A 144,179-nucleotide genomic window follows, 5' to 3' on the forward strand; every position below is an offset into this window, starting at 1 on the left:
AAAGGCTACCTTATATCTTATAGAGAACACTATTTATTACAAAACTGTAAATGTGGATTGAACAGGTAATACGTTTAAAAGATTAATCTGAAATTTCGAGGGGTCAAATAGAGAAAGTGGACAAGTCAAGGACTGAAGAGATTTATGAACATTACACAATATGTCCTTTGCATTCAAAAGAAGTAATAGGAACCAGCATTGACTTATTTCAAATGAAAAAAGCAAAAGGAACTCCAATGAGTGTCTGGGAGAAAAGCTTGGAAGGTCATTGTTTTCCACAGCTGTTTCCTACTGTTTCAGGTGGACGATATGATGATCGACCTGTACGGATTCCAGGTACAGAATATCGGTCAAGAAGATTATATTCTGCAGATCCTAGATTTTGACAGTGCATTCCATACATATTTCACCTTTTGTTTTAAAGTGATCTGTCTTCTCTGTCATATGCAGTGAACCACATACTTAAAACTGGAGTTCATCAAGAACAAATGAGTATTGGTATCGTCATCATGGAAGTTACAGAACCTAGGTACACCAACATGGTTTGTCACACTTAGCTGTGCAGAGTATGCATGGGAAGATTTGCTTGAGTTTCTAAGAGAAGCAAATTCCAATATAAATTTTTTTGAAATAAAAACTCCTGGTGAACTGTGTTCATTGGATCCTCTAAATGAGTGCAGGTATTTTAATCATAGGTTTCAAGCTATGATATCTTTTATCTGCAATAAAAAGAATCCACCTCTTTGAGAAGTTACAGATTTCTTTTGGAGTATTGAGTATCAAGCAAGAGATGCACCTCATATACATATGCTGCTATGGATCAAGGATGCACTTAAATTTAGAAATGATTCTGAGGAAACAGTATTGTCTCTTATCGAATAGTATGTAAAATGTGAGATTCCAAGAGAAGAAGGAGATAGAAGGTTGAGACAGCAAGTTTTACATTTCCAAAGTCACCGTTGTGGAAAGTATTGCAAAGGAAATTACAAGTCTAAAGAAAATTTTACATCAAATGTCAGTCTGGTTTTCCCCATCCCGAAATTTGTAAAGGAAGAATAATTATTTCCTTTTTTCTTCTGTAAGGCAAACAATAACTCAAAAATCTCTAAAGAACTCCTACAACTAAAAAAGAACAGAAGTGTCAAAGTATATCAATGATTACAATCCAGCCATTTAAAAAATGTGGAATGTGAACATGGACATTCAGTATGTTCCAGATAACTCAATTGCTGTTGCACGTTATGTTACATCGTACATAAAAAAATCAGAAAAAACAGAGATATTAAAAAAAATATTTTAGTTATTGATATTAGTGTATAATTATACTTTTTTGATGTTTTTGTTGGATCACTGACTAAATATCGAGGGACAAAATATAGACTACCCAAAATATAGATTCCAAAATATCGACAGACAAAATATCGAATTCCTTTTTTTTTTTTTTTTCGTACTATACAGTTTTTTATTTAAGTGCTCTGGTGATTTCAAGATTTAGATTTTGTTGAAAGCAGCTACATCCATGGACTGCACAAAATCTTCAAACGCTGTTATCTTCTCTTCCAAGATGTCTGTTCCGACTTTGTCATCTTCAACAACGCACTGAATTTGTAACTTATTAATGCCATAACCACTGGAACGAGCTTGGATGATCCCCATAGTAAACCGTCCATCTGAATTCTGCGTACACATTCTTCTAGCTTAGCCATGTCCGTTTCATCATCCCAGGGTTTTACATCAAGCAAGATTGAAGACTTGGCAATAAGTGCAGTTTTCTTAGATTTTTTCGGATCATACTGTGCCAGTCGCTTCTCCCTTATCCTTTTTGATTCTTCACTTTCCTCCTCTTCATCGGATCCAAATAGGTCAATATCATCATCGTCCTCTTTAGACTCGGCACCTGTGCTTCCTGTTGTGTCTTCAATATCTGCAGGCCCATACTTGCCCAATGGTTTCTTCACACCTGGCAGACTTCCTTTTTGTTTTTCATAGGATCTGATGTGATTGTACCACCGAAGAGCATGAATAAGATCCGCAGATGGTGCACCGGATGGTGCGCCTTTTCTCCCTGCAGTTGAGGTGCTTGCCTGCTGGTTTTGTTTACCATGGCCTTCGGAGATCTGAAATCGCCTGCTGGTCTGCAAGTGCTAAATAGTTTCCTTGCTGACCGAAGCTACATCGAGGGGTTTGTACCATCAAAATATCGAATTCCTATCTACAAACAGGTAAGTACCAAAATATCGACCCCAAAATATCATTTATATATATTATAAAATTACAAAAATATTAAAAATAAATAGCTAAAATATACTTAAACATACTTAAATTACCTTAAAATTAATAAATAACTTATTTAACTTATATAAAAAATACAATCATATCTGTTAAAACATATATAATAACATAATATTAATAAAAAATACACAATATTATTACCGTAGGATAGCGAAGGTGTAGAAATTACTATTCCCACTCCTGGAAGTGCAACAGTAGGGAAAGCGTTGGGTAGCGTAGGGGTAAAAATTACTATTCCCATTCCAAAGAGTGCAACAGTAGGGAAAGCGTTGGATAGCGTAGGGGTAAAAATTACTATTCCCACTCCAGAGAGTGCAACAGTAGGGAAAGCGTTGGATAGCGTAGGGGTAAAAATTACTATTCCCACTCATAGAGTGTAACAGTAGGGAAAGCGTTGGATAGCGTAGAGGTAAACATTACTATTCCCACTCCAGGGAGTGCAACAGTAGGTAAAGCGTTGGATAGTGTAGGAGTAAAAATTACTATTCCCACTCCAGAGATATGTTCCCTCCAGCACACTCGTCTCAGTTAGCTAAGAATTTGGGAGTGAAGATCGATAATGGGCTGACATTAAAGTCCCAGGTTCTGGCTCTCACGGGAACCTGCTTTGGTCTCCTCAAAATGTTCCGGAAGTTCTTCCCCCTGCTTTCGGAAGAGCATAGGAAGACTACGGTCCAGGCATTAATTGGCTCTAGATTGGATTATTCCAACATTCTCTATATTGGCCTGCCGGAGTATCTCCTGCAACGTTTGCAGGTGGTGCAGAACGTGGCCGCATGGGCTATCTTTGGCCTCCATAGACGTGCTAGAGTATCCAGTCTATTGCAGGCGCTCCACTGGCTGCCTATCCGGAAGCAGATAGAGTTTAAGGCCTTGACTTTGGCCCATAAGGCCCTGCACGCTAAGGGAGCTCAGTATCTCCAAAGGAGACTTGCCTTTTACCATCCGGCTCACTCGTTGAGGTCTGAGTCTCTGTTTTTAGCTGAGGTTCCCCGAGTAAAAAAGGCGCGCATGGGTGGCCGTTCTTTCAGGCTGCGAGCTCCGCAGCTCTGGAATTCGCTTCCACTGTCACTGCGTAGCACGTCCAATCTTTTGGCCTTCAGGAAGGGCCTTAAAACTTGGCTCTTTGCCCGATAGTGGTTTTTTCCCCAGTGTTAGAACTTTCCACTCTTTGCAGGTACTCTGTTGAATGTTGTTGATGTATTTCTTTTCCGGTTACATATCAAAGCGCCGGGGCACTCCTTTGGAGACCAACCTAACATCTAACATCTAACAGAGAGTGCAACAGTATGAAAAGCTTTGGATAGTGTAGGGGTAAAAATTACTATTCCCACTCCAAAGAGTGCAACAGTAGGGAAAGCGTTCGATAGCGTAGGGGTAAAAATTACTATTCCCACTCCAGAGAGTGCAACCGTAGGGAAAGCGTTGGATAGCGTAGGGGTAAAAATTACTATTCCCACTCCAGAGAGGGCAACAGTAGGGAAAGCGTTGGATAGCGTAGGGGTAAAATTTACTATTTCGCCTCCAGAGAGTGCAACAGTAGGGAAAGCGTTGGATAGCGTAGAGGTAAAAATTACTATTCCCACAACAGAGAGAGCAACAGTAGGGAAAGCGTTGGATAGCGTAGGGGTAAAAAATACTATTCCCACTCCAGAAAGTGGAACAGTAGGGAAAGCGTTGGATAGCATAGGGGTAAATTTTACGATTCCCACTCTAGTGAAAATAAATTAATATAATTCACATAACTATCAATGAATCAATTAATAAAAATTAATTATCAATTAAGAATTAATTAATTATCAATTAAAAAGTAATTGACAATGTGTTCAAAATAAATACCAATTAATTAATTACCATATTTAATTAATTATAATTAAATTACTTCCCACCCTATTCCCCTATAAACCCACAACCCGCTACAGAAAATAAATTATTATTCACATAATTATCAATTAATCAATTAATAACAAATAATCATTTAAGAATCAATTAATTACCAATTAAAAATTAATTAACAATTTAATCAAAATAAATACCAATTAATTAATTAACATATTTAATTAATTATAATTAAATTACTTCCCACCCTATTCCCCTATAAACCCACAACCCGCTACAGAAAATAAATTCATTTAATTCACATAATTATCAATTAATCAATTAATAAAAAATAATTATCAATAAAGAATTAAATAATTACCAGTTAAAAATTCATTAACAATTTATTCTAAATAAATACCAATTACTAATTAACATATTTAATTAATTATAATTAAATTACTTCCCACCCTATTTCCCTATACACCCACAACCCGCTATAGAATTAAATTATACAATAATTTGATATTAATAAAAAATCGATATTTTCAATAAACTGTATTATGTACTTCGATATTTTGACTGTCTTTTTTTTTAAATCGATATTACATTACTTACTTTCAAAATGATATTTTTGATGTCTATATTCTGTCCATTAGATATTGTGTTCATTCTATATTTTTGAAGCGATATTTTGCCCATTTACCGTTTTGAGTATGTACTTTATAAGTATAGGAAAACAGTATTTTTAATTGATATTTTTGACTCAATATTTATGTCCCAAAATATTTGTGGTTTTGATATTCTGTCAGAGAAGCTTCTTGTGGGTAAGGGTATTTGGGTGATAAGGATCATTTTAGATGTTATGGTGGGTAAAGGTATTTGGGTAGCAAGGATATTTTTAGCATTTAGGGTGAATGAGGGTAGTTTGGGTGTAACAATATTTATAGGGTTTATGGTGGGTAATCGTATATGAGTGGCAAGGGTGTTTTTAGTGATCAGGGTGGTTAGGGGTATTGGGTGGCAAAGGAATTTTTAGTGTTTAGGGTGGGTAAGGATATTTGTGTGGTACCGGTTTATGGTGGATATAGGTATTTGAGTGGCAAGGGTGTTTTTAGAGTTTAGGGTGGGTAGGGGTATTTGGTGGTAAGGGTATATTGAGGGGTTTGGTGTGGTTGAGTTTAGGGTTTGGGGTCGATAAGGTAATGCATATGTCTTACAGCTCAGAATGGATGGCACATGGTAATCCTATGATTAAATAATTTGCTGTAAAAATGGCAAAAGACGTTAGGCATTATTATGATTATGGCAGTCCTACAGTGTGGCAGGACTGCCAAAACAATGGTGCTGCCACCCACCAGATCAGGAGTTAAGTCATGGTCTGGCGGATGGTCCTGTGGAGGTTTAAGGCGGCTGTCTGTCAGGCTCATTGAAGAGCCTGACATGCATACCGTTGCTCTCAGAGCGCTGAACGCACCGTCCTGCACTGTGTGGCATACATGCCACACCATGCAGGAACTAGGGCTGAAAAACCAGGGGGGCATTACATGTGCCCCCAGGCATGTACCCCTAGCAGCAGGAAGCCAGTTGCATTTCTGCCACCCTTTTCCTGGCAACTCCTAATATGCTTGGCAGTGCTGCACTGGCATATTTGTGCTCCAGACCACTGCTCGGCCGCGGTGGGATCCTTGATCCCCGGTGATTGCAGCAGTCCTGTGGCGGTCCTATGGAAACTTGTAATAATGCCCTTTGTACCTTTCTTTCTTGGCTAGGATGGCAATACGCTAATCAAATGCTTACAAAACTTTGAAAGAAAAGCAAATATTTGAAGTGAGCAAATTCAGAGTCTCACTTGTGTTGTAGGGTGCTCTATACTGGAGCTATTCTTGACCTAAACTTTCTTACCTACCCAGAGTTCTCCGCTTCTTTTTTGCATAACTTATGTTTGACTCTTACTTGGTACGTTCTTGTATCTGGACAAAGTTAAACATTTCCGAAGAGATATAATGATATTGAAACACGCATCAGGGGTTTATTTTATTAATCCCACGTTGGATTGCAGGGTAATTCATTAATCCAAAGCTGTAATCCTGTGCCGGTAGTGGTAAAAGGCTTTTATCATTTTACAGATCAGCATGGATGGCACAGTGCTAATCCTACCCTTAAAGGCTTTGATGTAGAAATGGCAAAAGACTTCAGGACGATTATGAATTTGGAAGTCCATGGAAGCACCGTGACCAAACCCATGGTGGCAGTCCGCGCATCATCGTACTGTCGGTCTGACCACCGTATTTCGAGAGCAGAGGTGAAACCGCCACAGGACTGCCACAATCGCCATGATGCAACAATCTGAGGCTGCAATATGCTGGCAGTGCCGATGATACACCGCCGAGGATATTATGAGTTGCCTCACTGCGACCCTACCCAGGGCCCCCTTGTGCCACTGTGCAGAGGGGTACATGCAGGGAAGCACATGTTGTGACCCCTGCATATTTATACCCTCAGTTCCTGCAAAGGAAGAAATGCTTGGCATGTGCATTTCTCCATGTGCAGGAACGTGCTGCAGCTCTGCCATTCTATGGTTCTCCTTTCCTTTGAGCCTTAGAAAGACACCGCTGTGGGACAGCTGCAACAGAACTGTCCATAGTCTGACCGTCCACCGGATTCAGCTTGGAATCTGGTGGGCGATCATACTATGGCTTTGGTGGTCTTGCATCGGTGCACTGGGGTGGTCGCCCACTGCAAGACTGACTAAGCTCATAATCATGCCCTTTGTTCCATTCTATTTCAGCATGGATGGCAATGGGCTAATCCTATGCTTAAAAACTTTGATAGGAAACAGACATTTGAGGTGAGCAGATTCAGAGTGTCGCTGTTGCTTAAGGGTGCTCTAGACAGTAGCTGCTCTCCACCCAAACTTGGGAACTAGAACTACTCAGAGTGCTATGCCTCTTTTTTGCATAATTTATGAGACACTTTATGTGCAAAAGAATATATGTAAATTCACTGAAAAAACAAAGGTTACAGGGACGTTATAGTTAGGTTAACATTTCACTCTTACAAAGTCAGAGAAACTCAACGGTTATAGTTACCTAAGCTAACTATAACGTGTGCCTCCGCAATGCACTGCTTATGACCTCATATGCTGCATCACTCGCGACATGGTTAGTGACATCACTGATGATATCACTTATGACATCTCAAATGGCATCACCGATAACATCTCAAATGACATCACTGATGACATCATCCAATGATTGTGAGTGTGTTCTTAAAGTTAGTAAGTGTTTAATATATATACTAAGATAAGTGGCTGTGAGAGTGTCTGTAAGGGGTTGGTGTGTTGGTGTCAAAGTGGGATATAGAAGAGTGAGGTGGTATGTTAGAGACTGTGTATATGAGTGAGTGGGTGTGTGACTTTTGTATAGGTGAGCAAATGGGTATGTCAGTGGGTGTATGAACAAATCAGTGGGTGTGTGAGAATCTTTATGGGTGAGCGACTGGGTGTGTAACGGAATGTAATTTTGGATGAGATACTGAATGATGGGGGAGTGTACAGGTGTGTCAGTGGCTGTGAATGGTGAATGAGAGGAAGCATGAGTGGGTGTGTGGGTGACTTGGCAGATACATAAGTGTTTGTATCGGTGAGTGATAAGGTACATAGGTGGCTGTATGGGTACATGCATGGGTGTGCAAGTGAGTATATGGGTGAGTGAGTTGGTGTGTCAGTGGTTGTATGGGTAAGCAAATGGGTGTGTGCCTGGTTGTATGGGTGAATAAGTGAGTGTGAAAGAGGTCGTATGAGAGAGTATGTGTTTGTCTCAGTGATTGTGTAGGTGAGTGAGTTCATGTGTTGCTCTATGTACGAATGAGTGGATGTGATTAATTGATTGCGTGATTGAGTGGGTGTGTGAGTGATTTAATGGATAAGAAAGTAGCTCTGTGAGTAGCTATAAGGGAGACTGATTAACTGTGAACGTGGCTGAATGGGGATATGATTGCATGTGTAAGTGTCTGTATGACTAGATGTGTGAGTGCCTGTATTGGTTAGCGAGTAGGTAAATGTGTGGCTGTATATGTGAGTTAGTTGTTGTGTTAGTGCCTGTATGGGTGAGTTGATGTGTGAGTGGCTTTATGGTGCAGTAGGTTGCTGTCTTGATGGCAGATTTCCGTTAAACTAGTGCATTGTGGTGCAGCAATTAATCTTGCTGCACTGCACTGCATTAGTTTTAAAGCACAGGGATTCAACATATGTACAACAATATGTGGCATCTCTAAACTTTCCCCTGCGCTGGTGCACAAACTGCTGCCAGGCGCCCACACAGGCTCCCTTGCTGCACATAAACAATCAGAAAAGGCATTTTAGAAAATTTCATTCTATTAGTGATTGTTTATGTGCAGAAAGGGAAGCCTTCTTGCCCATAAACAATCACCAGAGGTGGTTTCCTCCCACTATGTGTGCTGCAGAATGCAGCACACATAGAAAGAGGCAAACATCAAGGAGAAATGAATACATTTATCCTCGTTGCACCTCCTTATGCCTCCCCTGGAGATGCGTAGCAATAAGATGCATTTCCAGATTTTGATTTCTTGTAAATCTGGAAATGTGTCTGGTTCCATGGGTGTTGCATGGGAACACCCACAGCAACATCCATGGAATACCGCTTTCACGAAAAGTGCTGATGTGTAAAGGGGCCGTATTTACAAGGACAGGAAAAGCAACACAGGGTGGCTTTTCCTGTCCTTGTAAATATGGGACAGAAAAAATTTGCTACCAGTGTGTCACAAAAAGTGACACACTGGCAGCACAATGGGCTTGTAAATCTGCCCCTCAGTGTTTGTATAGGTCTGTGAATGGGCCAGTCAGGGGTTCTGTGGGAGTGGGTGAATGAGATGTTATATAGGGATATAAGTGGTGCATGAGTGGTTGGGTGGTGATCTCATCAGTGATGTCATTTGAGATGTCATCAGTGATGTCACTTACCATGTCATGAGTGATGTAATATGTGAGGTCATTAGGAGTGCATTGCAGGGGCATGGGTTAGAGTTAGCTCAATAACTATAATGGCTGAATTTCGCAGTTTTTTTATGAGTGAAATGTCAGCCTAACTATAATGTCCCTGTAACCTTTGTGTTTTTCAGTTATTTTCTAGGTGTTTTTCAACTCTACTTACTAACTATATGAGCCCTATGACCTTTGGTTTTTCAGTGAATTTCTAAGGTTTTTTAATTACAAATTCCTCACTATAGCGTCCCTGTAACCTTTGCTTGTCAGTGAATTTCTATGGTTTTTTTAAGTAGCAGTTGTATTTGCACAGTGGTGGAGAAAGATTATGGGGCCTCCGAAGCATACCAGCAGTGTGGGACTTACTGGAGGTGACAGGAGGGGTAGTGAGCCTCTTCCTGACCTCCTGTCCACCATGGAGCATGTTGGGTCAGTGGAAGGTATATTCCTCTCCCCTACACTGACCCTAGAACAGCATAGTGATTGTCACCAGTTGGGGCAGTTTTCCACCCTCTTCTCCCAGACCCCAGACGTCACCCTTTAGTGTACCCATGACATGGACACTGGGGACAGGCCTCTTGTGAAGCACAAGATTTACATGCTGACTGACAGGGTTAGAGCTAGCCTCAAAGAGGAGGTCTGTAAGATGCTGCCATTAGGCGTGATAGAGCCCTCCAACAGTCCTTTGGCCAGCCCAGTGGTTTGGTCCCAAAGGCTGCTGCACCCAGTGCCACTCCGGAACTGAGGTTCTGTGTAGGTTACTGTGGGCTCAATGCCATCACCAAGATGGACATGCACCCCAACCCCAGAGCTGATGCGCTCATAGATCGGTTGGGAGCTGCCAAAATGCTGGGCACATTTGATCTAACATCTGGGTACTGGCAGATCGCCTTAATTGATGGGGCTAAGGAGAGGTCAGCATTTTCAAGCCCAGAGGTATACTACCAGTTCCGGGTGATACTCTTTTGGTTGAAGAATGATTCTGCAACCTTTCAGAGATTGGTCAACCAAATGGTGGCTGGACTGGAGGATTTTAGTGCTGCCTACCTGGACAACATTGCAGTTTTCAGTTCCAGCTGGAAAGCACACTTGCCACATCTCTGGGAAGTGTTGAAGACTCAGCAGAAGGCAGGCCTCACAATCAAGGCCAATAAGTGCCAGATTGGGCATGGCTCTGAGATGTACTTAGGGCACCAGGTAGGAAGCGGCCAGGTTGTGCCCCTATAGCCTAAAATTGACAGTGTTGTGGCTTGACAGCCCCCCAAGAGCCAGGCACATGTGAGACCCTTTCTAGGTCTCACAGTCTATTATAGGAGTGTTGTCAAGGTTTATGATACCATTGCTGCCCCCTTAACTGAGCCGACTTCAAGGAAACAGCCCCAGAAGGTGATCTGTACTGATGCCTGCCAGACAGCTTTTGATGCCCTGAAGGCAGCATCATGCATGGTGCCCGTGCTCAAGGCACCCAACTTCTTCAAGGAATTTGTAGTGCAGATGAATGCTTAAGAGCATGGTGTGGAAGCAGTGCTCTCCCAACTGAACGAAGAGGGCCTAGACCAGTCAGTAAACTTCCTTAGGAGACTATTCCCCAGGGAACAGTGTTGGAGTACCATAGAGCGAGAAGGTTTTTCTGGGGTCTCGGCACTGAAGAAGCTAAGACCCTACCTTTTTGTGACTCACTTCTGAGTTCAGACAGACCACAGGCCCCTCAGATGGGTAATGCAGATGAGTGGTGAGAACCCAAAACTATTGAGGTGGTCCATCTCCCGAGAGGGAATGGACTATATGGTGGAACACCGCCCTGGCACAGAACACCCCAACTCTGATGGTCTGTCCAGGTTCTTCCGCCTTAGTGAAGAGAAATCCCAGGTGGTCCGGTGATTCTCTTTACTTTCACCTGGAGGCGACATGTGTTCGACCTGGCATCTTTTGGTGTGTTTCACTTGTCTTTTTGCTTTCTGAACTCCTGGTTTTGACTCTGTGTTTGCTGGTTCAGTGTCTCTGCGCACTTTCTCACTGCTCTTAAGTGTTATATTGCAAGGGCTCTTACTGTAAACTGTGTTATGGATTGGTGTTTCCATGATTGGCATGTTTTATTTACTGGTAAGTCAAAAGTAAGGTGCACTGAGAGTGCCAGGGCCTGTAAATCAAATGCTACTAGTGGGCCTGCAGCACTGATTGTGCCACCCACAGAAGTAGCCCTCAGCCACGCCACCGAACTACACTGGACAGACCACAGCTGCGTCCACTTCAACTTTAGGAGAACCACAACCCACCACCACCCGCAACAAGTTCCCCGCAGAAGCTGGAGCAAGATCACCGCCGACCAGCTCACCACCTCCCTCAGCCAGAACCCTCCCACCACCACGATGGACCCCGATGAAGCAGCCAGCAACCTCACACAGTGGCTCACCGACTGCGCCGATGAACTTGCACCACTGAAGAACCCTCCCAGCAGACCCGGCAGCAGGAAGGCCTTGTGGTTTACCAACGACCTCAAAAACTCCAAGAAAACCTGCCGCACCCTCGAGAAAGCTTGGAGCCACGACCAGACAGCAGAACGCATGACCGCCCTAAAGAACGCCACCCACATACACCAACAGCTGATCAGCACAACCAATAAGACAGCATTCAAAGAACGACTGGACAACAACACCCACAACAGCAAGGAGCTTTTCAGCATCGTCAAAGAGCTCTCCAACCCCAGCGCCTGCAACAACGACATCACCCCCTCACAAGACCTCTGCGACTCTCTCGCCTTGTTCTTCCATCGCAAGATCGCCGACTTACACAACAGCTTCGGTGCTCTGACCACGCACCCAACCACCGAACCAGTGCCCCCCACCACCACCCTCTGCAGCTGGACCCCTGTCAGCACCGAAGACACCACCCGCATGATGAACACCTTCCACTCCGGCTCCCCTACTAACCCCTGCCCACACCACATCTTCAACATAGCCGACTCCATCATTGCACCCCAACTCCGGAACATCTTCAACAGCTCCTTCGCATCCGTCACCTTCCCGGAGAGCTGGAAACATGCTGAGCTGAGCGTCCTCCTGAAGAAACCCACCGCGGACCCCACGGACCTCAAGAACTTCCGCCCCATCTCGCTCCTCCCCTTTCCAGCCAAAGTCATCGAGAAGATCGTCCACAGACAACTCTCCACCTTCCTCAAGATCAACGGATCCCTCGACCCCTCATAGTCTGGCTTTCGAGCAAACCACAGCACCGAGACCGCCCTCATCGCAGCCACCGATTACATCAGGTCCCTGCTCGACAACGGAGAAACTGTTGCCCTCATATTCCTGGACCTCTCAGCAGCCTTCAACACCGTATGCCACCACACCCTGATACAACGCCTCAGCAACACCGGAATCCAAGGAGCGGCCCTGGAGTAGATCATCTCATTCCTCGCCGGAAGAACCCAAAGGGTCCGCCTCCCCCTGTTCCGCTCCGCGGCCACCAAAGTCATCTGCGGCGTTCCGCAAGGATCCTCACTCAGCCCCACCCTCTTCAACATTTACACGAGCCCTCTCGCAGCCATGGCCTTCCAACACAACCTCAACGTCATCTCCTATGCCGACGACACCCAGCTGATCCTCTCCCTCACCAACGACCCCACCACCGCCAAAGCCAACCTCCAGGAAGGAATGAGAGACGTCGCAGAATGGATGAAGATCAACCGTCTGAAACTGAACTCAAACAAGACAGAGGTCCTCATCCTCGGACAATCTCCCTCTACCTGGGACGACTCCTGGTGGCCCCCTGCCCTGGGCAGCGCACCCAAAACAACAGAACACGCACGCAACCTGGGCTTCATTCTGGACTCCTCTCTCACGATGACCAAGCAAGTGAACGCCGTCACATCATCCTGTTTCAACACCTTGCGCATGCTCCGAGAGATCTCCCGATGGGGTCACACAGGCCCTCGTCACCAGCCGTCTGGACTATGGGAACACCCTATACGCGGGAACCACAGCCAAACTCCAGAAAATACTCCAGCGCATTCAGAATGCCTCAGTACGACTCATCCTGGACATCCCTCGCCACAACCACATATCTGCCCACCTGAAAGACCTTCACTGGCTCCCCGTCAACAAGAGGATCACGTTCAGACTCCTCACCCACGCACACAAGGCTCTCCACAACATGGGCCTGAAGTACCTCAACAGCCGCCTCACATTCTACACACCCGCCCGCCAGCTCCAATCCGCCAGCCTCGCCCTCTCTTCCGTCCCACGAGCTCGGAAATCTACCGTCGGAGGAAGATCCTTCTCCTAACTGGCAGCCAAGACATGGAACTCCCTCCCCACTCACCTACGGCTGACCCAGGACCATCTCTCCTTCCGGAAACAACTCAAGACCTGGTTGTTCGAACAGTAGCGCCCCCCCCCCCAGCGCCTTGCGACCCTCACGGGTGAGTAGCGAGCTATACACATTTTGTTGCTTGATTGATTGATTGATTGTAAAGGTATCTCAGACATGCCACCCCAGTTTCTGCACACAGTTTTTACTGCCATGTTGACGGCAAGTGCACCCACTTGCCAAGCCATAACTGTCCCTTTTATTACGTGGAAGTCATCCCTAAGGTAGGCCCAAGGTACTCCTATGGGCATGGTGCAGTGTGTGTGAAAGGTAGGACATGCACTAGTGTGTGTGACATGTCCTGATAGTGAAATACAGTGTATTTCATTCTGCACTATTGAAAGGCTATCTTTCCCATAGGATTGAATTGGAGATACATCTTACAAGTATAATGCCCCATTGGGAAAACATAGAGAAAAGGAGTTTAGTATGCCTGAACTCAGAATGTAAAAATGCCTCCTTTAGTACAGATGACTTTATGTTTTGTTTGAAAATTCCACTTTTAGAAAGTGGGTATGGTTAGCCATCCGATGTGCCTTTGTGGATTGACTGTCTGGCTTTGGAGTGACAGGGGTTGGCGATATGCGTTCTCGGTGTGTCCTGCCTCTCTTGGATGAGTCAGGACTGGGCTGAATACACCTGGACAATGCTGTCTCCCCCACCTGCCAGGAAGCCAGTCCAGGGAGGACAGAACTGGCTTGGACTGAGCACAGACATTCTCTGCCACAATAGAACAAAGGAAAATGAGGTATAAATATTGGGGTCCAGACCCCAGAATTTTAGAACTCTTTTGAACTCAGAAACCTGCCAAGAAGAAAAGCTGGAGAAGCTGTAAGGAGAAACCACAACTTTGCTGTGTGCTTTGCTGTGTTGGCCTGCAGTGGCTGTTTCTGTCTTGGGCAGAGTAAGGACTGGACTGAAGTTTCTGACACTTCTTTGAGTTTCTCCAAGGGCTTTGATGTAGAGCTTGCTAACTGTTCAAGAAGTCTCAGGAACAGCAAAGACTTCACCTTCCTCTGGGTGCTGCCTCTGGGACAGTGTGTCTCAGTTGCTACAGAGGGAAACCACAACCCAATGATGCCACCAAGACCACCGGTGGTTCAGTGACCAGAAGGCACCGCAGAGGGCACCACCTTACTTCGTACCGCAACCCTGGTCTCACTGACGTTGAGGACCACCACCGAGCCGCTGTTTGCACCGCGGCCTGTGGACACCACGTTCAGCACCACCTCGCTTCACTCCGCCTGCTGACATTGCTATTGTGGTCTGCACCCTGGTCTGGGGCCACCACTTGTAAGCTACGAAAAGCATCGCCCGTCCCACACCACAGCCGCAGCCCACAGATGCCAGCCCCATCGACCGCCAGTGTTTGACAGATGCCGCAGCTTACACCGTGACCGCCAGCACTGTGCAAATACCGTCCCACTTCGTATCGTAGCCCTGGTCTCACTGACATCGCTGGACGACTGCTACCAAGCCGCTGACTGCACCACAACCTGGGGGCACCGCACGCAACGCTGCTTCACTTCACACTGCAGTCTCGACAACCGCTGCTGCCGGCCCACACCACCACGGATGGCCAGAACTAAAAGTACTTTTACAATTCCCCTGATACCAGTCCTCACCAACGCAGTTGACCAAAACTGTTGGATTTAGTTGTGTTCAGCATCACGGTAGCACCAGAGGGAGCTACCACCTAGAAGGAACAGCATTTTTAACGTTATTCTAGCCAAGTGTATATTTTGATTATTTTATGTAAGATTTTTATCCTTTTGATCTTGTTTTACTCAGAAAAATATTGCATATTTTTCTAAGCAGTTGTGATTTTGTATTGTTTTCACTTTATTACTGTATGTTATGGGCATATTCTTTACACACTGCCTCTGAGATAAGCCTGACTGCTCCTGCCAAGCTTCCAAGGGGGTGACTGGGTGTTATGTCAGTAGTTGCGACAGAATTGCTCCAAAGATGAAGACACAGAGACAACATTTGTAGAGACAGAATTAAGACTAAAACACAGAGGGTGCAAACAAAGAGAACTAAGCAATTGTGTGGAAAAAGTCAAAAAGAAATCACTCAGAAAGAAAAACAATGGCTGACAGCAAAACAACTAAAACAAGAAGCTCCGATATTAATGAAAACATTCAGCAAAGAAAGCAAAACAATTATCAACATAATTCCAAAATACTGGCATTTGATAACAAAAGATCCAAACACAGGTACTTCCTTAGGACCGGGTCCAACACTAACTTACAAGAAAACAAAATATTTAAAAGAACAGTTTGTGCAAAGTCACCTACAAGGGAAACCAAAAAAAGAACTGGCTAGAAGAGCAACAAAAGAGATTCACAAAATGTAACAACGGAAAGGCATGCAAAATTGGAATTAATGCAAAATATTTATCAGATAAGGAAGGCAAAATCATCAAACTTCAATACAAAATCGCTTGTATTGCAAAGTTTGTAATATATGTGAATCAATGTATTTGCAGACTACAATACATAGGAAGTACAACATGCATGTTGAAAAAAAACATTAGAGCACCTAAGAGCTGTAAAATACAAAAATATGAACTACGCCACAGCAAAACATCCCAGTGCCTAAACAGTGATTGTAGAGCAATGTAATTCTTTGTATTAGATATGATCCCCAAAAATGAAAGTGGAGGCAACAAAATCAAAAGAATACAACAACTGGGGTTATGTTACATCATCAGACTCAGGACTAAGACACCCATAGGTCTGAACAATGATGAGGAGTTACAAGAACATTTATGAAATGAAACCCAGAAATACCAAAAAATTAGTAATGTGCCCTGATTTTACATTTATAATGTAGCGATGATTGACTAATAAGGAATATCAATATGAAATGGGCCATGGTACTATACCTACAAGAAACCATAGATAATTGATACAAAATTATATAAATTTGATTTATCGAGTGCAGTGTATCTTTGGTTTAAAAATTGACTTTGGGCTAATTGGTTCAGTCCCACACCAGTATCCGCATTTCTGTGTGCAGAGCAGAACCACATTGATTGCAGAGTATATATATATATATATATATATATATATATATATATATATATATATATATATATATATATATATATATATATATATATATGTTTGAGCAAGAGCCTTGAGCCCTAAGTGGGCGCGGCACCTTCAGGACCAGCGCTTATTTGGACTCAAATTACCAGCATGCCATTGCTTGTCCTGAAGGTGCCGTGCCCACTTAGGCATTAGACATTGAAATAAAAGCGCTGTGTCCTTCAATCCCCTTTGTGCAGCAATCCATGATTACGGGGCGTTCCAGCCTCGAAACGCGTCGGACCTGGCTAACATGGAAGGCTTCTGGAAAGGCAAACTCAGCGAGGCAATGTGGGCTGGAAGGCTTGGGGCAGCGTTGTGTGCACTTCTAAAAGCTCAAGGCACTTGCTCAAACATATATATATATATATATATATATATATATATATATATATATATATATATATATATATATATATATATATATATATATATATTACCTACTGGCGGTCGCCAGTAGGTATATATAGTTAGGATTTTTTCTCTATGGAACTTTTGAAAATTCTATGTCTAATAACTTTGGCGTTTGTGGACGGAATCAGGAAAATTGCACATTTTGTTTCTGATCAGCCCCCGAAAATTTGGGGGGGTTTCGTCAAGGGGGGGCCGAGAAAAAAGGGGGGTCCCAAAACACGTTTTTCCCATTCATTTTTCCATAGGGCGTTTGGCCTCACTTTTAGCTCGAACGGCTAAATGGATTTACACGAAACTTGGCAAAATTGTAGGGACTGTTAGCCCCATGTGCCTTTGCTGGGTCTCAATATATGTGCTCCAGTGGATTTTGAGAAATTAACGTTTTAAAAAACAGATATATCTGTGACAGCGTCCTAGATAGCGTACTAGTTCGCGTACTTTTCGCGTATCTGAGCTTTGCAAAGCGAAGCTGATTGGCTCTCCGGTGTCTGTCAACATTCTAAACAGTCCGTAGCGGCCGCCATCTTGTCTCTCGGTAGGATCGAGAGACAAGTGGAGGCCAAAACGAAGGGGGAAATGAAGGAAAGGGGGCAAGGTAGACCCCTTCTGACCCCCTAGGATTGATGAGGGGGATATTAAAGTGCCCCGCGGGGCCCAAAAAAAACAAAAAAACATTGTTTTTTTCGTGGGGTGCGCCCGGTACACGTACCGGAAAGCGGTCTGGGGAGCGTACTATAAGGAAACAAGAATGATTGACTTTTAACTTATTGTATGTTTACTGATTGTTCGTTTTGTTGTTTTTTTTTGTTTATTTATATTTACTTAGCTACATGTAGGTACCAATGTAGAGTCTATAAATTAATAAACGCCGTCTCCTTTGTAGATATCTTGCTTGTTGTTAAAGAAGTTATTGTGGTATATGGAATTCATACCATAGTCTGTCTGGAAAGCCGAAACAACATGGTGGCAGGAGATGATAAAGAGATGTTAAATACACATTGGGGATTATATAGTGGGAGAAAGGAAGTAACTATGAACAAAGTTAGTATGTAACACCAAAAAGTTGCACAGTATATTTAAAGTCTGACTTCACATTATAATCAATTTGCTACTAGTTTTCAATATACATATAAAAATAAATAATGTGTCAAACAATTTTTTAATTAAGAAATAAAAATTTATTTTTCAGATTGTTTTTCAAAATTTAAAAGAAAATCTAAAAAATCGTGATCATTTTTTTCTTCATTTTTCAGTAGAAAATCTACTGCATCTACACATTGCACAAGTTCATTGTTTATATATATATATATATACATATTCCAAAAGTCATCTCACACCGTCTTCCCAGTGTAAGTAAGCAAGCCCTCCAGTCGGGAGTAAAAAAACACATGCTCTTTATTCCAGCAGGCACCAACAATTAGCATTATGAGTTTCGACCGAATGGTCTTGATCATGTGCAAATATAAGGATCCATTACTTGGTTGTTTAAATACTGCTTAGATGGCAAACAGTGAGGAAGGACTGGCATGCAAACTTGCAGTGGACATTTTAAAGGAGTATAACATTTTCAAATATAGGAGATAAGTCCAAATCCCTTTCTCTATGAACAATATGTCCCAAATGTTTCCAAATTGCCAAAATGTTCGAGTGGATCACTGATCACTTAGTCACCACTTTCTGGAACTACCCAGTCCATAATGCTCTGCTCTGGATTTCTAAGCATTGCCATGTCCTTCATTTTTTAGAGTCGCATTCACAAGCTCTTAATTACAAGAATGAATTGCAAAACAATACTGTATATATCTATATATATATATATATTCACAGAAAAAACCATAGGTTTTACACACGTTATAGTTAGGAAGTAGCATTTAAAAAACCTATGAAATTCACTGAAAAAACCATAGGTTTGACACATGTTATAGTTAGCTGGAAATTTTACTGACATAAAACCAATGAAATTCCACGTTATAGTTAGTTGGACTCACTATAACTTGCGCGTGCAATGCACTGCTGATGACGTCACATATTACATCACTCATGACATGGTCAGTGACATCACTCATGACATCACTGATGACACCATCCTTGTGACATAGTGACAGACCTCCTTTCACTGTAATGTAACCCTTGAAACACATATTCAAAAATAGAAACTGAAATTTTTTAAAAAATACAGATACCCATATCAGTTACAACAAGTAATTCAGTAATTCCACCATCTATATACACATCCACTCATACATATACTCACTCATCATATGAAGTGATACACCTATACATCCTGTTACACACCGACAATCATTGAAAAGTTACTCACACACATACTCACACGTGCAAATAAACTATTGAACATCCATTTATTTGAATATAGAGTTATACACACACTTCCACCTTACTTCTATTGAAAATTACACATATTTATTCTCTTAAACAATCACTTATAGAAACACATACTTATTTAAACAGGAACTCTTTCAATCTCTTACTCTCACATATACTCACTTATATACATCAATATTCACATATACTAGATTAAAACATATGTCGTTACTGATAAAGACACTAGTGAGACAGTCATTCACTCACTAACAAACACATATATACACTCAACCACCCATACAGTCCTGCACATATGCTGTCTTCAAAACACATACAAACAGAGAGTCAGTCACTCATGCATCTATGTGCTAAGTAATACCCCCACCAAACCATATAGACACTCATACTGATACTAAGAGAAACATCTAATAACCCATATACATACGCATGTAGCTACTTACCAACACATGAAGCCACTTATACACAAAGTGAAACACTAATATATATATTTAAATATTTAAACATTACTCACTAATATTTATTTTTCAGAAAGACACATATTCACTGGATGGTGTCATCAGTGATGTCATGAGTGATGTCACTGACCATGTCATGAGTGATGTAATATGTGACGTCATCAGCAGTGCATTGCACGCGCAAGTTATAGTGAGTCCAACTAACTATAACGTGGAATTTCATTGGTTTTATGTCAGTAAAATTTCCAGCTAACTATAACATGTGTCAAACCTATGGTTTTTTCAGTGAATTTCATAGGTTTTTTAAATGCTACTTCCTAACTATAACGTGTGTAAAACCTATGTTTTTTTCTGTGAATTTCATTGGTTTTTAAAATGCTAATTCAGAAAAATGTTGTGTATGCAACCTATACTTTTGGCAATAAAGTTCTGGCAATATTTTTTTCGAAAACAAGCCGTTTTGTTCACTGTTCAAGTTGCATAGAGACTCCTTGTAAAGCAATACAGAATTCGAAAGTCTGTACCTTGCCTTTTTTTAAATACATTAAAATTTGTCTGTAAATAAAAATAGCCTTACTAAACTTTCGTGCGCGACCCGGTGTGCGCACTCTCGGCAACAGTTGTCAATAAAATGGATATCGCATTTCCAGGCTTTCGTGCGCGACCGAGTGCGCGCACCGGCCTATATATTTCGTAAAAACCTTGCGATTTGAACTTATTGAATTTCTACATAAACCCCTCAAAGAACTTATAGTACGTCAAAGAGACTGTACCTAGACTTCTTTTTTATTCTTATGAAACTTTTCAGTAAATGGAGCCGAATGTCTTTTTAAACTTTCGTGCGTTACCGGATGTACACACCTTGGTATTTTTTTTAGAAATATAAAACGTTTCATACTTTAACAATTGTGTGCTTAAATCCAGCTCAGAAGATATACAAAATCAGGATGGTAGTTGGTTCAACCCGGACCGTTTATTAGAGGTAGATCGTCCGACTCCACCGGAGGACACCCCTAATAAAAAGGACATATATATAAAATGCGGACTAGCCGCTGTATCGTGCTAGCAAACTATAACATATAAATCGTTAGAAAAAACAAAAGGAATCGAGCAAAATCAGTAGGCCACTGATGAGATCTTTTTTTGACCTCTCTAAAATCGAAAAATTAGGAACAACCCCTCATGAGAAATATGAAACTAGTGAGAGAAACCGAGCTCGACGCCATGATGGCTGCAAGACAGCTCGGCTCCGCCGCCCACCCCACCCAAAATAACGACAAATATTATAAAGATACACAACACACCAGCAAAGTAACAGTGTAAAACGTTTTATTAAATAACTATTTACATGGCAGCCTACTGCAACATGAAAACAACACTTTCAATTGGTTCTTAATAGTTTCAATTCTGGAATTTACACGCAGCACTCCACCCACTTCCCTCACTATCTTTTCTACTCTCAAGAGAGAACAACGTCCTACATCTTTCGGAAGACTTTGGTGAAATGGCTACCGTATCTCATTCATCTTCCGAATCTGACCAAAATGATCGACTACCTTTAATAAGAAAAAATAAATCTTTCATCTGGCAATTTTTCACTTATCCTGAAGATCAAAAGAAAGTGAATGCACCAAAAGTAATCTGCACGATATGTGACTTGGTTCTCTCAAGAACAAATCCAGCAAAAAAATATTCCTTTTCCAAACATACCATGGTGCGGCATGTCAAACAAGTGCACCCTCTGCAATTTGCAGAGGCAACGACAAGAGCCCTGGCCACGCTATTACCATTAGAGGTGGCCAGCACATCTTCTGATCGACGACCTGTATCTCCATCGAGTGCAGAGATGGACTTCAGATATTTAACTATATATGGTCTATAACCTATGGTTTTTTCAGTGATTTTCTTTGGTTTTTTAATAGCAAATATCAAAAGCTTTTTTGTGGAAAATGACTAAAATTAGGTATACATAAGCGGCGTTCATTTATGTTCACCACAGCCACTGTTAAAAGTAAAGTGAAAGTCGTGAAACAGTGGCCACGCCATCTAGTCCCTTTTAGGCCCCATCATGCACGTAAGTAACAGCCATTTTCTGTGTCATGGCCTCTCTGCCCACTGCCAATAGCCTATGATTGTTCGAAATTGGTTCTCTTTGGGTCATTCTCTGTTCACAAATAAGCATAAAGTCGCAATACTCTGTTTAGTTTTTGCAGATAGTGAAGGATAGGTAGTGCACACTTTTGTCCCCTTTGTAACCCGTCATGCCTATCTCTGCCCCGTTTGTTGGTAGTTGGTTCAACCCAGACCGTTTATTAGAGGAACATCGTCCGACTCCACCGGAGGACCCCCCTAATAAAAAGGACATATATATAATATGCGGACTATCCGCTGTATCGTGCTAGCAAACTATAACATATAAATCGTTAGAAAAAACATGAAACTAGAGAGAGGAACCGAGCTCGACGCCATGATGGCTGCAAGACAGCTCGGCTCCGCCGCCCACCCCGCCCAAAATAACGACAAACACTATGCAAATATTATAAATATATACAACACACCAGCAAAGTAACAGGATAAAACGTTTTATTAAATAACTATTTACATGGCAGCCTACTGCAACATGAAAACAACACTTCTAATTGCTTCTTAGTAGTTTCAATTCTGAAATTGAACACCCAGTACATCCGGAGGTCATGTCCGACAAGTTGTGTGGGGGGATGCCTTGCTAATGCCGCCACCCCCACCACCTTCTGTAGGAAGGACTCTGGATATCCTTGGTCCCTGAGAGGCTTCGATGTCCCTGCCTTGCACAAATGTCATAAGTTCTGGATGTTGAGAGCCATACTTCAGGGTCCGACAAGTTGTGTGGGGGGGATGCCTTGCTAATGCCGCCACCCCCACCACCTTCTGTAGGAAGGACTCTGAATATACTTGGTCCCTGAGAGGCTTCGATGTCCCTGCCTTGCACAAATGTCATAAGTTCTGAATGTTGAGTGCCATACTTCAGGGTCCAAGAAACGCGGACTCGGAGGGGGCGCTTGGCTCCTGCCCCCTCCCCAAGTCTTGTTCCCCTGGTATGGCCTGAGATCGCCCCCGACATAGGCGTCCGGCTCCCGGGGTCCCGGGGTCAGGCGGAACTTCTTGCCTTTTGATGCCTCTTCCATTCTGGCGCAGCTTCCCGGAAGCAATGCGGAGCGCGTAACGTAAGCATTTACATTTCAGTTGGTTCTCCCTCACAATATTTTCAATGTCACATAAAAGTCACCCATCACCCACTGCCATCTCTGGCTGTTTCCATGGTAACACCTCATTCTGCACCTGGCTGAAGGCACAGGTCAAAAGTTCATATCTCAACGTTCTACAGCAAAGTAACAACACTGTTTTCCCTCCAGAAACACCTGCCAATCCACAGCTCTGTTACATGTCTTTTTTTTTCACACCCAATAGTACTTTTCGTTTAACATAAACATTAACATGCAACGTACTGTTCAATCTCCACTTCTTACAATAAACCAATCATTTTTATTTTTTAAACCACACCCAGCCTCTTCCTTTTTCTTTATTTAGAATTTCAACTTCTAACTACCATTCCACTTCCAGAACCGATCAGAGGACAACTACAAATCCCTTAAAAATGAAGGTCTGGCTAATAGGACACAGTTATATTCACTGGAGTGAAAAATATGCAGTAAGCAGACGAATTTGCAACCTCAGCTTACCAAATGTACACATAACATGGATTTCCAAAAGAGGATTGAAATGTCACCAATTGATTCCATTGGTGAAAACTTCTATGCATCTCCCAGAACCAGACCTTATAATTGTGCACTGTGGAGGGAACGATCTAGGCACAATCACTGGGGTAGGTCTGGAAATGCTTCTAAAAGACACCTTTCGACGATTGATGACACTTTTTCCTCGATCTGCCTTGGTATATTCCAATATATGCCAAAGACAGAAATGGAATTGGTCCAATCACCATTGTGCACAATTTGAGAAAGCAAGGAGACATGTAAATAAATCTGTTTCTGCTTTCCTCAGACATTATAGCATGGGTTCTATTTACCACACCAACTTGCGATACCACATGCAAGACGTCTATAGGAGAGACGGTGTTCATTTCACGAATGAGGGAAACAGACTCTTCCTCTGCAACATCAGGCTCTGCATCGGTACTTACTTATAAATGCAGAAAACACTCAATTAACACAATGGCTCTTTTCAGAGCCACCTTATATCTAAGCACTCAAACTTCTGATTTATCTCCATTTTCACACTCTTGTAAAAAGGTGTGCGCGACCGAGTGCGCGCACCACGCAACTTTAAAAAAAAATATATATATATATTTTCGCCTTTAAGGGCCTTACTGCACACCCTGAGAAAACCTACGCAGCAAAACAATCTCTACCTTCTCCCCTTTCCATATTCCAATGCTTTGAAATCAACAATATATTTACTCGCAATAACAAAATGGCGGTCAACACTTCCTGATTTCCTTCGAATCGAACGTTAACAGACGTCACGCAGCAAAATTCCGCTCGCGCACGAAGCCGTTTGGGTGCGCGCACGTGTGCGCGCGTATAGATATATAATTGACTTTAACTTTAATTTCCTCAGCAACTACTGAACGGATTTACACCATTCAAAAAAAGCGTAATCTGCGAGCCGGACTGTACAGTTTTGCCAAATTTCTTATAAATCCATTCACCCGTTCGACCTGTAGCCGAGTCTAAAGGTCCTATGGAAAATAACATGGAGAAAACATGGAAAGGGGCGACCACTCGGTCCCCCCGAACGTATGGTGGAGTGCCTCGATCCCCCCGGGAAGCCATTTTTGGGCGGGAGGCGTGTCTCGGCTGGTATGCCCGAAGCGGCGTAGCCGGGGCGCGCTTTTTCCCGCCCTAGAGTGGGCTGGCCTAGACACCGACGTAGCCAGCCCCGCCCTAGGGGCGGGCAGGGGCGGGTTCTCGCCCGCCCTGAAGACGGATAAAAAGTGACGCAAGACCAGAAGACGTCCTCTTGTTCTTGTGCTCCGAAGCTGCACCTCCTCGCTACACGTGAGCTCGGGACAGAACGAAGAGCCAATTTTGAGCGTTTTGATCTTTTTCTTTGTCTTCTAGATTCTTCCTCGGAGAGATGCCCAAGAAAGGAGCAAAGAGAATGACGACCGACCAGATGGTGCGGGCCCTTTGCAAAGAGGTGTCCGACATAAAGAAACGGTTGGCGGAGCGAGATGGGGAGGAGGGTTCGGGCCCTGCTCCGGCTGGCGGGAGACCTAAGAGGCCGAGAAGGGTTCCAGCCGGTGGAGACGTCCCGGTTCCCTCTGCCCCGCTCGAGGCGCCGACCCCAGTACCGATGGAGGGGAATCCAATCCCCGTTGTCGTCACCCCGACATCTAAGGAAGACATGCCCCCCGAGCTGGCAGCACAGCTAGCAGCTTGGTTGGGGGATATTAGTGATGGCGCCACGGCTGCCGAGGCACAGGCACTGATAAAAGGGCTTCGTGAGAAGAGAGAGGCAGCTAGAGTGGCTGCGCCGTTGGCGGGGATAGACAAGCCGCAAGCGGCAGAAGCTGCGTCCAGTTCAGGTAAGCGGCCATTGCCGATTGCAAGGGACGAGTCAGCACCCTCTCGTAGAGAGAGATTGGGACAACATGTGCCTTTAGCTATAAAGGAAAAGATCTGGGCAGGGGAATACGTGAATATTTTTTCCTTGCTTGTTGATCATTATGATGTGGAGCATGTGAAAAGTCAGAAGGACTTAATGCATCCGAGTGTTTGGCGCGCAAAAATGGCCGCCTTTAAGGTAAATGAGAACATTGGCAATTGGGGCAATGCATGGGGTATTTTTACATCGATTTTGGGGGAACGTAAGCCCGAGTTGCTTCCTGAGTTTCCCGTTTATCAATCAAGGATTATGGGTTACTCGACAACGTATCAAGGTAACCATTGGTTTTGTTACGATAATCTGTTCAGGAAAGAAAAGGAACATAACAAGAGTTTGACTTGGGATTGTTACGATTCTCTAACATGGGATAAAATGAAAGAATCAGGAATGTTAAGAATGCCATTGGCCGGGAGCAATGTTGTTGATTACTCCCGCCAAAACGTGGGGACGGCCTTTCGACCAAGTACGAGCACCGACGACCAGTCGAGGCCCGCAGGTAATGCGGGGAGAAAGGGTTTCTGTTTTAATTTCAACAAGGGGAAATGTACCAGGCCTCCTGGATCGTGTAAATTCAAACACGAATGTAGTACGTGTGGGTCATCCCATCCTGAGTCATCGTGCAGAGCCAGAACGAGTGAGAATGGGGGTAAGGGAGGCGCCAAACAGGTCTAAGCTAGGCCGAGGGGCGCCTTTACCAACCCCGATTGATACCTTGGCAATGATTCCCTGGCTCAGCGAATACCCGGATCGTACTTCTGCCGGGGTGCTGCGGAACGGTTTTACACATGGTTTCCGCATCCCGGTAGGGGACTTTCAGGGTGTAGGGATGTGCAAAAACCAACTTTCCGTTTTACAACATACATCTGTAGTGCAAGAAAAAATTCAGAAAGAGGTTAGCCGGGGACGGGTCGCCGGCCCGTTTAGTGTACCCCCGGTACCGGATTTCGTTTGTTCTCCGTTAGGGGTAGTCCCCAAGAAGGACCCAGGTGAGTTTCGTTTGATCCATAATCTGTCTGCTCCACATGGTCTTTCGGTGAACGACGCAATTGATCCAGAGGTTTGTTCGGTGCGATATGCATCTTTTGATGAGGCAGTAGCCATCTTGAATCGCCTGGGGCACGGGACGTTGATGGCGAAATCTGATATCGAGTCAGCGTTCCGGTTGCTCCCGGTACACCCAGACGATCAGCGTCTTCTGGGATTCGGGTTCCAGGGGTCATTCTACATGGATAGGTGTATGCCAATGGGATGTTCTATATCATGTGCTTACTTTGAGCAATTCAGTACCTTCCTGCAATGGGTGTTCACGAAGAGAACGGGTTTCAGAAATGTAATGCACTACCTCGATGACTTTTTGTTCCTTGGCCCCGCCGGTAATCTCGAATGTGCCCAGGCCTTAGCTGAATTCTGTGTGTTAATGGGTCATCTTGGCGTGCCATTGGCACCGGGTAAAACTGTGGGTCCCACGACTTGCCTCGAGTTTTTGGGGATCGAGTTGGACTCAAGGGAGGGGTGCTTCCGTTTACCAGCAAGCAAAGTGTCGAAATTCAGGGCAGCCCTCCAAGTTTGTTTAAATGCATCCAAAGTTACACTGCATCAGTTGCAACAATTAGTGGGAAAATTGAACTTTGCCTTGAGAGTGATACCAATGGCTCGCCCTTTTTCCCGCTCAATTGCCCAAGCGATGGTGGGCCTGAAGGAGGGTCAGCATCGCACAAGGTTATCGGCTGAGGTCCGCCAGGACATGCGGATTTGGTTAGCATTCTTGGCGGACTTCAATGGCCGAGTCGTCTGGAGCAAGCCAGCCGTGTCCTCCGAAGAGCTTGGGCTATGGACAGATTCAGCAGGAAGCGTAGGTTTTGGCGCCATCTTCGGCACAAAATGGTCGGCACAAAAGTGGCCCCTATGGTGGCACGAGAAGGGGCTGACGGGTAATATCGCTTTCCTTGAACTGTTTCCCATTCTGGTGGCCCTGAGGACCTGGCCAGAAGGGTTGAGAGATCATTCTGTTGTGTTTTGGTCTGACAATATGACCGTGGTAGAATGCATCAATAGTCAGGCAGCCCGTTGTAAGTTGATTTTGAGGCTGCTCAAAGAAATTGTCTTACTGTGTATGCAACTGAACGTGATATTCAGAGCAAAACATGTCCCAGGGGTGATGAATCAGGCTGCTGATGCACTGTCTCGTTTTCACATGCAGGCTTTCTCGGGTTTCCTTCCTTCAGCGGACCCAGAGCCGGCACCCTTCCCCGAAGCTCTCTGGTCTCTCGGTGCCCCGAACTTCGTCACCTCGTGGGAGAGAGTCTAGCACCCAGGACAAGGAAGGCATATGAAGGGGCGTTTCGGGCCTATTTAGCCTTTTTGGGGGCAGAGAGAGGGGGACTTTGGGGTCAGGAGGAGTCGGTAATACTTTTTCTGATGTCTTTACGTAGGGCTGGGAAATCGGTGGCTACGGCCCAAAGGCATCGTGCCGCCATTTCCTTTGTTGCCAGGGCCCATGGCATCCAGGACCCGACAGCGTCTTTTACAGTTCAAAAGGCGCTGCGTGGGTGGCAACGCCTAGAGGGTCGCAGTGTAGACGTAAGACGACCGATAGGGCTAGATAGATTGTCCCAGTTACTGGCCTCGCTCCCTAATACATGCTCGTCTCCCTTCGAGACCTGTTTGTTCCGGACTGCATTTACGCTAGCGTTTCACGGAGCTATGAGAGTTAGTGAGCTGGTTGCAAGGAACAAACAGGATGTGGCGGGGGGCTTGTGCAGGGAGCATGTTCAGATCAGGGGCGATGCGATGATGGTCTCCTTTCTCAGGTCCAAGACCGACCAAGATGGGAGGGGGGACTGCACGATCATTCGCAGGATCCCCGGGTCATCCATGTGTCCGGTACAGTGCTTAGAAGATTACCTAGCACGAAGGGTGGCATCATGGGGAGGGACATTGTTAAGGCATGCAGACGCCACCCCGCTGACGAGGTTTCAGTTTCAGCGGGTGCTTGCAATGGCCATCGCCGCAGCGGGCTTGGACCCGGGCGAATTCGGGACCCATTCCTTTCGAATAGGGGCTGCCACTGAAGCTGCAGCCGGGGGTCTTACTGTAGAACAAGTGAAACGTGTGGGGCGCTGGTCCTCCAATTGTTATAAGAGGTACGTGCGATTGCACAAGTTGTGAAGCTGTAATCATGTACTCACGCTTCTTGTCTTTTGTTTGTTTTCAGTTGCGCAAGCCTACGCGGCAGGGCGGACTGTGCCGTCGACCCAACACCAGGCCAGCGGTCGCACGTCACCGGCTGAGAAGAAGGAGGTGTGGGTCGTGGGCCACTCATACGTGAGACGGGCCGCAGACGTATTCAAAGCAGGTGACATGATTCACGTACCTGGGGAATACGGGTACAGAGTGTCCTTCTACGGAAGGGGCGGTCTCTGTATTGACCAGTTTCAGGCATTCTTTGAGGGTTTGTTAGAGCGGATGAGGTCACCGCCGTCCATAGTCATAGTGCATTTGGGGGGCAATGATTTGGTCACCACCGGTAGACGACTTCTCCTGGAGTCTATGCCTTCCACGGTAAGTTGGTTAGCAAGGAGAGTTCCGGGGTGCGTAATTGCGTGGTCTCATATGATCCCACGAAAAGTATGGCGGGGGGCTATCTCGATCCCTGCTTTAAATCATTCGGTTAGAAAATTGAATAACAAAGTGAGTAGGTTGTTCCGTTCCAAGACATTGCATTCGATCTCGCATAGTTGTATTAATGATGACAGTATGTATTTGGGGGATGGTGTGCATTTGTCGAGGTTGGGCAATGAGTTACTCATAGGAGACTTCTTAGCTTGGTTAAAATCGTTAAAACATGACCTTTAGGTAGGAGTTTTGTGGGGGGTCCGGATAGCCGGTCAACTATCCGGACCTGTGGCGGTAAGGTCATGATCGGTGAGCACTAATTGGTAGATCCCTATGAGTGGGCGTCACCCAACACGGATGGGAGCGCTCGGGAGAGGTGGCCATTGGCCCCTCAGTGGGGAGGCGGTCCCGTCTAAGGGCGGGTCGCCGGAAGTAAAGGAAAGGCGGTCAAGGCCCCTTCCTTTGTAGGAGGGGTTACAGCCCCCTCCTGGGGAATTTCCCGGGGCCAGGGTCATCTGCGACGGCAGATGCGGTAAGTTGTGTGGGATGGGGGGAGGTCCACGATACCTTCTAGATACCACACACAAGTCTTCGAACGACCTTTAAATGGCGTCGAGTCTTAAGTGCCCCCGTCAAGTCAAGGGAAATTGTTAGTAGTTGCACTTGAGGTAAGCCTCTGTGCTGTCGCCCCTCACAAGTGGGAGGGGTAAGTCTGGTTAGGGATCTTGACTCCGGTTATGACCTTGCCGTTGGCCCTTAAACGTTAGGATGTACAATTTCAGTGTTTCTAGAGAATGTTTTGTTGGATGCTAGTTCGGCTAGGAGAAACTCTGTATTAGAGAATATGTTAAGGTGAGCCAAACATCGCAATGTGATAATGAAATTGTACATAAAATGAAACGTTTAATGTTTTAATATTTTGTTTTAATAAATACGGCCGGGGGAGGGTCACTCCCTCCCCACATCCAAAAACTTCAAGAACTGTTTCCGGTTTCCCTCCTTTTGGGGATTGTGTTGAGAGGGGGTGGCGGGTATCTCAGCCATATGGAAAGGGGCGACCACTCGGTCCCCCCGAACGTATGGTGGAGTGCCTCGATCCCCCCGGGAAGCCATTTTTGGGCGGGAGGCGTGTCTCGGCTGGTATGCCCGAAGCGGCGTAGCCGGGGCGCGCTTTTTCCCGCCCTAGAGTGGGCTGGCCTAGACACCGACGTAGCCAGCCCCGCCCTAGGGGCGGGCAGGGGCGGGTTCTCGCCCGCCCTGAAGACGGATAAAAAGTGACGCAAGACCAGAAGACGTCCTCTTGTTCTTGTGCTCCGAAGCTGCACCTCCTCGCTACACGTGAGCTCGGGACAGAACGAAGAGCCAATTTTGACCCACCCACCAGCCCCTGAGGACAGCAAGTTGTTGTGCAATAAAGTGAATTTATAAGTTTGTTTTTCCATTCCGTTTACAGGCTGTGAAAGTATCAGTTTGTTGTTGATCATAATAAAGTATGGTGAATATTGTGTAGGTTGTTTCGATTAAAATGACTTGATGTAGTGTTGCATTTTTAGCATGTTCCTTCGGTCGTAGCGACCAATGTTTTTTTGTAGGTTTGAATAAAAATTGTCGTATTTAATTTTGGTAGGCGGTAAGGTCATGATCGGTGAGCACTAATTGGTAGATCCCTATGAGTGGGCGTCACCCAACACGGATGGGAGCGCTCGGGAGAGGTGGCCATTGGCCCCTCAGTGGGGAGGCGGTCCCGTCTAAGGGCGGGTCGCCGGAAGTAAAGGAAAGGCGGTCAAGGCCCCTTCCTTTGTAGGAGGGGTTACAGCCCCCTCCTGGGGAATTTCCCGGGGCCAGGGTCATCTGCGACGGCAGATGCGGTAAGTTGTGTGGGATGGGGGGAGGTCCACGATACCTTCTAGATACCACACACAAGTCTTCGAACGACCTTTAAATGGCGTCGAGTCTTAAGTGCCCCCGTCAAGTCAAGGGAAATTGTTAGTAGTTGCACTTGAGGTAAGCCTCTGTGCTGTCGCCCCTCACAAGTGGGAGGGGTAAGTCTGGTTAGGGATCTTGACTCCGGTTATGACCTTGCTGTTGGCCCTTAAACGTTAGGATGTACAATTTCAGTGTTTCTAGAGAATGTTTTGTTGGATGCTAGTTCGGCTAGGAGAAACTCTGTATTAGAGAATATGTTAAGGTGAGCCAAACATCGCAATGTGATAATGAAATTGTACATAAAATGAAACGTTTAATGTTTTAATATTTTGTTTTAATAAATACGGCCGGGGGAGGGTCACTCCCTCCCCACATCCAAAAACTTCAAGAACTGTTTCCGGTTTCCCTCCTTTTGGGGATTGTGTTGAGAGGGGGTGGCGGGTATCTCAGCCATATGTTTTGGGACACCCCTTTTATCTCAGCCCCCACTTGACCAATCCCCCCCAAACTTTTGGGAAGGAGCGCAGCGGACCGAGCCATCTTCTTTGAGAAATTCGCTAAGATTCTTCAACCAGGGACAAAGTTATTCCAAATAGAATGTTGAGGATTTCCTATGGAAACTAGGTCCTAACTATAACTACCTACTGGCGACCGCCAGTAGGTAATATATATACATATGTATATATATATATTTTTTTTTTCTCCACAAACGCCGGTAAACATGTCAGGCTGTCGGAGGGCGGTCCCACCAGGCCACCGGCAGGCACGCAATATATATCCAAAGTTTTCTCCGTAATTTAAGAAGAAATGCGGGACACCCAAAGCTTCTGTGATGGTATTTTATTTCAAGCAGACGGAAAAGGTCTCACGACGCGTTTCACCACTTAAGGCTTGATCACGCTCGCCTCAAATGTGCTGCCAGCCATTTTTAAACCCACAACACCCACGTGCATAGACATCAAAAAAGCGGACATATTGTAATATAACGAACATGATTGACATTTCATCAAAAACGTACTTCTGCGCAAGGAAACAGACGTATTAACATTACAGAATTAATATCATTGTGTAATTATCGGCAGAAGACAATTTTTACGTGAAATCACGAAAAAAGGAAAAATATGTGCACATAACCTTGTAATATCACCAAGTATATGTTCGTTAGAATAATATCAACATTGACGACTCCAGTCTACTATTTACACACAAAAGACCCGGTTAAGGTCACAGCGTTGGTAAGTGCAACCATGCTCGTGATTGGCCGCTTTTCTAAGAGCAGTGTACTCATTGGCTCTGTGGTTGCTTTTCTTAGAGCTGTGTACTCATTGGCTCTGTGGTTGCCATAGAGAATATACACATGTGCACCTTTAAACGAACAAAATCGTCGTATGTCAAAGTTTGAACGCTGTGTTTCTGTGTCAATTGTTTACAATCCGCCCAAGTGAGCTATAGACAACATGATACATATTTTTAAATATCTTTAAAATTCTATTATACAGTCTACCCTGGTAATGGCAAAAAGTGGTTATAGTAGCATTGTTCATACGAGTAGTATTATTAATACATTTCCACTTATAAACAAAATAACGCCCCAGTGGGCTAAACCAATTATGTGCTTCAAAGGATAGCATCACAATCTCGCCCCAGTGGGCTAAACCAATTAGGTACTTCAAAGGATAGCATCACATATATATATATATATAAAATTGCATGGGGAAAACACGTTTCAGGACCCCCCTTTTTTTCGGCCCCCACTTGACGAATCACCCCCAAACTTTAAGGGAAGGAGCGGAGCTGACCAGGCCATTTTCTTGGAGAAATTAGCGAAGATTCGTCCATTGGCGCCAAATTTATTCCAAATAGAATGTTGCGGATTTCCTATGGAAACTTTGCTTTAACTATAACTACCTACTGGTGACCGCCAGTAGGTAATATATATATATATATATATATATATATATATATATATATATATATATATATATATATATATATATATATATATATATATATATATATATATATATATATATATATATAAATATATTCACTGAAAAAACCATAGGTTATAGACCATATATAGTTAGGGATTAGCATTTACAAAACCAAGAAAATTCACTGAAAAAACCATTGGTTATAGACCATATATAGTTAGGGATTAGCATTTACAAAACCATAATTTACTCGCACAAAACCATAGAAATTCGCATATATAGTTAGTTGCAATAACTATATATCGCGCACCTGCAATCCACTGCTGATGATGTCACATATTACATCATTCATGACATGGTCAGTGACATCACTGATGACTTCACTGATGACATCTCAAATGCGAGTAAATTATGGTTTTGTAAATGCTAATCCCTAACTATATATGGTCTATAACCAATGGTTTTTTCAGTGAATATATGTAATATGTGATGTCATCAGCAGTGCATTGCACGCGCAAGTTATAGTGAGTCCGACTAACTATAACGTGGGAATTTCAATGGTTTTATGTCAGTAACATTTCCAGCTAACTATAACTGGTGTGAAACCTCTGGTTTTTTCAGTGAATTTAATAGGTTTTTTAAATGCTAATCCTAACTATAACTGGTGTGAAACCTTTGTTTTTTTCTGTGAATTTCATAGGTTTTTAAACTGCTAATTTTTATCTTTTTATAGGGCTTCATACCTATGTACTTTTTAGTGAATTTCTAAGCTTATTTTTTCGCAAATATCTATAGCTGAGAAAGGTATGTTTTTCTATAAATGAACCCTATATTGTATATTAAAATAATATTTTTGTTTTAAAATAGTATTTTTTTATTTATTTTTATATTTGACTCTGGAGCGCTCCCGGTGCGCGTACCGGTGAACACCCTGGTGCGCGTACCGGTGCGCGTCCCGTCCGCGCACCAACAAAAAAAAAAGAAAAAAAAAGAATGAAGGAGGAGCATGAGGAATGGGGACAGAGAGAGTGGTGTTAAGACAAAGAGAGCTAGAGGGAGGAACACAGTAGGACTGTGTAATAGATAGTAAGACAGAGAAAAGGGGTAAGAGGAAGTAACTGAGAAAAAGAAAATGAATAAGGGAGGAAACGAAGAGAAGAAAGAGGAAGAAGACTAAAGCAGAGGTTCTGGGAAAATGTGAATGGGTGATGAAAGTAAAAGGAAGGAGACTTAAGTATGGGGAATGACAGATAGTGACGGAACCAGAGAAAAAAAACAGTAGTGACGGAGGGAAAGAAAATATCAGTGAGTGTAAGTTAAGAGGAGTGAAAGAGGGTCGATATAAGTGAATAAGGGTAAGACATGGGGAGTGACAGAGAGAAAGAAGAGAGAGAGTAAAGGAAAGAGTGTCACAAAGGGACTAAGTGAACCATAAAAAAGGTAAGTGAAGGAGTGTGGATAAGCAGAGGTAATGAAAGAAGTTGAATGTGGTAGGAAGTAAACATGGAAGATAAGAATAAGTGTGGGAAGCAAAGTAAGGAAACAGGGGTGAGGTAGAGTGAGAGAAAAGTAGTGAGGTTAAAGCAAAGGGTGATAAGAAAGTACATTTTGTAAACACACTTACCATATAATTAATGAAAACTTGTATCTGTGAAAGCCAAAATAAAAAACACGTTATAATTAGTTAAAAATATATATTAAAATAGAAGAAACAGTTCAAGAGGTTTAAAAATCTAAAAAAGTTTACTAAGAAATAAAGCAATAGTGAAGGATACAAAAACAGAAATAAAGTAATGTAGAAAGAGAAAAAAGAAGGAAAAAGAAATAGAAAGAGAACAAATTACTGAAGGTAAGTAAGATACTAAAAGAATGTGAGATACCAAAACTGAATCAGGAAAGATAAGAAAGTAAAAGGAAAATGAGTGAAAAGGAGAGGAGTCTGAATGAGAAACTATTAATAAAAAAGAGGAATAGAAGATGATTGAGAGTGAGTGAAGGGGAGTCACAGAGTGAAGGGATGAAGGGAATGAGGTTAATATAGAACGATGGATGAAACAGGAGTGAGAGAGTAAGTACACAGAAAAACAAAGGGAAGGACTAAGTGAACTACAGTACAATGAGTGTGAAAGAAAAAAAATGGAGAAAAAGAAAGAAAGAGAGGGGAAGAAAACTAAAGCAGTAGTACTGAGAGAATTTGAAAAAGATAAAAAGTGGTGGAAGGAAGAGAGGAAATGCAGACAGTTCAAATTGGATTGAGAAGTTGTGAATGAAGTGCAGTAAAGGAACAGCGATGAAACAAAGTTAAAAAAAGCAGTGTAAATGAGTAAAGAGAGGTAAATAAGGGTGAAAAAGCAAAATGAGTGTGAGACAATGTGAATACAATATAAATTACACAATGCAAACTATACAATAACTTCTACAATATGTTACATTATTTATTTTTGATGTTCTCAGAACATATTGAATTTCACTTAAATTAGTGAGTTCAAATTCTTCATCATATAACAGCGGGAACAAAAAAACACAATCTAAAAGATTGTGTTTAAAAAAAAACATTCAAACATACATCTCATATATGTACACTAATCTTTGATTCACTTACTTTTCCGTGAGGCCAAATAGAAGATAGTGAAGGTCCTTTTGGTGGAAAAAAAGTCTGCTGTTCTCTATAACTTCCATTTCATCGACTTCCTATGAAAAAAGATCTAAGAACATCATACCTTACACTTTCCTCACGGCCAATTTGTGTCAGATATATCAGTATTTTTTACTTTGAGATCCACTTAAAGTATCTATATGAGATAATTAATTTAAAACATTAGATTAACTAACTAACTAACTAACTTTTATTATCTATTCCCATCTTCAAAGGCCAATTCCCTTTACTAAAACTTTGGTTTTAAAAACACTAGATAAGAATTTGTAGAGTCATAAGGCAAACGTTGTTTATAAGTTAAATGAGAATCATTGCAGTAACTCCATCCTTTTTCACATTTTAAGTAGCATGTATAATGTCCTGAGGTTGTCGAAGATCCGTCATGATAAATAATAGCTTCAGTTGTAAAGGTTCTTCCTGAAATTGATAACTGAGAATCCACAAAATTTTTGATAGAAGTTGTCAATTTAGTTCCATCAGGTCTACATCGTTGGAAAACTAAAATGATATACTGCCCATAACTTTGTATAAATAATGTGGATAGCATTGGATAGTTACATTGAGTACACACCATATTATGATCTGCTGCTTTAACTAGATTTTTTAATGACACTAATTTACAGTCAGGTAAAGTCAAATATATAAATCTTTCAGTGTCTATTCTAGAAGTACTTGATGAACTACAATTGTGGCAGTCATGCTGCCATTGATAAGAAAGGCTGAAAAGATTATTTATATCTACATCTTCATCTTCCAAAACACCAAACATATACATTAAAAATTAATGACAATCCTGCTGAATGTTCTGTGAAAAATTATCTTGACCAGAACACATATCTAAAATATTTCGAATTTCTGTTACACTTTCTATTTTTGCTCTATCACTGCTACATTTCTCAAACACAGAATTCAATAAACTACACAGTCTTTGATCCCGATTTTCAACAATCTGTTCTTGTAAAATTTTAAGAAAAAAAACAACATTAACCACTACATTAGCATAGCAGTTGACACCAGAACTATTTTCAAACTGAAATCCAACAACATTTTCTTCACAATTCTTTTTCTTCCTGTTTTCAATTACAGTTTTGTCTACTTTTTGTCTTTTTGCTACTACCTCACTGCAATTATTCTCATTTCTTCTTTTTCGGCCTACCATACGTTTTTCAAACAGAGGATATTGAGGCAAATGTGGAGCATATTCTCTTCTTAACCTTTTGTATTCTTTAACACAATCTAGATCTGCACAAATTTTTGTCTCATCACACTCAATCAAGTATAATCCTGATAAAGTTCTGACTCGGGATAATGCCACATATGCCATACCCTCTTTAAACACAGATTTTCCAATGTTCACTAAAGCATTATCTAATTGTTACTGCATATGCCAAACAAACAGGAAACTGTTTTCGGCGAACATATAAGTCTTTTACAAGGAAAAATCTAGCAGAACAACAACTGATTTGTTGTACTTGCTCAATGCCATCAAATTTTATTTTTAAAAATTCAATTCCATCTCTATTTCTATAATTCACAAAATCAACAACATAACCCATTGCTCCATTTACCAGACCTCTTTCAACATTTAAATTCCTTCTCAAAATGATACGACAATTGAAACAGACATTAAGAGTCTTTTCAAAACCAGCTGTTTTAGAAATACTTTTCTCTAATGAATCCAATTTAGTTTTCAAATTTTCAGACAAAACAATTGTTGCACCCATATGCTCAATTTTATCTATTGCTTCCAGTTTCACAATCTCTTCATTTTCTAACTCCAACATTTTGTTGTTGAAGATGGAACATTCTTGCAGAGTTGGCATCAAACATATCCCAGATTTCTTCTCAGTCATTTTTTAAAAAATATTCGCTGGAAGAATGTTTTCATTTGGATACAAATTTGAAATTAATCGACCATGTAAAGCTTCTTTCCCAAGCTCGCTTACTTTTCCAATTCTTACATCTTGTAGAATATTTTTATAATCTTCATCCTTTGCCTGTCCCATATTTTGAAGCAGTTCAGCATATTTAAAATGTAACCATATATTAACGTTTCCAATGCTTCCAAGGGACTTCCTAGTATCTTCATGCGTGAGCATTTTAAACACTGGTTGTCCTTTTACTGGAGTCAACTGCAATAGATCTCCAAAAACAATAATGTGTTTTCCTCCAAATAACACATCATACTCTGTTCTAAGAATTTCTTGCATTCTCAAATGCACAAAAGCAAGCATTAGATTTGAGACCATGCTTACTTCATCAATAAATAAGAAGTTTCATTTTCTTCAAGACTCTTGAAACTTCAGAACACGCATCTCCAGATAACTTGTTGTAATGCAATTTATTATCATGCTCAACTGGCAGCATCAGTAAACAATGTAGAGTAATCCCTTTAATGTTATGTGCTGCCAGACCAGTTGGAGCAGTTACAACACAAGACAGTGGTGAATCAGTCCTTTTCTGCAGATAACTTGCAATGGCTTTAATTAGAAAACTTTTTCCTGTCCCCGCTTCTCCACTTACGTACAGTCGGACAGGGTCAAATGATGTACATGAGCACTCTTTTTTCTCATGTCTGAATCCATGTTCAATCTGCTCTGTGACTTCATCATATATCTTTTTCTGCTCAACGTTTAGTTGCTTTACCAAATCTTCTAAGTTAACTCCATTCTCTTGAGCTTGTTCCATAGCTCTTTCCACCTCATCCATGGCAGTGGCAGCTTCATTTTGGATAATAGGTCCTCCTAGTGGATCCTGACTCAATGAAGTAGAACTCTGACTGTCTTGAGAACTGTCTCGAGCTATCTCTTCAGCAATTGTGGTTTCTTGCTCTATTTCTTCGTTCAACATTTGCAGATAATTTGGAAAAACAGGACATTCTATGGTATCCTTACTTGCATTAAAAGATTCTTCATAACAGAGAAAATCTCCAAGTAGTTCCTCTTCTGTACGCCATGGCTTAAAGAGTTGCAAAAGAGCTAAATAATAAAATTCTCTTTTGTCTGGAGCTTCACAACTCAATTTTCGATCATTAATCAAATGGCCTTTTTTCTGCTTCACTAGACATCCTTCATAGCCAATGAATGCATATTTTCCATTATTGATATCTTCTGTGATGTTCCTCTTATAACTGTAGTTTTGCAGAACTTCATACAAACAAGTGTTCTCAAGGTGAGTACTGGAAAGGGGCGACCACTCGGTCCCCCCGAACGTATGGCGGAGTGCCTCGATCCCCCCGGGAAGCCATTTTTTGGCGGGAGGCGCGTCTCGGCTGGTATGCCCGAAGCGGCGTAGCCGGGGCGCGCTTTTTCCCGCTCTAGAGTGGGCTGGCCTAGACACCGACGTAACCAGCCCCGCCCCCGGGACGGGCAGGGGCGGGTTTACGCCCGCCCTGAAGACGGATAAAAAGAGACGCAAGACCAGAAGACGTCCTCTTGTTCTTGTGCTCCGAAGCTGCACCTCCTCGCTACACGTGAGCTCGGGACAGAACGAAGAGCCAATTTTGAGTGTTTTGATCTTTTTCTTTGTCTTCTAGATACTTCGTCGGTGAGATGCCAAAGAAAGTCGCAAAGAAAATGTCGACCGACCAGATGGTACGGGCACTTTTCAAAGATATGGCAGACATAAAGAAACGGTTGGCAGAGCGAGACGGGGAGGAGGGTTCGGGCCCTGCGCCGGCTGGAGGGAGACCGAAGAGGCCGAGAAAGGTTCCAGCCGGTGGAGACATCCCGGTTCCCCCTGCACCGCTCGAGGCACCGACCCCAGTTCCAATAGAGGGGAATCCGATCCCCGTTGTCGTCACTCCGACATCCAAGGGAGATATGCCCCCCGAGCTGGCAGCACAGCTAGCAGCTTGGTTGGGGGATAGTAGTGATGGCGCCACGGCTGCCGAGGCACAGGCGCTGATAAAAGGGCTTCGGGAGAAGAGAGAGGCAGCGAGAGTGGCTGCGCCATTGGCGGGGATAGACAAGCCGCAAGCGGCAGAAGCTGCGTCCAGTTCAGGTAAGCGGCCATTGCCGATTGCAAGGGACGAGTCAGCACCCTCTCGTAGAGAGAGATTGGGACAACATGTGCCTTTAGCCATAAAGGAAAAGATCTGGGCAGGGGAATACGTGAATATTTTTTCATTGCTTGTTGATCATTATGATGTGGAGCATGTGAAAAGTCAGAAGGACTTAATGCATCCGAGTGTTTGGCGCGCAAAAATGGCCGCCTTTAAGGTAAATGAGAACATTGGCAATTGGGGCAATGCATGGGGTATTTTTACATCGATTTTGGGGGAACGTAGGCCCGAGTTGCTCCCGGAGTTTCCCGTTTATCAATCACGGATTATGGGTTACTCGACAACATATCAAGGTAACCATTGGTTTTGTTACGACAATCTGTTCAGGAAGGAAAAGGAACATAACAAGAGTTTGACTTGGGATTGTTACGATTCTCTGACATGGGATAAAATGAAGGAATCGGGAATGTTAAGAATGCCATTGGTCGGGAGCAATGTTGTTGATTACTCCCGCCAAAATGGGGGGACGCCCTTTCGACCAAGTACGAGCACCGACGACCAGTCGAGGCCCGCGGGCAATACAGGGAGAAAGGGTTTCTGTTTTAATTTCAACAAGGGGAAGTGTACTAGGCCACCGGGGTCGTGTAAATTCAAACACGAATGTAGTATGTGTGGATCATCCCATCCTGAGTCATCGTGTAGAGCCAGAACGAGTGAGAATGGGGGTAAGGGAGGCGCCAAACAGGTCTAAGCTAGGCCGAGGGGCGCCTTTACCAACCCCGATTGATACCCTGGCAATGATTCCCTGGCTCAGCAACTACCCGGATCGGACTTCTGCCGGGGTGCTGCGGAACGGTTTTACACATGGTTTCCGCATCCCGGTAGGAGACTTTCAGGGTGTAGGGATGTGCAAAAATCAGCTTTCCGTTTTACAACATACATCTGTAGTGCAAGAAAAAATCCAGAAAGAGGTTAGCCGGGGTCGGGTCGCCGGCCCGTTTGGTATACCCCCGGTACCAGATTTCGTTTGTTCTCCGTTAGGGGTGGTCCCCAAGAAGGACCCGGGTGAGTTTCGTTTGATCCATAATCTGTCTGCTCCCCATGGTCTTTCGGTGAACGACGCAATTGATCCAGAAGTTTGTTCGGTGCGATACGCATCGTTTGATGAGGCAGTAGCCATCTTGAATCGCCTGGGGCCCGGGACGCTGATGGCAAAATCAGACATCGAGTCAGCGTTCCGGTTGCTCCCGGTACACCCAGACGATCAACGTCTGCTGGGATTCGGGTTCCAGGGGTCATTCTACATGGATAGGTGTATGCCAATGGGTTGCTCTATATCCTGTGCTTACTTTGAACAATTCAGTACTTTTTTGCAATGGGTGTTCACTAAGAAAACGGGTTTCCGAAATGTAATGCATTACCTTGACGACTTTTTGTTCCTTGGCCCCGCCGGAAATCCCGCATGTGCACAGGCCTTAGCTGAATTCCGTGTGTTGATGGGTCATTTTGGCGTACCATTGGCACCGGGTAAAACTATGGGTCCCACGACTCGCCTCGAGTTTTTGGGGATCGAGTTGGACTCAAGGGAGGGGTGTTTCCGTTTACCAGCTGACAAAATCTTGAAATTCAGGGCAGCCCTCCAAGTATGTTTACATGTATCCAAGGTTACACTACAGCAGTTGCAACAATTAGTGGGAAAGTTGAATTTTGCCTTGAGGGTGATCCCAATGGCTCGCCCCTTTTCCCGCTCAATTGCCCAAGCGATGGTTGGCCTAAAAGAGGGTCATCATCGCACGAGGTTATCGGCCGAGGTCCGCCAGGACATGCGGATTTGGTTAGCATTCCTGGCGGACTTCAATGGCCGAGTCGTCTGGAACAAGCCAGCCGTGTCCTCCGAAGAGCTTGGGCTATGGACAGATTCAGCAGGGAGCATAGGCTTTGGCGCCATCTTTGGCACGAAATGGTCGGCACAAAGGTGGCCCCTATGGTGGCACGAAAAAGGGCTGACGAGTAATATTGCCTTCCTGGAACTATTTCCCATTCTGGTGGCCCTGAGAACCTGGCCAGAAGGGTTCAGAGATCATTCTGTGGTGTTCTGGTCCGACAACATGACCGTGGTAGAATGCATCAATAGTCAGGCAGCCCGTTGTAAATTGATTTTGAGGCTGCTTAAGGAAATTGTCCTACTGTGCATGCAACTGAACGTGATATTCAGAGCAAAACATGTCCCAGGGGTGTTGAATCAGGCTGCTGATGCACTGTCTCGTTTTCACATGCAGGCTTTCTCGGGTTTCCTTCCTTCAGCGGACCCAGAGCCGGCACCCTTCCCCGAAGCTCTCTGGTCTCTCGGTGCCCCGAACTTCGTCACCTCGTGGGAGAGAGTCTAGCACCCAGGACAAGGAAGGCATATGAAGGGGCGTTTCAGGCCTATTTAGCCTTTTTAGGGGCAGAGAGAGGGGGACTTTGGGGTCAGGAAGAGTGGGTAGTACTTTTTCTGATGTCCTTACGTAGGGCTGGGAAATCGGTGGCTACGGCCCAAAGGCATCGTGCCGCCATTTCCTTTGTTGCCAGGGCCCATGGCATCCTGGACCCAACAGCGTCTTTTACAGTACAGAAAGCGCTGCGTGGGTGGCAACGTCTAGAGGGTCGCAGAGTGGACATAAGACGACCGATAGGTTTTGATAGATTGTCCCAGTTACTGGCCACACTCCCTAGCACATGCTCGTCCCCTTTCGAGACCTGTTTGTTCCGGACTGCATTTACGCTGGCATTTCACGGGGCTATGAGAGTTAGTGAGCTAGTTGCAAGAAACAAACAGGATGTGTCGGGGGGCTTGTGCAGGGAACATGTTCAGATCAGGGGTGATGCGATGGTTGTCTCCTTTCTCAGGTCCAAGACTGACCAAGATGGGAGGGGGGACTGCACGATCATTCGCAGGATCCCCGAGTCCTCCATGTGTCCGGTACAGTGCTTAGAAGATTACCTAGCACGAAGGGTGGCATCATGGGGGGGGACATTGTTGAGGCATATAGACGCCACCCCGCTGACGAGGTTTCAGTTTCAGCGGGTGCTTGCAATGGCCATTGCCGCAGCGGGCTTGGACCCGGGTGAATTTGGGACCCATTCCTTTCGTATAGGGGCTGCCACTGAAGCGACAGCCAGGGGTTTTAATGTAGAACAAGTGAAACGTGTGGGGCGTTGGTCCTCCAACTGTTATAAGAGGTACGTGCGATTGCACATGTTGTGAAGCTGTAATCATGTACTCACGCTTCTTGTCTTTTGTTTGTTTTCAGTTGCGCAAGCCTACGCGGCAGGGCGGACTGTGCAGTTGACCCAACACCAGGCCAGCGGTCACACATCACCGGCTGAGAGAAAGGAGGTGTGGGTCGTAGGCCACTCATACGTGAGACGGGCCGCAGACGTATTCAAAGCAGGTGATATGATTCATGTACCTGGGGAATACGGGTACAGAGTGTCCTTCTACGGAAGGGGCGGTCTCTGTATTGACCAGTTTCAAGCATTCTTTGAGGGTTTGTTAGAGCGGATGAGGTCACCGCCGTCCATAGTCATAGTACATTTGGGGGGCAATGATTTAGTCACCACCGGTAGACGACTTCTCCTGGAAGCTATGCTTTCCACGGTAAGTTGGTTAGCAAGGAGAGTTCCGGGGTGTATAATTGCATGGTCTCATATGATCCCACGAAAAGTGTGGCGGGGGGCTATCTCGATCCCTGCTTTGAATCATTCCGTTAAAAAATTGAATAACAAAGTGAGTAGGTTGTTCCGTTCCAAGACATTGCATTCGATCTCACATAGTTGTATTAATGATGACAGTATGTATTTGGGGGATGGTGTGCATTTGTCGAGGGTGGGCAATGAGTTACTCATAGGAGACTTCCTAGCTTGGTTAAAAACGTTAAAACATGACCTTTAGGTAGGAGTTTTGTGGGGGGTCCGGATAGCCGGTCAACTATCCGGACCTGTGGCGGTAAGGTCATGATCGGTGAGCACTAATTGGTAGATCCCTATGAGTGGGCGTCACCCAACACGGATGGGAGCGCTCGGGGGAGGTGGCCATTGGCCCCTCAATGGGGAGGCGGTCCCGTCTAAGGGCGGGTCGCCGGAAGTTAAGGAGAGGCGGTCAAGGCCCCTTCCTGTGTAGGAGGGGTTACAGCCCCCTCCTGAGGAATTTCCCGGGGCCAGTGTCATCTGCGACGGCAGATGCGGTAAGTTGTGTGGGGTGGGGGGAGGTCCACGATACCTTCTAGATACCACACACAAGTATTCGAACGACCTTTAAATGGCGTCGAGTCTTAAGTGCCCCCGACAAGTCAAGGGAAATTGTTAGTAGTTGCACTTGAGGTAAGCCTCTGTGCTGTCGCCCTTCCCAAGTGGGAGGGGTAAGTCTGGTTAGGGATCTTGACACCGGTTATGACCTTGCCGTTGGCCCTTAAACGTTAGGATGTACAATTTCAATTTTTATAGAGAATGTTTTTTGTAGGATGCTAGTTCGGCTAGGAGAACCTCTGTATTAGAGAATATGTTAAGATTAGCCAAACATCGCAATGTGATAATGAAATTGTACATAACATGAAACGTTTAATGTTTAATTTTTTTTTTGTTTTAATAAATACGGCCGCGGGAGGGTCACTCCCTCCCACATCCAAAAACTTTAAGAACTGTTTCCGGTTTCCCTCCTTTTGGGATCGTGTTGAGAGGGGGTGGCGGGTATCTCAGCCATATGGAAAGGGGCGACCACTCGGTCCCCCCGAACGTATGGCGGAGTGCCTCGATCCCCCCGGGAAGCCATTTTTTGGCGGGAGGCGCGTCTCGGCTGGTATGCCCGAAGCGGCGTAGCCGGGGCGCGCTTTTTCCCGCTCTAGAGTGGGCTGGCCTAGACACCGACGTAACCAGCCCCGCCCCCGGGACGGGCAGGGGCGGGTTTACGCCCGCCCTGAAGACGGATAAAAAGAGACGCAAGACCAGAAGACGTCCTCTTGTTCTTGTGCTCCGAAGCTGCACCTCCTCGCTACACGTGAGCTCGGGACAGAACGAAGAGCCAATTTTGACCCACCCACCAGCCCCTGAGGACAGCAAGTTGTTGTGCAATAAAGTGAATTTTCTAAGTATGTTTTGCTGTTTTCGTTTACAGGTTGTGAAAGTTTCAGTTTTGTTGTTTATCATAATAAAGTATGGTGAATATCGTTTAGGTTGTTACGATTAAAATGACTTGATGTAGTGTTGCATTTTAAGCATGCTCTTTCGGTCGTAGCGACTAATGTTTTCATAGGTTCGAGTAAGAATTGTCGTATTTATTTTTGGTAGGCGGTAAGGTCATGATCGGTGAGCACTAATTGGTAGATCCCTATGAGTGGGCGTCACCCAACACGGATGGGAGCGCTCGGGGGAGGTGGCCATTGGCCCCTCAATGGGGAGGCGGTCCCGTCTAAGGGCGGGTCGCCGGAAGTTAAGGAAAGGCGGTCAAGGCCCCTTCCTGTGTAGGAGGGGTTACAGCCCCCTCCTGAGGAATTTCCCGGGGCCAGTGTCATCTGCGACGGCAGATGCGGTAAGTTGTGTGGGGTGGGGGGAGGTCCACGATACCTTCTAGATACCACACACAAGTATTCGAACGACCTTTAAATGGCGTCGAGTCTTAAGTGCCCCCGACAAGTCAAGGGAAATTGTTAGTAGTTGCACTTGAGGTAAGCCTCTGTGCTGTCGCCCTTCCCAAGTGGGAGGGGTAAGTCTGGTTAGGGATCTTGACACCGGTTATGACCTTGCCGTTGGCCCTTAAACGTTAGGATGTACAATTTCAATTTTTATAGAGAATGTTTTTTGTAGGATGCTAGTTCGGCTAGGAGAACCTCTGTATTAGAGAATATGTTAAGATTAGCCAAACATCGCAATGTGATAATGAAATTGTACATAACATGAAACGTTTAATGTTTAATTTTTTTTTTGTTTTAATAAATACGGCCGCGGGAGGGTCACTCCCTCCCACATCCAAAAACTTTAAGAACTGTTTCCGGTTTCCCTCCTTTTGGGATCGTGTTGAGAGGGGGTGGCGGGTATCTCAGCCATATTCTATTTGGATAGTATGTATCCAACATATTTGTCTTCAAAATATCTGTACTGTTTGGTTCTTTCTCCGCCAAATATTCAATTTCTTGTACAGAATTCAAAACTCGGTTTTGTGTTGCAGCAAGACCTAGACTCACCCAAATGATTGTTCTTGATTTGGCATAGAGACTTGCTGATGATAACCGATCAGAACATTCATATGCTCCAACTTCCCGATGCGACAACATCTTCAGACTGAAACTGTATAATTTCTTGCTTAGACTCTTTTCATGTGAAATGTCCCCCCACATTTCCTTCAGTTCTGTCTTTTCTTTTTTGGTGATGTAAGATGTCACATATCGAGCCACAGCAATAGAATTGTCAGCAACGAACTGAATATCCATGTTAGCATTCCACATGGACAAAATCACTGGGTTGTAATCGTTGATGTACTTAGATTCTTCATTTCTTTTCAAATTGTATGTTTTTTTGGGAGATTTCCTCGTCACAGTATGTCGTAGAGATGACATCAAATTATTTACTCTTCCCTTAGAAATCACTGGTCGTGGAAACGCAAAACGACATTTCGTGTAGTACTTTTCCTTGTTTTTAAATTTTCGACGACAGTACTTTCCACAACGATGAGATTGAAAACGTAAAACTTGTTGCCTTAAACTGTTTTCTTCAGTAGATTTTGGAACAGCACATGTTGAATACTCTTCAATGAAACTCATCACTGTTTCATCCAAATCTGATCCAAATTTGGGTGCATCTTTAATCCATAACAACATATGTATATGAGGAGCACCCCTCGCTTGATATTCCTTCCTCCAAAAGAAATCTAAAACCTTTCCAAGGGGAGGATTTTTTTTGTTGGTAATAAAAGACATCATAGCTTCAAATCTATGATTAAAATATCTACAAACATTCACTGGATCTAAAGAACACAGTTCTCCAGGTGTTTTCAATTCTATATTTTGTATGTTTCGATTTGCCTCTCGTAGAAATTGAAGTAAGTCGTCCCATGCATACTCAGCACAGCTAAGAGTGAGGAACCATGTAGGAGTTCCTAAGTTTCTTAGCATACATTTCAATTCTCCATGACGACGGAACCAATACTCATTAGTTCCACGCTGACATGCCATGAGATTGATTAGCTGAGATTCCAAAATACTATCTTGCAGATTAACTTTCTCCATAAAGTCCCTTGCAGAAACATTTTGCAGATGAGCTCCACTTTTCAGTGTATGATTAACTGCATAAGAAAGCCCAGACAAATCACTTTCAAACAGTAGATGAAACAAATACGGAATGCATTGACGAAACCTTGGATCTTCAGCATATAATCTTAAAGTCCGTTATTCAGCTGCAGGAATTTGAACTGGTCGATCATCATATCGTCCACCACGACCTGTTGGAAATAATTTTGGAAAACAACGAGCTTCCAAACTTTCTTCCCATACACTAATAGGACTTCCTTTTGCTGCTTTCATTTGAAACAAGTCAATTGCATTCCCCATTACTTCTTTGGAATGCAAAGGATGAACAGTAAAATGTTCATATATTTCTTCACTTTCAGACACATCAACTTTTTCAATTTGACCAACTGAACAATCACTGTCTTCTTCTGTAGCTGTTTCCTCTGCTCCAACACTTACATCTTTGTAGTACTCATTGTTTTTGATCAAATACAACGTTGCCTTTTTGACTTTCCTAACATCCACTAAATCTTGCCAGATTTTCTTACTCTTTGTCGGAACCCCATTAACTAGAATAACCAGAGGATCCTCTTCTACTCTTTCTACACCAATTGTATCAATATTTTTCTTTACATCTAGAGGCAAATAAACAACTCTTCCCTTTAATCCTCTTTGTAAATCTGTAGGAGGTAATTTCCCTATTTTAGGCTCCATGCGAACAATAGCTTGAAAAGGATGGACACATTGAATCAAAATTGATTCATAAGTATTTAAATCCATCAATTCAGAAGGAATATCTATCAACTGAAGATTATTATGAACTGCTCTAGCAGGCATTCTATTTTCATTTAATTTTTTCAAACACTAATTACAAATACGCTGATCAAAACTCAAATCAAAAGAATTCTCCACCAACAAATAACTTACAAAATCCTTCCATTCACTATTATTTTCCAATTCACATTTTGCATATAAATCAACTAACCTAGTCTGAATTTTATAATGAGTCCGTCGACAACACACACAAGTTAAATTAGGCCTTTCACTTGATTTCATCTTAAATTTGGTAATTTCCTCGTCAAACTTTTCTGTACTTGAAATCTGTCCATTATCTTCCACATTACCATCCATTACTATATCCATTTCTACACTGTCCTCTATGTTCCCAAAATAACAAAACTCAATTTCTTCACAAATAGTCTTCACATCCACTTCAGATCCATGCAAAAGAGCACTGTTTAACTGTTTAAGCTTAAGTGCTGGACTTTTTGCATAATACAGCTTTCTCACTAATTTCCTCACCTTATTATGATGCACTGCTAACATCCTAAAATGAAGAAAAACACTTTGACATACTTTTCTAGAAAGACAAGCTAGTGAATGCCCATGCAAACCTGTGCTTTCTCTCACTCTGCAAGGATCTAACTCTTGCAAGATCTTCATTTTTTGTTTGAGACTTTTCTTACTATATGTACGTAAGAAATTTCGAAGCAAATCGATTGAATCCTGTCGCACACTACAAACACTACTACACTTCCATGTGTACAGTGGACCCTTAGTACGTCTCCCTAAAACTTCATCAGCTAACAGCTCTTCTGCATCTCTAGACACAAGTTTCTCTTTTTCCATCACACAACCATCTTTCACCTCATATGCTCGATCACTGGTGTCAACTGCATGCACCAAATCATTTTCCTGAAAGTAACTCTCCTCATTGAAAAATGGCTCAGAACTTGAACTATGCATCCATTCGCCAGAAAATACTTCACAAAAATTAGTCCGATTCATAATTCTTTTCCATCTACTGTTCGATTTGAAAACATCAATTGCCTTATTAAGTATCCTAATTCTATTGATTACTAAAATAAATAATTTTTTCTTAACTTCAAAAGCCTGATCAACAATCTTCTCTACACTTTTCTTTTTCTTGTAAAAAGCAGTTCTAAGTTTACCTTTCTTATCATTTTTTAGCAAATTTAAAACTACCCTATTGCGAAACATTCGCCTACGAATGTCCCTAAATTGATTTACCCTTCTATTGTTATCCATTCTCTTCTCTCCTGCTCCAATCGAGACATTTTTTGTGGGCCTTTCCTTCCTTTTTAGATTTGCTGTCTCCTTCTGAATATTCACATTAGCAATATCATTTCTTTTGTACGACATATGTTGCGAAGAAAAGACTTAATTGGCTTACCAGGAGCTTTTCTGGTGTTTTTTGAAGTAGTTGTTGTAGAGGATTCCTTAAATTCTGTTGCTGATGTTCTCCTTTTACGTATGGTATTTTTGATAATTCTTTGCCTTGAAGGCATTTTTTCTTGATTTTCAGAAGTTGATTTGAATCTGTTGTTCTGAAAAAAAACACATGAAAGACCACTATTAGCAAATAGCAAAGTAATGACAAAAAGCAAACAATATAAACAATAAATTGCAACATATTTAAGTTTATACAACAGCAACTCAGGGCCTTATTTATGTAGGCCTTGCACCACAAGTGCAAACCATGTTAAAAGTGACATACCGGCGCCACAAGACAATCATAAATAAGACCCAAATATAAATACCATTGATTGGCACCAAAAATCGTTTTTAAAATAACATTTAAAAACACAGGGCAGAACCTATGTACAAGCACTGAATTTCACTTTTGAAACCTCACTGTTTCCCAAAATACAAATCCTCTACCTTGGAAATGTTGATAGCAAACATTATCAAAAAGCAGAATACAAAGCAAGAGCAAAATAACTGATGGCCTTATTTATGAAAGACTTGTGCCACCAGTGCGTCACTTTCTTCCCATGTTAAAAGTGACATACCTACGCCACAAGACAATCATAAATAAGACCCAAATATAAATTCCATTGATTTCCACCAAAAATCGTTTTTTGAATAACATTCAAGAAACACAAGGCAGAACCTATGTACAAACACAGAATTTCACTTTTGAAACATCACTGTTTCCCAAAATACAAATCCTCTACCTTGCAAATGTTGATAGCAAGCATTATCAAAAAGCAGAACACAAACCAAGAGCAAAAAAACTCAAAGCCTTATTTATAAAGGCCTTGCGCCAGAAGAACGTCATTTATTTCCCATGTTAAAAGTGACATACTGACACCACAAGACAATCATAAATAACAGCCAAATATAAATTCCATTGATTTGCCCCCAAAATCGTTTTTTGATTAACATTTAAAAAACACGGCGCAGAACCTATGTACAAGCACAGAATTTCAGTTTTGAAACATCACTGTTTCCCAAAATACAAATCCTCTACCTGGCAAATGTTGATATCAAGCATTATCAAAAAGCCAATAACAAACAAAAAGCAAATAAACTCAGGGCCTTATTTATGAAGTTCTTGCGCCACCAGTGCATCACTTATTACCCATGTTTAAAGTGATGCATCGGCTGCACAAGGCAATCATAAATAAGGGCCAAATGAAAATACCAATGAATTGCACCCAAAATCGTTTTTTGAATAACATTTAAGAAACACTGCGCAGAACCTATGTACAACCACTCAATATGACTTTTGAAACATCACTGTGTCCCAAAATACGAATTCACTATCTTGCAAATGTTCATAATAAGTATTATCTTAAAGCAAAAAACAAATCAACAGCCAACAAACTCAGGGCCTTATTTATGAAGGCTTTGCGCCACAAGAGCATCACTTATTTCCCATGTTTAAAGTGATGCACCGGCTGCACAAGGCAATCATAAATAAGGGCCAAATGAAAATACCAATGAATTGCCCCCAAAATCGTTTTTTGAATAACATTTAAGAAACACTGCGCAGAACCTATGTACAACCACTTAATATCAGTTTTGAAACATCACTGTGTCCCAAAATACAAATCCTCTATCTTGCAAATGATGATATCAAGCATTATCAAAAAGCCAAAAACAAACCAAGAGCAAAGAAACTCAGGACCTTATTTATGAAGGCCTTGTGCCACCAGTGCGTCACTTTCTTCCCATGTTAAAAGTGACATACTGGCGCCACAAGACAATCATAAATAACAGCCAAATATAAATTCCATTGATTTGGCCCCAAAATCGTTTTTTGGTTAACATTTAAAAAACACAGGGCAGAACCTATATACAAGCACAGAATTTCACTTTTGAAACATCACTGTTTCCCAAAATACAAATCTTCTACCTTGCAAATGTTGATAACAAGCATTATTAAAAAGCAGAACACAAACCAAAAGCTAAGAAACTCAAAGCCTTATTTATGAAGACCTTGCGCCAAAAGAGCATCACTTATTTCCCATGTATAAAGTGATGCACCGGTTGCACAAGGCAATCATAAATAAGGGCCACATGAAAAAACCATTCATTTGCACCCAAAATCGTTTTTTGAATAACATTTAAAAAACAATGCCCAGAACCTATGTACAAGCACAGAATTTCACTTTTGAAATCTCTGTATTTCCCAAAATCCAAATCCTCTACCTTGCAAATGTTGATAGCAAGCATTATCAAAAAGCAGAACACAAACCAAGAGCAAAGAAACTCAAAGCCTTAATTATAAAGGCCTTGCGCCAGAAGAACGTCATTTATTTCCCATGTTAAAAGTGTCATACTGATGCCACAAGACAATCATAAAGAACAGCCAAATATAAATTCCATTGATTTGCCCCCCAAATCGTTTTTTGATTAACATTTAAAAAACACGGCGCAGAACCTATGTACAAGCACTGAATTTCAGTTTTGAAACATCACTGTTTACCAAAATACAAATCCTCTACCTTGCAAATGTTGATATCAAGTATTATCAAAAAGCCAAAAACAAACCAAAAGCAAATAATCTCAGGGCCTTATTTATAAAGTTCTTGCGCCACCAGTGCGTCACTTATTACCCATGTTTAAAGTGATGCATCGGCTGCACAAGGCAATCATAAATATGGGCCAAATGAAAATACCAATGAATTGCACCCAAAATCGTTTTTTGAATAACATTTAAGAAACACTGCGCAGAACCTATGTACAACCACTCAATATGACTTTTGAAACATCACTGTGTCCTAAAATACAAATCCACTATCTTGCAAATGTTCATAATAAGTATTATCTTAAAGCAAAAAACAAATCAACAGCCAACAAACTCAGGGCCTTATTTATGAAGGCTTTGCGCCACAAGAGCATCACTTATTTCCCATGTTTAAAGTGATGCACCGGCTGCACAAGGCATTCATAAATAAGGGCCAAATGAAATTACCAATGAATTGCCCCAAAATCGTTTCTTGAATAACATTTTAGAAACACAAAACAGGACCTATATACAAGCATACAATTTCACTTCTGAAACATAACTATCTGCTTCCAAATATTCTCCATAGAGCAAACAAGTCTCTATCTTAATTAAATAAATCATTTCTTACCTTTACAAATGCTTTGGGAGATTGAAAACAGTGTCAGACACACACACCAATTTTTCTTTAGCAGAACAAAAGGTGTGCACTCAATACAATGAAACCAAGATTGGCATAGAAAATCTCTAACTTTGTACACATATGCCTTAATTCAACCAATCAAAAGTCTTCCCTCACTATTTTCAAACCAACACCCTTCCCCCTCTCAGATCTTTCTATCTGTTACCATAGCAACTCCCTCCTAACTGAACTCTCAGGTTCAAAAGTTTATTGTACAATGTGGCAAATTAACTCAGCAAGGATGTTTGACCTCTCAATACACCAGCTTATCCAGGGTATTATTGCTTTTAGTGACTTATTTTTAACCATTCAAATTGCTTCTTTCACACAACACAACCATGCACCCTAACCTTCAGTTTTCAACTGTCTGAATCCACCAATCATTGCTTGTGATTCAAGAGCAGTGAAACTCCACAATTATTTTTTTGTAAACTCCTACTGTTCCAACTGCCATTTCATTCCCACACTTCATCTGACTGCACCAGAACCTTCTCACATCATGTATTCTGTATGGATTATTGGACATAGCTACATCCACTGGGCTCAAAGGTATGCAGCAAGCAGAAATTATCACAACCTTGATTTATCAAATCTGGAAATCAAGTGGATTGGCCAGAGAGGATTGAGATGTCATCAATTGATCCCATTGGTGAAAACATTTTTGCATCTGCCAAGCCCTGACCTCTTAATAGTGCACTGTGGTGGAAATGATTTGGGCACTATGACTGGGGTTGGTCTGGAAATGCTTTTAAAGGACACCTTTGATCAATTGATGACACCTTTTCCACAAACTGCCTTGGTATATTCCAATATATGCCAAAGACAGAAACGGAACTGGTCCAACCAATTTTGTCCACAATTTGAGAAAGCACGGAAACATGTGAATAAATCTGTTTCTGCTTACATGAGAGACTGTGGAATGGGTTCAATATACAATAATAACTTGCGTTACAACATGCAAGACATCTACAGAGGAGATGGTGTGCACTTCTCAGATGAGGGAAATAGAATTTTCCTCCTGAATTTAAAACTGTGCATTGGAACCTACTTGTAGGTACCTAAATCAGCCACAGAACCCAAAAGCTCTTTTCAGAGCTACCCTACCTCTGATCATTCAAAACGTTTATGTTTTTCTAACTTTTTTCACTATTTTTCACCAAAGTACGCTTCCCGGTACGCACACCGGTGCGCGTACCGGGCGCTCCCCCCGCGGAAAATTCAAGAATTTTTTTTGGGGCCTTTATGTGCCTCCTAAGCCCCCCTCAGAAAACCTAGAGGGTCAACAAATGTCTACGGCGCCCCCTTCTACCCATTTCGGACATTGTTTGCCCTCCATCTTGTGTCTCGATTGTACCAAAACACAAAATGGAGGACTCCCCTTACGCTGCCGGTACGCGTACCGGAGCGCGCACCGGTAAGCGCTCCATAAAAAAAGGTGGGAAAGTAATTTACAGAAAAACCACTGGAGACACTTTCATCAAATGTAGAATAGGCCCTACTACATAGCAGTCCCTACCATTTGCCAAAATTTGGTGGAATTCCATTGAGACATTTAGGCTACAGGCCTGAATAAATATCCTGAGGTAAATTACATGACCAAAACACATATGAAGTATGAGAATTTACAACCAATTAAAAAGTTTCTTTCATTTTCTACGCTTATTTCCTGACATTTGATTGGTTATGTACATGAATAAATAAAAAAAAGAGAAGGAAACACAGCCATTTTGACTACTGCTTCCTGCAGTACATTTGAAAAGAAATAACACTGACAACTTCAACTGCTTTCTCAAAGGTAAGTTGTTATTTTTGAAAGTGAAGTATGTTGTGCACTTTAAGTTAATTTGAGAAAAAATATTCTGTTAGTTATATACTATCCCTCTGTAATATTTATAGATTGAGATAGGCTTCTCTGTTATAGTTATGGATTGAGTTAGGCTTCCCTTGTATTATTATAAATTTACTTAGGCTTCATCACATACTCTTTGTTATATTTCAAATTCCAGCCTGATACCATACACTGCCCAAAGATAACTTCACTGTTAAAAAATCCAAACTACATGTCTGAACTTAAACCCAACAGTGCCCTATCTCTACTGATATAATTATTTTCTATGCAATTTACAGCAACAAAATGGAAGGAGAAAAGAATATATCTTTTGAAATTGTTTTGAACAACAACCAGGATGGAAAAAATGCTGAAAATGATAACATTGACTTTATGGATGAGTCTCTGGACCTTGAATTACTTGAGTGTGTGGAATCAATGGAAACACGGAATGTAAATGAAGAGATTCCAGACAACATTTTATTAGAAGTTTTATTAAATTATGAAAAAGAATCAGAAGAATAAATTTATATTTAATAATCAAAAATTGTTCGAGCCATTATTAATTTTTATATGTAATTCATCAAGTAGATCAAAAATGTTTAAAATATAAAGTGAGACTTATAAAATACTGTGCAACTTTATTGTGTTACATAGAAAGTTTACTCATAGTTACTTCCTTTCTCCCACTATATTATCTCCAATGTGTATTTAACATCTCTTTATCATCTCCTGCCTCAATGTTGTTTCAGCTTTCCTGACAGACTATGTTATGAATTCCATATACCACAATAACTTCTGTAACAACATGCAAGATATCTACAAAGGAAACTATGTATATTAAATTATAGACTCTGCATTGATACCTACATGTTGGTACTATAAAATAAAAAAACAACAAAAAGAACAATTAATAAACATACAATTTTTAAAAGTGATTCTTTTTTCCCAATAGCACGCTCTCAGGAGCACTCCCAGGAGTGCTCCCCGGTGCGCGTACCGGGCGCTTCCCCCGTGAAAATCGAAAAAAAAAAAAATTTTTTGAGATCCGGCGGGGCCCTTTAATGGCCCCCATATCAAACCTAGGGGGTCAGGGGGGTCTACTCTGCCCCCTTATGGTCAATTCCCCCCTTTGTTTTTGCCACCTCTTGTGTCTCGATTTTACAGAGACACAAGATGGCGGCCGCTCTGGACTGTTTAGAATGTTTACAGACACCCGAGAGCCAATCAGCTTTCTGCGCGCAAGTCGTGTAGCGCGCCCGGTGTGCTCCCCGGTGCGCGTACCGGAGAGCGCCTATAGATATATATATTTTTTTGAACCTAAATTACCCAAAATCCACTGGAGCACATATCTTGAGACATAGCAAAGGCACATCGGGCTACCAGTCCCTACAATTTTGCCAAGTTTAGTGGAAATCCATTCAGCCGTTCGGGCTAAAAGTGAAATCGACCGCCCTATGGAAATTAACATGGGGAAAACGCGTTTTGGGACCCCCTTTTATCTCGGTCCCCGCTTGACGAATCCCCCCCAATCTTTCAGGGAAGGACCGGTGCTCCGCGAGGCCATTTTGAGGAAATTTTCAAGCAGATTCGTCAACCGGCGCCAAAGTTATTCCAAATAGAATTTTGAGATTTAACATTGAAAAAAATCCTAACTATAACTACCTACTGGCGACCGCCAGTAGGTAATATATATATATATGTATATATATATTCACTGAAAAAACCATAGGTTATAGACCATATATAGTTAGGAATTAGCATTTACAAAACCTTGAAAATTCACTGATAAAACCATGGGTTATAGACCATATATAGTTAGGAATTAGCATTTACAAAACCTTATTTTACTCACACAAAACCATTGAAATTTCATATATAGTTAGTTGCACTAACTATATATCGCGCACCCGCAATCCACTGCTGATCATGTCACATAATACATCATTCATTACATGATCAGTGACATCACTGATGACATCACTGATGACATCTCAAATGACATCACTGATGACATCACTGATGACAACATCCAGTGACTGTGTGTTTCTGTAAAGTCAAAATATGTCTTACATATTGAAGAATGAGTGGATGTATAAGTGTCTGGATGAAGGATTTAGTAGGTGCATGACTGACTGTATGAGTGAGTGATTAAATGTGTCTCACTGAGTGCATGGGTTAGTGACTAAACTGTCTTAATTTGTGCATCATCATGTCTGTTGTACTGTAAACTGCTGCATGTGTTGATCAGTAGCTTTATGATTAAGTATATGGGTTATTGATTGGTTGCCCAAGTATTTGTATGGGAGACTGAGTGTGTGTGTGGGTGGCTGGGAGGTGTATGACTCTGTGCATAGATGTGTGAGCAGTTGATTCACTAGATGTATGGGTTCAAAAGTGCATGTGGAAACAGCTGTATGGACGGTTGACTGTGTGCATGAGTGTATTGGTGAGTGAATGGATATCTCAGTGCTATATGTCAAAGTAAGTACATATCTAAAACACAGTACATGTGAGAGTTGACATATATAAATAACTGTGCATAAGAGCCAGTGAATTTGTGAGTGGCTGTATGGATCATTGTGAACTTGTATCAGGGATTGTATGAGAGAGTAAATATGTGTTAGTATATGTTTGAATAAATAAGGTGTGTATAACTGTATAGTTGAGGAAATGGAAGTGTGATTGATTCTTTGCATGACTGACTAGGTGTGTGAGTAACTCCATGGATGAGTGACAGTCTGTGAGTGTCTATTTACTCTGAGTGTATCTAAGATTATATAAGAGTCTGAAGAGGTTCACCGTATTATCACATTAATGATGTCATCAGTGATGTGATTAGTAATGTCAAATGAGATGTCATCAGTGATGTCATCAGTGATGTCACTGATCATGTCATGAATGATGTAATATGTGACATGATCAGCAGTGGATTGCGGGTGCGCGATATACAGTTAGTCCAACTAACTATATATGAAATTTCAATGGTTTTGTGTGAGTAAAATAAGGTTTTGTAAATGCTAATTCCTAACTATATATGGTCTATAACCCATGGTTTTTTCAGTGAATTTTCAAGGTTTTGTAAATACTAATTCCTAACTATATATGGTCTATAAACTATGGTTTTTTCAGTGAATTTCAATGGTTTTTTAATAGCAAATATCAAAAGCTGTAACATTTCAAGTACGTGGTAGGTAAAAACATTTTCGTGTTTATGCACGCTGATGTGCTTTGAACGCTGCCCCCCCCCTCTTTTCTTTTAGGAGTATTCTCTCTTTGCAGATAGTGAAGGGTAGGTAACACAGGCCTGTGCCCCCGTTGTAATCCGTCGTGCCTGCTTCCCTCTCCATTTGATTGATTGTTATCCTAGCATTTATTGTTTTGGAATTGGTTCTCTTTGGTTCATTCTCTATTTACAAACAAGCACAGAGTCGCAATACTCTGTTTAGTCTTTGCAGATAGTGAAAAATCGGTAAAAAAACAAAAGGAATCAAGCAAAATCAGTAGGCCACTAATGGGATCTCTTTTTGACCTCGCTAAAATAGAAACATTATGAACAACCCCTCATGAGAAATACGAAACTAGTGAGAGGAACTGAGCTTGACACCATGATGGCTGCAAGACAGCTCGGCTCCGCCGCCCACCCCACCCAAAATAACGAGAGACCCTATGCAAATATTATAAATATATACAACACACCAGCAAAGTAACAGGGTAAAACGTTTTATTAAATACCTATTTACATGGCAGCCTGCTGCAACATTGATCCAAACAAGCCTTTGTATTTGGGACTCAAAATCAACAAGTAACAGGGTAAAACGTTTTATTAAATATCTATTTACATGGCAGCCTGCTGCAACATCGATCCAAACAAGCCTTTGTATTTGGAGCTCAAAATCAACCATCAATAGTAAGATTTCCATAGGTGAGTGTAGGTTCATGGTTTTCCATCCACAGACTAAAAGCCTGGAGTGGGAGTGAAAGAACAATAACTAGGTAAGAAGGAAGGCAGAGGTTGTGGTAAGGACTCTGGATATAGTATGTTGCTTGGTCCCTGAGATGCTTCGATGTCACTGCCTTGCACAAATGGCATAAGTCCTGGATGTTGGGTGCCATAGTTGAGGGTTCCGAGCAGCGCTTGTAACACTGTCTGAAGCTTATTTGCACCTGCTGCAGCTTCACTATTCTCAAAGTAAGTGGGGGCTGTTTGTGGACCTGACTGCATTGGAAAACAATGTGATGCGGTGCCTCCCTGAACTGCTTGACGGAGGCCCCCGAGATAATTGCGCCTGCTCCACACCTTGTCCCACAATCAGTTTGACCTGAAGACACGTCCTGCGGGGCCCTTGTCCGACCATCACATATACCTGCGCCAGGAGACGGCGTGGGGTGCACTAGAAGGGAGAGGCGGCGCGAACGAGCCTCCCCCACCTCCCCAGGTGGAGGTTTCTCAGCTACACCCCACCGCTTCACTCGACCAGCTGACTTGCGCCCGCTCTTGCGACACAGTGCCTCGCTCGGCCAGCTGAACTGCGCCTGCTCTTGCTATTACAACGTCTCACCCGCCATCCAATGGAATTGCACCCAATCTTGCGGTACAGCGACAGGCGGCTGCTACGGAGCTCACGAAATGGCGGTCGGCTCCACAGACTTGGGCCTGGCCTGCAAAGATGGCTCTGGGCAACCGTGGAACTCGGACGCTTGACTGCTAGGGCATGGGCCCCATTCCCAAAAGAGTCCCCTCAGCCTTGAAGATTCTACAACAGTCACCGGGACCCCCGACTCCCGTAGACTTCCGGTGGGGAGCGACTGCCATGATTGCTCGCGGAATGGCCACGACGTAGCAACGAGATAGTGGTGCTCTCATGCTGACGCCAGCGTCAGTCTGAAACATCCAGAAACACTGTAGACTACCAATTCGATCACTTCCGGTGGAGCCCCAACGTGACCCGGTAGAGAAGAACTTGCCCTCCCCTCTTTGACTGATGGTTCTTGTTGCCTGTCCCTTCTGTTGTCATTTAACAGAACTTTTTTGACTACTGAAAGGGGTTGTGTTCCAACCGCTGGTTGGTGGAGACATTTTGACTATATTCTGGATCTGCGTTGTCGCGTAATGCGTCATATGACACGCCGCGTTAGCGCACCCGGAAGTGCTCCGGTGCGCGAAGCGCAGCTTCCCGGAAGCGATCCAGAGCGCGGATCGCAGCGCGTAACATAAGCATAACAGGTCATGTGACTTGTTAATAAAACTTTTCATTGGTTCATTTTACTTTTGTTATTCTAATGATGGAAGGCTTGGTCATATGACCTAAAAATAACACTTTTCATTGCTTTCGAACATTTTTTTTTCCCAAATGATGAAAGCCCCACCTTTTTTTTTCTCACTCTGACTTGTAAAGCAAAGGACCCAGATGCATTTACAGTTTATCACTAACAATGTTCCAGGCTAATGTATTTTCCTGGGAAATTTACAACTGTCCTGCAAGTAAAATATTCCTATTTCGAGAAAAAGGGCGTTTCTTCGTCCCATGAGGGAGCCGTTGAACAAAAGAGGCTCGGCCTGCTGTCTTAGTCGCTGATAGGCATGAATATCGGATTCTTATCGATCACTTTATGTTGCAGGAGTAGAAAACACAACAGCCCTTGACCTTTTATCTTTACTGCATTCCTGCGTATTATACCTTTTAACCGTCATGTAATCGGGCTGCTTTATTTCACTTGCCTTTTACTGATTCGAAAACAGTGGCTATTATTCAAAACTTTACCAATCTAGGTACTACTACCATGTTTTGTTTTAAAAACCTTTATTGTGAAAATGTCAGTATACAAATACGGGCCTATAACCACGTGGGCCAGCCACGGAGCAAACTGGAATCGTATATGATGAGGGAACATTTACACTGTAGAAGAACGTAACGGGCGGGCCATTAGGTTGCAAGAACTAAGGTGTTGCGGAATCGGTGGACGTACATTTTATAATTAAAGTACGACAGGGCCAGTTACAATAAAATTATCTAGATAAACATTTGCGGGCAAGTACCATGGGTGACGTTAATTAGAACTTTCAATAGTACAGTAATCAATAACACATCAGAACTTAATATCAATAGGGATGTCCAAGTGTTTAATCAGTACTCGTCCCCGCCCGCCATGTGCTTCAAAACTGCATACGTATCTCGTGATATCAAGGTTGGGCAACCAGTACACAACAAGGAGTTACGAGTCCCATTTATACCGGCGCCATTTTGGGCGAGGCCGGGCAGGTCCAGGATATAGTCAAAATGACTCCACCAACCAGCGGTCGGACCAGAACCCCTTTCGGCAGTCCAAAAAGGTTCCGTTGAATGACAACAGAAGAGATAGGCAACAAGAACAATCAGTCAAAAGAGGGGACGCTTTCGTGAATGGGGCCCATGCCCTAGCAGGCAAGCGTCCGAGTTCCAAGGTGTCCCAGGGCCATTTTAGTGGACCAGGCCCAAATCCAAAGAGCCGGCCGCCATTTTGAGAGTCCTGTTGCAGCCGGCTATCGCTGCACCGCAATAGTGGGCGCAATTCAGCTGGATGGTGGGCGAGATGCTGTAGCCGCAAGAGCGGGCGCAACTCAGCTGGATGGCGGATGAGGCACTGTACCGCAAGAGCGGGCGGAACTCAGCTGAATGGGGGGTGAGGCACTGTGCCGCAAGAGCGGGCGGAACTCAGCTGGAAGGCGAGTGAAACGCTAAGAGGCGCCCCACTGCAGATGAGGTGCCTCCACCTGGGGAGGAGGGAGAGGCCCATTTGGGCCGCCTCCCCCTCCCCCCCGGGCACCCCAAGCCGTCTTTCAGCGCAGCAATGTAGGATGGCCACACCAGTGAAACTTGCTGGACACCACCTCGGTGCCATCCGGATCTCGGCGCGTTATGCTGCCTTCGGCCTACTGTAGCAGCAAGTGCGGGCGCAACTCTGCTGGACGGCGAGGGAAACGCTAAGGGGCGCCCCACTGCACATGAGGTGCCTCCACCTGGGGAGGCGGGAGAGGCCCGTTTGTGCCGCCTCCCCCCCCCTCCCGGGCACCCCACGCCGTCTTTCGGCGCAGCATTGTAGGATGGCCACACCAGTGAAACTTGCTGGACACCACCTCGGTGCCATCCGGATCTCAGCGCGTTGTGCTATCTTCGGCCTACTGTAGCAGCAAGTGCGGGTGCAACTCTGCTGGACGGCGAGTGAAACGGTAAGAGGCGCTGCACTGCAGATGAGGTGCCTCCACCTGGGGAGACGGGAGAGGCCAGTTCGCACCGCTTCCCCCCCCCCCCGGACACCCCACGCCGTCTTTCGGCGCAGCATTGTAGGATGGCCACACCAGTGCGGCAACTTTCTGGACACCACCTCGGTGCCATCCAGATCTCGGCGCGTTGTGCTGCCTTCGGCCTATTCGCACATCGGTCCGCTACTGACGCCGCCTCACAGGCCAACGGATTTTGTAGGCTTTTTATAGCCCAAAGCCGCATAACAGGTCATGTGACTTGTTTATAAAACATTTCATTGGTTCATTTTACTTTTGGTTTCCTAATGATGAAATGCTTGATCATATGACCTAAAAATAACACTTTTCATTGGATTGAAACATTTTTTTTCCCAAATGATGAAAGCCCCACCTTTTTTTTCTCACTCAGCAATCCAAAAAGGTTCCGTTAGATGACAACAGAGGGGACAGGCAACAAGAACCATCAGTCAAAAGAGGGGAGGGCAAGTTCTTCCCTACCGGGTCACGTTGGGGCTCCACCGTAAGTCATCGAATTGATAATCTACAGTGTTTCTGGATGTTTCAGACTGAAGCTGGCGTCAGCATGAGAGCACCACCATCTTGTGGCTCCGTCGTGGCCATTCCGCAAGCAATCATGGCAGCCGCTCCCCACCGGAAGCCTGCGGGAGTCGGGGGCTCGATGACTTTTGTAGAATCTTCAAGGCTGAGGGGGCGCTTTCAAGAATGGGGCCCAAGCCCTAGCAGGCAAATGTCCGAGTTCAAATGTGTCCCAGGGCCATTTTAGTTGACCAGGCCCAAATCCGAAGAGCCGGCCGCCATTTTAAGAGTCCTGTGGCAGACGCCTATTGCTGCACCGCAAGAGTGGGCGCAATTCAACTGGATGGTGGGTGAGACGCTGTAGCCGCAAGAACGGGCGCAATTCAACTGGATGGTGGGCGAGACGCTGTAGCCGCAAGAGCGGGCGCAACTCAGCTAAATGGCGGATGAGGCACAGTGCAGCAAAAGTGGGCGGTAAACAGCTGAATGGCGACTGAAACGCTAAAGGGGCGCCCCACTGCAGCAGAGGAGCCTCCACCTGGGGAGGCGGGGGATGCCCGTTCGCGCCGCCTCCCCCCCCCCCGGGGCGCCCCACGCCGTTTTTCGGCGCAGCATTGTAGGATGCCAAGACCAGTGCGGCAACTTACTGGATATCACCTGGGTGCCGTGCGGATCTCGGCGCGTTGTGCTGCCTTCGGCCTATTCGCACAATGGACCGCCACTGACGCCACCTCACAGGCAGACGGATTTTGCCGACTAAAAGACAGACCAATGCAGCCCATTGTTGCTTTGTTTAAAAAAAATTTTTTTTACGTGTTTACTTTGTTGGAGCATTGTATATATTTATAAGTTATTAAAGTGTTATAATCCTACAACTTTCTTGGAGTGCTATATATTTTTAATGTGACACATAATTGTGAAGACTTTGATGTACAAAAAGGCATCCCTGGAATCTTCCGCTTCAGGCTCGGTCCCACACACCCTCACAGTGAGAATCCCCTCCCCAATCACAATACAGGATCGTTATCAGATAGTAGGAACGCGTGTGGTGTGACGGATCTCATGGGGTGGGGGCCTTGATCTACTGTAACTCCTTTGAAGAGGGGGGATTCTTTACAGTTGGGGCCATAAACTACATCCACAGGGCTAGGTGATAGCCTGGGACCGGCCTGGACAATCAGACACAGAGGAAGAGGAGTGTCAGAGGGTGCGGTAGTGAATAGGGTGAAAGGGAGGTGTCGGGCGGGCACAGGGTGTGATTCTCAGGGAAGAGCAGCGCAGATGGGGGAGGTTTATGGCCCATGCATGAGAGAGAGAGCGTGGGTGACCAGTGCGTGGGGGAGATGCTTGCGAGGGTGGGGAACCATGCTGAGGATCGGCGGCGTGCAGAGAGTGGGTCTGGTCAAGGCATCTAAAATGGCTGCCGTGCACGACAAAAGTGTGGCATTGGAAAAAAGGCAAGATGGCGCAGACAATGTTTATCAATACGGATTAATTTATAACAATTATTTTTAACAATATATTTACTCGCAGTGTCAAAATGGCGGTCAACAATTCCTGATTTCCTTCGAATCGAACGTTAACAGACGTCACGCAGCAAAAAAAACGCTCACGGGCAGCCGCTAGAAGACATGTATCAACATATATGAGCATCCTCAGCCACCCTCAGAAAACATAGGGGGTCAGGATACGTCTCCCGTACCCCCTTATACCCATTTCTCACATTGTTTTTCCTCCATCTTGTAATTTAATTAAAACGAAACACAAAATGGCAAATTCCCGTTTTGCGACCCGGTTCCTACCCGGTTCGCGAACCGGAAAGCGCTTCTACAGCGAAAAATCATTTTTTTTTTATTTGCCCCACGGGACCCTTTAATAACCCCAACATCATTCCTAGGGGGTCAAGAAGGGTCTACCTTGCCCCCTTTCATTAAATTCCCCCTTCGTTTTTCTCCTCCTCTTGTCTCTCGATCCTACCGAGAGACAAGATGGCGGCTGTTCCGGACTGTTTAGAATGTTGACAGACACCGGAGAGCCAATCAGCTTCGTTTCGCAAAGTTCCGTACGCGAAAAGTACCCGAACCGGAGCGCTAACCGGGACGCTGTCACAGATATATCTGTTTTTTAAAACGTTAATTTCTCAAAATCCACTGGAGCACATATATTGAGACCTTGCAAAGGCACATCGGGCTAACAGTCCCTACAATTTTGCCAAGTTTCGTGCAAATCCATTCAGCCGTTCTAGCTAAAAGTGAGGCCAAACGCCCTATGGAAAAATGAATGAGAAAAACGCGTTTTGGGACCCCCCTTTTTTCTCGGCCCCCCCTTGACGAAAACCCCCCAAATTTTCAGGGGCTGCTAAGAAACAAAATGTGCCATTTTCCTGAAAATTTCAGCCGATTCCGTCCAAAACGCCAAAGTTATTAGACATAGAATTTTCAAAAGTCCCATAGAGAAAAAATCCTAACTATATATACCTACTGGCGACCGCCAGTAGGTGATATGTATATATATATACATATATATATATATATATTACCTACTGGCGGTCGCCAGAAGGTATATATAGTTAGGATTTTTTCTCTATGGGATTTTTGAAAATTCTATGTCTAATAACTTTGGCGTTTGTGGACGGAATTGGCTGAAATTTTCAGGAAAATTGAACATTTCTTTTCTGAGCAGCACCTGACAATTTGGGGGGGTTTCATCAAGGGGGGGCCGAGAAAAAAGGGGGGTCCCAAAACACTTTTTTCCCATGTTAATTTCCATAGGGCGGTTGGCCTCACTTTTAGCTCGAACGGCTGAATGGATTTGCACGAAACTTGGCAAAATTGTAGGGACTGTTAGCCCGATGTGCCTTTGCTAGGTCTCAATATATGTGCTCCAGTGGATTTTGAGTAATTTAGGTTCAAAAAAAGATATATATCTGGGCGGAGCCTAACCACACATCTGATCTGATTGGCTGTCAGCACTTCATCCAAGAAGTGTTGGCAGCCATCTTGGGACCAATATACATGATAGCACCTCATTAAAAAGCATTGTAGTTAATAGAGGGTTTTAGGACTTTAGTTACATTATAAATCATTTGTTGATGGTACCATACTCGTTTTAGGAATTGTGGTGGGTTCTAAGGTGATTTTACCATGTGAAAAAACCTTCTGCTGTGATATCATGAATATTGTTTGAAAGAAAACTAATATCTCATGATTTTCCCACAGCGATTTGGAAGGGGATCTATAAGCTAAACTGAAAGCATATTTTCTGTAAATTCACATTATCTTTCTCAGTCATGTGAAAATGAAGTCTGACATTCTCAGTAAAACATGTACATCCAACAAGGACAGAGACTGTCAGTTGATTCCTTTGTGTTCTACTGCAGCCTCCTAGAGTGTTCTAAAGAACAACTAGAGCGCTAACAACCCTACTTATTACAAAGGTATGGCACACCTGAAGCCATCTTGATTGGAATAAAGTGGTAACTCTTAAAACATTTAATTTAAAAAGAAACAACATGAGGGGGTATATTTTGCCATAGAAAGTATGATTAGTGCTGCAGAATGAAAAATTAGGGCAAATTTTGAGTGACTTCTCAAATCCTTTTCTATTTCATTAAAACATTCTGACATGCAGTCTCCCAAAATGGCAACCAGAGACAAAAGAGCCCAAATGTATCCCAAATATCACCCAGATGTAGCCCAAGTATAGCCCAATGACAGAATGTCCCAGAGTGTTCTAAAGAACAACTAGAGCGCTAACAGTCCTACTTATTACAAAGGTATGGCACACCTGAAGCCATCTTGATTGGAATAAAGTGGTAACTCTTAAAACATTTAATTTAAAAAGAAACAACATGAGGGGGTATATTTTGCCATAGAAAGTATGATTAGTGCTGCAGAATGAAAAATTAGGGCACATTTTGAGTGACTTTTCAAATCCTCTTCTATTTCATTAAAAAATTCTGACATGCAGTCTCCCAAAATGGCCACCAGAGACAAAAGAGCCCAAATGTATCCCAAATATCACCCAGATATAGCCCAAGTATAGCCCAATGACAGAATGTCCCAGAGTGTTCTAAAGAACAACTAGAGCGCTAACAGTCCTACTTATTACAAAGGTATGGCACACCTGAAGCCATCTTGATTGGAATAAAGTGGTAACTCTTAAAACATTTAATTTAAAAAGGAACAAAATGAGGGGGTATATTTTGCCATATGAATTATGATTAGTGCTGCAGAAAGAAAAATTAGGGCACATTTTGAGTGACTTCTCAAACCCTCTTCAATTTCATTAAAAAATTCTGACATACAGTCTCCCAAGATGGCCACCAGAGACAAAAGAGCCTAAATGTAGCCCAAATATCACCCAGATGTACCCCAAGTATAGCCCAATGACAGAATGTCCCAGAGTGTTCTAAAGAACAACTAGAGCGCTAACAGTCTTACTTATGACAAAAGTATGGCACACCAGAAGCCATCTTGATTGGAATTAAGTGGTAAGTCTGAAAACACTCAATTTAAAAAGGAACAACATGAGGGGGTTAATGCCATAGAAAGTATGATTAGTGCTTCAGAAAGAAAAATTAGGGATCATTTTGAGTGACTTCTCAAATCCTCTTCTATTTCATTAAAAAAATTCTGACATGCAGACTGAAACATGCACTTTGAATACCAGCAGCAGACGTCCCTGGTGAGCAGTAGCTTTACTACAGTGATCTAATGTGCAACTAGAGTGCTAACATTCAGAATTTATGGCAAATGTGTGACACATCTGAATGCCTTCTTGATGGAACCAAAGTAAACAAGCATTGAAAATGCGATAGATCTCGCCCTCGTTTAAGTTAAAGCCATTCTGTTTGTAATGAGGTGGCTTTTTAGCTTTGCTTTTATTAGTGTTTTTTCAACTTTCATGTAAATAACATGCATCTGTATGCATATAAGTATATGTATGCATGCATTTATGTTTGTATTTATATAGATATACAGATGATATATGTTTATATATGTATGTATATATATATATATTCACTGAAAAAACCATAGGCTATAGACCATATATAGTTAGGAATTAGCATTTACAAAACCTTCAAAATTCACTGTAAAACCCATAGGTTATAGACCATATATAGTTAGGAATTAGCATTTACAAAACCTTGAAAATTCACTGAAAAAACCATAGGTTATAGACCATATATAGTTAGGAATTCGCATTTACAAAACCTTATTTTACTCACACAAAACCATTGAAATTCCATATATAGTTAGTTGCACTAACTATATATCGCGCACCCGCAATCCACTGCTGATGATGTCACATATTACATCATTCATGACATGGTCAGTGACATCACTGATGACATCACTGATGACATCTCAAATGACATCACTGATGACATCCCAAATGACATCACTGATGACATCACTGATGACATCTCATTTGACATTACTGATCACATCACTGATGATATCATTCATGTGATAATACGATGAACCTCTTCAGACTCTAATATAACCTTAGATACAATCAGTGTAAACAGACACTCACAGACTGTCACTCATCCATGGAGTTACTCACACACCTAGTCAGTCATGCAAAGAATCAATCACACCTCCATTTCCTCAACTATACAGTTATACAAAGTTTACTTATTCAAACATATACTAACACATATTTACTCTCTTATACAATCCCTGATACAAGTTCACAATGATCCATACAGCCACTCACACATTCACTGGCTCTTATGCACAGTTATTTATATATGTCAACTCTCACATGTACTGTGTTTTACATATGTACTTACTTTGACATGTAGCACTGAGATATCCATTCACTCACCAATACACTCATGCACACAGTCAACCGCCCATACAGCTGTTTCCACATGCACTTTTGAAACCATACATCTAGTGAATCAACTGCTCACACATCTATGCACAGAGTCATACACCTCCCAGCCACCCACACACACACTCAGTCTCCCATACAAATACTTGGGCAACCAATCAATAACCCATATAGTTACTCATATAGCTACTTATCAACACATGCAACAGTTTACAGAACAACAGACATAATGATGCACAAATTAAGACAGTTTAGTCACTAACCCATGCACTCAGTGAGACACATTTAATCACTCACTCATACAGTCAGTCATGCACCTACTAAATCCTTCATCCAGACACTTATACATCCACTCATTCTTCAATATGTAAGACATATTTTAACTTTACAGAAACATACAGTCACTGGATGTTGTCATCAGTGATGTCATCAGTGATGTCATTTGATATGTCATCAGTGATGTCATCAGTGATGTCACTGACCATGTCATGAATGATGTAATATGTGACATCATCAGCAGTGGATTGCGGGTGCGCGATATATAGTCAGTGCAACTAACTATATATGGAATTTCAATGGTTTTGTGTGAGTAAAATAAGGTTTTGTAAATGCGAATTCCTAACTATATATGGTCTATAACCTATGGTTTTTTCAGTGAATATATATATATATATATATATATATATATATATATATATATATATATATATATATATATATATATATATATATATATATTACCTACTGGCGGTCACCAGTTGGTAGTTATAGTTAAAGCAAAGTTTCCATAGGAAATCCGCAACATTCTATTTGGAATAAATTTGGCGCCAATGGACGAATCTTCGCTAATTTCTCCAAGAAAATGGCCTGGTCAGCTCCGCTCCTTCCCTGAAAGTTTGGGGGTGATTCGCCAAGTGGGGGCCGAAAAAAGGGGGGTCCAGAAACGTGTTTTCCCCATGCAATTTTCCATAGAGACTTTTAGCCAGGGCTACAGTTTGAACGGCTGAAAGGAATTACACCAAATGTGGCAGAGAGGTAGATTTCGTTTGGCAGATTGTGTTTTTTGTTAAATGGTGTAAATCCGTTCAGTAGTTCCTGAGAAAATCATAGTGACATCTAGAGACGGAGTACAGTGCGCATACCTTCCCGAGCATGAGCTTCATGCTGATTGGCTGTCAACTGTCTGTCAACACTCGTTTCTAGGAAGTGTTGGCAGCCATCTTGTGCCTCGGTAGAACTGAGTCACAAGAAAACAGGGAAACAAAGATAAAAACAAAGAAAAGGAGACAGGGTAGAAATACCCTGACCCTCTAGGCCTGCTCAAGGGGTCCCACAAGGACCCCCAAGGCCAAAAATCACGGGGTAAACGTACACTGCTGATCCCCCCAAAAAATTAAGGCACCACTCTGAAAACACGCCCCTTGGTGCATTTGCAGAGGGGGAACTAATTCCCCTTGAATACTGGGGGTCCCTGGGGTTTAAGTAGTCCACCGACAACCTCCTGTATGTGCCAGGGGGCTGCCTTGCAGAGACGTGTAAAGAGGCCACGCCCCTTTTTACACCTCTCTGCAACGCAGCCCCATGGTGCATTCTGGAGGTTCCTGGTGGGCTATTTGGCCCCCAGGGACCCCCAATATGCAAGGGGAATTAGTTCCCCCTCTGCAAATGCACCAGGGGGCTGCATTGCAGAGAGGTGTAAAAAGGGGCATGGCCTCATTACACCGCTCTGCAATGCAGCTCCCTGGCGCATACTGGAGGTTCTTGATGGGCTAGTTGGCCCCCTGGGACCCCCAATATGCAATGGGAATTAGTTCACCCTCTGAAAACGCGCCAGGGGGCTGCATTGCAGAGAGGTATACAAAGGGGCGGGGCCTCATTACACCTCTGTGCAACGCAGCCCCCTGGCGCATACTGGAGGTTCCTGGTGGGCTAGTTGTCCTCCAGGGACCCTCAGTATTTAGGGAGACTGAATCCCCCAACTTAGAACGCGCTACGGGGCGCGTTTGCACAGTGGTGAAGGTAGGGTGCAGGGCTTGAGGTGATATGTGTGCAAATATGCCCTCTGGCGCATTTTAAGTTGGGGAATTAATTCCTCTTCAATCCAGAGGTTCCCTTGGGGCCAACTAGTCCAACAGGTACCTCCATTAGGTCCCACAGAGCTGCGTTGCAGCGTGTTGTAAAAAGGGGGCGTGCCCTCTGAAACCTCTCTGCAACACAGCTCCCTTGCGCATACTGGAGGTACCTGGTGGGCTAGTTGGCTCACAGGGGACCTCAGGATTGAAGAGGAATTAATTACCCAATCTAAAACGCACCACAGGGCGTGTTTGCACACATGTCACCTCAGGCCCCACCCCCTTCCTTCACTATTGAGCACAATATTCCTCTAAAATTAGAGGAACTACGAATTCTGATGTACTCACCTGTTATCACAAGAGACGTCGGTACTGCATCTTCGAGCCCAGTACGGACCCTGAAAAGTAAATCTAACCATACTTACAGTAACTTGAATTTCCTTCCATAGGCTAACATTGACTGGTTTCATTTGGAAATTCTTCTAAGTGTGGAGTTTTGGAACCTCTGGGGACCCCCAGTATTCAAGGGGAATTAGTTCCCCTCTGCAAATGCGCCAGGGGTTGTGTTGCAGAGTGGTGCAATCTGTCACCTCAAGCCCTGCCCCCTCCCAGCACCACTCTGCAAACACGCTCCCTGGGGCATTTGCAGAGGGGGGAGTAATTTCCCTTGAATACTGGGGGTCCCTGGGGGCCAACTAGCTCACCAGATTCCTCCAGTAAGGCCATGGAGCTGCTTTGCAGAGTGTTGTAAAAAGGGGCATAGCCTCATTACACCTCTCTGCAATGCAGCTCCCTGGCACATACTGGAGGTTCCTGGTGGGCTAGTTGGCTCCCAGGGACCCCCAATATGCAAGGGGAATTAGTTCCCCCTCTGTGAATGCACCAGGGGGCTGCGTTGCAGGGAGGTGTAAAAAGGGGCGTGGCCTCATTACAACGCTCTGCAATGCAACTCCCTGGCACATCTGGAGGTTCCTGGTGGGCTAGTTGTCCCCAGGGACCCCCAATATGCAAGGGGAATTAGTTCCCCCTCTCTAAGTGCGCCAGGGGGCTGAGTTGCAGAGAGGTGTAAAAAGGGGCGTGGCCTCATTACACCTCTGTGCAACGCAGCCCCTGGCGCATACTAGGGGTTCCTGGTGGGCTAGTTGGCCCCCAGGGACCCCCAGTATGCAAGGGGAATTAATTCTCTCTCTGCAAACGTGCCAGGGGGCTGGGTTGCAGAGAGGTGTAATGAAGCCACACCCCTTTTTACACCTCAATGCAATGCAGCCCCCTGGCGCATACTGGAGGTTCCTGTTGGGCTAGTTGGCCTCCAGGGACCCCCAGCATGCAAGGAGACTTAATCCCCCAACTTAGAACGCGCTACGAGGCGCCTTTGCACAGTTGGGAAGGTAGAGGGCGGGGTTTAAGGTGATATGTGTGCAAACATGACCTGCGGCGAGTTTTAAGTTGGGGACTTAATTCCTCTTCAATCCAGAGGTTCCCTAGGGGCCAACTAGTCCAACAGGTACCTCCATTAAGTGCCACGGAGCTGCATTGCAGCGTGTTATAAAAAGGGGGCGTGCCCTCTGAGCACCTCTCTGCAACACAGCTCCCTTGTGCATACTGGAGGTACCTGGTCGGCTAGTTGGCTCACAGGGGACCTCAGGCTTGAAGAGGAATTAATTGCCCAATCTAAAACGCGCCAGACAGCATGTTTGCACACATGTCACCTCAGGCCCCACCCCCTTCCTTCACTATTGAGCACACTATTCCTCTAAAATCAGAGGAACTACAAATTCTGATGTACTCACCTGTTATCACAAGAGATGTCGGTGTTGCATCTTTGAGCCCAGTACGGACCCTTAAAAGTAAATCTAAGCGTACTTACCAGTAACTTGTATTTCCTTCCATAAGAATCTATTGTGTGGTTTTCACCAGAAAAGTTTCTGTCTTTTTTTGAAACGTACAAATATTCCTCTAAAATCAGCTGAACTACGAATTCCGATTTACTTGCCTGTTTTTAGGAGAGACCTCAGTGCTGCATCTTTCAGCCCACTACTGATCCTGAAAAATTATTCTAACCATACTTACAGTAACTTGAATTTCCTTCCATAGGCTAACATTGACTGGTTTCACTTGGAAATTTTTCTAAGTGTGGAGTTTTGGAAATTTAATAATTTCCTCAAAAAATGAGCAGAACTACGAATTGCAATTTACTCACCTGTTATCAGGAGAGACCTCAGTGCTGCACCTTTCAGCCCACTACTGATCATGAAAAGTAATTCTAATAGTAGTTACAATAACTTGAATTTTGTTCCTTAGGCTAACATTGACTGGGTTGACTTGGAAATTCATCTAAGTGTGGAGTTTTGGAACCTTAAAAATTCCTAAAAAATCAGTCGAACTACGAATTGCAATTTACTCTCCTGTTATCAGGTGATACCTCAGTGCTGCATCTTTCAGCTCACTACTATTCCTGAAAAGTAAATTTAACTGTACTTACCAGTAACTTAAATTTCCTTCCATAGGATATCATTGCCTGCTATATAAAATATATATAAATTCAAAAAATATTAAATAAAAAAAATTACAATTTCAATATTTACAAAAAAAATCTATTCATATTAAAAATAAGTAATGTAATTTAAAAAATAAAATATCTAAAAATAAATACTGCAAAACAATGTAGTAAATTAGTATAAAAAAATAACAATTAATACATTTAAAAATTATCATTTACAAAACCTTTGAAATGCACTGAAAAAAACCATAGGTTTCAGCCACGTTATAGTTAAAAATTAGCATTTAAAAAACCTTTGAAATTCACTGAAAAAACCAGTGGTTTCACACACGTTATAGTTAAAAATTTGCATTTAAAAAACTTTAGAAATTCACTGAAAAAAACATAGGTTTCACACATGTTATAGTTAAAAATGAGCATTTAAAAAACCTTAGAAATTCACTGAAAAAACTATAGGTTTCACACATGTTATTGTTAGCTGGACATTTTAATCATACAAAACCTTTGAAATTCCCCCGTTATAGTTAGTTTAGTTAACGATAACTCGCGCACCCGTAATGCACTGCTGATGATGTCACATATTACATCACTCATGACATGGTCAGTGACATCACTCATGGCATCACTGATGACATCCCAAATGACATTCTAATTTTTAACTATAACATATATATATATTCACTAAAAGCATAGTTTTCAGGGGCGTTATACACTATACTTAGAAATTAGCATTTAAAAAACTTTAGAAATTCACTGAAAAATCTATAGGTTTCAGGGACGTTGTAGTTAGTTTGACATTTCACTCATATAAAACCAGAGAAATTTGTCTGTAATTGTTAGTAGAGCCAACTATAACTTGCACTCCTGCAATGCACTGCTGATGACAACACATATTACATCACTCATGACATGCTCAGTGTTAGACATGGCATATTTGGCGTGGTTGCCCCTGACTTTTTGCCTCTGCCTCCTGTATTTTTCACACTGTGCTGGATTTCAATTTTGTTGGTTTAGTGTATTTGTGCACTTTGCCACTGCTGATCAGTGTCAAAGTGCAAGTGTTCCCTGGGTAAATTGCTATTATAATTGGTTATCCATGATTGGCAGATTTGTTTCATCAGTAGGTCCCTAGTAAAGGACACTGAGTGTGCTAGGGTTGGTGATGCAAATGCTACTAGTGGGCCTGCAGCACTGATTATGCCACCCACATAAGTAGCCCTAAAATGGTGTCTCAGGCCTGCCACTGCAGTGCCTGTGTGCAGTTGCTAACTGCCATACTGACCTGACCAGTGTAGCCACTGGCCAGGTCTAACCCTTCCCTTTCTGTACATATTGGACACCCCGATGGAAGGCCCAAGGTACCCCGCTGGGCAGGGTGCAGTGTATGTGAAAGGTAGAGCATGTAAAAGTGTGGGTGACATGCTCTGATAGTGAAATACTGCTAATTTTGTTTTTCACTATTGAAAGGCTATCTTGCCTATAGGCCAGAATGGGGAATGCTGTGTATAATGTTTTACCTGCGTATCTTCTCATAGGAGCAAGATAGAGAATTGAAGTCTGGTATCCCAGAACTCAGAATTTAATAACCCATCTTTTAAGAAGGATGGTTTTTAAATCCCGTGTTTGAAAACAGTACTTTTAGAAAGTGACTGTTTTCCTGTCTGACCTTTCTGTGTACCTTTGCCTGTTTGTGAATTGACAGTCTGGTTTGTGAGTGACGGGGGCTGGGATGGCTCCAGGAGGTTGGGTGAGTCAGCACTAGGCTGATTAGCTTCATCTGCATCCTGAGTTCTGGGAGGGGGTAGAACCCGGGCCTAAATAGGCTGTGCCTGCCTTCCACCATGCTGGCTCCACCTCCTGCTGGGTTGCTGATGACCCTGCCCCTCTCTCTCAAAGGAAAGAAGGAGTCCTGTAAATATAGTGCTCCAGGGCTGACCAGAACTGGTTTGGTCTAGGCAAAGGCCTCTCTGCCTTCAGAGAACAAAGAGAATATTGGTATAAAAAGGGATACCCAGACCCCAAAACTTTAGATCATCCTGGAATCAATAAGGAACCTCTGCCAAGGAGAAAAGCTGGAAGACTGAAGAGGAAGGACTGCCTTGTAGTGTGTTTGTAGGCTGACCTGCAGTTGCTATTCTGCTTAGGAGAGGGGAAGGACTTTGCAGTTGCTGTGTCCCCTGCTTGAAGAGATCTACAAGGGCCTGAAGATAGCTGGCCTCCTGTTAAGAAGTCTCAGGAACAAAAGGGCTGTACCCCCAGCTTCCCCCTGAACTTTTCTGTGTGAGTTCTGACCTGCCTAGAGTGGTTGATCTATTTGTGGGGCCTCTGGAGTTGTTTCCTGCTGTTTGGGGAGTTGAAAAATAAGAAAAGAAGATCTACAATTTTGCACGCATTGCTTACTTGCGGAGCACATCATCGGCAGTGCGAGAGAATTCCTGTTGGCGCGAACATTGTCCCAGCGCCTGTTGCCAATGCAAGAACCGACGCATCGTTTGATGCAGAGCACATCGCCCCGGTGCAGGAAGGTTCCTGTTGCGGTGAATATCGTCGCTGAGCCTGTCGTCACTGTGAACACCATCGCATCACTTGCTTGCGGACCGCATCCCATCGCTTGCAACATCGTTGCAGAGTCCAGCGCCAACGCATCGAGGAGCGGCGACAGAAGAGGATCAACGCTGCCCCGCGCATCACCGCTGCACCTAAGATCGTCACGAAAATAGTTGCACCGTGCCTGTGCAAGGTGCTTCCTACCGGAGAACCTTCAAGCCGGAATCCATACAAAGTATTGCTCCCCATACAGACCGGATTTGAAGCAAGCCGTCAGCTGCGTGCAGTGGGCTTATCGCAGCGCCTCCCCAGGGTCTCAGGAGTGACGCATTCCTTGTTTTCTGATGCTGCAGCTGCCGCTTGGAATTTTTGTTGCATCTGCAGGTACTTTCGGCATAAAGTGACGCAACTGTGGATTATTTTGGTGCAAAACTTGAACCATTTTTAAAGACTCATTTTGGAACAGTGAATGTTGGATTTTTGTCATTTTGGTCTTGTGCAGTCTAGATAAAAATACTTTATTTTTCTAAACTGGTATAGAGTCCATTTGTGGTGTTTTTACTGTGTTACTGCGAGTGATGGTACAACTACTTTACACATTGCCTTTGGTAAGCCTGTCTGCTCATGCCAAGCTACCAAGGGGGTGAGCAAAGGGGGTGAGCAGGGTTTATCCAAAGAGTGTATCCCCCTTACCCTGTCTAGAAACAATGGTCCCTATTTGGACATTGGTACCTACCTCTGCCAACTAGAGACCCCAGATCTCACACTCAGTGACATCATGGATGACATCACTGATGACATCTCAAATGACATCACTGATGACATCATCCAGTGACTGAGTATTTCTGTTAATGTTAATGTTATTTGGCATTTGTTAAGCGCTCGTACGCCCGGAGGCTTCATGGCGCTGTGGTAAGGAACAGGCGTGGCCATCGGTGGGTGAAGATAAGGCAGCTTAGTGATGCGCCTGGGAAAAGAGCCAGGTCTTCAGAGCGTGTCTGAAGCTGAGGATGTTATCACTAAGTTTCAAGTGAAGAGGGAAAGAGTTCCAGAGGACAGCGGCAAGATGGTCAAAGCAGCTGCCTCCGAGACGCTTTTTCTTGTAAGGAGGGATAGTCAGAAGGGCTTTATGAGCAGACCTGAGATTACGGGGGGGGGCTATATTTTTTAAATAGGTCTCTAATGAAAATGGGCCCGATGTCGTGTAGAGATTTGAAAAGGATACACCCAGCTTTGAAGGCCACACGTTGCTCGACCGGGAACCAATGTAGTTGTTTCAAGCCAGGTCTGACTGCCTTCTAGGAATGTTCAAGAGGAGTCTGGCTGCCTGGTTTTGAACCAGCTGGAGGCGTTTAAGCTCTCCAGTTTGGAGCCCAAGGTATAGACTGTTGGAGAAGTCCAATCTGGACAAAACCAGGGAGATAATGATCTGAGTGAGGGCAGCTTGGGAAAAGAAGCGGGCGATTTTTTTTATTTTCTTCAGCTGAAAAAAACTGGAGGAAACAACAGCTCCAACTTGTTTTTTCAGAGAAAGGTCCTCACTGATGAAAATGCCGAGGCTCTTGACCGAGGATGATTTGGATGGGGGGGCGCCCATGCATGTGGGCCAGAAGCCAGGGTTCCAGCTGAGGGCGCTCTGTCCCGGCAAGACCAGTTCGGTCTTGCCTGGATTAAGTTTTAGATGATTGCAGCTCATCCAACTCAAAATGTGGGACATGGTGTTTTGGAATTCTACCACAGAGTCCTTGGTGTTCAAAGGAAAGATGAGCTGTAAATCATCGGCGTAGTTGAAAATGGTGACCTTAGCGTGCCTGAGGGAGTACAGAAGAGGGCGCAGATACAAATTAAAAAGCAGGGGAGACAGCGAAGAGCCCTGAGGTACTCCGCAGATGGTAGAAATGGTGGGAGCAGTAAAGGAGCCTAGTCTGACCGATTGAGTTCGGTCAGTGATAAATGAACGGATCCAGCTCAGTGCAGGGCCCCTGAGACCTGCCTGTTCGACACGGTCGACCAAGATGGTATAGTCGACCGTGTCGAAAGCAGCAGAGAGGTCTAAAAGCACCAGAGCCTGGTGGATCCCTTCATCCGCATTCCGCCTCAGGGTGTTCTGCACCGAGAGGATGACTGCCTCCGTGGAATGGCAAGGGCGGAAACCGGCTTGATTAGGTGCAAGATATTCCGATTTTTCAAGGAATGTGGAGATGCTGTCGCATACGTGAGACTCCAGGAGTTTGGCGCAGTATGGCAGCAAAGATATGGGCCTATAGTTGAGTGGGTCTAATGGATTGGCTCCTGCCTTTTTTATGAGGGGAATAAGGAGGGCTTTTTTAAAGTTGTTTGGAACTTTGCCCTGAGCAAGTGAACCATTCAGCATGGGAAAAAGACCCCCAGGAATGCTGGTGCCCACCTCTTTCAGGATATCGTCAGGGGAGCCGGATTTGATTTTAGAGAGAAGTTTAGATAAATTAGCGTTTTCAATGGGGGGGGAAAGAGTCCAGGGTAACAGGGTTATAAAAGATGTCTGCAAATAAAAGTGGAGGCTGAGTGGTGGGGATGTTTTGTTTAATGGTGCAGATTTTGTCAAAGAAGAAGGAGTTTAAAGAATTACAAAGTTCCTGAGTGGGTACTGTCGGAAGGGAAGTTCTGTCACTGGTGCTGAGGTCTTCCACAATGTTGAATAGTTCTTTAGATTGATTCTGGGCTTTAAGAATTTTCTCCGAGAAATAGTCGGTTTTGTGTTTTAAAATAAGCTTTAGATAGTTTTTTCGAGCTTTGCAGAAGTTGGCCCTATCTTGTTCTGAATAGGCTGTGCACCACTTTCGCTCCAGTTGGCGGACCTCAAGTTTGTGAGTTTTCAAAAGAGGTGAAAACCACCTGTGGGCGTCATTGGGGCGGGAGCGGGGAAAGCAGGTACAGGGGGCGTGAGCGTCCGCAGCCTGGAGTAGCCACCCTGAAAAAGCCTCTTCCATCTTTTCGATGTCCTGAAAATTTCAAGAACTTTATATCTATATGCCAATGTATATTGAAGAATGATTGGTTTTCTGAGAACCTGTATAGGTGGCTGAGTGTCTGTGTGGGTGGGGGTGTGTGTGACTCCCTGTATGGATGTGTGAGTGGGTGATTCACTGGGTGTATGTGTTTATGAGTGCGTGTGTTAGGTAGTGTATCAGTGAGTGAGTGTACTTATATCTGTGTTGGTGAGTGAATTGATGTGTTAGTAGTAAACATGTAAGTGACTACATTTGTGAAAGGCTGTAGTTGTGAGTGTTGGGAGTATATAAGTGAGTATGTGTAACAGTGAGTGATTGGGACAGTGGCTACATGGATAAGTGTGTGCTTATGTCAGTAATAGTTGAAGTCAGTATGTGTCTGTATGAATAAGTGATGTGGTGTGTGTTTAACTGTATAGGTGAGTAAATGGCAGTGTAATTAATTCTTTAGGTGACTTACTAGGTTTTTGAGTAACTCTTTGGGTGAATGGCAATGTGTGAGTGTCTATATGGGTGTATGAGTGGATATATCAGTGGCTGTATTTATAAATGACTGCGTGTATGAGTAACTGTATGGGTTAGTGGGTGGATGTGTGTTTAGATGTTTGAATCATTGAGTGGGCATGTACGAACCAATATTGCTGTGTCTATGGTTTCAATATTGGTAGTCTGTATTTTAGAGTGGGTGTACGAAAGGTTTTGTTAGGGTGTGAAGATGTACATCAGATGATCACATGGATGATTCCATCAGTGATGTAATTTGCAATGTCATCAGTTATGTTATCTGTGATGTCACTAGCACTTCATGAATAATGTAATATGTGATGTCACCAGCAGTGCATTGCAACTTATAGTTAGCTCTACTAACAGCCGAATTTCTTTGGTTTGATATAAGTGAAATGTCCAACGAACCATAAGGTCCCTGAAACCTATGTTTTTTTCAGTGAATTGCTAAGGTTTTTTAAATGCTATTTTCTAATTGTAATGTCCCTGAAACCTATGATGTTTTCAGTGAATTTCTAAGGCTTTTTAAATGCCAATTTCTAATTATAAAGTCACTACAACTTTGTTTTTTTCAGTGAATTTCTAAAAAAAATTAAATGCTAATTTCTAACTATAACATCCTTTTTCAGTGAATTTCAATGGTTTTTTGAAATGCTAATTTCTAACTATATTGTCCCTGAAATCTATGTTTTTTCAGTGAATTTCAAAGGTTTTTAAATGTTTATTCATAACTATAACATAGCAGTCGCGTTTGCAGAGTGGTAGAAAAATGTGAGCGTGGCCTCTGAACACCTCTTAGCAATCCCACTGTTTGGGATTTACTGGACGTAACAGGAGGGGTAGTTAGCCCCCAATGTAAACCTTGGGGCCAACTACCCCTCCTATTACCTTCAGTAAGTCCCACACAGCAGGATTGCTAACTTCTCATACCAGGTCATGCCCCCTTTCTCCACCACTATGCAAACGCGCCCCCTGGCACGTTGTAAGTTAGAGAATTAATTCCTTTTGAATAGTAACGGTCCCTGGGGGCCAACTAGCCCAACAGGTACCTCCAGCAAGCATCACAGAGCTGGATTACAGAGAGGTGGTCCGAGTCTACACCCATTTTTACACCACTCTGCAAACGCAGTTCCTGGTGCGCTGCTGCTTGGAGGATGAAGTCCACTTTTGTCCTGAGGTCCTCAAGACACAAGAGGACCTCATCGCCCCACAAGCAGTGCACCAGGGCTGTGGGGGGCCACGTGCCCCTGCACATGAATGATAAAGCTTTTGTGTATATTTAACAAGGACCCCCTGAAGATATGAATCTTATAATTCCTAGGTCAGGGAAAACGATATATGTGCAAAGTAACAACCTAGGCAATTAATATTTAAAATACCCTAATGGTAAAAGGTAATAAGTGATTTGCTACAGCTGACTAAAAGACATCGTTTTTTATTTAATATTTAAGACAGTAAGCAATATATTCACATAACACAAAGTTAAAAATCAAACATTACAGTGTACATTATCATAAGCATCATTAAACAGAAATTAAAACACAGTATAAAAACTTGATTCTTTATCTATAATAGATAAGTGGCGAAATTATATGACTCTACGCGCGTTTCGGCGGCCAGCGCCTTCTTCCTGGAGTAGCCACGTAATATCTATAAAAATAAGAATGCATGTCATTTCAAATTCACACATTTATACAGGTTAAAAAAGTCTAACATCAAAACAGAATATAGTTTTAGCAGCCCTAGTTAATAAAAAAGCAGATAGTTAATAAACGACACAATCTAGTTTACATTTTCCTCTATTATTGTCATTTCCCTATAATCTTCCAATTGATACAGGAACAGACATTTCCTAAATGATACGTGGGGAAGGAGGGGGAATTGATGTTGATATCTATCAATCCAATATTTTCAAGTAGCAGAGAGGTTTTCTCAGAATTCAATCTATTCGATATATGGTAAGGGGTCAGATGTATAATGACGGGCAATAGCCCTTTTGGATACAAAAAAAGAGAGAATATCGATATTGATATAAGATGGAAAAATATATAAATACCCAATGAAAAACAGCATTATTGTTCCTCTTTTTTTCGATTTTTATTATTCAAAAGTCACTCAAAATTGAAACATTTGAAACACTTCTTTTATATCATTTTTGGAAAACAGATACTCACTAGTAAGAATTTTTGTTTTAAAGAAACAACCAGGTAATATGTCTGCTTCTTATTATGAATTCTTCCACGTCAGGTGTTGCCGAAGCTTTAAAGAGGAGAGGTCATGCTGACTGTTAGTTTTCTATATAGAGTATTCTAGTTATTGTTACTATTCAAGAGATTACTTTCAGGTGACTTTACCTATTTGATATAGATGATAAATACTCAACGTCCGCCAACCGGAACCCTTTATGTAGATTAGCACTCTATTGGATCCAAGGATGAGCTCTTCTCTGGATATTCTAGGATCTATTTTTACAGCATAGAGGGAGATAAGGAAGCATTCATTTTTCTATTATCAACGGCGATGAAGAAGATAAAGTTACTCATAAACACACTAAAATGGAATAATATTCGATTGTTTCTATTTAGTTTTGATCTTACCTATTGGGAATTATAATGTTCTCTTGATATTATGAATATATTCTTCAGTTCTTGGAAATTATATGTTGGCAAGGTATGCCTTTATATAGCCTCCTATTTGCCTATAAAAGAATAATCAAAGTAAGAACTAATTATCTATCTTTCTGTTTTCTAGCAGTTTGGTCTCTGAGTATCCTGTTTGGCCATCTTACCTAGAATGTCGAATTCCTCTACTTCAGAGGTATGATGAGGTTAAAAAAGATTCTCAAATCTTGTAAGGAAGGGTTGGTATTAAAAGATCTCCCTGCCTGTGAGAGAAAGGGGAGAGAGAGGAGGGGAGGGTTTTGTTAACTTCCATTATATGCAATCTAAATTTTAGTTCATGGGGGCTGGATTCAGTCTCGAGGCTCACCTGAGGATGGTCGGCAGGGCTCCCTACGTCCGGTGGCGGGTAACTACGTCTAGCAACTGCAAGCGCGGGAAAATAATGAACAAAAACCCGTTTGCAACTCTGGTATATATGCCCAAGTTAATAGGTGGAAATCCTTAGCACCTGTTTTCACTTATTTGTTACGTCGTATTACTCATGGGGCGGCAATGTCACCGCGTAGTTTTTAATGTTTATACGGAGTTTTAAGTCGACCTCAATGATTGGAGGTTTACCGTTTGCGGAGTTTTGCGTGTGCTCCAGTGATTGGACAACTCCCGCTCACCAAGTTTATGTTTACGAGCAAACAGCGAAAATTGCATGGTAGTTTCACTTATATATTAACAACGGAGTTTCACATGATGGTTTCAATTATATAATAGTAATGGAGTGGTAGTATTCACGTGTAATTTTTAATGGTTGGAATTCTGACATTAGCGGAATTTTAAGTTGGATTCCATGATTGACAGTCTATCATTCACGGAGTTTAGTGTGAGCTCCATTGATTGGAGAAATAACACTTGCTGAATCTGGTTTAAAAAGTGAAAAAAGACTCTCATTCTGTAGTTTCAATGTATGGGGGAAAAAAGGGGTGTGTCGTTAGTATTATAATAATAAGGCTTAGCGCTTTTCATTTATTACTGCTAATTTTTTATTAATGTTGTTTAAATTTGCACGACGAAAAAAGGGGGGGATTTGCATATTCTATATAATTTTGTAAGGATTTATGGTAGCTAAATATTTTAATTCTATTCGATTCAGAAATCATTTCATCATTTTTCTACAAGGCTACGTTTCATCTCTATTCTGCATCTGTTATTATATCCTTAGGGTCATTAACTTAAAACCTAGTGTGCAATTCAGGATTCTTCACTGAGTGACCTGATAAAAATTTTTATCAGGTAGTGTGGACATACATTCAATATATTCGGTATTAAGTCCTCAACAGATAGCATGCTCCCACGGGATTTCGTTATTTAAGCCTTGGCGAAAGGTATTAAACACGAAAATCCAAAAGACCTCTCTTTTCTTTCGAATGGCCATGCCACCTTTGGAGTCTGCAGTGTGAATTTTCTCTAAAATTCTCCATTTGAAATCGTCAGCGCAATGTCCCTTCTCTATAAAGTGCTTTACCATGGGACATGCAGTTTTTTTGGTTCCTATAGCTGAACGATGTTCGTTTAAACGTATCTGAACATTACGTGAAGTTTCACCTATATATCCTAGGTGGCAAGGGCATTGTATGAAGTAAATCACATTATTTGATTTACAATTCCACATTTCCCTAGCTTTGGTTTTGTGTCCGTTATGTTCAAATTCTTCTCCTCGCAAAATATTTCCACATGAATTGCATGAGGAACAGGGAAAAGTCCCTTTTAATGGATTGTTCGTTAAAATGGATCTCTGATTCAAAATTTCTTCATTTGTATTTTTTCTAAAGCGCGAGTGAACAATGAATTCTTTAATATTTTTATTTCTTTTGTGGGCAAAGAGGGGTTTCATTAATTTTTGGTCATTCGAACAATTGCTATTTAAAATGTGCCAGTTAGAATTTATGACTTGTTTTACTTTTTCATTTAGGGTTGAATGTTTTGTTATGCAGACTATTTGATCATTAGATTTAGGGGATCTTGTTCTTAGAAGACAATCCCGATCGTAGTATCATGCTCGTTTGTAAGAGTCTCTTATCAAACGGTGGGGATAGCCCCTATCAATAAATTTTGTCCTCATTATTGCAGCCTATTTGTCAAAGTCATCCAAGTTTGTGCAGTTGCGCCTGACTCGTAGGAACTGGGAAAAGGTAATACTGTTTTTCTGGGTTCTAGGATGAAAACTACGATAGTGGAGTAATGTATTCCTTGCAGTGGGTTTTGTGTGGAGATCTACTTTTAAGTTTCCTGCATCATTTGTGATTTCTATGTCTAAAAATTCTACCATTTCATTACTAACATGGGAGGTAAAGTGTAAGTTGGGGTTTGCTCCATCAATCCATTGGAGGAATTCTTCCAAAGTCTCTCTCCCATCGGTCCAGACAAAAAAGATGTTGTCAATGTATCTGGACCAATGGGAGATGGACTCGTAAAAGGGGGCAATCTCATTGTAAATGAATTCTTTTTCGAAGGCTGCCATAAAGATGTTGGCTATTGATGGGGTCACTGAAGCCCCCATACTGACACCTTTGATTTGGCGGTATAAATGGGTACCAAATTCAAAAACATTTTCTGTAAGTACAATTTCCAGGCAGGCAAGCAAGAATTCTTTCGGGCATGGAATCTGATGTAGATGAATGAACCAACTAGTAGTTTTTATTGCATCAACTAGTGGAATGTTGCTATATAAAGACTCGACGTCCATTGTGACTAATAATTCATTGTTGGAATTAAAGGGAATTCCTTCAATTTTTTGTATCATATTGCCTGTATCACGTATGTAAGAATCTATTTTAGGGATAAATGGACGCAAGTAATTGTCCACATATTTTGAAAGTGGTTCAGTTGGCGTTCCTATTGTTGAAACTATGGGCCGATATGGGGGGTTGCTAGCATGTTTATGAATTTTAGGGAGACCATAAATACAGGCAATTTTCCCTTGATGGTGGTTTAGGAAGTCAAATTCTTTGGTGTCAATAAATCCATCTTCTAGGGCCGATTTAGTTAGGGACATAATTTTCTTGGATACATTTATCATGGAGTGAGATCTCAGGGGGACGTAAAATGTTGGATCATCTAGCATTTTTAGCATATTGACTTCATATTGTGAGGTGTCAACGATCACTATACCACCTCCTTTATCGCACCCTTTGAAGGTGAGATCTTTATTGTTTGAAAGGGATATTAAGGCTTGATGTTCTTCCTTTTCTAAGTTGTAGATTGGTTTAGGGATAAATCTTAAGGCCTGGTCTAATTTTTTGAGAACGACTAGTTCAAAGGTCGCTACCTCAGGTCCTAATTGTTCAAGGCCTGGACAGAAAGTTGATGTAAGACAAAGGGGTTTTATAGAGGGGTGTTCTTCCTCTATAGTGGTATTAGATCCAAAGAACTTTTTCAGACGAATTTTACGAAAGAATGAGATTACATCACAGTATATCTCAAACAAATTAACTGTAGAATGTGGAACATAGGATAGTCCTTTAGATAACAAATTAGTGCTGTATTTATCTAGTTCTAGTTTAGTTAGATTGAAAATTGGGATCACATGCCTTGCTTCCAACATTGTCTGCTTCTGGTCTCGTGAATGAATTGTGGTTCTTCCTGTTGGTGGTGGTGTTGTAGCTGGTAATTCCCTCTCGGTTGACCCTGGAAGTGAACTCTGGGGCGTCCCCGTCTACCCCCTCGGTTCCCTAAAAAAGGCTGTCTACGGTTTCCTCTATTGGGTGTTCGGTTATAGATCAGGTCAGAATCATAGTAACCCTCATTATTTTCATTTTCTGAGTCTGAGGTTTCTGAAAAAGTATTTACACGTTGTTTTTGTTGTTGCTGATCCCTAGTTTCAGTAGTGTAGTGATTTTGCTGATAAAAATCTGGTCTCAGATAGGGATAGGTGTTTTCAATGGTGGCAAACCTTTTGTCTTTCAGTAATTTGTAATTTTTTCTTTTTTCAAGATAACTGGTGAATGATTCTAATTCCTTATTGCACTCTTCAATTTTCTTCATTAATTCTTCTATACTGCCTATTTTTTTGATCTTATTTTCTAAGTCTTCTACTTCTGATCTTACTTCTGCGGCTAGTTCTTTAGCGGTCTCAACGATGAGCATCATCAGGTCTCTTGAACATCTACTAGCAATTCTCCTCCATTTGTCTAGAAATGCTTTGTAGTGAACAAAGAGACCAGGGATATTTCTCACTCTGAGACCCATGGGGATAATGCCTAGCCGTAAATAAGCCAGCATGAATTCTCCATGCGCTTCAATTCTTTTCAATTTCTTTTTGAGTTCTACTAACTTTTTTGGTGTCATCATTATGTTGACTAGAATTTGTGGTAGTACTACCGAAAGTAGATGATGTTCCCACAAGTGTTTCGAACTCCTCATCTGTGAACCCGAAGGTTTTTTGGAGGGCCATATTGTTGATGGAAAGGATTTTAGGAGTGTGGAAATGAATATAAATATAGAAGAATACAGGGAAATGACAAGCGAGGACTAGATATAACAAATTTTGCTACAAGAAAAGCCCTGCACAGACAGGCTGTGGGAGAAATTGTGTATATTTAACAAGGACCCCCTGAAGATATGAATCTTATAATTCCTAGGTCAGGGAAAACGATATATGTGCAAAGTAACAACCTAGGCAATTAATATTTAAAATACCCTAATGGTAAAAGATAATAAGTGATTTGCTACAGCTGACTAAAAGACATCGTTTTTTATTTAATATTTAAGACAGTAAGCAATATATTCACATAACACAAAGTTAAAAATCAAACATTACAGTGTACATTATCATAAGCATCATTAAACAGAAATTAAAACACAGTATAAAAACTTGATTCTTTATCTATAATAGATAAGTGGCGAAATTATATGACTCTACGCGCGTTTCGGCGGCCAGCGCCTTCTTCCTGGAGTAGCCACGTAATATCTATAAAAATAAGAATGCATGTCATTTCAAATTCACACATTTATACAGGTTAAAAAAGTCTAACATCAAAACAGAATATAGTTTTAGCAGCCATAGTTAATAAAAAAGCAGATAGTTAATAAATGACACAATCTAGTTTACATTTTCCTCTATTATTGTCATTTCCCTATAATCTTCCAATTGATACAGGAACAGACATTTCCTAAATGATACGTGGGGAAGGAGGGGGAATTGATGTTGATATCTATCAATCCAATATTTTCAAGTAGCAGAGAGGTTTTCTCAGAATTCAATCTATTCGATATATGGTAAGGGGTCAGATGTATAATGACGGGCAATAGCCCTTTTGGATACAAAAAAGAGAGAATATCGATATTGATATAAGATGGAAAAATATATAAATACCCAATGAAAAACAGCATTATTGTTCCTCTTTTTTTCGATTTTTATTATTCAAAAGTCACTCAAAATTGAAACATTTGAAACACTTCTTTTATATCATTTTTGGAAAACAGATACTCACTAGTAAGAATTTTTGTTTTAAAGAAACGACCAGGTAATATGTCTGCTTCTTATTATGAATTCTTCCACGTCAGGTGTTGCCGAAGCTTTAAAGAGGAGAGGTCATGCTGACTGTTAGTTTTCTATATAGAGTATTCTAGTTATTGTTACTATTCAAGAGATTACTTTCAGGTGACTTTACCTATTTGATATAGATGATAAATACTCAACGTCCGCCAACCGGAACCCTTTATGTAGATTAGCACTCTATTGGATCCAAGGATGAGCTCTTCTCTGGATATTCTAGGATCTATTTTTACAGCATAGAGGGAGATAAGGAAGCATTCATTTTTCTATTATCAACGGCGATGAAGAAGATAAGGTTACTCATAAACACACTAAAATGGAATAATATTCAATTGTTTCTATTTAGTTTTGATCTTACCTATTGGGAATTATAATGTTCTCTTGATATTATGAATATATTCTTCAGTTCTTGGAAATGATATGTTGGCAAGGTATTGCTTTATATAGCCTCCTATTTGCCTATAAAAGAATAATCAAAGTAAGAACTAATTATCTATCTTTCTGTTTTCTAGCAGTTTGGTCTCTGAGTATCCTGTTTGTCCATCTTACCTAGAATGTCAAATTCCTCTACTTCAGAGGTATGATGAGGTTAAAAAAGATTCTCAAATCTTGTAAGGAAGGGTTGGTATTAAAAGATCTCCCTGCCTGTGAGAGAAAGGGGAGAGAGAGGAGGGGAGGGTTTTGTTAACTTCCATTATATGCAATCTAAATTTTAGTTCATGGGGGCTGGATTCAGTCTCGAGGCTCACCTGAGGATGGTCGGCGGGCTCCCTACGTCCGGTGGTGGGTAACTACGCCTAGCAACTGCAAGCGCGGGAAAATAATGAACAAAAACCCGTTTGCAACTCTGGTATATATACCCAAGTTAATAGGTGGAAATCCTTAGCACCTGTTTTCACTTATTTGTTACGTCGTATTACTCGTGGGGCGGCAATGTCACTGCATAGGTTTTAATGTTTATACGGAGTTTTAAGTCGACCTCAATGATTGGAGGTTTACCGTTTGCGGAGTTTTGCGTGTACTCCAGTGATTGGACAACTCCCGCTCACCAAGTTTATGTTTACGAGCAAACAGCGAAAATTGCATGGTAGTTTCACTTATATATTAACAACGGAGTTTCACGTGATGGTTTCAATTATATAATAGTAATGGAGTGGTAGTATTAACGTGTAATTTTTAATGGTTGGAATTCTGACATTAGCGGAATTTTAAGTTGGATTCCATGATTGACAGTCTATCATTCACGGAGTTTAGTGTGAGCTCCATTGATTGGAGAAATAACACTTGCTGAATCTGGTTTAAAAAGTGAAAAAAGACTCTCATTCTGTAGTTTCAATGTATGGGGGAAAAAGGGGTGTGTCGTTAGTATTATAATAATAAGGCTTAGCGCTTTTCATTTATTACTGCTAATTTTTTAGTTAATGTTGTTTAAATTTGCACGACGAAAAAAGGGGGGGGGTTGCATATTCTATATAATTTTGTAAGGATTTATGGTAGCTAAATATTTTAATTCTATTCGATTCAGAAATCATTTCATCATTTTTCTACAAGGCTACGTTTCATCTCTATTCTGCATCTGTTATTATATCCTTAGGGTCATTAACTTAAAACCTAGTGTGCAATTCAGGATTCTTCACTGAGTGACCTGATAACAATTTTTATCAGGTAGTGTGGGCATACATTCAATATATTCGGTATTAAGTCCTCAACAGATAGCATGCTCCCACGGGATTTCGTTATCTAAGCCTTGGCGAAAGGTATTAAACACGAAAATCCAAAAAACCTCTCTTTTCTTTCGAATGGCCATGCAACCTTTGGAGTCTGCAGTGTGAATTTTCTCTAAAATTCTCCATTTGAAATCGTCAGCGCAATGTCCCTTCTCTATAAAGTGCTTTACCATGGGACATGCAGTTTTTTTGGTTCTTATAGCTGAACGATGTTCGTTTAAACGTATCTGAACATTACGTGAAGTTTCACCTATATATCCTAGGTGGCAAGGGCATTGTATGAAGTAAATCACATTATTTGATTTACAATTCCACATTTCCCTAGCTTTGGTTTTGTGTCCGTTATGTTCAAATTCTTCTCCTCGCAAAATATTTCCACATGAATTGCATGGGGAACAGGGAAAAGTCCCTTTTAATGGATTGTTCGTTAAAATGGATCTCTGATTCAAAATTTCTTCATTTGTATTTTTTCTAAAGCGCGAGTGAACAATGAATTCTTTAATATTTTTATTTCTTTTGTGGGCGAAGAGGGGTTTCATTAATTTTTGGTCATTCGAACAATTGCTATTTAAAATGTGCCAGTTAGAATTTATGACCTGTTCTACTTTTTCATTTAGGTTTGAATGTTTTGTTATGCAGACTATTTGATCATTAGATTTAGGGGATCTTGTTCTTAGAAGACAATCCCGATCGTAGTATCGTGCTCGTTTGTAAGAGTCTCTTATCAAACGGTGGGGATAGCCCCTATCAATAAATTTTGTCCTCATTATTGCAGCCTGTTTGTCAAAGTCATCCAAGTTTGTGCAGTTGCGCCTGACTCGTAGGAACTGGGAAAAGGGAATACTGTTTTTCTGGGTTCTAGGATGAAAACTACGATAGTGGAGTAATGTATTCCTTGCAGTGGGTTTTGTGTGGAGATCTACTTTTAAGTTTCCTGCATCATTTGTGATTTCTATGTCTAAAAATTCTACCATTTCATTACTAACATGGGAGGTAAAGTGTAAGTTGGGGTTTGCTCCATCAATCCATTGGAGGAATTCTTCCAAAGTCTCTCTCCCATCGGTCCAGACAAAAAAGATGTCGTCAATGTATCTGGACCAATGGGAGATGGACTCGTAAAAAGGGGCAATCTCATTGTAAATGAATTCTTTTTCGAAGGCTGCCATAAAGATGTTGGCTATTGATGGGGCCACTGAAGCCCCCATACTGACACCTTTGATTTGGCGGTATAAATGGGTACCAAATTCAAAAACATTTTCTGTAAGTACAATTTCCAGGCAGGCAAGCAAGAATTCTTTCGGGCATTGAATCTGATGTAGATCAATGAACCAACTAGTAGTTTTTATTGCATCAACTAGTGGAATGTTGCTATATAAAGACTCGACGTCCATTGTGACTAATAATTCATTGTTGGAATTAAAGGGAATTCCTTCAATTTTTTTGTATCATATTGCCTGTATCACGTATGTAAGAATCTATTTTAGGGATAAATGGACGCAAGTAATTGTCCACATATTTTGAAAGTGGTTCAGTTGGCGTTCCTATTGTTGAAAATATGGGCCGATATGGGGGGTTGCTAGCATGTTTATGAATTTTAGGCAGACCATAAATACAGGCAATTTTCCCTTGATGGTGGTTTAGGAAGTCAAATTCTTTGGTGTCAATAAATCCATCTTCTAGGGCCGATTTAGTTAGGGACATAATTTTCTTGGATACATTTATCATGGAATGAGATCTCAGGGGGACGTAAAATGTTGGATCATCTAGCATTTTTAGCATATTGACTTCATATTGTGAGGTGTCAACGATCACTATACCACCTCCTTTATCGCACCCTTTGAAGGTGAGATCTTTATTGTTTGAAAGGGATATTAAGGCGTGATGTTCTTCCTTTTCTAAATTGTAGATTGGTTTAGGGATAAATCTTAAGGCCTGGTCTAATTTTTTGAGAACGACTAGTTCAAAGGTCGCTACTTCAGGTCCTAATTGTTCAAGGCCTGGACAGAAAGTTGATGGAAGACAAAGGGGTTTTATAGAGGGGTGTTCTTCCTCTATAGTGGTATTAGATCCAAAGAACTTTTTCAGATGAATTTTACGAAAGAATGAGATTACATCACAGTATAACTCAAACAAATTAACTGTAGAATGTGGAACATAGGATAGTCATTTAGATAACAAATTAGTGCTGTATTTATCTAGTTCTAGTTTAGTTAGATTGAAAATTGGGATCACATGCCTTGCTTCCCATATTGTCTGCTTCTGGTCTCGCGAATGAATTGTGGTTCTTCCTGTTGGTGGTGGTGTTATGGCTGGTAATTCCCTCTCGGTTGACCCTGGAAGTGAACTCTGGTCCCCGTCCACCCCCTCGGTTCCCTAAAAAAGGCTGTCTACGGTTTCCTCTATTGGGTGTTTGGTTATAGATCAGGTCAGAATCATAGTAACCCTCATTATTTTCATTTTCTGAGTCTGAGGTTTCTGAAAAAGTATTTACACGTTGTTTTTGTTGTTGCTGATCCCTAGTTTCAGTAGTGTAGTGATTTTGCTGATAAAAATCTGGTCTCAGATAGGGATAGGTGTTTTGAATGATAAAGCCCCAGGAAGGCGGTGGTCCCCGGGGCTGCAGGGGCCCCCGCTGCATACATTGCCATTGCCCCTGGGACCTGGCCCACCCGGGCCTTTAAAAAATGAAGCTCAGGAAAAAAATTTGACAAAGTCATGCCCGGTGCGCAAATCTGGCCGAGTGTTTTAAAAAAATGCTTTTTTTGGCCCTGGCAGTACTTGTGGGAACCCCTGACCAGGTCTGGTGGTCAGGTTGTTTTTATCCTGCCCCCTTTTTTTAATTGTTTACTCACTTTTTTCATTTTCCTCTACCCAGGCACAAGATGGATGCCAACACTTTGAAGTGTTGGCAGCCAATCACATCCCACAATTTTCAAATATTGATATCTGTAAATATTTAAATATCTCTAAAACTACTGAACAGATTTACACCATTTAAAAAAAGTGTGTTTTCTGGATCAAGAGCTATTTCTGTGCAAAATTTAGTGTAATTCTGTTCAGCAGTTCGGGCTGTAGCTGTGTCTAAAGTTTCCTATGGAAATTTACATGGGCTCTCCTTTTTCTCTGTCCCCCTTTGGCGATTCACCCAGAAACTTTCAAAACAGGAGCTGACCTGATTGAACAATTAGCTTTGAAAATTTCGTGAAGATTCATCAAAGTGTGAATTATAGGCAAATCAAAAAGTGTTTTCCGTGTGGAAACTAGGTACTAACTTCCTACTGGAATCCACCGGTAGGTAATATGTGTACATATATATATATATATATATATATATATATATATACGCAACTTTCGTTTGAAAGTCCCAGCCCATGTGGGCGTGGCCGCTCGCTAGGCCTCCTGGATCTTGTAGTGCGTGATTTGATAAAAAATCAAGTGAGTCCATCTGTACAAAAAGTTAAAATGTCATAATACCCCAGTGGGTGGAATCCAATCATGCGCCAATTTGTCCGTACCGCTTTTGTAGCAACAACCATAGACACTGCCCCTGGTATACGGAAATCACCACCGTGGCGATCTCCCAGGCCCACACACCAGTGGTGGGCTTCCCTCGCGGCCGGACTAGCCGCTCAAATCCCCACACACACAGGTTGCCCCAAATGAGAGAAGTCAGCCGGCAGTAAGGTAATCTATATATTTGGCATCAAGCTTGCAAACAGGCAACATGGCACAGGTTCGACTTCCAGTCATGATTCGCAAAGCTGTAACCAGACGCGTTTTGGGGAATGGAATCCCCGTCCTATGTGGTAGCTTGCTAAAAACAGATGGATGTGATCACGCACCTTTTGTTTGAAAGTCCCAGCCCATGCACGCGTACGTGCGCGGACCTTCGCGTGTACGAGCTGCATCCTGATTGGCAGCCAATGTCTGTCAACACTTCAAAACAGAAATTGTTGGCAGCCATCTTGTGACCCGGAAGACTGTTCCCCTCATCTGTGAAATGTACACCATCTCTCCTATAGATGCCTTGCATGTTACCATAGTCTATGAGGAAAGCAGAAATAGACTTATTCACGTGTTTCCTTGCTTTCTCAATCTGTGGACAATATTGGTTGGACCAGTTCCATTTTTGCCTTTGGCATATATTAGAATATACAAAGGCAGTTTGTGGAAAAAGTGACATCAATTACCCAAAGGTGTCCTTTAAAAGCATTTCCAGACCTACCCCAGTCAAAGTGCACAAGTCATTTCCATCACAGTGCACAATTATGAGGTCAGGGTGTGGAAGATGCAAAAAGGATTTTACCAATGACATCAATTGGTGACATCTTATTCCTCTCTGGCCAATCCACATAACATCCACATTTGGTAAATCAAGGTTGAGAAAGCATCTATTTGCTGCATACCTTTCACTCCAGAATATAAAACTGTGTCCTACAATCCACACTCTAAGCATCTTGAAGGCTGATCTGGTTGTACTCAGATGGTCTCTGGAAATGAAATGGCAGTTTGAAAACTTGGAGTTTAGAAAAAATTGTGGATGAGATTCAGTGCACTTGAAAAACAAAGAAATGATTGGTGGTTTCTGATAATTTAACATTGAAAACTAAGGGGAATACTACTGGTTTTGCAACATTGAGAGATGAAGTTTTCACCTTTTGAGTTCAGTTAGTTGTTCTATGGAGAGTTACCACGGTAACAGGCAAAGAGAGCAGTGGGGGAAGGTTGATAGTGTTGAAATGTACAACCAATTAAAATGTTAGTTTGGTTTTAAATTTGTGTGGGAAGAAATTTAATTGGTTATGTACAGGGATATGTGTTAATAATGATAGGGAATCAGGGCCATTTTGTGGTTGCAGTGTCCGAGGTACATTTCAGAGATTCTGCTTAAGAAAATCTGGTGTTTGATTGACACTTTCTAAATCTTCAAACACATTTTTAAAGGTGAGTTATTAATTTGTAAGGGGATATATCTTGTGCATTGTAAGTTAATAATAAAAATGTGCTCTAATGTGGAATTTACTCACTTTCCGTCTCTTTCCCTCTCTCTCACTGTTTTCCTTTCTCTCCCCCAGTGTTCTTTTTCCTTCCTCTCTTTTTGTATAAATCCTTCTGTTTCACTTACTCCTTTATCCTTTTTATTTATATGATTTTTTTCTCTCATTCTCCTTTCCGAACCCTAATATCTCTTTCCTCACTGTCATTATCCCATTCCTTTACTCCTCTTTTGTAACTCCCTTTCTCCATTTGATTTACTCCCTCTTTCTCTCGCCCTCACCCTTGCTCTCTTTATACAACACTACTAGCAAGACCCCCCTTCACTGTAGTAATCATTTTACTGAATTGCAAGGATTTCTGTTATGTGTCTAAGATCAAAGTGTGAGTCAGTACTCTTGGGCAGATTAACACGCATATTGGGCCTCTTTCTTCTTGCATTGTGTCTCATGTTTGGATGTAATGCTGGCAAAAAACTACAGGAGCATATTGGAAATTTATTTTTGAAATGAGTCAGTTTTCTGCACTGTAATGTAGTGCTCATTTACATGGGCTGTGTTCTGTCTCTTAAATGATTTACTGTGGTATATGTGTTTTGGTAAAATGTATAAATTAACATTTTTAACTAGGATCACACTGAGTGTCTGTGTAAATTAAAGAATTATATTTGCACCTTTTTCTATAATGTCACCTGTGTCTCCTCACAGTTTGCATCTCTCTGCTTATAGGGTACTCTTTATTTTGATATTGTGTCTCATGTTTTGATTAAATGCTGGTATAGTGCTGTAATTTGGAAATGTATTTTCTGGCTGCACTATCCCTCTCTCTCTCTCTGCACCCTTTGCCTGCACCCTCTCTTGTTTATCTGCAGAGAGCTATTATGATATGGCTGCTGGTGTGTATTAGACAGCGGTACCAGGTTAAATCTTTTCCTTCTCTGCCGGTAGTCTCGTACCTTCTGCGTGTACCATTTTATCTCTGTCTTTACTATCTCCCCCTCGGTGTGCTCTAATTTGCCTCTGCATGTAGCATTTGTCTCACTTTTTCCAGCATTTCTTCTCTGTTGTACCATTTTATCCTCTGTTTACCATGTCTGTGTCTGCTTCCACGATCTGTGTTTCTGCTTGAACCATCTTACCCTCTGTCTGCACCATCTTTTCTCTGACTGCACCATATGTTTCCCTGCATACAGCCCTGCACCATCTATCCTCTGCCTGTACTAGTTTAGTCTCTGCCTGCATTATCGCATTTTCTGTCTGCACTATCCCTCTCCCTCTGCCTGTAAGCTCTGCCTGCAGTCTCTCATGTGCATCTGCAGCGGCCTATTATGATAGGGCTAATGGTGTGTATTACACAGCAATACCATGTAAAATCTTTTCCTTCTCTGCCTGTAGTCTCGCACCCTCTGCGTTTTATCTCTGTCTTCACTATCTCCCTCTCTGTGTGCTCCAATTTGCCTCTGCATGTAGCATTTGTCTCACTATTTACAGCATTTCTTCTGTGTTATACCATTTTATCCTCTGAGTGTACCATGCCTGTGTCTGCTTGTACGATCTGTGTCTCTGCTTGAAACATCTCACCCTCTCTCTGCACAATCTTTTCTCTGACTGCACCATCTGGCTCTCTGCCTGCAGCCCTGCACCATCTATCCTCTGTCTGTACTAGTTTAGTGCAGAATCGAACGAGGCAGAAACGCGGCGCCACAAGCTTAGAGAACATATCCAGTTCCGGCGAGGCCCCTAATATATGCCCGTTTGAAGCAAGTTTTAAAACCATTGCAGATACCATGTTTTAAAATAAGAGGAGAAAAGAAAAAGATCAGACTAATTTGAAGATAAAAGAACACCACCAATAGGAGCCTTAAAGGAAACACAGAGGCCAAAACAACCAGTGACCTCTGAGTGAATATTCTGGAACGACGCTATTGGCCCCCAGTACCAACCTTTAAAGGATCTTGTCGCCTATGTTTAGGGAAAGTGAATTCTTTCTTGTACGGATAACCCCTACTAAGAAGTCCTGAGGAAGGTGCTACATTATCAAGTGCAAAGCACCGAAACGCGTCGACGCATTTTTTCACGAGAGAATCCACTTCTAGCTCAAACACACCGGATGCACATGCATTATTGTCACATGTGTGTTATAGTGTATATGTCATTTTTTAGCTAGTGTATCTAGAAATCAATAGTGGTAAAAACATCTAAGTACCACCGTTTTAAAGGGGTCTTTTTTCTTGTTTCTTTATTCCATGTATTGTCTTTAACAACAAAATCCTTGTGTTTATGATGTGCAATGTAATGTATTTTTATGCTTTATAGTTTCATATTGTTCACTGATATTGTGCTGATTAATTTTTACTTTTCAGGGAAAGTTCCTTTGAAATTTTAAATGTGTGTATTTTTATTGTAAACTATTGCTTTATTTTAATAAAAAAATAGATTGTTAACAAATATTTTTCTTTGTGGGAATCATTATACAAATCTTTTCCCTTCAAACAGTGATCTTTAGCAACTTGTAATTCAAGTGCTCTGGTGTAACTGTACGGGTATAGATATCACGGGCTAACTAACACACCCCAGGGATTTCTTTTTGACTTGTTCTAGTTTAGTCTCTGCCTGCATTAACTCATTTTCTGTCTGCACCATCCCTCTCCCTCCGCCTGTAACCTCTGCCTGCAGTCTCTCATGTGCATCTGCAGAGGCCTATTATGATATGGCTGCTGGTGTATATTACACAGCAGTACCATGTAAAATATTTTTTTTTCTCTGCCTGTAGTCTTGTACCTTCTGCGTGTACCATTTTATCTCCATCTTTACTATCTCCCCCTCTGTGTGCTCCAATTTGCCTCTGCATGTAGCATTTGTCTCACTTTTTCCAGTATTTCTTCTCTGTTGTACCATTTTATCCTCTGTGTGTATCATGTCTGTGTCTGCTTCCACTATCTGTGTCTCTGCTTGAAACATCTCACCCTCTCTCTGCACAATCTTTTCTCTGACTGCACCATCTGGCTCTCTGCCTGCAGCCCTGCTCCATCTATCCTCTGCCTGTACTAGTTTAGTCTCTGCCTGCATTAACTCATTTTCTGTCTGCACCATCCCTCTACCTCTGCCTGTAACCTCTGCCTGCAGTCTCTCATGTGCATCTGCAGAGGCATATTGTGATATGGCTGCTGGTGTGTATTACACAGCAGTACCATGTGAAATCTTTTCCTTCTCTGCCTGTAGTCTTGTACCTTCTGTGTGTACCATTTTATCTCTGTCTTTACTATCTCCCCCTCTGTCTGCCCCAATTTGCCTCTGCATGTAGCATTTGCCTCACTTTTTCCAGCATTTCTTCTCTGTTGTGTTATTTTATCCTCTGTGTTTACCATGTCTGTGTCTGCTTCCACTATCTGTGTCTCTGCTTGAAACATCTCACCCTCTCTCTGCACAATCTTTTCTCTGACTGCAGCATCTGGCTCTCTGCCTGCAGCCCTGCTCCATCTATCCTCTGCCTGTACTAGTTTAGTCTCTGCCTGCATTAACTCATTTTCTGTCTGCACCATACCATCCCTCTACCTCTGCCTGTAACCTCTGCCTGCAGTCTCTCATGTGCATCTGCAGAGGCATATTGTGATATGGCTGCTGGTGTGTATTACACAGCAGTACCATGTAAAATCTTGTCCTTCTCTGCCTGTAGTCCCCCACCCTTTGCATGTACATTTTATCTCCTTCTTCACTATCTCCCTCTCTGTGTGCTCCAATTTGCCTCTGCATGTAGTATTTGTCTCACTATTTACAGCATTTCTTCTCTGTTTTACCATTTTATCCTCTGTGTGTACCATGTCTGTGTCTGCTTCCACTATCTGTGTCTCTGCTTGAAACATCTCACCCTCTCTCTGCACAATCTTTTCTCTGACTGCACCATCTGGCTCTCTGCCTGCAGCCCTGCTCCATCTATCCTCTGCCTATACCAGTTTATTCTCTGCCTGCATTATCTCATTTTGTGTGTGCACCAACCCTCTCCCTCTGCCTGCACCCTCTACCTGCACTCTCTCATGTGCATCTGCAGAGGCATATTATGATATGGATGCTGGTGTGTATTACACAGCAGTATCATGTTAAATCTTTTCTTTCTCTACCTGAAGTCTTGCACCCTCTGCCTGTATCATTTTGTCTCTGTTTGTACTTGCTCTCCCTCTGTGTGCTAAATCACCTAAATCATGAAGTGCGTCATGAATTAGGAGATATAGTTGTAGATAGTCCTATGCAGTATGTGTGTCAGGCCTCTTAATTCCCAAATTGTGTTTATGCTGTGCAATTTAGATACTGGTTGTGCTGTTGAAATGCGAAAGCAACGGTCTCTGTAGCATTTTCATTAGTACATTCTCAGTCCCACCTTGACTCTGTACACTGCTTGAACACCACTTCCTTGTCCAATTTCCTAAAACTCGTCCCTAGAAAAATATTCTAAACTCTTTCAACAATACTGCAGTGCTGAAAACTCTCAAAAAATACTCCCAGCAAGACCCCCTTTTACTGTACTAATCATTTTACTGAATTTAAAGGGATAGTGTTATGTGTTTAAGATCACAGAGCCAGTCAGTTTTCATTTCAGAAGAATGTGGCCGAATAATTTGCTTAGTTGATGTGTTTAGAAATATGGGAATACATGTAGTTATAAAGTTGATAAAGCTAGTTTTGTATTATCTATTAGTGAAAATGATATCATTTAGTGTTTATATTTTTTGCAAGGTCCATCAACATTAAACTTGATATAATGGATCAAAATCAGGAGAACATTCAAGTCAATTTTGAAATTTCCATTGATGTCATAGAAGACTTAAATGTACCTTTTGAGGATGACATTGATCAACAATATAATGGAGAAGGAGATTTAAACAGTGATTTTTATGATCAAAGTTTGGACATTGAGTTGATGGAAGCAGTAGAAGAGATTGAATTTCAAGTTGCAAATTTAGAAGTTGAGGACAATGGTAATGAAATCTCAGATGAAATCATGTTGGATGTTTTGCTACAGAATGAAATGTTTGAAGAATAAATTTAGGATTTTGAATTAAAAATGATTCGAGAAAGTCTTTTTATACAATTCTAATAATTTGCTTAGTTGATGTGTTAAAAAATATGGGAATACATATTCTGATGAAGTGAGTCAGGCTTTAGGATATATAGTGCTAGAAACTGCTATGCAGTAAATTTGTCAGGCTTCTTAATTCAGAAATAGTCTCCATGCTGTGTACTAAAGATCCTGGCTGTGCTGTTTAAATGCCATACTTAATTTCTCTGTAACATGTAATATTCATTTCAGGGAATTGCAAGGCATATTTATATCTGTTTTCATTCACAATGCAAGTTAGTGTCTTTTTTTAAAGATTGTGACAAAATCACTTGCTTGGTGAATCTGTTTTAAGACATGGGAATACATGTACTCATGGAATGAGTTAGGCTTTAGGGCATCCCGTGGTTTTTACTCGTATCCCTTGTATGATACCATACACTGCCTACACATAACTGTATTCCTCTAAACTCAAAAATATCAATCTCACCACAAACTCTTACACTGAACAGCACTGCACTGTTTTGAACCCTGACAGCAAATTACCCTTTAATGTTGAAACGCCACTGCACTGCCATTCACTCTGAAACAGCACTCACTGCAAGATTTCCTACTCTGCTCAGACACAGTTGCAGTGCCAAAAAACTTACATATAAAGTAAACCAGTGTATATATCATTTAGTGGTTGTAATTGCTATGTAGTATGTTACTAGTGGTCTATAACATGTTCTTTTGTCTTCACAACATATTGAAATTATCTACAGAAAGAAAAACCAACATGCCTACAAGGAATGCAAAAAGAAAAAAATATAAACAGGCTTACTTTTAAAAAAAACACAATATCAAGATTTATCTAAACAACAATGTACGGAGAAAAAGAAGAATGCTCCTGGTAAGACAACAAAGGATTTTATAAGGAAATAAACCCAATGTAGAAAAAATGTGGATAATGTGCAAAAGAAAAAAATTTCATCTGTAACTACAAAGAAAAAGCAGACCCCCACAAAAAATGTTTGAAAAGTATGTGGCGATCATATTCTCTACAGTAATAGATGAAAAAAACAGTTTGTTCAAATTCGCAAGAGAATGTTTTATAACAGAGTAGTTTTAAATGTATTTAAAAATGTAAAGAATTGTAAAAGGAAAACAGATTTTTATTAGAAAAAGAAAAATATTGAAAGCATAGTAGGTCAGGCTTTTGAATTGAAAAAAAAGTTGTATATTTTAGTAATCAATAGAATTCGTACACTAGACAATGCATTCAATGTTTTGAAATTGAAAAGTAAGTGGAAAAGACTAATTAATAGAACTCATTTTTGTAATTTTTTCTGGAGAATGGAAGCATAGTTCAAGTTGTGAGCCATGTTTTAATGAAGATACTAACTTTCAGACTAATGATTTGTTGCATGCAGTTGACACCAGTGGTCGAGCATATGAGGTGAAGGACGGTTGTCCGATTGAAAAAGAGAAAATTGTGCCTAGAAATGCAGAAGAGGTGTTAGCTGATGAAGTTTTAGGGAGACATTCTAAAGCTCCAGTGTACACTTGGAATTGTAGTAGTATTTGTAGTGTACGACCGGATTCAATTGATTTGTTTTGCAATTTCTTATGTAAATATTCTAAGAAAAGTCTTAAACAAAAGATGAAGATGTTGCAAGAATTAGATCCTTGCAGACTGAGAGAAAAAAACAGGTTTGCAAGGGCATTCACTGGCTTGTCTTTCTAGAAAAGTATGCCAGAGTGTTTTTCACCATTTTAGGATGTTAGCAGTGCATCATACTGAAGTGAGGAAATTAGTGAGAAGGTTGTATTATGCAAAAAGTCAAGCACTTAAGCTAAAACAGTTAAACAGTGCTCTTTTGCATGGATCTGTATTAGATGTAAAGAACATTTGTGAAGAAATTTAGTTTAGTTATATTGGTGAAAAAGAGGACAGTGCAGAAACTGATACAGTAATTGAAGGCAATGTGGATGAAAATATACAGAATTTTAGTACAGAAAATTTTGGCCAAGAAATTACAAAGTTTAAGGTCATTTCAATGGAAAAGCCAAATTTTTGTTGTGTGTGGTGTCGACAAACTCATTATAAAAATCAGACTAGGTTAGTTGAATTATATGTAAAAAGTGAAAAGGAAAATAATAATGAGTGGAAGGATTTTGCAACTTATTTGTTGGTAGAGAATTGTTTTGATTTGGGTTCTGATCAACGTATTTGTAAATATTGTTATAATAAATTAAATGATAACAAAATGCCTGCTAGAGCTGTACATAATAATCTTGAGTTGGTAAATATTCCTTCTGAACTGATGGATTTAAATACCTATGAGTCTATTCTGATTCAATGTGTGCATCCATTTCAGGCTATTGTTTGCATGGAACCTAAGACAAGGAAATTGCCTCCTTCAAATTTACAGAGAGGATTAAAGGGAAGAGTTGTCTATTTACCTCCAGATTTAAAGAAAAATATTGAAACAATTGGTGTAGAAAAAGTGGAAGAGGAACCTCTAGGTATTCTAGTTAATGGCATTCCTACAAAGAGTAAGAAAATCTGGCAAGAATTAGTGGATGTTAGGAAAGTAAAAAAAAGGCAATGTTGTATTTGGTAAAAAAAATAATCAATACTACAAAAATGTAAATGTAGGAGAAGAGGAAACAGCTGTAGAAGAGAACAGTGATTTGGCAGCTGGGCAAATTGAAAACGTGGATGTGTCCAGAAGTGAACAAATTTATGAACATTATAGTGTTCATCCTCTGCATTCCAAAGAAGTAATGGGAAATGCTATCGAGTTATTCCAAGTGAAAGAAGCAAAAGGAAGTCCCATTAGTGTATGGGAAGAAAGCTTGGAAGCTTGTTGTTTTCCTCAGTTATTTCCAACAGGTCAAGGTGGACGATATGATGACCTACCTGTGCAGATAACTGCATCTGAATACTGGGCATCACTAATATATGCAGAAGATCCAAGGTTTCGCCAATGTATTCCTTATTTGTTTCATCTTCTGTTTGAGAGTGACTAGTCTGGACTTTCTTATGCAGTGAACCATATACTAAAAGGTGGCGTACATCTGCAAAATGTTTCGGCAAGGGACTTTATGGATGAAGTCCAACAGAAAGATACTGTTTTGGAATCTCAGCGAATTAATCTCATGGCATGTCAGTGTGGTACTAATGAGTATTGGTATCGTTGTCATGGGGAATTGAAATGTATGCTAATAGACTTAGGATCACCTACATGGTTCTTTACTCTAAGCTGTGCAGAGTATGCTTGGGAAGATTTACTTCAATTTCTTCGAGAGGCAAATGGAAACATAGAAAATATACAATACAAGACACCTGGAGAACTGTGCTCTTTGGATCCAGTTAATGTATCCACGTATTTCAATCATGGATTTGAAGCTATGATGTCTTTTACCACAAACAAAAAAAATCCTCCTCTTGGAGAGGTTCTGGATTTCTTTTGGAGAAAGGAGTATCAAGCAAGAGGTGTTCCTCACATACATATGCTGTTATGGTTTAAAGATGCCCCCAAATTTGGAACAGATTCGGATGACACAGTGATGATTTTTATTGAACAGTATTCTACATGTGCTGTTCCTAAAAGTACAGAACAAAAGAATTTAAAACATCAAGTCTTACGGTTTCAAACCCATCGTTGTGGAAAATACTGTCGTCTAAAATACAAATCAAAGGGCAAGTTCTACACAAAATGTTGTTTTGGATTTCCACGACCAGTAATATCAAAAGGAAGAGTGAACAATTTTATGTCATCTTTGTGACATACTGTCACAAGAAAATCACCGAAAAATACCTATAACTTAAGAAGACATGAAGAGTCAATATACATAAAAGACTATAACCCAGTCATTTTATCCATGTGGAATGCAAACATGGATATTCAATATGTTGCATACAACCCCATTGCTGTGGCTCGATATGTAACATCTTACATTGCAAAATCTGAAAAGACAGAACTAAAGGAAATGTGGGAGGAAATTTCTCATGAAAAGAGCCTAAGTAAGAAATTGTACAGCTACAGTTTGAAGATGTTGTCTCATCGTGGAATCGGAGCATATGAATGTTCAGATCGCTTATCATCTGCAGGTCTATATGCCAAATCTAGAACAATTATTTGGATGAGTTTAGGTCCTGCAGGAACACAAAATCGAGTTTTGAAATCTGTACAAAAATTGAGTATTTAGCAGAGAAAGAACTAAACAGTACAGATATTTTGAAGACAAATATGTTGGATACATACTATCTAAATAGAAGTAATCATCTTGAGAATGTTTGTCTCTATGAAGTACTGCAAACCTATACTTTTAAAAGGAATATTACAGAAGATATCAATAAACGTGTGCATGCTGTGATTGGATCTGAAGGATGTCTGGTGAAACAAAGAAAAGGACATTTGATTAATCATCGAAAACTGAGTTGCGAAACTCCTGACAAAAGGGAATTTTACTATTTAGCTCTTTTGCAACTCTTTAAGCCATGTGGTACCGAAGAGGATCTACTTGGAGATTTTCTCAGTTATGAAGATTCATTCAACGCAACCGAAAATACTATAGAATGTCTGTTTTTACTAACTATCTACAAATGTTGAACGAGGAAATACAGCAAGAAGCTACAATTGCAGCAGAGATTGCAAGAGGACAGTTCTCAAGACAGTCACAGTTCTGTTTCGTTGAGTCAGGATCCACTAGGAAGACCAATTATCCAAAATGAAGCAGCCACTGCCATGGATGGGGTGGAAAGAGCAATGGAACAAGCTCAGGAAGATGTAATAAACTTAGAAGAATTGGAAAAACAGCTAAATGTTGACCAAACACAAATATACGATTAAGTGACAGAGAAGATTGAGCATGGTTTTTGTCATGGGAAAAAAGAGTGCTGATGTACGTCATTTAAATCTGTCCGACTGTACGTGAGTGGAGAAGCAGGAACTGGAAAAAGTTTTCTAATTAAAGCAATTGCAACTTATCTACAGAAAAGAACTGAGTTGTCACTCTCTTGTGTTGTTACCGCTCCAACTGGGTTGGCAGCCATAACATTAAAGGGATTACTTTACATCGTTTATTGATGCTGCCAGTAGAGCACGAAAATAAATTAGAATACCACAAGCTATCTGGAGAAGCTTGTTGTGAAATTTCCAGAGTCCTGAAAAAAATGAAACTTCTCATTATTGATGAGGTAAGCATGGTATCAAATTTAATGCTTGCCTTTGTGCATTTAAGAATGCAACAAATTCTTAAAACAGAGTATGATGTGTTATTTGGAGGCTAACACGTCATCGTTTTTAGAGATCTACTACAGCTAACTGTAATACATGGAGCAATGGGTCATGTTGTTGATTTTGTGAATTACCCAAATAGAGATGACATTACATTTTTGAAAATCAAATTTAATGAAATTGAAGAAGTACAACAATTGAGTTGTTGTTCAGCTCGATTTTTGCTTGTAAAAGATTTATATGTCCGCCGAAAACAGTTTCCTGTTTGTTTTGTATATGGGGTGACTATTCATAAATCTCAAGGTTTAAGTGTTGATAGTGCTTTGGTGAATATTGGAAGTACTGTGTTCAAGGAGGGTATGGCATATGTTGCTTTATCTCGAATCAGAACTTTATCTGGATTATACTTGATTGATTTTGATGAGACAAAGATTAGTGCAGATCTAAATTGTGTGAAAGAGTATAATAGGTTAAGAAGAGAATATGCTCCAAATTTACCTCAAAATCCTTTATTTGAAAAGCGTGTGGTAAGTAAAAAAAGAAGATATGAGAAAAATTGTAGCGAGATTGTAGAGAAAAGAAAAAAAGTAGATGAACCAGTAATTGTAAGCAAAAAGAAAAAGGATAGTATTAAAGAGGTTGTTGGATTTCAGTTTGAAAACAGTTCTGGTGTCAACTGCTATGCTAATGTAGTGGTTAATGTTGTTTTTTTTCTTCAAACTTTACAACAACAGATTGTTGTAAATCAGGATCAAAGATTTTGTTGTTTGTTGAATTCTGTCTTTGAGAAAAGTAGAAGTGATAAAACAAAAATAGAAAGTGTTTCTTATATTCAAAATGTTTTAGACATATGTTCTGGTCTAAATCAATTTTCACAGAATATTCAGCAAGATTGTCATGAATTTCTAATGTATATGCTCGTTGTATTTCAAGATGAATAATGTAGTAAATCAGTACAAAAAAATATAACAATTAATACATTTAAAAATTATCAAGTCAAGTCAAGTCAAAACCACTTTATTCGATTAATTAAAATCATAAAAGTATACTTTACAATGTATTCATAGATACAATTTTATGAGACACAATTATAAAATACAAGAAACTCTCACTAAAAACAATTTCATGAGTATTTATAAAACCATTAAAATTCATAATTCTGGCTATATTGTGCGTCTTAATTTCCTTATTCAAACAGCTGAAACAAAATAATTTGCAATATTAAAAATGTTCCATGGGTTATCCAATAATTGTAAATATAGTAATGCTGGTTTACCCTGTAAGAAACCCTTACCCTTTAACAATGGAATTATATATTTTTTTCTGATGTCTGTATAAAAAGCATAGAATAATGTAAAGTGCGTGGTATCCTGGATTTAATAGCAATCCCAGTTCAGGGAGCTACATCCTCTGGTTTACTCCATCCCTTACAGTCCCCCAGAAGGAGGTGGATCTGGTTAAAGCGAAATCTAGTCAGTAACCAGCGAGTGAACGGTTTGGTAACAATTTTTAAATATGGTTCTATAGAGAAAGATGTAACTAATAAAAAGTGCGCCCTAACCAGTGTTTTTTTTAAATTCTATTGCCTCTCGTTCCTGTGCTCTTAAATTCAGGAAATGTATTTTTACCCATCTGAGATGAGCTTTCACAATTCCCTCAGGCTCTAAAAAGATTTCTGGGCGCCCCAATTTCATAAACATTGCCTTAATATAGAAAGGCCAATGCATCTCATTAACTCTCTCTAAAGCAAGACAATCTTTTAGGATCCAGTGATTTAGTGTAAGCTCCGGGTTCAGCCATGTTTTGACCCAACAGAGTAAAGGGGCCATACTCGCTATATCGGACACATATCCCTTGCCCAGCTCCTGATGAGTAGCAAAGGTTGCTGTAGATTGGGGGAGGGAAAGAAGTAAGCGAAAACATTTATTTTCGACCTTCTGAACCCCATCACTTTGTTTATAACCCCAGATAGCGGCGCCATATGTCGCAATCGCCAAACATTTTGCTTTATAAATAGAGAGGATAGCCTCACAGGTTTACCTCCTAGGTGCCGTGCAAAGCTGAGTATCGCTGAAGATGATCTTCCTTCAGCGTTTTTGTTTTAGCTGTAAACTGTGGAGCCCACAAACTTTTATCGTCGAACAAAACTCCCAGATATGTAAACACCTTCACCCTTGTGACCTCTGCCCCATTGCAATAAAAGGTCCTCACATTCAGCCTGATTCATCAAGCTTTTTTGCGCTCGCAAAGGGCCAGATTCTGAGAATCCGGCCCTTTGCAAGAGCGATTTTTGCATTTGGGATTCAGCATCCCAAATGTAAAAATCGCTAATTGCGATCTCGCAATTTTGCGAGGAATGACATGTAAGGAATCTCTATTTGAGATTCCTTAAATGCAATTCAACATCCTATTTAAATTTGCGAAATCGCAATTTCTAGGCGCAATTTACCGCGAGGTCAGACCTCGCGGTAAATTGCGAAAACTCAGAAAAATGCATTTAAATGCATTTTTCTGAGTTGCATGTTACACGCACACATGTCCTTTGGACATGTGTGTGTGCAACACCTGTGTCACAGATCATTTGAGGGGTGCTACAGGGTGTCCTTTGGACACCCCTGGCACCCTTCAAATCGCTATCTTATTTGCGATTAGCAAATTGCTAATCGCAAATAAGGAATACTCACCATTCATTCCTATGGGCCTTTTGGCCCATAGGAATGCATGGGGAGTTTTTCCTTATTTGCGATTAGCAATTTGCTAATCGCAAATAAAGAATGTGTAGGAATCGCAAAAAATATTGCGATTCCTACATGAATCCCGTTTTGCGAGTCCTTAATAGCGATTCGCTATGAATCGCTATTAGGGCCTCGCAAAACGGGAGAATGATGAATCTGGCGGTAAGTTCCTACGGGAGCCTAAAGACATAACATGCAACTTAGCAATGTTAAGCACCAGGTCCAAGGAGTTCATAAAGTCCCCAAATGAATTAAGTAACCTTTAAAGAGCCAACGGGGTACGTTCCAATAATACTGCGTCGTCCGCGTATAGGAGAACAGGGATGGTAATGTTTCCTATACGCAGGATATCCAGTGTGGCTTTGGTCAGGGTCTTGTCTAAGGCATTTACATATAGGGTGAAGAGTAGAGGGGCCAAAATACACCCTTGGTGAACCCCTCTTCCGGATCTAAAGTGCCTTGTGCAATTGCCTTTCTGCGTCATCCTTATAGACGCAAACAAATCCCTGTGCAAATCCGCTAAAAGGTATACCAGGGGGGAATCAATACCTAAATCGAGAAGGATAGTCCACAGCCTTGATCTGTTCACCAGATCAAAGGCTGTGGACAAATCCATAAAACCCAAGTGAATAGACCCCCTAGAGGCTACAGTGTATTTGTCTATTAATAAATGCAGGTTGAGACACAGGTCCAGGGTGCTTCTGCCTGATCTAAATCCATATTGGACATTTGTCAGGATCTCCTTCTCTGAAACCAACTCTGTTAACTTGGCTACAATTACTTTACCCAGAATTTTAACTGATGAATCTATTAATGATATGGGCCTATAGCATCTAGGATCCCCTCTTTACAATTTTTTGAACACAGGTATAAAAGTAGAACGAGACCAGGAAACAGGAAAACCCTGAGTAGCTGTAGAATTAAAAACATTAGTTAAAACTTTCGCCCAAAGTTTTGGGTTGCACTTACAAAAATCAACAGGAACTCCATCTGGGCCTGGAGCCTTGTTACTAGCCAAGTCGTGCATTGCTCTCTCCACATCCTCTTCTATAAATACCAAGGGTAGCAATGGAATACTACTGGCAGGGGGCAAAAAGGGTTCAATCACCTCATTATTCCCATAAAAAAATTCGAAGTGGATAAGCCATTCCTCTTCAGGGATATTAAATTCCAATATACCATTCTCTTCCCCAGAGAACAATGGATTATTAACAATAGTCTAGAACTTTGAGCTGGCCCTTAGAACTTTATCAGTCATTAGAGCCTTCCAGGCCTCTCTTTTAATTTCAATTTTACGAGTCTTGATCGCTAATTTATGATCTTTTCTAAGGCTAACTACAAGGGCCTTATCCCTAGGTTTAATTTGTAGTGCCTTTAATAGGGTTTGGTGGGCTTTAGAACATCTAGGGTCAAACCATCTATTTCCCTCTTTTGTCTTGGGCCTTGGAGAAATTGTGAGGTCCATAGCGACCTGAGTGCAAATAGTTTTAAAGGCTGGGATTAACAGGCCCACCGCAGTAGAGGAATCTGCACATTTTTCAATTTCTTCTCCAACCTTCTTATTTAAATTTGCAAAAAAGTCCTCAGGGATTACATTTGCCCATTTCAACCTCCTACCTTGATCTTTAGCTTTTATGGCAATACACCCTTTTCTATTACCTGAGGCATCTGCAAGGGAAAAACCATCATCCAGCTCTAAGATAACCGGGTTATGGTCACTAAAAATGGAACATGTAGCATTATAAAAAAGCATGTGCCCTAACAGTGCTGAGGATATAAAAACATAATCAATAACCGTCTCACTATCCCTTGCCCTAAACGTGGCAACCCTCTCTCTGTTGTCAAAGAAAGCAGGCTCATAGAGATCGGCACAAGACAAAAGTTCTTTCAGAGCTTCCCCTTTAGCAGTGTGTTCAAAATGTGGAGGGGACTAATAGGGGGACCATGTATTTCCTTAATACAACAGTTAGATTTACACAAATGTATATTAAAATCTCCCATCAGGATATTATGTACAAAAGTGGTTTGCCGCTCTTTATATTTTTCTAAAAACTGCATTAAAAAACAAAGATGCTCATTACTGTATACATTTTCCCCAGAATTATACAAATGAATTACAAGTGTTTTGGGGTTATTCGCGGTAGTGATTTTTGCTATTAAACAATTAGGTGAGGATGAATCTAGCAATTGTATTGAGCCTTTCAGTCTAACAGAAAAAAGATACCAAAAACACAAGGGGGAGGTAGAGCAAATAAGGATTGGATTCCAGCTCCACAAAGGTACTTTAATAAACAAAGAGAATCCAACACAGAAGTGGGGTGAAGTGTTCAACAGATGTTGAAGCACTCAGTGTTTTGTAAAATACCCCTCACACACCAAAAGGCCCCTTGGTGTCATGCTTCATCATCGGGGTCTTCGCACCCCTCTAACGGGATGCTGCGTGCTGCGACCAACGACTACGCGGGAGCACTTATAGTAAATGTGAGTGGTGGTATGTGGTGAAAATTTAAAAAGTACCTGGCACATGAGTATATAGGATTTTTTTTTTTTTTAACTCTGGCTGGTACTATTAAAAGGGTGCAGTGTGAGGTCGGATCTGTTATATCAAAGAACAGGACCTCTGGTGTGCGTCGACATGTTTCGGAGGCAAGCTCCTTCTTCAGGACGGGGGCACAACTTCCCCACCTTACTCACATATTTCTAAATAAATATCACAGTGTATTTACAAAAAAAGTGAAGTATTAGGCTAAGTGTGCCTACAGCTGTCTGCTACAAGCACAATGACCTGTAGAAAGACAAAAAGGAAAAATAAACTAATGGTTACCCATGTAACGGGTAGTTCAAGCATGTGCAGTCACCTGGAACCTCACCATTTGCTTGTAATAAGCCCTGTAAAAGAAAAGGTACTGACATCACATACAACACAGAACACATAAGCACTAGGAGTTACTGGCAATAGTTGTCATACTTATGAAGCTTGCTTGCTTGCTTCATGAGCAATAGGAACGTCAGGGGTGTTGCTTGTTTGCAATCTGTAGTGAGGAATGATGAAGGTGTAAAAGTACATTTTCACCACAAGGGCAATAAAGACACGAATGAATGAGCACAAAAGCAATGTGTGCTGTCAGAAAAGCACTACTAAAATGGCCACACATTACCTCACAGCACAACATTGTGTGAATGATTTAAAATGGACAATCATTGAGCAACTATCTTCTGAGGACGGCCTCTTCCTAAAAGAACAAAGATGGGTATTCCGACTTGGCACCCAGTTAATTGGATTAAACAATGAGGTGCCTTGGGGTCAACTATCCAACTAAAATGCTGCCCCAAAAAGTTCCAGCCAGATGCAGAAATGTGCATATACAGATCAAATTAATGAGCCTCATTGACCGTTTCTCTAATAACTTTAACCGCCAGTACTGCCCCCAACCTAGATAATAGTATTAGGTTAGATTGCTTATATGATTCCTTCACATATGCCTAAGAATCAACAAAATGAGACACTGCATCCTGAATAATGCACTGTGTGCCGGTACGCATGCGCAAAAAACCACTGCCACCGGGAGCGATCTGTGAACTGCAACACGCATGCGCGACGGACTACTACCTGAGCAATGCGCATGCGCACTAGACGAATACTCGCGCGCAGCGACGCTGGTCCATCGCAAGTCCATTCTGACACACAAGCTGCAATATGTATGGCTAAAGATCGGACGCTCCAAACATGGGCATGCAATTAACTACAAATAGCGGAACACCCATGTTTGGACATGTTAACATTTCCGTTCAATTAAATACAGGGTATAAATAGTGCAAACCCTGCGATCACCTCAAACCAGCGGAGCAGCGTGTGGGGGTAAGACGGTGATTACTGTGTTCCGTACCTGTGAGAATAGAACCTGAAACGACCATTTGAACCTATTTCCTAAGTAAATGAGAATGTACTTTTACACCTTCATCATTCCTCACTACAGATTGCAAACAAGCAACACCCCTGACGTTCCTATTGCTCATGAAGCAAGCAAGCAAGCTTCATAAGTATGACAACTATTGCCAGTAACTCCAAGTGTTTATGTGTTCTGTGTTGTATGTGATGTCAGTACCTTTTCTTTTACAGGGCTTATTACAAGCAAATGGTGAGGTTCCAGGTGACTGCACCTACTTGAACTACCCGTTACATGGGTAACCATTAGTTTATTTTTCCTTTTTGTCTTTCTACAGGTCATTGTGCTTGTAGCAGACCGCTGTAGGCACACTTAGCCTAATACTTCACTTTTTTTGTAAATACACTGTGATATTTATTTAGAAATACGTGAGTAAGGTGGGGAAGTTGTGCCCCCGTCCTGAAGAAGGAGCTTGCCTCCGAAACATGTTGACGCACACCAGAGGTCCTGTTCTTTAATATAACAGATCCGACCTCACACTGCACCCTTTTAATAGTACCAGCCAGAGTTCAAAAAATTGTTTTTTCCTATATACTCATGTGCCAGGTACTTTTTAAATTTTCACCACATCCCACCACTCACTTGTAAATACACCCCACACACATGCACCACATATAGTCATTTACTATAAGTGCTCCCGCTTAGCCGTTGGTCGCAGCACGCCGCATCCCGTTAGAGGGGTGCGAAGACCCCGATGATGAAGCATGACACCAAGGGGCCTTTTGGTGTGTGAGGGGTATTTTACAGAACACTGAGTGCTTCAACATCTGTTGAACACTTCACCCCACTTCTGTGTTGGATTCTCTTTGTTTATTAACAGAAAAAGGAAACATAAGCTCCCCTTTATCTCTTCCCGGCACTGATGGTCTAGCGGGCATATAGGATGATATTAACCATCTATCCAAAAATTACACTCCCTGTCCCACGTTTCTTGCAGGGCAATTATATCATATACTGCTATAAATTTTAACCAACTCTGGTCGTCTTTCTTTGAGCGAAGCCCCGCAATATTCCAACTTAGTAGCCTAAATTTAGCTTTCGTCTCAGTGGCCTCATTAAGAAATTTGGGGCTAGGGATTCGAGTGGGATTGATGGGGATAATAGGGGGCTCTCAGTCAATCGATCTCCTCCAGTTATGACAAGGGAGAGAACCTATTGGGCAATGATAATGTTTCTTTCTTCGGGGTTGGATGCGTACAGGATACCTTAGGGGATGACCAGACTCTAGGGGTAACCCAACTGGATTGGTAATCTATCTCATTAGGGGTGCAACATGGAGTCCGGGTTAATCTCCTAGTACTTAACTCTGGTTGTGTTCTTATATCTGCCCTTAAACTCCTGAGTGGAGAATAGAAAAAACCCAGTGTTAGGGCCCTTACATGATCTTCCTCTCTCTTCATATCTGAGGCATCCCACAGCAAACGGTCTGCAACATGAAATTTGTTAAAATTAACAATAACACAGTCCCCTTTTAAATCTTTCTGTGAATTTCCTATCTACCCAACCCGTCTAGCCATGTTAATACTAGGGGAGATTTCTGTGTCCCCCGAGCAGTTAGACTCACACCATTTTTTGGTCACTGCTAACAGGGTTTCTGTTGACTTTACCTCTCCAACCAACAATGGGGGGACCCTTCTAAGTATCACAACCAGTGGGGCTGCCTCAGGAGGGAGGTTAATAATAGGTTGGGATACTGTTTTGTTTCCATTTTGCTGTGTAGTGGGATAAATAGTACCCCCTATTTGAGCATGGATACTTTGAGCTCTATGTTTAGAAACTGGGCTCCTCTGTTGCTTCTCAGAACGATTGCGGTCGTGACAGCCTTTTAACCTTGGGGGCCCAGGTGCGGGATTTAATTTCACTGTCAGGTCTGGGGTTGAACTCCCTACATCCTCTCTCATTGCATTTCCCAGGCCTGTTTTCGACTTGGTCATTTGAGGAAACTGACCCACATCCGGGACATTATTAGGCATTGCTAGAATGGTATTCAAACGATCACGTTTTTCTAGTTTACCCGCAACACAAATATTCATAGTGTCAATAATGTCTTTGGCAATGTTTGTAAGTGCCTTCTCTATCCGAGTTGTAAAAATATCCTCCACCATATCCCGCACCATGGTCTCAGTCAGCTTAGTTGTTGTAGCGGGACTTTGTTTTACGGAGATATCTTTAGTACCTTTATCCCGCTTATATACTCTTTTACATGCTTTCTTAAGTTTACTAGGCTGTACAATGGGATCTGGGACCATATTGGGAGAGCGTCTTTGCTGTTCCGGTTCATCAACATTGATAACAGCTTGATGAGACTTCTGGACATCAGATGTAGACTTTATTATAACCAGGAGCTCCAGAGGCACTTGGTTTGTCAAAGTCTCATCCAGAGAAGAGGTCCCCGTTGTATGAACGGCTATCAAGTTCAGCCCCAATTCCATTTCTGCATTAACAATTTCAGTGCACAGGGCCCCAACAGCAGAAGTTAGATAGGAAATAATGGTTGCAGACTTTCTAGGTACTTTTGTCTTTACCCCCTGTTGTTCAAGTGTAGGCAGGAGTTTTCGCTTACCCATGATGTCTGACGGAAGCAAGAGGGGTGGCCCAGCCCGGCCTCCTTCTACCCCTGACTGCCACAGACTGCCTGCCCTTTGCCCGGGCTTAGCCCGGTGCACGTCCGCGCGCACGTCTGTGGGACAGAAATGACTTATTGATTATAGAGTACCACGGGCGGGAATGGAGGGCTGTGCTGCTCGCTGTCTGCCCAAATGGCTCCTGGGGCTTGTAGGCTCTGCTTTTGGCCCCCACATGCTCCAAACACTCTGCGCTGTGTCTCCCACGGAGCGGGAGACACAAAGTCTTTTTACGAAGGTGCTGGCCGTAATGGACGGCTGTGCTGCTCGGTGTCTGCCCCCAATGGCTCCTGAGGCTTGTAGGCTCTGCTTCTGGCCCCCACGTGCTCCAAACACTCTGCACTGTGTCTCTCACTGAGATTCGAGGTCTTTTTACAAAGGTGCGGCCGTAAAGGGAAGGCTGTGCTGCTCGCTGTCTGCCCCAATGGCTCCTGGGGCTTGTAGGCTCTGCTTGTGGCACCCACGCGCTCCAAACACTCTGCGCTGCGTCTCCCGCGGAAAACCTTTGAAATTCACTGAAAAAACCATAGGTTTCACACACGTTATAGGAAAAAATGTGCATTTAAAAACCTTAGAAATTCACTGAAAAAACCATAGGTTTCACACGTGTTATAGTTAGCTGGACATTTCACTCATACAAAACCATTGAAATTCCCCGTTATAGTTAACTATAACTCGCGCTCCCGCAATGCACTGCTGATGATGTCACATATTACATCACTCATGACATGGTCAGTGACATCACTCATGACATCACTGATGACATCTCAAAGAAAATGGACTGCTCCGCTCCGCTCCTTCCCTGAAACTTTGGGGGTGATTCGTGAAGCATAGGACCTTTAGCCAGGGCTACAGCCAGAACGGCTGAACGGAATTACACAAAATTTGGCAAAAAGGTAGAGTTTGGTTCACAGTTCATGCTTTTTGTTAAATGATGTAAATCCGTTTAGTAGTTCGTGAGAAAATCGTAGGTAAAATCATAAGTATATCTATAGGCGCTGTTGCGTGTTTATCTAGGCTCCTGATCGATAATGTGACCTTATGCCCCTATTCGGCTATAAATCCATTTATTCCCTATATTGGCATAACCGTTCAAGTGCGATTTTCTGAAAAGTCATCTCTGGCCTCACACGAACAGAGCCACATTTCAGCATAGTTCCCTCTGCCACTTCCTTTGCGACCAATTAGTGCAATGACAGAGCAGCAATCACTATCTGATATTCCTAGATAACACTCCGAGTTCTTCAACAAGATAAAAACTTAGCAAACCTGGAAATCCCCGCTTGCTATGTTTTGATTAGTAATGGAACTCTAATGAGCAACTGATAACTATCACTTCCTAGTGACATCTTTAATTGACGTCTTATGTCCAGCAAACTTGCGTCAAACCCGGCACCTGTCAGGTATAAATATTACCAACGTTGCCTTAAGCAATCGCCTGTTGTACGAGCTACTGAAGCCAGCTGCCTGCACGACCCCGTGTTGGTAAATCTAGCACTCTGTCGCTGCAGCCTGCTATCCTGTGGTGGTGAAGCTGCTGATACCATTATCGCCGCTAAAGCGCGAACTATGGTGCAGTACGCTTAAGGAGCTGAACAGTCGTCCCCCTGCGAAGACATCCAGCAGATTCCAGCTGCCCGCGGACGCTGTCCCCCCTCCTTCCTCGACGCGCTGAAGAGCAGCCGCTGCCTTTCTCGTGCAGAGAAATCCAGCTACAGCGTTTCCGGTTTACCCTCGCAGGTGACTGGGATATCGAGAGAGACCCCTGAAGGAGATGCCAATCCTCCATCATTCTATTCAGAGGTATGGTGTTGACTAAACCCTTAGACGAGAATTCTTGAAACAAACCTTGGCAAAACCAACTTAACTTAAAGCTACTTACTTGCTCCCCTTTCACGTGTTAGGCTTAGGTCAGGCACACTGGGGTAGGCTTAGTTAGAAGCACCAGTTGAGTATGTTAGCCTAATGTATATATGACTGTATATATGTTTTATTACTTTTAAACCATTGTATGGCTAAGAAACCATATCAATGCTTTTACAGTTCTATTTCGCAATACTTATCTTACTGTACGTACTTTTTATAATAACAATTATTGCAATTGTGGCAATACATTTCTCTTGTACGAGAAGAAAGACTGTTCAATAAATGTTAACCCTTTATTGACAAACGCCCGTCTCTCTATTCTCTACATCTCGTGAAAGTAAACTGCACTAGACTGACTGAGTGAAATACATGTCTATTGTTTCACACGACCCTAGAGATTGACTCTTGATCTGAGGAGCAAAGTTGTCATGTTGCACGGTTGTTGGAAAACTGAATCCCTTCTTGTCTGTGCCAAGGAAGCTGATCACTTCCCATGCAGAGAAGAAAGTTTCCAGTGACCTCTGAGCTAGTTGGTAACACAACCCAATTAAGTTTAGCATAGTCAGTGGAGGCCTGGAATATCCGCAGTTCCACGTCGATACTACTGTTTATGTTATTCCAATGCGCAGGGCCTAGTGGGAAACTAGGAACTACACTACAGTGCGTACCGTACATGTACTGTCCGCATACGCGTACGTACGCGTACCTTTACGAGCATGAGCTGCATGCTAATTGGCTGGCAACTGCCTGTCAACACTCCAAACCAGAAAGTGTTGGCAGCCATCTTGTGCCTCGGTAGACTGAGGCACAAGAAAGCAGTGAAACAAGTGTACAAAACACGCAAAGGGGGCAGGGTAGAAACATTGTGGGGTATGCGTACGTATGCATACAAGTCCGCATACCGTAAGCGTACATACGCGTACCTTTCCAAGCACGAGCTGCATGCAGATTGGCTGTGAACACTCCAAACCAGGAAGTGTTGGCAGTCATCTTGTGCTCGGTAGACCGAGGCACAAAAAAGCAGAAAAAACAAATGTGTAAAACGCAAGAAGGAAGCAGGGTAGAAACACATCATCAGCAGTGCATTGCGGGGCGCAAGTTATAGTTAGCTGAACTAACTATAACAGAGGAATTTCAATGGTTTTGTATGAGAGAAATGTCCAGCTAACTATAAAACGGATAAAACTTATGGTTTTTCAGTGAATTTCTAAGGTTTTTTAAATGCTAATTCCTAACTATAACATGACTGAAACCTATGGTATTTTCAGTGAATTTCTACGTTTTTTTAAATACTAATTCCTAACTATAACGTGGCTGAAACCTATGGTTTTTTTCAGTGAATTTCTAAGGTTTTTTAAATGCTATTTCCTACCTATAACGTGCCTGAAACCTATGGTTTTTTCAGTGAATTTCAAAGGTTTTGTAAATAATAATTTATAAATGTATTAATTATTATGTCTTTCTTTTTATACTAATTTCTTATATTTTTAATATAAATATTTATATTTATTTTATTTTTTAGATTATATTTCATATTCTTATTATAAAATACTAACAAAACTAAAATGCTAAATATTTTTTGGATTATTTATTGCTTGTCTGAACTGGGGTGGCAGAGTGGGCTAAAGAACGGTGATGGATTAAACACAGATCTTTTGACTGGGTGTGAGTGTTTGATTGATTCAGATGCTCCGTCCATCACCACCCCCTTTTGTACCGCTGACTTCGGTTGCAAGCATAACACAACTCCACCAATGCTCTTGGGGCCGTATGCTCACAATACTGTATCAATCCTTACACCTGCTTCAAGCATATGCAAGGTATTGACGCAGAATAAGCTCAAAAGTGACTGAATGAAATGTTTTACATTTCACTCAGTCACTTTTAGAAGGCGTTGCTGCACCCCCTCCTGCACAGGAAAGCCTCCTTCTGGCACAGGGCTTTACAATGTAATGCACCCTCCAGATGTATCACATTCTTAATATAAAACACCATGGCACATCTTTTGCACCACCGCTGTGTCACAAAAGTGATGCAACGTCTGTGTAAAAGAGGCACAAGGGGATTGTAAATCCACCCCTCACACATACAAATTCACCCAGACAGTTTCACTAGCAGAGGAAATTTGAAGCACAGACTTGTAACATATTTATTTACATATGTTACATTCAAGTCCTTTGGACATACTACAGTATACTATAGGTAAACACCTTACAGATTTATGCTGTAGCACTTCCTTATAGTTCTGCACTTTCACATTCTCCATACACTAGTAATATATTCATTCATTCATTTATAAACTACACATTCATTCTGACAAACGTATACACACTAACATAGAAATATAGTTCTTTCTTTGACCAGTGAAGGTAGTTCACAAAGAACTGGGTTTTTTCTTTTTTAACTTTTCAATTTTTTTTGTGTTTTGTCAACAACTTTTTTTTAAACCAAAACAAATTGAACTGGAACTCAAAAAGTATCAAACAGGAACAAAAGAATGAAAAAAAAACCTAATGTCGAGGACAGCGATGCTCCTGCATCCTGCGTTTCATCAGATCAATAGACTGTTCCCTATAACACAAAAGTCTATCGCAATGAATGCATACAATTTTAACGTCAGCAAAATCAGGATCAGTTTGTGGATGTCGACTGCTTGCTGAAAATTCTGCTGCAGTAGTTGATGTGCTTGGTGCAGAAGCAGATGGGTTCTCCTGCAACCTCCGTCTTGCAGCTCGAGCAAAGTTATTGGGGTGTAAGTTCTTCACATGTTGCACCATATTTGCTGTGCCAAAGGAGTATTTTTTAGATGGATCACCCCTTGAAAGAGTTGTTTGGCAAATTTTACAGGTTACTTTTGGAGCATTAACCTTTTTCTGCCCTTCTGGAAAAGTAAAAAATTGCCAAATTAGAGCTTCTTTCCTCTTCTTTGTAGGTTCTTCAGCAATGAAACCTCCCTCTGAAGAACTGCTGAAAGATGAGTCCATTGCTCTTATAATGATCTTCCTTCTATTTGAAATAATTGTCAGAAGAAATGATTCTTCTTAGAAAGTCAAAGTCGAATGATTATAATGGAACGGAACTTTCAACAGTTACAATATGAAAACTTATGAACCAATCAAATCTCTCCTTTTAAAGTCACATGACTTTACGTACGATTATGATGTGCTTATGCAGCTGTTTCGATACCAGTACGCATGATGTTCTACCGCAATTTGTGTAATTGTTTTAACATATGATTGTTAAAACTGTATAAAAAAAGTTCATAGTTATCCCAAATAATATTTTCCCTTAGTATGTACATTACATATATAAATATATGTTTTTAACCATGTAGAAACATTTGCGTCTTTCGCGTACAGGGCACCGTTCATGATGTCACACTTAACCTTTGATGCGACGCGTAACGTCAAACCTTATTCGTACTGTATGCACGGCTACACGCTGACTATGAGTAGCAGTACATGTATGGTGCGATCACCCTCTCAGTGACAAATCAGAGCAGAGGGCGCGCTAACGAGAATGTTTAGAAGTGGTCACCCATTGGAGATCCGATTCTGGGCCCGCCTCTGTGCACATAATAACACCGCCTCATCTCTCTCTGTTGTTAATTGTTGGAGCACACACTCACACTTGCACATGCGATGTGCACGCCCGCCCACACTCCGCACATGCCACCACCTAGCATGCTTGCTATCACTAAGCCTGGAAACCAATACATTAGTCAATGTGATGCCCCCAAGGCCATCATTCTTATAGACCGCAAAAATGCTACCAATGATGCTCCTGGGCTTGGTTTGCTCAGCCCCCGCGGTTCCCATATAATCCAAACACTGACGTGAGCACGCTCTCTTTTGCCTGCTTGTGCTGCGCTGACAGACATTGTATGCATCGATTTCACTACAAACTCACAGCTCGAGCGGAGGAGGACTCCTGACACTCAACGTGGTATCCCTACTGCTGCCGCCCAGCCACAATACCATAGGCACGGCGGCGCCTGCACCCAAAACACCCCAGACCCAGCGAAATCGCAGCCTTTGAAGACACGACAAAACACGACAGAAGCAAAGGTAAAAGAAACCGTCACGACATCAGACTCCGCTGTAAATCTTATATGCATGATGCTATTTTTTTCTCCATCATATGGCTCTCCTACCCCTTAATGGTTTAAAATTGTATGCACATAGTATAAAAGTTTCTATCTGCATCACAAGTTCCTATGCACCTCTAATTTTATAAATTATGCGTCCATAAATTTCTGTGTCGTATTTCTGTACTATGCCACATGCTTAGGCCTCTATCGTTATTAATTGTGCGTCCATCATGATATTTTTTTTTCTGCGTCACGAGGCCGTCCGAGGCAGATCCGGACTGGCTGTTGCGGGCACAGGCAATCCCATGATATTCCACAAGTGTGGGGGCCAGTTTTGGGCCCCTGTGGGCTGATTTTGTTACAGGGCCGTTTTTGCAGCATAGCTGCAAAATCGGCCCTAAAAAAAAATCGACCAAAAACTGGCCCCACCAAAGAGCTCGGTCACGCCCCCAAACTCCCCTCCTCCCGGGGGCGGCCGACCACTTTGCCAGGGCCGGTTTTGGTTACCAGTCTGGCCCTGGTCCCAGGCCTCTATTCTTATTAATCTTCCTTTGTTGATCCTAATATTTCCTTCTGTCTTACGGAGCACTCCTACGCCTTTTTTTATAAATTGAGCTTCCATGAATTTCTGTATCCTATTTTTGAAGTGTGTCACATGCTTTACAATATGTTCTTTTTATTGTATGTTCATGATGGTATTCTTTTCTGCATCACGTGCCCCCCCTACCCCTCAAGGATTTTCTATGTACATAGTATAAGGGAGGACCCAGGGGGAGCCATGCGCGAGCCGCTCTCTCCCCTGGGTTGGTTGGCGCAAGGGAACTGGCCACAGGTGCAAGGGGCGGTGATTAGCTAGTTGGAGCGGAAGGGAAAAGGGATAAATAGGGGTAGAAAGGGCGGGAAAAGGAACTGTGCCGGGGAAGGCGGGTGGAGAAGGTTGTTTTTGCCCACCGTAATCTGGACCTCACTCGCTGACTCAGTATCCAGACTGAGGATGGGACTAAAAGTATCGTCCGTACAGGGTGGCTGATTATCCATGCAGTCATCCATGGACAGTGGTGAAGCTGCTGTCTGTGATGCCAATTGAGGTTGTATCTGGGATTTAGCCAGCGGAGATTTTGAGGAACCTGGGGTATTAGAAATACACTCCATCTGGATGGAGACTTGTGCTGGTTCTATGTTTTCTGGACAGGGTTCCTTTTGCGCAATAAGCAGCGACTATTCCTCATCTTAGTGGAGTATCACCCCCTGCAGCGGTACAGTGTTTGGTCCAGGACCTTTTATGGCACACTTTGCTCGTTGTGAGACAGCCAATGGTTGACTAATCCCTGAGCTTTCCATCATAGGCTGTATAATTCGAGCAGGGCTTACAGGAGGTTGTAGATTTGTTTTTTTTGAAAAAGAGCGAAAATTGCTTTCACTCCTTAGTAGCTGTTTTCACTTTTTTAGGGCCGTTAGATCCAGTATTATCCGGCTGTGACACCTCTGGACTAGCAGTATTTACGTTCATATCGTCCAGTGTCGTAATAACTGAGACACTAGTCTGATTTAATGGTTCCGTGGAGGGTGAATCTTGTTCATCTGAGCTCTCAAATGTAGAATTGAGCCCGGGCAGCTTTTCAGAGGATTCCTTGCCCGCCATCCGAGCTGCTTCTTTTGCTTCTTTGGCCTGAAGTCGGCGAGTTCTGGCTTTAATCTGAGCATTCAACAATTTGCCCATTTTCTCCTGTATTCACTTCTGTTCAGTTTCTCTTGCTCAATCTGTCCAGATTCCCAGACTTCTCCAGGGGTATTGCTGCGAGGTAAAGTTTCTCTCTCTGCTCTTCTCACAGAGATGTAAATTGGAGTATCGTGCAAGAAAATTCTGATGAGCACTAACAGAGGGCGCAGAACTTTTCTCCAACTGTTGTGGTTTTTGCCTAAACTGTGCTAGCAGAGGCGCTCTTCTCACTTTGTAAGTCACAATTACAGCAGTTCAGGAGGCTGTGATCAAGGAATAGCTCGAATCTTCCTTTGGCTATTAGTTCCAAAACCCCCACCTCGAGCTCACAGCTGTATCATTAAACAAGTATGAGGTACTGTCCCTCCTTACCTCCACAGAAGCACACGCTGTATAAATTGTTGCTCAAATCCAACCAAGTCCACCCAAGTCCCATTCAGTTCCTGTCACCTTACTAACTTTCCTCTTTTGCCTCGTTTTTACTTTTTGCTGTTTCCAGGATGATTTGCAGCCACTCGCTCTTCAGTTTTTCCCCCCCCTTCATGTCTGCCATTGCGGCTGCCTACGATGAGGCCACCAAGTGGGGCGGAAGACTGGCTTCGTTCCATTAACTCCCTCTATGCCGGCGCACTCCCCGTTCGGCCACGCTGCTCTGCTTCCACTAAGAATGTTGCCGAAAGTGCCGCCTCACCTCGCCTTGCTCGACTCGCTCGCGTCCACCACGGGAGCCGCCTGGATTCGGCGGTACAATTTTCACTAGCAGGCAGCGCTGGGAAAAAGGAGCGATTTCTGCTTAAAATCGCATAGAAATCTCCTGCAAAGAAATCCTTCACAGTGCCCTTACAGAGAGCTACACGCCGACAGGTACCTCCAGTGTGCCATTGCAGGGGGGGGTGTTGGAGCAAAGGATCACACCCGGCTACACGGAGGCGTGGAACTCCACTAGAGGTTAAGTATGCTAAGGTTTTTGCTCATTGCTGGGGGGACAAAGGAGGAATCACAGTGGTATAATAAGAGGACACCAGGTTGCTAGGGGGAAGGGAAGTGTGGCTGCCGTGGGTGAGGGAGGAAGGACCGCATTTTGGCCGGAAGGGGCACAGGGGTAGGTTCAGGACCACTATGGAGGGGGGAGGGTTATAGGGGGTGGGTGGGGAGCAAAAGCAAGGAAAAAATGAAGTCTTTTATTTTTTCAGTTTGGTTATTTTTTGATCAAGGTTTTACACACTATTAAGAGAATGAATCTGTTGCAAATGTTGTCACTCTTTCCAGATGTCTAGTAAGGAACAATTGAAAGTAGTGTCATTCAATGTTAATGGTTTAAATATTAATAAGAAAATGCAGGCCATACAGATGTGGATTAAAACAGAAAATCCCTCTGTAATTCTTTTAGAGGAAACTCATTTTCCATCCATAAAATTATCTGATTTCTCTAAGTTTATGGCCTGGGCTTCCTATCAAGGTTTTTCCCCACCCTCTGTATCTCATGGAGGGACAGCTATTTTTTTTAAACAAAAACATTCAAGCAGAGGTTATAAATTCTGAAAGTGATCACCTAGGGCGCTGGTGTTGGGTTACATGTACAATTAAATATAGACAGAGACCTATAAACTTTGTAAGCTTTTACACGCCGGTTGATGATAACTTTATGATATATGAAGAGCTGTTTCAATCCTTATTGACTGTTATAGGAGATGTGATAATTGGGAGAGATTTTAATATTCCTATCAATCCTATATTAGACTCCTCTACTCAGACAAGAAGACAACTAAAACCAAAATCTTTGAAAGTTCTCCAAAACTACATAGTCACTCTTGATCTCCATGACCCATGGCGTTTAAACTTTCCAAATAAAGCAGAATTTATGTGTTGGTCAGGTAGATTTAAGTCCACATCTCGTATTGATTTTTTTTTGCTCTCTAGAAAACTTTACTTTAGTCAGCAGAGATTTTTCCATAATGGATTTTCTGATTACGCTATACCGGTCTTAGAATTTAAAAAAAAGAAATTCTGTAAGAACTCCCAAATGGTGGGTTTTTAATAAACAGTATCTGAGTGATGAAGCCATGGATTAATTCTATGAAGGTAGAGATTAAAGAATTTCTTACCCGAAAATATAAGTCCGCTCCATTAAATATCATTTGGGACTCTCTAGAGGGCTTTATCCGTGGAATTACCATCGGAAAGGATGCAGCTAGCTTAAAGGAAATCAGAACTAAGAAGAAAACCCTAGAGCAAAGAGTACAAGTACATAGCACTATAAGGCTTCATAATCCATCTAGTGCTAACCAACATCAGCTAGATCAGGCCAAACAGGATCTCAGTGCTAATTACTACGCTCAAAGTGAAGCTGTTTTTCGACAACAAGGTTAGAAGTTATATGAAGAAAGCATTTTCACAGGCAGATCCTGGCCAGCAGACTAGGGAACATGCTGCCTCTAACCTAATTAAAGCTTTAAAATGTCTGCTCACTCATTTAGAGACAGATGGCCTGGTTAAAATAGGGGATATAATGCTTAAGTATTATGGATCCATTTATAGCCAGCATCAGAGTGTAGATTCCTCTCTGCTAGAAACCTTTTTTACATAATAATAGACTACCTACGCTCTCAGAAACAGAACAACTATCCATGGCTAGTCTATTCTCTATGGATGAATTAGAGAGAGTCATTAAGGATCTTCCTAATGGTAAGGCCTGTGGCCCAGATGGGTTTCCTTTGGAAGTTTTTAAGGTTTTTCTTTGTGCATTTGCTGATTTTTTTCTTATATTAATAAATTCCATGTTAGAAGGAGGCACAATACCAGACTCCTTCAGACAAGGCAATGTAGTAAGTTTCCTGAAAAGGGGAAAGGACAGCAAGGACCCAAATTCCTATTGTCCAATAAAGTCATTAAACTCAGACTACAAAATAGTAACAAAACTTCTATCATTGCGCTTTAACCAATGTACAGCAGAATTGATCCACACAGATCAGAATGGTTTTATCGCGGGCAGACAGCTGGCTACTATTACTCATTATTTAATTGAAGCTCTGGATTATTTAGAGACACAAGGGATTTCTGCGTTAGTTTTATTATTGGATGCCGAAAAGGCTTTATACTTGTTGGTTTGGGAGATATTGTTTATTATTTTGGGGCACTTCGATGTTTCTGTTAAAATCATATGTTTGATTTGTAATTTGTATACCAACGCTAAAGCTAATGTCATCATTATTACCTCAGTGGCTGGATCAGTCTCTGTTAAACGACAAGACAAGGGTGTCCCCTATCGCCAGTCTCTTTGCTTTTTGTATTGAGCCCTTGGCAATTGCATTGAGGAACTGCGCGGAAATTCCCCCCCCCCCCATTTCATCAATGGCTAAACTGAAATTGTATGCAGATGACATCATGCTTATTATTAAACCTGAATTGCGAGTTCAAGCTAAAGTATTTCAGCTTTTCGAGGACTTTGAAATCCTGGGGGATATCGCATAAATAAAAAGAAAACGGAAATACTGCATTCCGGGGGTAAAGCTTTGGAGCTGCATCCTGACATACGTTCTTGTATTAACACTAGACCCAAGAGATATCTTGGAGTTTTTTTTCGGCATCGGTTAGGGATTTCTATGACCTGAATTTTGATCCCCTTCTTCACAGAGTTCAAACATTGTTTTCACGTTGGAACTCTCTACCAATAACTATTCTAGGTCGAGTGGCATTGATAAAAATGTCTGTTCTTCCCTTGTTGAATTTTTTGTTTTCAACTATTTCATGTTTTTTGCCAGGTTCTTTCTTTACTCAAGTAGAATCTATGTTTACAGCCTTTATTTGGGCAAAGAAAACACCTTGTATTGCACTAAGCACTTTATATGAGGATTTGGATCAGGGAGGGCTCGCCCTGCCAAATCTTAGGGAATTCTATAATGCATATTTTGCACAGTATCTATCAAGATTTAAATGTCAACTTCATACTAAAAAATTATTTATACATTTCTTTATTGATTTAATGTGTCAAGAACCTCAGATACAGGCTCCTTTGCAGGTGTTTAAATCCCCCAAATTAGTCCGCTATAAGTCCTTATTATGTTTTTTTTTTTAAACGCCAAGCTTGGTTTAAAAGATATTCTATTTCCGTTATTAATTTAACAACTTTATTATCCAGCATTCTCCCACTGACTGGTGTTACACAATGCTTAGATCTAGCTGGTAATTGGGCTGCGGCAGGGTTTTCGAAAGTTTCTGATTTTTTGAGAAATGGGAAATGGATTACCCTGGTGGAGATGTCACAATTAATTACTAGAACTTTTATTCTATTAGAGTCATACAATACTGTGCATAAGTTTCTTGCCCAACTGGATATTACTCGGTTGGGTCAACAAAGCCAATTCATAAATGAACTTTTAATTGACGAACCCGATAGAAAACCGGGGGCTTGGAGGCGCCATCTTGCCCAAAGTAGGAAGTTGGATCTTAGCTAGAAGGTGACAAAAAAAATGTCAGGATCAGGAAAATCAGGCAATGCCTTTGAATGTTTGTTTAGTTGTTAATAGATTTCATTTCAGCACATTAAGAGGGGCGAGTTGGTGGAGAATGTTATTTTCTAGTAAATGGTTACTTTATCGCACACCTGCTTCCATTTCTAAAATCCTAATTATTCTCCACACTGTTTTAGAGATCTTTAGTTATTGTCAGACCGAATGTGATATCATGATCACAGTAAATGAGAAACTAATCCTGCACGGTTTTGACCCGGATCTTTTTTTACCTGGCCAGATGGCTAAATTACTATATGTCGCTATGGCAGTGGCTAGATCTCTTTTGTTACAACAATGGCGCACAGAGCAGATTCCATCTATGTATGAATGGCTACAAAAGATGAGATAAGATAAAACTAGTGAGCGGACCTATGCGTTACGGGTGAGGGGGATTAGAAGATTTGATAGGATCTGGGGGACATTTTCTTTATTACATTTGAGAGGAATTATTGCTATTATAGGAGGCAGTAGTTTGTATAAAAATTATATTATTTATGTATACTGTGATTGATTGCTTAGCTCAAATGATTAGTGTGTGGCTTCTGTTTTATTTTATAGGCTTATGTAAATGTTTTTCTATACTAAATGAGTTTTAGAAATGGCAATGGATTGTATATTATTCATAATTTTTTATTGTCACTACGGACTTCAATACAAAAAGGATAAATTGAATCACTGGAAAGCCAGATTTTAAAGCAGAACAGAGACAGCTCATTTCCGTTAAAGATATTGGGCAAAACCACACCTTCAGCTGCAGATGATACCTTGCTTCCATTGGAAAGAAAATGTAGTTTTTCTCTATTTTTTCAGCTAAAAAAGGAGCTAAACTTTGCCGCTTTCTTCAGAGGGCTAAGCAGAAGGTGTGACAGAGGATAATGGCATGAGGGTTTTTACAACCTGATACATGAGATTTCAGGCAAAGTGCTTTTCTGCTCTTTCCAAGGACATGTGTTACTATTTACAGTGTTGAACAGATTTGAGTTCATGGTTTGCCTTCATGTTTTTTGTCCCAGTGTGAAAATAAATTCATGTTTTAAATTCCAACCAGACACATATGATAATTGCAGGTCGATAATAAACTCTCTCCTTGCATTTCGTACACAGTTGCACCAGTGGACTGGTGAAAATGAACCAGTAGCCAAAGAGGACATTCATTGGGATTGATGGCCAATTTTCATGTGCGAAAGTCGTTGTAAAGTGGGAAGTTCTATGAAAGAACACTCTCTATAAACCATGATATTTTTTAATGACTGGCCAGGTAATCAAAAAAACATCAAAGGCCATATTTATCATTATTTCACGCAACACAACAAGACACTTTACTGCACTGCACTGTGTGAAAGGGAGGGGGCAGGAATGTACTGTTATAGACAGGATTGTTTTTCTGTAGGAAGGTACACCTTCCTGTACACAAACAATCCTCAGATAATCTTTCCTCGTTCAACATGTGCTGCATAATGCAGTGCATGTAGAAAGTTGAAAAAACAAGAAGATGTAAAGGTATTTCTCCTCCCCTGAGAAAATGCAGCATTTTGAATCATTCCCATGTTTACCAATTTTGGTCAATCTGGAATATTGGCAAATCTATGGGTGGATGTGTTGGAACACCCTTGCTCCACCCATGGAATGCCTCCCTGGGGCAGAGGAACACATGCCACTGACTTGCTCTGCCTTGCATTACTCCAGACTTACCAAGCCATGCAAAGGTATGCAGGGTGGCTTTGCTTGGCTTGGAAAATATAATTTTAGGTTTCACGTCACCCTTGTGCTACCTTGCATGGCGCAAGGGCAATGCAAATCTTTCGTAAATATGCCACTATTTTTATATATTTTCAAAATTTTCATGGTGTTTTAGACTTTTAAAGGTCAAGCAATGACGGTAGGGAAGAACTACTGAGGATGGAGCCTCCTCATTTCCCTCGCTCCATGTCTGCCATGCAAGGCAAACATCAGACGGACAGGACCAATATTAAATGGCCCCATGCACAGGAGAACATCTACCTGTACATCGGGCCATGTACCTTTAGTTCAGAGGAAAGAAACACCAGCGTTCACGTTTGCAGAGCGGCCGTTTCAACATTCCACCTTCTTGGCATAATTCACTGCTTAGAAGAGAGTCGTGGCAACAGAGACTACCTTCACAGTAGAAAGACCCCTTTTAGCAGATGAGGTAGCTAAATGTAGTGAATGGTCCTCTGTGAGAAGAAATCATAAACTCCGCCCAACGCCGTCCCCCCGCCCCACATGAGACAGTAGGATGCCCAGCAAGTTCTCCATAATACCCTCACTTTACACAAAATCTTTTCAGCAATGCATTGAAACATTGAATACAATCAAGTTTTCCTGTGCATCTTTGTACCTTGCTAAGAGTTTTTGCAAAAGAAAAAAGTCGATCGCATTTATAAGTGCTTTCCTTCCCAATATGACTTTCAAGTAGTTGCTGTCAAGAACACTTCACAAACTGTAATTGTTTCTTCAAATCTTTGCAATTACATTTTTAAAATGTGGCAAGTGCGTTTTGTCTCAGGAAATGCAGTGTAGCATTTACTTGTAAAAACAACCAAAACAACAACATTTGTACTTAAAACATTTTCTTATTAAAGTATTATAAAGGTACCAGGTACATTAATGCGAACATACTTTACAACGTCCGATTAGAAAACAAATGAAACATGTTTTTAGAAAACTCCTATCGCTATTTATTAAAAGAAATGGGTCACTTTATAAAGTCCTTTCTGGATTTTTGCAAAGGAAAGTATCAATATATCACGACTCAAAACCATGAATACTAAGGTCCTAACTATGAGTCTGGCGGTCTAAATAGTCATTCCAACTTCTCAGTTTCCAATATGCACATTGTCTATCAGATATATTTGCAGTAAATAAAAGACTAAACAATACCTTTCGTACTTTTATCTGTTATTTACATTGTCTCTGGCCATGATTACAAGTGCCCCAGAGCGAAAGTGTTATTTTTCACATGTCATAAAATCTGACTTCAGAGGATTTAATATTTATCAGGTGTTATAAACAGTACCTATTCCTAGTTTATGGAAAATAATATCTGGATGTTGGCTCTTACTGACCCAATATTCGAATATCTTGGTGAATGCCTTAAATATCCCCTCAAAGATTGCAGCAGGTTTTACATACCTACACTTCAGGTTTCAGACTTTATGGCACCTGGTAATTACTGGTGTGGGTAGTTGGAGAGACATATCCAATGTATACATGTACTTTGTGGCTTTACCAAGCTAAGGCATTTTTAGTGTCATTTCACAGTCAAGGTCCTAAAAGCAGTTTTTTTATGATTGCCTCAATGTATCATTGCATTTTCCGACTGAAGGAATGTACATACTGTGCATGGAATAACTACCTGCATTCTAATCAAGCTCTAATTGACTACAGAAGCAGTAAGGCACTTATCTTGAGTCCTCATTCACACATTTTTCCCTGCAAAAAGTACTAATGTTGGAATGAAAAAGACACTTGTATGGTAATTAATGTGTGCCATTGCCCTGAGTGCCCCATTTGCACTAATATCTGGTTCCCCTGATGCTGATTGTAGGTCATGGGGTAACATAGATCATATGTGTGTGCCATGACCATGGCCTGGCTCACAGATTGTGCTTTTACTTAGACACAGTGGGGTACCAGGGCGCTACCATCATGTGGTGGAAGGCCATTGCCTTCACCACGAGATTAGTAGCACAAGTGTGGTGGTGGAAGCATACTGTGTTTTAACCCCTTCGATGCTAGGCCTTTTCCCCCATGTGCTAAGCCTTTTTTTGGCTTTTTAGGGTAATTCGCGCTTAGGCAGCTGTAACTTTTTGACCACATAAGGTATCCACACCAAATTTGTGTCCTTTTCTTCCAACATCATGGGGTTTCTAAAGATTTCCAGGCTTTGTGGATTCCCCTGGAGGTGACCCAAAAGTTAGCCAAAATATAGCTAAATTTTGTTTTTTGGGGGAAAAATTGGAAACAAATTGTTGCAAATGAAAGTGTCTGTTTTTTCCCCTGCAAATGGCATCAAAAAAGGTTTTGTGGGTCTGAAATCACCATTTTCCCAGCTTTTGGGGAATTCCAGACTTTTGTCAGACAACCAAAAATGTTTACACAGTTTTGGCATTTTTCTGGGACATATCCTATTTTTACTATTTTTTTTGTGTTTTGTGCTTTCAACCTCCTTCCAGTTAATGGTAGAAATGGGTATGAAAACAATAATGTATCCTGGTAAGCTATACATTCTTAAAAAGTAGACAAAATTCTGAATTCAGTAAGGGGTCATTTGTGTAGATCCTTCAAGGCTTCTTTATAGAAACTAACAGTTAAATATACGAAAAATTTTAAATTAGTTAAAAAAAACAACCATTTGTGTCAACGTTTTAACCTGTGACTTCTTCTATTATGACAGATGTTTGAAACAATATACTGTTACATCCGCTGGACCTTTATGGTTGTGGGGATATATAGAACTTTTAGGTTCACCAAGAACCTGATGAACCCAGAGCCAAAAACTGAGCAGCATCTTGCAATTGTTTTTTATTTTGTACAGGGTATATAGCAATTATTCTGGGAAAATGTATACACAGAAAAATCGTTATGAAAGGCACCTATGTATTTCTGAAATGGAAACAAAATATAGAGTGTAGAAACAGTAGATATTTGCACATTTCCGAAATTGAGAATACCCATACTAGCATGAGAATTATAGGTCATTTTGTAAAATGACTTCTTTTTTACACATTGTCTTTCATTTGGAATGCAGAAACGCATCGAAAGTCAAAAGGTAATAACAGTTGTTCTACAAATCTGTGTTATCCTAAGTCTCCCTATAAAAATGGTACCTCACTTGTGTTGGTAGGGCAAGTGCCCACAACAGGTAATAGCTCTAAAAGCAAGGTGAACATACCAAATTTTCACAATGAAAAGTTACCCTTTTTTTGCAAACAGCCTAGCTGTAGTTTTGTAACCCTAGCTCTGCCAGCACCTAGGGAAACCTAGCAAACCTATACATTTTTGAAAACTAGTCACCCAGGGAAATCCAGGATGGGATGACCGGACTGGCTCTCACCAGGTTCTCTTACCCAGTATCCCTTGCAAACCTACATAATTGTTAAAAAATCTATTTTTCTCACATTTCTGTGGTGGAAAGTGCTGAAATCTGCGTGGATCTACCCACTCTCCATTCCCCAAAGTCTTCTGAAAAGAATGGTACCTCACTTGTGTGGGCCGGCAACAGGAAACAGCGCAAAACCCAAAGTGGACACACCGCATTTCACAGTGAAAAATTACCCTTTTAGTGCAACGTGCCAAGCTGTAGTTTTTTAACCCTGGCTCTGCTGGCGCCTTCGGAAACCTAGCAAACCTATATATTTTTTTTAAATAACACCTGGCGGAATACAGGATGAGGTGACTTGACTGGCTCTTAGTGTATTCTGTTACCCAGAATCCCTTGCAAACCAAAACAAATTGACAAAAAAACAAATTTTCCTCACATTTCTGTGGTGGCAGGTTCTGGAATCTGCGTGGATCCTCAAAAATCCACCCACCCCGCATTCCCCAAAGTCTTCCGAGAAAAATGGTACCTCACTTGTGTTGGTAGACCTAGGGCCCGCGACAAGAAACCACGCAAAACGCAATATGGACACACCACATTTTCACAGTGAAAAATTACCCTTTTTTTGCAAAGTGTCTAGCTGTAGTTTTTGATCCCTAGCTCTGCTGTCACCTGGAGAAACCTAGCAAACCTAAACATGTTTGAAAACTAGACAGCCAGGGGAATCCAGAATGGGTTGACTTGACTTGCTCTCACCAGGTTCTGTAACCCAGAATCCCTTACAAACCTACAAATGTGTAAAAAAAAACATTTTCCTCACATTTCTGTGGTGGAAAATTCTGGAATATGAGTGGATCCACAGAATTCCACCCACCCCGCGGTCTCCAAAGTCTTCTGAGAAAAATGGCACCTCACTTGTATGGGTAGGACTAGTGCCCTCAACAGGAAACGGTGCAAAAGGCATCATGGACACACCACAAATTTCACTGCAAAAAATGACCCTTTTTTTGCAAAGTGCCTAGCTGTAGTTTTTTAACCCTAGCCCTGCCGGCACCTGGGGAAACCTAGCAAATCTATACCTTTTTAAAAACTAGACACCCAGTGGAAACCAGGATAGGGTGACTTGACTGGGTCTCACCACCCCCGTTTCCAAAAGTCTTCCGAGAAAAATGGTACCACACTTGTGTGGGTAGGGCTAGTGCCTGAGACAAGAGATGTCGTAAAATGGAACGTGGACACACCACAATTTCACAGTTAAAAATTACCCTTTTTTTGCAAAGTGCCTAGCTGTAGTTTATGAACCTTAGCTCTGCCGCAACCTAGGGAAAACTAGCAAACCTATATATTTTTGAAAACTAAACACCCAGGGGAATCCAGGATGGGACTGACTTGACTGGTTCTGACCGGGTTCTGTTACCCAGAATCCCTCGCAAACCTCAAATAATTGTCAACAGAAACTAATTTTCCTCATATTTCTGTGGTGGAAAGTTCTGGAATCTGGGTGGCTACACAAAATTCTACCCACCAACGTAAAATGGTACCTCACTTGTGTGGGTTGGCCTAGTGCCCACAACAGAAAATGGCGCAAAATGCAACGTGGACACACCACATTTTCACAATGAAAAATTACCCTGTTTATGCAAAGTGCCTAGCTGTAGTTTTTTAACCCTAGCTCTGCCGGCACCTAGGGAAACCTAGCATACCTATACATTTTTAAACACTAGACACCCAGGGGAATCCAGGATGGGATGCACCAGGTTCTGTTACCCAGAATCCCTTATAAACCTCATTTCTTGTCAATAAAAACAAATCGTCCTCATATTTCTGTGGTGGCAAGTTCTGGAATCTGCGTGGATCCACAAAACTCCACCCACCTTGCATTCCCAAAAGTCTTCCAAGAAAAACGGTACCTCACTTGTGTGGATAGGCCTAGTGCCAGCGACAGGAAACGGTACAAAACGCAACATGGAAACACCACATTTTCACTGTGTACAATGACCCTTTTTTGCAAAGTTCCTAGCTCTGCCGGCACCTAGGAAAACCTAGCAAACCTTTACATTTTTGAAAACTAGACACCCAGGGGAATTTAGGATAGAGTGACTTGACTGGCTCGCACCAGGTTCTATTACCCAGAATCCCTTGCAAACCTAAAAAATTAACAAAGAAAAAACATATTGCTCATTTCGGTAGTAGCAAGTTCTGGAATCTGTGTGGATCCACAGATTTTCTCCCACCCAGCATTCCCCCATGTTTCCCAATAAAAATGGTACCTCACTTCCATGGGTGGGACAAGTACCCGTGACAGGCAAGGGCCCAAAACCTATTGAGGCGACATCAAAATTACCTATCACAAACCAACCTGGTTTTGCAAGGGGGGTCCCTTGAGTTTTTGTCCCGGGGCTCGGAGGCCAACTAGGGAAACCTACCAAACCCACACTTTTTTGGAAATAAGACACCCGAGGGAGCCCAGCGAGGTATGGCTTGCATGGGTTACTCAATATTCTCCTACCTGGAATCCCCTGCAAAGGTCAAATTTTGCTGAAAAATTCACTTTTTTTCTCAAATTTCTGGTTGGGAAAGTTCTGGAATCTGCGTGGAACCACAAATTTCCTCCCACCCAGTGTTCCTACAGGTCTCTCGATTCAAATGGTACCTCACTTGCGTGGGTGGGTCAAGGACCCGCATCAGACAAGGACCCAAAACCTATTGAGGAGACATCAAAATTACCTATCACAAACCTGGTTTTGCAAGGGGGTCCCATGAGTTTTTGGCCCAGGAATCGGCGGCCATCTAGGGAAACCTACCAAACCCACACATTTATGGAAAGTAGACACCCGAGGAAGTCCAATAAAGTATGGCTTGTGTGGATCCCCCAACGTTTTCCTACCCAGAATGCCATGCAAACCTCAAATTTAGCTGAAGGAAATACATGTTCCCCATATTTTTGTGTGGAATCAACATGCCAGCACAAATGCCCTACCCCACAGCATTCCCCTGAGTCTCCTGAGTAAAATCATACCTCACGTGTGTGGGGTGGGGTAAGGGCCTGTGACTGGGAAGAGCCCAAATCATAGGGAATAGTGGTATAGCACCCAGAATTCTAAGCGCTACATTTTTTTAAAAATACGTTTGTAGCCAATTCTGCATTGGACACCCAACTTTGCTTAACTCACCATTGGCCTATATTAGGATGGATGTAGCACCACACAGTGCACCCTTGTCTGAGTGCGCACTGGGATGCATGTGAACCTGTGAGTTTTCAATATATGGAAGTCAGTGGATGCCTGCGGTTGTGCGCTGGCATGTATCTATACCTGTGAGGTGAAATGGGACACTTGAGATTTTTACAGACAAACCTTAACAAATAGATTATGTACAATATAGTGATGCAAGGAGGGATATATGCCTTTTCAGTAAATATGTAAAATTAACATTGAAAGACAAGCATGCACATTACAAGGATAGAAACTTGGTGGAAATAAAACCAGACTTTACAAAAAAAAAGCACTACAATTATTATAAAGCAGAAGTAGAAAACAGTAAGCCATTGAAATAAACACCCATTAGTCGTTGTAAAAGTATCTCGGCTGTTGAGGAGTACTATCCTTTTGGAATGGTGCATATATTTTTCTAATTTAGTGGAAGCGCTTCTTTTCATCAATGAAAATGATACAAAGTTGCATAAACAGGAAGTACTCGACTAAAAATATGATGTATTGGTAATGCATCACATCAACACCAAACTTCGAGGTCAAGGGCTATGCGGTAACAACGGCTTTGTGGGTAAATAAAAAAGACAGGATGAATAAAGTAAATTAATGAAGGTACAAAATATATTTTAACACATCAAATTAATCAGAGTTCGCAAAAGTAGTATTGTATTTACAGAAGCGCTAGGCAGTAAAAAAGTAATGGTGTTGGGAAATTATCACTTTTAAAAAGTGAAACAAACATTATATGTCGACATCCTTTAACCGCAAATTTTGATTTAGGATTGCAACATTGTCAATGGAGCTCAGTCAATGGGGCACAGTCGACCGTTAATTAGGAGTACCTACCCAAAAAAAATGACTTTGCCATTTCATCAAACTCCACAACTCCAACTTTAAACATCGCAAACCCCAGGCCAGATGTTCGAAGAAGCAATGTGGTTGCTAATTGTACACTGATTTTTTTAACTGGCCGATGTACTATTAAGTCGCTTAACAAAATCACCAAGCTTAGTGGTGTAATGTCCTGCGAGACACGTTCTAGTGTCCTGCAGGAAGCTCTCATCCCAGACACTCCCTCGAGGGCTGGACACACTGCACCCCAACACCCATTCATCACGGGTGCCACGAGTGACGTGGCCCTGTCAATAAAAGGGCCCTAGTGCACATGCTTGTGGCCTGTTACTGCACCTCACTACCCTGTGTCTGTGTGATTCATCGCTGTCATGTGGGCCTGAGGCCCAACACCACAAGCTTGTACATAAGGCACTCTTTCCCGCTGTAGTTAGTGTGAAAGGGGAGGGCAATGGGTGTTGCGGTGGGCGTTCCACCACAACACCCATTGATTTGGATGCTGCTCCATATGTACAAGGGTGGTGTAAATATGGGGCAGTGCCACAATTAAGGCCAGGGATATCCTGGACTTACCCTGGTGATATGAGAAGCATTTTTTAATTTCTGTTCGTTTTTGCTGTTTACATGTGTCCTGTGTTGTGCAGCACACTGGGAAATAGCAAAACGCCATTGATTGTTTATGTGCAGGAAGGTGGGCCTTCCTGCACATAAACAATCCTAAAAAAAGGACGTTTTGTCACTTCTATGTGTGGTGCAATACAAAACACATTTAAAGATTGTTTAGGTTCAGGAAGTGACACCTTTCTGCAGATAAACAATATTCCACTGCAACGTAGACACCCTTGCAAGGGTGACTGCATTGGCGTTAGGCAGCTAAATTAGCACCAGTGAAGGGGGAAACTCAGTTGTAAATATGGTGCAGCCCTACATTTCAGAAGTGGTGGGTGCGGCGTTAATTCAATTAGGCTAAAGCCGCACTCCACCACTTCTTTGTAAATATGCCCCCTAAAATGGTAGGGTTCCTAATGGCTGCCTCCATTATTTCTGGGTACAGAACTCAGTGCATTAATTGGGTGTAATGGAATTGTTTTCCCTCACCTATCTTAATTAACCCTTTACATTGTTAGAAGGATCTCATTTTGCCGGTTAGCATGATACAATCCTTCTCCTTCCATTTATCAGAGGGTCCCCTATGTAGCACTGAAGATAAAGAAGGCCTGAATTGAATTGAGGTGGAAAAGTGGTTAGCCCCAACCTTTTGGTAATCCAGTCTTAGATTATGAGGGTACAACTAGTAGGGCAATTTAAGCATTGGTGCCTTTTTTTGCTTCTATTTCCATTCTTCATCACAGAGTTTACTCACTACTCCAGCCAATTCCTTATAATTTAACCACATCTCTAAGGGACCAATCTACTAATACAATGAGACTAACTGCCCTTTAGTATATTAAAAAAAAGTCTTAGAGACCAAATACCCCTCATTCTCAAGTTTCAGAGAAGCTTGTTTGCTCCCTCAACACTAAAAGACACAGAAAATCATGTTATGGCCTCAAAATAGTACACACAATTATAATGAATGTGCCAGAAAAAGCCAGAGGAGTCTGGGCAGGTCATTTATTTCAACAGTGAATATTTCCCCCATCTGTAAGAGGAGGAAGGAAGACCAACATTTAAGGTCCATATGCGCCACTTGCAGAAGCTTCAGGACCGTGTCTCTATCCAGCTGCCCATAGATTGAGTGATGTGTATATCGAGATACTTCATGCAGCATAATGACAAGTGTTTTGTGGTTTGAGACTGCAAGGATCCACTTTTTTTTCCTGGCCTAGAGGGGTCCAATGTCTCAGACTGAGATTAATGTTTATTCTCGCAGTTGTCTTGAAACTTCCAGCTCAAGCAACAAACAGGGCAAAGAGGTCTATGCTGGAGATATTGTCAAAAGGAGATTTTTGGTAAACAAAGAGAATTTATGCATACCCAAACCAGATTGAATACCTCCAATATCATTGAAATTAATTAAATGAAATGTAAATTTATAGAGCACGGTTACTGCCCAGGGGCGTCCAAGCGCCAGAAATAGCCTATGAGCTGGATTGCTAATGGTTCAACCTTGATAGTGCATAATAAAGAGGGAAAGAGTTAGCCCTCTCTGGTGCCTCTTAGAAGCTGGAGAGGCCAGTATGTTATACCTATTAAGCTTTGCCTGAATGTGAGAGCATAATATCCAGCCACTCCCATAAAGAAATCTTGGTCCCAGTCAACTTGGTTGACGCCTTTCTTGGCACATAAGGAAACCAAGATGGTGAGCACAGCATTCCTTTTGGCCTTCTCATCCAGCTGAACATTTCTCATGTTATAAGGCCTACCAACCCTTGATGATACCCGACTAATCTGGAGGAATCTGTTCTTTTTTTAAATTTATCTTTTCATTTAACATTGGTCAGTCATCCATCAATGCGACAGTAAGACACATAGATTGTCACATTACATAATAATTTCATAGAGTGACAAACTAGATATGTCTCTTCACCCATTATCATCATCATGGTATCTGACAGAGTATCCTAACCCATGTCTATTGAATTCTCTCATGGGAGAGATACATAATTCTCCTCTATGTGTATTGCTCTTTCCCTATTTTTATCCCTTTTCCCAGACATCCTCTGCTTTTATAGACATCTTTCTCAGCAACCATGCATTTATCAATATCATTTTCCCATCTATTCACTGTCTGCATTTTTCCCACTCTCCCTGTTTGTGCAATATTACGTTTGGCCAAAGTCATCCCTAATGTAACCCAGGACTGTTGCATGGTGTTTAAATCCATGGCCTCCTTTATGTTAAGCAGACACACTTTGGGTGTTCGGGGATCTCTTTTTCACACACTGCTTGTACCATGGAAGTTATCACCATTCAGAATGGTTGGATGCCTGGGCATTCCCAGATGATGTGGTAAAATGTACCTTCGTTCATACACAACAGTAGACATGTTGAGTCCTCTCTCTTTTCAACTTAGTCAGAGTACCCCTGGAGAAATAGGTCCTGTGTAGGATCTTAAGTTGGATTGATCTAAGGTTCAGTGGGATTGCTGCCTCTCATGGGGAGGTCAGTGCCTCTTGCCATTCCTCATCTTCTAGATTACCAATGTTGCCTTGACATCCTCAGTGGTTGGAGTGGGTCTGGCAGGTTATTGCTTCATGTTTGGTAGGCCACAGAGATTGCCTTATGGTGCTGGGGCTCTGTTAGGAGTTTATCTTCTAACGGTGTCGACTCCAGAACCTCCTCACCTCTAGGAATGTGCGTTATTAAGGCATGCCGGATTTGTAGGTATCTGTATATTTCTTTATTTGTCATTTTATATTCTTTATGCAGCTCTGCCAATGAGACTACCTTTCTTTTTTTTCCAAGGATCACCTACTACTGAGATGCCAATTGTGTCCCATTAATGAAACCCAAGGTATCTGTTTAAATTACCTAATTGTTCTGCATCCCATAGAGGCGTTGCTTGCATCACATTTCGGTGCCAGCCTAGTTTTGTTGTTGCCTGATGCAATATAGCTATTGTTTGTGCAATTTGGCCGGTGAGTTTTTGGCATTTAGGACTCACATACAGTGCTGTTTTGTACACTCCGGGTCCTGTTTCCCTGTGTTTTAAAGGTGTGCATATGGTCTTTCGCATTATTTTGTGATAGTAGGTCTTAATGTCATAACTGTCTCTGGTACATGAATCTGCCTTTTTGAGTGTTTTAGAAATGGGATTTCTGGTTGGCTAGAGCAAGTGCCCAGGCCAGGCAGAAACCACCACCCTAGTCAGGGCAAGTGAGCTACACACTGAAGATAACCCCTGCTCACTCCCTTGGTAGCTTGGCACGAGCAGTTAGGCTTATCCCAGAGGCAATGTGTAAAGCCTTTGCGCAACACACTCACACAGCAGCGACTCACTAGGCACACCACAAAAGAAACTCAACACAAGGTTATATAAGAATAGCCTTTGTAATACTAATAAACACATTACGTCATAACCACACCTATACACTGTGCAAACTGGCACTAGGCAATATTCACAGGGGATTATATACAGGACCAGGGCAATCGGGCCACTGTCAGAACCATCTGAATACAGGTAGTAAACATAAAAAACAACCAGTAACTACAGGTACAATAATGACCTCAGATTTATCACATTAGGCATTAAACACATTAGTCCAAACCTCATTAGCATAAACAATTACTCCTCACCAGCATAAACGCGTTAGACATAACCTTTCTGAGAATAGCATTAGCCTAAAACACAGTATGCCAAAATCATGTTAGGCATTACATTAGCATGAACACATTAGGCAATCATCATATTAGGCCTAAACACATTATGCATAACCCCTTCGGCATGCATTCTAACTTACTGATGCCCCTCCGTATGAAGTATTATGCAAAACATCATAATTGGCAACAGGGCACCACAATAACCATGACACAGAGGGGTCATGGGTATTGCGACCCCTCGGGCGCTGTGAGCTCAGTAAAGCTATCACACCTAGAACACGGTATCTCGCACGGCCGCACAGGAATTCGCCAGCGTTACTAACCACCCTTACAGGGGTATTCAACCTACGGGAGTTCACTCACTTCACTAACTCCTCTTTTACTAGCCTGCGCGGTATCCTGACTGAAAAACTTCTTTAATAGCTTTACTGAGCTTGCATCGCCCGCAAGGACATACCAAAGTTCTTTTTATTCATATCTACTTTGGAACCGGATTACCAAGAACTCGAACCCAAGCTTTTTTGATTAGTAATTAGAGAGTCCACATCAGGGACTTTCACATTCAACCTGGTCTTGAGCCCGGCCGGGTCGGAAGTATCACCGGCTTAGTGACTTTTTCTGTCTATTACTTCAACTATACAGCCCTGAGGAGTCACATTTCGATGCGTCGAAACACGTGTCGGCTGGCTGCAAAGACATTAAATGAAGATTCTTTTCTAAAGAGATTGTGGTTTTTCTGACAGTTGTGACTTAAATGTAGATGTGTCCACAGGGACACTGTAATTTGCTTTACTTTCTTGTTGTGTGCAGTGGGCATTTTTGCTGTTGTCTCTTAGCGTACTGTTCCTCGAACACACACCTTTGAGGGGTTACAGGGATTACCCCCCTTACCTACTTGCACCACCACCTATCTATTATTTTTCAATAATTCTTTGCGTTAAATATTAGCAGAGCGCCAAACATTCCCCTTATTCTAAAAACCCTATCCTTTTTGCTACTTCTGTGAGTTCAGGTACCCCAAGAATACGTATGTTGCTTTGACATACCCTACCTTCATAGTCATCTAGTTGCGCCTCCAGGAGTTCACTTTTGGTGTGTAAGTACTTGACTTGCTGCTTACTGCTGGATGTTTCCTTTCTGAGGGAGTCCGTAGTTCCTTCCACTTCCTTGACCCTCGTATCCATATTACCTAGATCCTCCCTGCCCAGGGTAAGTTCTGTGGAGACTGTGTCGAGTATTGCTTCCAATGATATTTGCATATTTTTAATAGCCACCATTATGTCTTGAAGGGTAGGGTCTGTGTGCTCTGTGGAAGTTTGGGTTTGTGTCTAGGTCGCGGTCATTGCGTTGCCTTGTGAGTCTGCACCTTTCTGCCATGCATACTTGTCTAGTTTTGTTGGAGAGCAGCACGACCAGACTTGCCGCCTGACATTTCACTGGATGGACGGAGGTGTAAGTCCGGGATCAGAAACCGCTTGGTGGTACCTGATGCCTGCACTCGGGCTGGTTGCCTCATTCGGCCAGTTAGGTCCTGCCAATGAGGCTTCTCTTCTGTTGCTTCTATACCAACGTTGATAATGAGCAAGTTTAAGCTCAGAATGGGCTACATTGAAAGTGTCTTGTGTTGTCTTTGCAACTGATGTACAGATGTGGATCAATGAGCCCTCTCCAGTGGCTATCTGTTGGTTTGCCTGGTATGGGTCTCCACTTCTCAGCATAGGTAGCTCTTCCTGTACACAGTTACTGTCCACTTCCCTCTCTTCCGGGCTTCTGGTTATTGCTTCATGATCCCTTCTCAATCAGCTCACCTTTGTCAATTGATGGTCATGTACACCCACTCATGCTCGATCCCATGATTTATTGCTTGAAGCGGTCGTTCATTTCGTTTGTCCCTAATCAGGCCGATGCACTCCTCTGCCTTGCGGCTGTACCTGAGCTCCCCCTTGCTGACTGGCAGGAGGTTGTTCTATTGGATCTGCCCCCCCCTGCACTGCGCTCCCTCCCTCCCTCTGCGCCGGTGTCGACTCTGCCATCTACCTCCTTGGGGCCGACGGTTGCTCCCTTCGAGGTGAGGTAGTTGGTCCTGCACCTCCCACATCTCCCCTGTGTGCTCCATCAGTCACAGCCAATCTCCCCAACTCTGCAGCAGCTCACCTGTGACTGACCGTGTTCTCGCTCGCTGCCGGATGGGTCAGCCGCGGGGGTACGCACGTCCGTGCGGCCTCAGATGTGTCGCTACTTCGAGCCCAGGGCGTGGCACCCTACAGTGGTGAGTGTAACTCCTCCAAAGGATCAGGCTGCCACAATATTTCCATCTGCTATAAGTGTAGTCCGCGGCCCGGGCGGGCCATTTTCTAGCCCGATTACCCTCTTAGTTGGTGCCAAGTTAGTTTCCTCCCATTTCACTGGTTACAGATGATGATTTCAGTGCATATTACTCTGGATAATGTGACAGATGGTGGGGGATTACCGGAGTGGGATTCCGCAGCCTTGTTAGGATGCAGCGACTCTCATTGGCTGTTTGCCATGCCCCCTGGATGAATCTATTCTTGAAGCAAAGACTCCAATTTCAAGAATAAGATTTTCCTAAATAGTTCAGCATCTATATTCATCAAAAAAATAGGCCAGAATGAGGTTAGAGATGTATTTGCCTCTCCTATCACAGGAACAACCCTGTTGTCTGCAAATGATTTGAAAAGAGCTGTTAACTTTGGGTGAAATAAGATAACAAATATCTGCTAGTAGCTATCCCCGAAGCCTTTAGGCTGCAGGGCCTTAATAATTGTAAGGACTTTTATTGCAGACGATACCTCGTCTGTGGTAATCATTTCTTTAAGGACCTCAATGTTTGGGAGTGAGACATGGCATGGTCAATTCCTTGAGGAAGGCTAGTTGTCTTGTAGTGTAGTTCCTATTTTCCATATAGGCCCTGCGCATTGGAATAACATAAACAGCAGTGTAGACGTAGAAGTGCGGTCTTCCAGGTCTCTACTGACTATGTTAGACTTAATTGGGTTTGTACCAACTAGCTCAGAGGTCACTGGAAACTTTCTTGACTGAATAGGAAGTGATCAGCTTCCCTGGCTCCGACAGGAAGGGATTCAGTTTTCCAACAACCGCATAAACATGACAACTTTGCTCCTTAGAATAAGAGTCAATCTCTAGAGTCGTGTGAAATAATAGACAGCTATTTCACTCAGTCAGATGTGCAAAAATTACTTTCACCAGGATGCAGAGAATAGAGAGACGGGCGTTTTCAAGAAAAGGTATTGTTTATTGAACAGTCTTTCTTCTCATGCAAGAGAAATGAATTGCCACAATTGCAAGACTTGTTATAATAAAAAGTGCGTACAGTAAAAGGAGTATTGCGAAATAATACTGTAAAAGCATTGATATGGTTTCTTAGCCGTACAATAGTTAAAATGAATAAAATATATACATTCATATATACATTTGGCTAACGTCCTCAACTGGTGCTTCTAACTACGCCTACCCCGGTGTACCTGACCTAAGCCTAATACATGGGAGGGAGTAAGTAAGTAGTAGTTTGAGTTAAGTTAAGTTTTGCCAAGGGTTTGCTTCAAGAATTCTCTCTAAGGGTTTAGTCAACACCATAACTCTGGAATAGAATGCTGGAGGTCTGGTATCTCCTCTCAGGACTCGATATTCCAGTCACCCGCAAGGGTAGGCTGGAAACGCCGGAGCTGGATTTTCTCGGCAGGAGAAAAGACAGCGTCTTTCTCAGCGCGTCAAGGAGGAGGAGGGGCAGCGTCCGTGGGCTTCTCGCATCTGCTGGGCTCTGCAAGGGACAGCTGTTCTGCTCCTGTATTCACCACCACCATTGCATTTGCTTAAGGCAACGTTGGTATTATTTATACCTGAAAGGTGCCTTGTTTGACGTAAGTTTTTGGACATAGAACGTCAATAAAGATGTCACTGAGAACTGGTCGTTCCTACAGTGCTCATTAGAGTTCTATTACTAATGAAAACAAAGCAAGCGGGGCTTTCCCAGGTTGCTGGGGGTTTTATCTGTTGAAAGAACTTGGTGTGTAATCTAGGAATCTAAGATAGTGGCTTCTGCTGTGTCATGTACTGTAATGAGCTGCAGAGACGAGTTTCTGAAATATGGCTCTGATCGTTTATGCCATTATAGGGGTATGAATTGATTATAGCCGTATAGGGGCATAAGGTCGCAATATTGATCGGGGTCCTAGATAAAACACAACAGTCTACTATCCGAAGGGTTATCTGCTTAAATACAGTGTATAGTGATCACAAAATGCCCACAATTTCTCATCTTTAGAAGTCAATGATTCAATGACAGGTGAAACAGTTTTGGGGACAAAGCCTTTTTTTAAATTAGTTATTTGACTAAATGTGGCCTTACCCTATTCCCTGGGTCGTGTGACATCTCTTTCAGAAGAAGAAAAGCTGACCAAGCTTTGTTGATGGCAATTATATTGAGTTTGGCAGTTTGCCCTTCAGGTTAATCATTAAACAAAAGAATAGATTTGCCTTCGAAGATTGTTCCTCTCTCATGAGCTCATCTTGCAAATTCTCCGTTTCAACCCCACAACGAACACAATAAACTTACCACTTATGGCAGCTTTAAATCTTCTCTATTTGAGCTGAAAGGTTTACCTTTAGGTACGTATCTCTTAATATGGCTGATGTAATGCACCACAATCATGTCTGAGAAATTGCACAGCAGATTGATTAAATGATCGACGGTGGGGCATGGTCAGAAATTACTATTGGGTGAATAGACGCTTCAGTTCCAGAAGGTACTAGAGCAATCTTTATTACAATCTATTCTAATCAAATCTTGAATATGTTTTCTCTCAAAACAGTTTTCATTTGGAGGCTTTAATACTGCCCACAAGTTGACAGCATTGGCCTCAAGCTGGGTGTTGCTCAGTCCAGCAGTTGCCATTATTTCCTATTTGATTATGATGGAAGTGTGAAGCTGTCTTACCAGAAGTGCCAGGCCTCCCCTCAATGCAGTGACCGTCAGAGGTTTAGCTCAGGAAAAGGTGGCTCTCGTGTATATTGTGAGAGTTCTGGTTGGCAGAAGGCAAATGTTGCTTTGGGAAGCTTTATGCATTCCATAGTTTCAATAAGCTGCATTCAAAGGAGCTTAATTAAAGAGAAAAAGAAAATGAAAACAGAGTACTGTGACCACTACCCACTTGAGTGCATCAGCATGAACTACTCCTCAGTCGTAGTTCACATGACACTCATTTATTCCAGTCTTCAGTCTGGGCCCTCAGACTCAAAGCACAATTTTCGGCTCATGCACACCACTTATGAGACTGAGTGACTGTTTTCTTTCGTGAATCATTTTTTCTCCTATTTCCTAGTTACAAGTCGGAGTTCTTCCAGGTGGCATGCCAGGTGGTGCCACATCACCTTAGTCGGCAATGCAGCCTGGCACCATATCATATCTTAGAAATCAGTGTATCAGAGGCCTGCTCCTCAACAGACAATGAAGACCAGTAGACCAGCATCATGCCAATGGATCGATATGCCTCACAGGAAGTTATTAGGGACTTCAGAACAGGGATCCAGAGATAAGTGCACCAGCAGAGACAGATGGAAGTTGGCCCTGGTGGAGTGGGTTGCATGTGTTCAGTTCAGGAAGTACCTGGCTTGACAGTTCAGGCTAGACTGTTATTATTGGAGCAGGCTCAAATTGATTTGCATATTGCTGGGTCCAAACTAAAGTGGAATCGTGTTGCAAATAACAATGGATTGAGATATTTCCCCAAGTAAT

General features: G+C 41.9%; 1 pseudogene; it reads right to left on the minus strand.

Moving 5' to 3' along the window:
- Positions 1-1,430: 1,430 nt before the first annotated feature.
- LOC147722679 (uncharacterized) lies at positions 1,431-85,312 on the minus strand (annotated as a pseudogene).
- Between the last annotated feature and the right edge of the window lie 58,867 nt (positions 85,313-144,179).

This window comes from Lissotriton vulgaris, chromosome 4_1, assembly GCF_964263255.1.
Source record: "Lissotriton vulgaris chromosome 4_1, aLisVul1.2, whole genome shotgun sequence".
NCBI lineage: Eukaryota > Metazoa > Chordata > Amphibia > Caudata > Salamandridae > Lissotriton > Lissotriton vulgaris.